The sequence below is a fragment of the Corvus cornix genome, chromosome 1 (genome assembly GCF_000738735.6).
Source record: "Corvus cornix cornix isolate S_Up_H32 chromosome 1, ASM73873v5, whole genome shotgun sequence".
Lineage (NCBI taxonomy): Eukaryota > Metazoa > Chordata > Aves > Passeriformes > Corvidae > Corvus > Corvus cornix.
Window position 1 is genome coordinate 44,016,462 of NC_046332.1, and position 144,179 is coordinate 44,160,640.

The following is a 144,179-nucleotide window of genomic DNA, read 5'->3' on the forward strand; positions in this document are numbered from 1 at the left end:
CTTCCTTAGTCACTTAGAACGCTCCAGTCAGGGTGTGCTGGAATGAAGGGTATCTAGATAACCATCTGATCAAAACTAGCAGAGGCAAGTTAAGCCTGCATGTGCAGTCTGTGATTGCTCAGGAAATTTCAAAATTTCCTGTGGCACATGCTGGTACTTAAGCCATTCACCATGAATGTTTACTGCCTGCTAGACCCTCTGACAGCAGCACTTCTGTCCATTTGCTGATGCCCGCGTTGTAGAGGTTGGATCTTCTGTTGTAAGAAATAATAATGAGGAACTGGGAATTTCTCTATGGTCCTGCTTGGACAGCATAGGCGGACGGCTCAGACTCCCCAGCTGCCAGCTCCACTTCCCTGGGAGTTCCACATTATTATAAGCTGTTTCAAGGGGGTCCCAGGTAGCATCGACCACCTGCCCAGCCTGGAGCTGGAGCCCACTCCCCCACGGGCCAGGCCTCTGAAAGGAACGAGACAGATTTGTCTTTATAAACAAACCATGGGTCTGCTGCTAGGTAAAAGCTGGATACTGAGAGGTCAAAGAAACAATGGGAGGAATTCCACTGACTGAGGGAAGGAGTGAGAGGGATTTGTCTTTACAAACAAACAGTGGGTTTGCTGATAGGTAAAGATGGATGCTGAGAGATGAAAGAAGCAATGGAAGGAGCCATAAATTCCATAGGAAAAGAAAAATGGGGGGGTATACATTAGAAGGGAGTCTGTATTAAGCAATTCGGGAAGTCTGTACCTCTCAAGTACCTCAGCCAATGGGGAAAGAGAGAGGGAAAGGCAGTCGGGAAATTAGGATAAATAGGAGGCTGCGCCCTCCAAAAATTTGAGACACCCCAGGGGAATGCCCCATGGCGTCTCCCTTTATTCGAATTAAGTAACAGGACTCCTCTGTCTCCTTTTTGGACATAAACCTCTGGTGTTTGTGCATTAATTTTCCTGACACCTCCCAAAAGGGCATTTGGGATGTAGTGACGACCCTCTGGGTGACGCCTCCACTGCGTGTCAGCGCCGAATCCTTGCTGTGACACGAAGCCGCTCGTGGGCCCAGCCGGGCAGGCGGTCAGCCCACGGCGGGCTCCACGCCGCCGCTCTCCCGGAAGACGAGAGCCAGCGCCGGGCCCGGGCGCGGGGCGGGTCAGCACGAGGGCAGCAGCGGGGAGGGACGGCCCTCGCGCGGGCCCCGCCCCGCGCCTCTCCCGCGGCGCCCCGCCCCTCCGCACTTTGCGTAACCCCGCGGTCACGCCGGCGGGGGCGGGCCGCGCACTGCGTAAACGGCTGCGAGAATCGCCGCCGCGCGCGCCGCGGGCGTAAGCGGCGGGACTTTGCCCCCGCCCCGAGCCCCAGCGCTCCCGTCCCGCCGCCATGGCCACCCCGGGGCCGGCGCGGCTCCTCCGGGCCGCCGCCGCCGCTTCCTCCCGCCGCTGGCTTTTCTCCTCCACCTCGCCGGCAGCTGGGCCGAGGCCGGGCTCCGCTAGCGCCGCCGCTGCCGGGAGGACAGCGCGGCCGTTCAGCCTCTCTGCCCGGGCGGTGCTCAGGTAAGGGGGTCGCACCCCGGAGGCGCCGGGCGGGCTCCCCGGGGCGGCGGTCCGGAGGAGCCGGACCGTCGGGCCTCGGCGCTGAGGGCAGCCAGCGGCTGTCTGTGGCACGGGCCGCCCGAGCCGGGCTAGCGCGGGGTGACCTTCCCGCGGAGCCCCTGGCTGGTCCCGGCCCCCTCCGCCCCTCACCGCGCCCGCTCTCGCTGTCCCGCCGGCGGCTGCTTGGCGGTGGCGCTCTGGGGGGGCCCTTCCCCCGAGCTGTGCCCCGTAGGGCTGTGCTGGGCGAGGCCCCGCACCGGGCGCGGGTGAGGCTCAGGGTCGGTGTGACCTGGAACTCCGTTGAAATGGCTTGTAACGTTACGGACGCTAAACCAGGGCTCCTGATGCTCAGACTGGTTTTCTAAGAGATTATGACCTTATTAAACTTGCACTTTTTCTTTTTTCCTGGTTTTTTATTTGTTGGGTTTTTTGGGTTTTTTTTCCCCCCCCCCGTGAAAGTCTGGCTAGGCTTGTGGTAAAAGTACAGCACATATCAGAGAGATCCTCATACTTAAAGTCTCTTCTGCCTTTGGTATAGTTCTTCTGTACTGAAGAGCACTTTTACATCTTTCTTTATGGAACGACTGGGCGTGACACTTAGTGCCATGGTCTAGCTGACATGATCATGTTTGGTAATAGCTTGGACTTGATGATTTCAGAGGTCTTTTCCAACCTAATTGATTCTGTGGTCAGATCTAAATGTGCAGAGCTCCTCCTCTCCTCACCAGTATGTATGAGTAGGTGTTTCAGAATGCTTTACATCTGTGGGCATTAAATATTCTACAGTCCACAGCTGTAGTTTTGATGCTTATTACATGTAGTCACAGACTATATATGCACAGCCTCCTGGCATGTAGTTTGTATATTCAAAGATAGGTCAGAGTCTACAGCTAACTTTAAGTATTTAAAATGCAGAAGTTTTAAAAGCTTGATGTACTTGGTTGCCACAGAAGTTTTCTTGACTTGGAACAGGACCTGCAGTCAGCAGCCCAGGATCAGGGGTCTAGCCTGGCCTGTTTCCACAAGGTTGGGATAATGCCCTCGACATCAAAACTGTCTCAATACTTTGCTCTTAAACTCTGCTGTAGGTGATCTTTGACTTTGTTCCAGCAGATAATTTAATATGGAGAGAGAGACTTTTCTAGCCTAGGACTCCCATATGAGATGAATTTGCTAGTCAGATCTCTTCTCTGAGGGATCCTGCTGGTAATCAGTTGATTTTGAGATCCCTGCTTTGCAGTTTTTAATTAAAAATAAAAAGATGTCTTTGTGAAGTACTGACAGGGGTTTTTTTAAAGTTATTAAAATCATTGAAAAAAGAATCCTATAAAGGGAAAGCATTTCCTTATGTAATAGTAATGTAAGACCTGTAATCCCCTCATGTCTTTTACAAACAGGCTGAATACAGAATAGAATCTACTTACATTTGTTTTGCAAGCACACCTGCAAAAAAGCTTATGCAAACAAGTATTTCCAATGTTGTTTATATACTCAGTGTCATAACCTGGCTGAGTGAGTTGGAAGAAAAGGAAAATTCTTGTATATTATTGTTTTCTCCATTTATGCATAAGTTACTTTCTCTGGGCATCATATTTGAGACACAGTTCCTGACCTTTATAGAATCAGCCAGTGTTATTCCAGTAAAAAGATACATCATTGTTTATGTGTGTAAAATTAGCTGTATTTGTGTCTAGAGGATGATGACCTCACTGTACTAAACATTACCTGCAGTGATTCCTGTGAGCAGAGGTTTTCAAGGGTTTCAGTGGAGCATCAGGCATTATGTTTTCATTTCCATTTCCTCCTTTCTCTTGCTCCTTTTTTATCCCATATCCTTCCTTTTAATTTCATGGTGAAATGTAGTCATTTCAGATTTCTTTTATACCAGTCTGGTTAGCTGTACAATGTTTTTGGTGCACAGCATAATAATTGCATGCTTTAAAGCTTAGTTCAGATTTATAACCTCTGTTAATTGAGGCCAGTATAATAGTTTAATTCATGGAATTCCTCAGGCAATTAGGGCTGTTGGATTTGCTAGTTATTAAAAGATCTGAGAATAAGAGCTGGTCTCACCATGTGCAATACCAGGCTAAAGTTGTTATGTTTTGTTTGGAGGAATGTAAGAGGTGATTCTTAACTTGGAAGAAATAGCTGAAGATTCAAAGGATAATTTTTTTAAGGGGGAAGAAGTAGCTGTCGAGGTTTTTGCAGTATTTGCTATTATTTGCATGGGAGGGACAACAAACAGCATTTACAGTTTTCTGGTGCTCCTCTGTGCCTTTGCAGTGTGCTCAATTTAGAGTATCCTTGTGAAGCTTGATAAAAAATGCTGATAGTGCTGTGGCAACCATATGAAGATACTGGTTGTATTTTACATCTGGTGAAAAGCATTTTTCTGAGCATGAATTGGGATATTTATGCTTCATGCAGATAACACAATATAAATTGTGTTCTTCCTGATAATCCTGAGGTTATTCATACTTGCACGGACCTGGCACATGTTTTGTGTTAATTGCCTGTGACTAGTTCGCAGCGTGATGGTATTTGGATAGTTGTTTTTCTTGATGCAGACAATGTCTGGGTGGATAAAAACCATGTTATTTGAAATTTATAAAGCCTAAATACTGTTTCATGCAGATGTGATTTTATTTTTTTTAATGGTATCCCCCAGCCATTGAAAAGATTGGCTCAGTGTGTGTTTTGAATGTCTGACTAATCTGATTATTACATACACACACTTCTGAAAGTATTTTCACCACCAAGTAAAGCACTAGTGTTTTTTTAAAAAAATATTTTGGCTATGTGAAGAGTGATAGAAGGTGGCAATAGCAAAAAAATGGATCTACTGAAAGACTTAAGGAGGCTAGATCTAACTTTACACAAATAAATTTTAGTTTCAATTATAAATCAGGGTGGATTAGGTCCTTTTGAAAGATTAATTACTGTGTCAGTTTTTAACAAAAGTCAGTGACCTGGTGGTGATACTTCAGTCTGTCCCCTTGCTAAATGCCACACCATGAAACATGCACAGCCACAGTGCAGGTCCACAACTGGCTGAAGCAAATACCAGATTGTCCCTACTGACAAGGGCATCTCACTGCTCTTTTCTTGTTTTTGTTGTGGGCAGTGGCACTTTAGCAATTTTGCTTTCTGGTCCAGTTATGTCTACTTTGGTTTTATGGCTGATTTGCAGCCGGATTAGCAAAAGGAGTTGACTTGTGGTAAAACTGGTGTAAGGATGATGGCAGGGTGATTTGGAGTGGGGATCACTCGAACCCACATTTTTACACTGTAAAGAGATTAAATCAATCTGACCATGAAACCTAGATTGTGTTGTTGCAGTAACGCAGCAATTCTAAATTGGTGTAGATTTCATCTAAGGGTCAAATCTGACCCTGCTGGTTCTAACATCTGGGGGTTATTGACCTGTGAAGTTTGGCTTTCAGCCAGTGCATTCCCACACCGAGTTTATTGCAGGGCATTGTGAGCGCTGGAGAGACAAGGAACAAAGGAGCAGGGGTGGGGCTGTTCTTCTTGTGACACTGTGGTGTTTTATCAGATTCAAGAGTAACCACGGGTGAAGAAAGCTTCAAGTGTGTTTTGAAAACTGGGAGGCAGTTGACTTGTCATTTACAAAAGTTCCAGGGACCTAATGGGTGCCCAGACTTGTTGCTGTTTGGTTCATGGTACTTGTGATTGCCTAATCCTATAATAAAGAGTATGTTTAGGATATTGGAATAAATATTTAGTACTTGCCATGTCTATACCTTGGGCAGAGCATGCCCAGAAATGCAAGTACACGTTGCCTTGTGTCTCCTGTCAGGGTTGTGTTTGTCATGTTGACAGAAATATTTCAGCAAAGGAGAGTGTACTTTGAGCTCTGGAGGGGCTTTTTGAAACAGTTTAAGATTACACCATCAGACGTTTACTTAGACTCTCAGAATGTGAATCTGTACCTTTCCAGATGCAGTCTGAACCCATCAGTTGTAAACTCCCAGAGGAGGTGGTGAATTTTGTACTAGTTTATCTAAGTGGGTTCTTGTTTCCTTGGTTCTGTTGTGGGAGGTGTTAACATAGCAGAGGAGCAAAATGAAAAGCAGAGTGGTTTCTTCAACCCCCAGAGAACGGTTTGCTGGTGGTCCTCAGATATCACAGGTGACTGTGCAACATAAATCACATTCTGTAAAGATACATCTTTAAGATTTCTGAATTTTTTTATAGTACACACTTCAGTTGCATTCTGCAGGTCAGCAAGGTCAACTCTTCACTATCAGTTACAGTTTTAGAATGAATTTATAGTTAATAGTAGCTTGTGGCTGCCTTCTGGAGGGTGGACTGAGGGATGATAGGAAAAGAATTGATCATGACATCATAATGAATCATCATGAAGCACACTGCTTCCAGTGGAACTTAAAAGTTGTGGCAAGGTATGAAGTCTACAGCAACAAACATTTATTGTTCTTGTATAACAAGCTAGGACTCAGATTGCTAAAAACACATATTCTTTTATAAAAGTTATAAAAGTAATTTGTTCACTGATGTTTCAGCATGGCCACTTTCAAATTTTGCCTTTAATATTCAGATATGCAGGTTAGAGTTTTCCAGGGGGTGACTTGATTTTCAAGTTTGCATATTTTTCTTATGATATTAATCACTCAAGGCCCACAGTTACTAAGAAGAGTATGGGTAGTATGGAGCATGCAGTTCTTAAACATGGATTTCACATGGAAACATAAATTTTTGATTTAGCTTTTTGGTTGTGCAATTTGTATCTGTCATCTCTTGGCAGATTTCTTCACTGTCCATCCAACAAGTTTTTGTTTTGCTCACTTACTGTAGGAAAGAAAATTGTCTGTTTAAAATTGAATGTGCTGTATTTTATTAGTATATTTAAAGCTTTCCTTTAATTTGGGTGTGAAAATAATATGGAATGCAAAAACATAAGTTTTTTGCATGTTAAAAGCTTTAGTCTTAAGATATTTTTGTGCAGACTTTGAGACGTATTTCTCGTTTGAAAAAAATTGTTTGAAAAGCAAACAAATATAAAACCTTCTTTCTTTGAAACCCGTGTAAAAACTTTATACTTCACTAGAATTAATATTTACAAGATGAGCTCCTAAGAGAATCTGTGCGTAAAACCAGGAGAATGCTTTTGGAGTATTTCCATTTGTGGGAGGAGAGAAGAACTAAATTTTGGAATTAATAAAGTAAAATGTCTAAAACTGTAAGCAGAAATAAGAAAGTTTAGAATTTATCCTAAATAATAATGATGAGAACAACAAAAAGTTCGTAAATCCAAAGCCAGAGTTCACAGAAAAGTGGGGAGAGAAACATTTAAAATAAGCTCCTTTATTTGTTAAAAATACAAATATTGTGCCTAAAATAATTTGATTGTGTTTGGTGAAAGGCAAAACATCTGGATCCCTTATAGCTTGTAGTGACAAAACACCCTCTAAGGGGTTTTTTTTTTCTTACTTTTCATGGTTTTTGTTCAATGTACAGCAGTAAATACCTGTACAATACAGCTTTTAAAAGCCAATACCTTAGGTTTCTCTTTCCTTGGAGTTGATAGTAGCAGTATCAACTATTATTTTAGTGGTATGCAATCAATTCTGAAGCACTAAAAATTCTAAAATTCTTTAATTCTATTATGTAATTTTCTTTTTCAGCTCAGAAGATAAAATAACTGTTCATTTCATAAACCGTGATGGTGAGAAATTAACAGCCAAGGGAAAACCTGGGGATTCACTGCTGGATGTTGTTGTTGACAATAATCTAGACATAGATGGTTTTGGTAAGTAGATGCACTGAACATTTTATTCAGTATCTAGAAACTACGTTCCTCATTCATTTAGATTGGAAAAGACCCTTAAGGTCATTGAGTCCAACTGTAAATGAATATTTATACATAAAACCTAGCTGTACTTCATTTGGATTTTCTCCCCTTCTTTTCCTCCTTCAGGTGCATAGAATATTTTGGTTCAAGTTTAAAAAAAATACTTGGGGTATATCCTAGATCTTGGCTTGAGTATTAAAGAGGGGAATGTGAACAGAGGGCTGTCAAAGTGGAGTCTGAAACATGCCACCTGCAGACTTCTTCTGAGCAGAAAGGTTCTGTTCTGGAGGCAACACAGAACTGGTGTATTCCTAACAGTGTCTGGTTACTTCTGTAGTGCCATGCTGTCTCAATTTATTGCCAGGCTTTTTGTAGCATTATATATGTGCTAGAGGAGTGCACAGTGAAAGTAGCAACCAAATCTGTGTCAGTTAGCAGGGAAGAGCAAGAAGTTTAATTCTTATTAAAGAACTGGGGTAAAGGAGACCTTGTGAAATTCTAACTTGGCACGAATTCTGTTTAAAATCAAAATAGGAGGAAATTACAACATCTCCCTGTTTCTTCAAACTTTTGCACTTTCCATAGTTAGAACCATAGGACGGTTTGGGTTGGAAGGGACCTTAAAGATTGTTCAGTTTCAAACGCCCCTGCCCATGGGCATCTTCCACTAGCTAGCCCTCATTGCTCAAACTGCTAGACCACGTTGCTCAAAGGTATTAGGTAATGGCAATTAAATACCTTGGGAAGGTATTTATGTGAACATGAGCTGAAAACTTAATAGAAATAATGCAGGAAGTGGTAGTACAATTTTCAGAACTGAATGCATAACATGAAGCAATTGGTGAGAGAAAAAAGCATCAGAGTATTGTAGCACAGTTTGAAATTTGATGTGTGTTCTAGTTAAGTGCAAATAAATTTTACTGCTAGTGATAAAATCTTTGATAATATTTAAAATCTTATACTTAATATCTGAGACAGCTCTTAGGTCTCTAGAGTTGGGTATATCTGGGGAAGAAGAATTTTCTCTTAAATTTGCAATGCAACTAGCTTTATGTATCACTTATTAAATGACTCATTTAGGCTTATGTTTGGTCTGCTTGTATGCTACAGTAAATGTTCTCTGTGTCAATATCCGCTGTGTTAAACCATTGTGGTAAAGTGGGAAAAAGCAATGCTGTCAATAAAAAAGCCAAACTGAAAACTTGGAATAACGTAGCAGTCTTTAATTATAACATGTGCTAGTCCCATTTTAATAACCACTTGATAATGAAACATTGTACTAGGGCAGAGAAATAATGTAGTAAAAATGTATGTTCTGTGTTCAGGAAAAAAGTAATGAGGGAAAAGTAAAATGTAAATCCTGCTATTTGCTTCTATCACCAGGGGGCATCCCGTGTGCATTAGTGATAATAGAAATATCTTTGTATAAAGGGTTACATATCTATTGAATGATTTAGCTGCACTTAGTTTGTTTGTTATTGCCAGTTTTACAGTTGTGGAAAGACCTACTACTGTTCAAAGAGCCTGGTCAGTGTTCTTTCCTTTTCCCCCCCTCATCCCTTCCCTTGCTTCCCAAACATTAAGGATGCTTAAACTGCTGATATGACAAATTCTATGTTTGGCACTTCAGTTAAACTGCTTTTTCATGCGTATTTGAAGATGTGATATAATTTAGAAATTAAATGTTCTAGTACAGTGTCATGCTCACTTTGAATACATGCTTTTGATACTGTAGCAGCATGGTGCTTTCTGTGTGGTTCTTGTGGTCTAATGATGAGTTCCACTATTTCTTTTCATAGTAGTGGTTATACATACAACTTTGCTTTCCTTATTTCCATATGATTACAAAGGTGATGTGGTCACAGTATTTTTGCTTCTGCTCTCCCTGGAAATAAGTAAGTAAGTGAAGATTGGCTAATGTGTTGTCTGCTTCTCTTCTATCAATTTAAATCAGAGCCTGAGGTTTGTAATGTCCTTGGTATTTCACTTTCCCCCCTCTTCTTGAAGTTGTGTATTTCTTTTTCAACACTGTGGAGAACTTGGTGCCAGCCCAATACAGTGTCAGGGACAAATTTGTTAGATTTCTAACTTTTACTGTGCTGTGATGACCTAATTGCTGTAGCAGGTAGGTGGAGTTGGTGCTTGTGCTGCTCAACCCCAGCACTTGTTAGAGTCTTGACTCGTACTGGAACACCTCATAATCTATGTAGGCCATCTCTCTCTAGGCTGACTACCTTTGTTCCTGTGAATTAGTGTTCTGTTGAGTGAGAAGAAATAAGTATAAAATCCCTCCTCTCTCTACTTCTAAGGATTTTTTTGTGTGTAGCAGGTTTCTGCTGTTGAACTTCTAGAGGAAACCTCAAAACCATGGGAAAGAGAGATAAGAAGGATCAGCATAGGAAATAAATGAAGTAGTGTTGATGGACAGCATTGTCGGCTTTTGCATTCTTATAGTAGGAAGCTTTTCTTCCTTTAAATGGTGGAAAGGGGATTAGTTAAGTATTTTAACTAATCGCTTAGCATTTTTTAACTAATTACTTAGCATTTAAGTAAATTTTAATGCTACAGGAACTGTAGAAATACTATTAACAGTTGAATGCAGAGTAGGTATATGAATGCGGGAATATATGGAACATTAATTTTGCTAATCAACCAAGACTTCTTGTATGAGACAAACACATGTAGGATTTCTTCTGAAATTCAGCTGCATTTTGAAACTTGGATTTTCTGTTATCTTGATTTATTTTTCTTTAGGTGCATGTGAAGGAACGCTAGCCTGTTCAACTTGTCATTTAATATTTGAAGACCACATATTTGAGAAACTAGATGCAATTACTGATGAAGAGATGGACATGCTGGACCTGGCATATGGCCTCACAGAAACGTAAGGCAACATAACACTTGCCTACATTACTTCCCCAAAGAATGGGAAGAAAGGTTTGCAGATGGGGCAGTCCAATATTCTTGGAGCACCTTAATCAGCTTTTGATAAATAGCTGAATTCTGTTATACAAATGGGACTGCCAAGTTTAAATGTTGTTTATCTGAATTCGTGTTAAAAAGATGTCACTATTGTTTTTGTAACGGAAAAGTGTCAGTTGCCCGTACTTTGTCTTCAGAGAGGTCTGGTGCAGAAATGTTAGAACTAAAGAACGACTGTAAACCTAGTTCCTGCCATGAAAGCTCTGCCACTGCTGTCCTGTGTGTGAATTTTCTTGTTCTTGTTTCTCTTCCCTTCTGTTTTCTGTCCCTTGTTAGTCTGTAGCTAGTTAATTTATTTTATGAATGTGTTTACATTAGTATTTTAGGTTTTGGTCAGATCTTCTTTTCACAGAATCACAGAAGGGTTGAGGTTGGAGGGGACCTCTTGAGGTCAACTGTTCCAACCCCCTGCTCAAGCAGGACCACCTAGATCCGATGCCCAGCACCATGTCCAGACAGCTTTTGAGTATCTCCAAGGATGGAGAGTCCACCTTCTCCAGCCTCTCTGGTATTTATGTACATTGCTAAAATCCTTCCTTCAAGCCTTCTCTAGGACAAACAGTGTAGAGATAGGTCAGTGTACATACTTGTTATGCTTTGACTCATTTCAGAGGGCTCCTTGTGCACACAAACCAGATTCCCTTTTGGGAGAAAGTGATCCTGAAGTGTGCTCTGACTGCTGATAGAAATTAGGATTACACTAGTGGTACTCTAAAGTAAACCTCTGTTCTGCATCACCCCCACCATCACACATCTTGTAATTAGGGTGTCACATCCTCATCACAGATGCATTCCAGGTGGGCTGTTGCACTTGCTGGTGCACAAGTAGCCTTTATCACAGAACATGCCCTCAGGAACAGTAGGCAGCTGTGCCTTGTGAGGTTTCATAAGCCTCATGTTTCAATGGAACTGCTTGTTGAAGTTTTTGAGAATCTTTCCAATGATGTCAGAGGCTTTATACGTGGTCTGTATAGCATAGAGTTTTTTATGACTCTGCAAAGAAGTACTCTGAATTAACTTGTCTGTCTCCTTATATCAGTAAAGGGAATCCTGTACTCATAATTTCTACATAACAATACACTTTCTCACTTCAGGCAAATCTGAACATTTATGGGAGGTTGTAAAGGCAAAGAAGTCAAGCTATGAGAAACTTGTTGTAGCTTCTTTTGTTTTATCCTTTTTCCTGTCACACAAAAACCCATTTTCACTTTTGAAAAAAACTATATGCCTATTAAGCCTGCCACCTACCACACTAAAGAGTAACTTTTAGGTTCAGGGCCAAAATAATTCCTAAATAGCTCTGGAGGGATATGATATAATAAAAACCTTTTTTCTTTGGCTACCTTTTAAGTAAAGGTTTAAAGCAAGGAGAGTTTGCTGAAGAACTGGGAAACAAGCAAGCCAGAGCTCTCTGTTTAAATGTGTCTATTTTCCTTCTAAGTTCTTCATACCAAATTAAGCTTTAGACCCTCTGAAGGTATTTGGTACTTCTGTTAGGTTTTCCTAGCATCACACATTTTCCCTATGGCCAGGGACCTTCCATATATGTGAGAGGATGACTCTTCTGAAAGACAGAGCTTCAAGTGGCTGGTATTTGCTGCAGGTTACCTGGACTCCTGTGCTGATGTAAATTTGTGTAATGGAGATGCACTTCTATGTTCTGTCATAGGTATAAGCATAACAGCTTATTCTTGTCAGTGACTCTGTATCTGGGAAAATTTCAGCCAGCAACTGCCATGAAAGCTCATGTTTTTTAAAATGAATGATTAATTAGGTTAAAATAAAATTGTTTTGATTAACTGCAGAACAGTAGAAAGTAGTAAGATGGGGGAGTGCAAACCCTGGCAAGTTAAAATAATACTAAAGTAGAAAATAAGCTGAGAAACAGCTTGCAAAAGTAGACAAATATTTTTGTTTCTAACCTATCAGAAACAGGAAACTTTGTGTACAGAGCCAGTGGGTGATGTACAAGGTGCACGTAAAATAGAGCAACATAACATAAAAGTGAAGTTTCTTTTGCATTGTTATTTCTACAAATTTTATGGGCTGCCCATGTACTGGAAGGTTTCTTTGCAGAGGGTGTCCTGGTGTATTTTGTGATCTTCTTTCAAACTGATGTATCCATAGAAGTAGTATCACTGCAGTAAATAAACTGAGTGGTAACAAATAGTAATGGCTATGTAGCGTTCACCCAGGAGCTCTATTGGCATTCAATATGGCATTTTTGACCTGCTGTCTGTAATGCTTAATTAGTTGCTTTGAAACTGTTTCCACATCAAAGGAATAGGAAGGTGGCAACCCAACTTTTTAAATGAGAGTCAACGTTTTAAAATGAGATTTGGAGCTGAAGAACACTGTTCTGATCCTGTGGGCTGTTGCTTTTCTATACTATCTACTATGGGCAAGGAAAGAATTCAACAGAGCTTTTGTAGAGGGATGAAGCAGATATGGAAATTCTTCATATAAGTCACTGAGATGAAGAAAGATCTTGTAGTTCATGCAGTTTACTTAGGTCTAGAAATCATTTACTAAATTTTGAGTTGCAACAGCATAAGAGCAAAGGCCCTGTAAAGGATAAGTAATTGGTTAAAAAAACCCCCCATATCTTTTAACAAGAAGTATTAAGCTGCCTGGTAAGAGTATGTGGTCATCAGCATGATGTAAAGGTGATGGTGCTAGGTTTTAATTAGTGTGAGCATCCTCGTGAAAGACTCAGGAAAACACAGTGAGGAGTAAGGTTTATTTACAGTGATGTGGCAGTATCATCACCTGCCTGTGAAAACACGCACAAGGATTTTGTGCTCTTGAGCAATAGGAAATGACATTTGGAATTAAAAGGCAAATGCAGATAAATGCATATGGAGAGGTGGATAAAAGAGTGGGAACTTCACATTCTTGAAACAGGCTGTCAGCTAGCTAGTGTCTTGCCAGAGACTGGTGCTACAGAACATTGCCCATCCTTGCTGATGTCTTTAGTATTCTATACTTAAATACTGAGACATGGACATTGAATTAAAAGTTATCCCAGCAATAAAAGCAGCTTGTGATGTCTGCAGAGTTTTGTTGTGGTACTAAATCTTCTGATTTTAATTGCTCATGTTCAACATCTGGCTTTCTCATGCTGAATGATAGGTCTAAAAATGGAGGATGACATCTGCTCCAGTGCCTTGATTACGTTATCCTTCTCCTTCCTATGTTTCTTGTCTTTTCACTCTTACTTTTCTGGTTTAAACCCAATTTTGAGTTTTTTAGTGTGAGAACATTGAACCCTGGATGGGGGGTGGTTAGGCTTTGCTTTTTCTGAGCAATGAATCTGAATGAAAGCCTTTATCTCTTCAGAGATGCCAAATGTCCCTTGTGAGATCAAGCATCACTCCCTGCACTGGACTGACCTGTTAGTGACCCACTGAAAAGGGAAGGGTCACCCGTATTCTGCATTCGCAGTGAGCAGGAAGTACTCAGTGTGGAACTTTCCAGTGTGCTGAGCTCTGGTCTGGCTGTAAATCCTGACTATTGCCACACAGATCCTTGTGCTGATGCACATGGTTTGCTCCTGTGCTTGATTAAGGCCCTGCACAAGAGTGGTTGTTCCTGGTTCGTGGTGTTTGGGATGGCTGAGTGTCGGACACATAAGGGGGTAAATGCTGTTAGATTGCTGGTGGGCTAGAACTAACAACAATGTCCTGTTTCCCCACAGATCACGTTTAGGCTGCCAAATCTGCTTGAAGAAATCAATGAATGATATGACTGTTCGAGTACCAGAAGCTGTGGCTGATGCTAGACAATCAGTAGATATGAGTAAAAACTCCTAAAAGAAAATATCCTAGGGGTTTTAAAGAAGCTTAATTATTTTTATAACTTATTTTTAAATGTGTAATTAAATATGGAAACTTACATAATTGTGAGTTATTTTATATGACTATCAATATTAGATTAATGCTATTTTAATTTTCTTTATAGAACCTCTTATATTTTTACGCTTAAAATGCAATAATACTTCTTATAAATAATCATTGGATTATAAACATTAGCAAGTGTATTACAGATTTCATATAACATTATTCTGCCAAAACATTTAATGACATTTAAAAACTGGATCACCTGTACAGGACTTCTAAAACAAACCCTGAGTATTTCTAGGTGTCACACATGGATGTGTAAGAGAAAAGAACTTGTAGGACTGCCCGGGGTCTTTTTGAAGTGTTGCCATTAAAGATGGTGTGCTCAGAGCTAGTTTGGATTCTCAGTAAATATGATACTTCCTCAGCAAATAGTGGATTTTCAGGATAGGAATTTTCCGAACTTTGGAATCTTAATGAGATATGTGGCAAATGTTGTCTTACAAAAATACTGCTAAACCCATGAGTTCTAAGGGCCATGTTACGGTTTAACCCAGCAGGCAGCTAAATGCCACACAGCCGTTCACTTGCACCCACCACTGCCCAACCCCCTTCCAAATGGGAGGGGGGGTAGTCTTGGGGGAAAAAAAAAAAAGAAATATTCATGTGTTGAGATAAAGATAATTTAATAGGACAGAAACAGAAAGGAAAACAACAGTAATAATGATAAATAAAATACATAAAACAAGTGAGGCACAATGCAGTTGCCCACCACATGATGACTAATAGCCAGCCAGTTTTGGAGCAGTGAACCCCAGCCAACTTTGGCCTCAGCTGGTATTTTGAGCATGACACCATACAGTCTGGGACCTCCCTTTGGTCACTTGGAGTCTGCTGTCCTGGCTCTGTCTCCTCCCAATTCCTTGTGCACCACCAGCTTCCCTCATTGGTGGGGTAGGGTGAGAAGCTGAAAAGGCTTTGACTTAGTTGTTGCTAAGCTGTGTTTACACTATAACACCAGTGTGTTATCAACATTATTCTGATTCTAAATCCAAAACAGCACTGCACCAGCTGCTGGGAAGAAAATTAGCTCTCTCCCAGGTGAAACCAGGACAGGCTGATGCAGGATCTTGGCACCTGCAGCTTAACAATGGCCCAAATCAGGTATTGGTAAACCTCAACAGTATGTACATTTAACTACACCACAAATACTGGAATAGACAGGGCTTAGAAGAGTGAATCCTTGGAGCTGTGTAATGGGAAAACATAGCAACTGGATTTACAATTTACCCATCACAAACTCTTACTGTACTCTGGAGATGGCTGAGTTGGGATTGAACAGGGCTGTGTTTGTCAAAATCAGATTTGTTCTGAAATCTTTATCCTTTTTTAGTTGTGAGCTTGTGCAGGAGGCAGTCTGATGTTAGGTAGGGTGTTCAGCTTGAAGAGATTGCTAGATTCTGGGCTTTGCTCTCAGGATCATTTTAGTAATGGTTGATGTGAAATGACCAAGTATATTTGTTTCATAAAAATGGCCTAGGTTCCTCAGAAGGCATAGGGAAACCCCTGCGGTGAGATGGTGTCTGGATTGATGATGAAGAGCTTTCAGTTCAATATTGTTTTAGTCTTCCTAAAGTAGCCCAAATAAAATAATGTTTCTAAGACTATTACTCTCTCCAACTTTACATAAATACTTATATGAACTGGTTATCACCAGTAGTTGTTACCTTCTGATTTTTTGGGCATTTTATATATATATATAAACTATGTTTGTTTACATTTGAATGATCTAATGAATTCATTAATGCTTTGTTTGAACTGGCAACAATGACATCTGGACATCTTTTCTTGCATTATTATATGTATGGGATGGGAGAAAAATTATTTTTCCAGTGTCAAATATTGGGATTATTTTGAGCTTTATAAAGAGGAAAAAAAAAAAGTCCTTCTTTGTTGTAAGAATTAGTATATTCTAGAACTGTATTGAAAATAGATGTGGGTCAGATTCTTTTATTTCCTGAGTTACCTCATTTCCTTCTGAGTTACCCTTCAGCTTTGCCCTAATGCAAGATATACTAATTGTGGTCTGCTCAAAACTTAATTGTGAAGGGGTTTCAGAATACACTTCTGATGTCATCTGATTCAAACTAAGACTTCAGAATTAAAGTTTTCAGGCTTTATGAAGGGCATAGAGTAGAAGGTCAGGGAGAAGGGTGGACATAAATTGATGAAATGTTCTGAAGATGCTGCTGTCTTCCTCTTCTGCTGCTGTGACTCTAACCATGACTTAGAGGTTGCCTTCACACAGATATTAAGGTAAATCTCACTTTGTATTGCCTTTGTCCTGAGCTCATTTATATACAGTTATTACTATTAAATCTTGAGGGTTTGGGTTTTTGTACATGAGACAGCTCATCAGCTTCTAAGAGAGGGAACTTGGGTCATAACCAGATGTGCTGTGCGTTCGTACATCAGAAAGAAATCTGAGGTTTCAGTATAGCTGTGAGGTTTAGGGGTAGATGTTGATTATTTATTGAGTTGTGGGGTCTTCTTGGGTTTTGTTTTGGGTTTATGGGGTTTTTTTTCATTGGGTTATTTGGGGTTTTTTTTCATACAGCACCAGGTACTTCTAGTGGGAATCTTGAAGTGCTTAACACTGTGTTAAACAAATGTGAAACAGCTCCCAAGTGAGTTTTCTTTCTAAGCCAAGGTTGTTTTGTGTGCGTTTCCTGTGACAGCTTCTCATTACAAAGACTTTGACTCTCCTATAGTGTGCCTGTGGAATGAATTACTCAGCACAGCAAGGCAAAAAAGGACACTTCGAAGTTCATTTTGAATTCTAGAGGTATCCCATATTGCATGCAAATGGAAATCTCGGAACACAAAGGAACTGACTTGTAGTCCCCAAAATTCACAGCTCAGAGATAATAGTTTATTGTCAAAATGATTTGCAAATAAATCTTATTTTTAACCTCTTTCTGACACCTCTTGTTTTATGGATTTTTCCTTCCTTCTTCTCCAAGCTATTGGATGTATTTCTGGGTGAAAAATGGAACTTACCCATTAAAGGTGCACATTTAAGTGTAAGTATGAATTCTTGTGCAGTGACACACAATTATAGTATCAGTATTAGTTGAATACATATTTACTTCCCTGTCCAAATAAAAATTACAGGTAATTTGCTTTCTAAAACCATTCCTTGCTCTGCTAAAAGATGGGGTGAGTGAGTTTCTTCTCTCTCCCCCCCCTCAAAAATGAGGAGCAAATCAAAACTGACGTTGTTTCTTTTGTGTCGCAAACTAAACTTTAGAAGCATACTCAAAGTCTGGGGCTGGTACAGACTTTTTACTTCACAAGCATTGGGGGAGTGGTGGGTTACACTTGTCTTCTGTTGCTTGTGGGTAAAAAGGCCCTTTGGATTGGGTTGTTTGTGAACAAGGCCAAAAACATCCCTCTGCCTTTTCAAGAGTGGAGAGGAGCTTGTCTGTGGCTCTAGACTGTGTCCCTTCCCTCCACCCCTTCAAACTGCAGTCAGGCCCAAGCCCGCAGTCCCACCTGTGTGATATTTGGGTGTTTGTGTGGTGTCTGAAGGGGAAAAAAGGGTGTGCCTCGCATTTTCACACCACCCCATCTTGCTATGTCAGGAGAAGTTCCCATTATCTGGACTGCAAGCTGTCGTGAGAGAGAAAAAAGGCAAGTTCTGTAGGCAGTTGGTGGCTTCTCAGACAAAAACTAAATCTTGAAATTTCATTATTTTTTGCTATGGGGTTCCAAAAGATTTAACACAGCCATGTCCAAACCTAATTCACATCCCAGTTGGAGGCAGGTTGAAAAGGCCATGTCCGAAAAAGCTGCAGTGACAAGGCAGTGCTTGTCCTGCTTGCAGGTCCAGGCTAGAGTGGAGAGGAGATTTCCTACAGCCTGTATTTTGCCCTTGCAAGGGACAATGTGGTATACAAAAATAGGGTATACAAAAAAATCCTTACTCCTCGGGAGAAAAAAAGAGAAATAATTCTTTAAAGGAGGAGAAGAGATGCTCAAGCTGAGTCACTGAGTTACCAAATAGTAGAAAACATTGGGAAGAGTGCAGCTGCTTGAGCTGATTTCTCCTCAAGTGCTCTGAAAAGATGAAAGAGTAGGAATTTCCTGCATTGTGGCAGGGGCTGTGGCTGTGTAGATCCATGTGCTGCTGTGGCCTGCAGTGCCTTGGTGCTTTCTCTCCCCGTTGTGCTGCCAGGAGAGTGACAAGGGGCACAGCCCATCCATAAACAGGCATTAAAAGTGTAAATGAGGGCATGAAAAGTAACCCTGAGATTTACTTTCTAATCTACTGGCCACCACTTGCTTTTTATGGAGTTAACCAGGGGTTTTTGATGTGAAGTAGTCCAGATTTCAAAATGTCTTTAAAAGAGTAATTTCTCGCCAGCAGTGGTTTAGTATTTGCAGCTTCAACTCTTCATCAAAAAGCTGTTGGTTTATTGTGCTTGGCCAAGCGTCTCTGCGGCTGCCCTTCAGAGTTCTGGAAGTTCCCTTGATCCCAGGAAAAGGTTTTTCCATGCATTCACACTGCCCCTGTGCTTCCCTGTGTCAGGTTACCTCTGTCCAGCCGGCATCATGTTCCCTGCGCCTACCCACCTCCACAGCGCGGTGCCTCGTCCCCCGAGCCGGCACTAGGGCGCGTCCCTCGCATCTGCGAGAGATGAGAGAGGATAAAACGGGTTTGGAACAGGCTTGGTGCGACCTTTCTTGGGTCCGCTCAGGTACAGCGGAGCTGTCCCGCTTCTGCCTCTTTCCGAGTGCGCGTGTTCCTGACATTCCCCCGGCTGGTGCTGACCCCAGGTGGTAAATCCGTGCAGCACAGCGCTACAGGAATTAAAACCCGCTCGTGGGAGCTGCCGTGTGGGAGCGCCCCGCTCAGGCACCGCCCTGCCGGGAGCCGCTCGCTGTGCGGCCGCCTCGGGCGGCCCTGGCGGGGAAGGGAGCGCAAAGCGCTGTTGCTGCCGCGGCGGCAAGGCTGGGCGTGTGCGCCCGGACACACAGATGCACGGACACACAGCCAGCGCGCACACGCAGACGGAACGCGCCGCCAGCCATCTGCCGCGTGAGCCCCAGCCCCGCAGGCACCAACACCTTCGGCTGTGAGCTGCTGGGGAGCTCCTCCCCGTGACAGTCCTGGGAGCAGGCCCGCCAGGGGCTCAGCCGGCTCTGGTGGGGCCATGGGGGGCTTCCCCTGCCTGCCCCGCTGCGTCTGCTCCCGTGTCGTGGTGGCAGTGATCCGCCAGTCACGTAACCTAACACTATTCAGCGTGGGACATTCGTGCTCCTGCCTTCTCCAGCACTGCGGCAGGCAGGAGGGCATGGATTACACATGGGAAGTGGTAGCAACCGGGGACGCTGCTGCCGTGTTAAGTAACCTCTTCCAGATACTCCAGGGAAGTCTGCAAGCCCCTGTGGCAGCTGTACCTGCTTGCAGCTATGGCTGAATTGGTTTTCCTCCCGCTGGCAGCAAACTGCCACTGGCAGCTGGTCGTCTGAAATTTCTGGATTTGGAGAAGTCTGCCATCTCACTGAAGGAAATACCAGGCCATAGCCGGCATTCCTCCTTCAGGATGTGTTTGATCAAAAATCTCTCCTTAAGTATCCAGTTTTGGATCAAACAAATATCCGGATAAGTTGGATGTTTTTTCTCCATCCAAGTGCATCTGAGTAGACTTAGGGGCAGGTTAGCAGCTCATTTTCGTTTTACCCTTCTTCGAGGAACAGCCCTGCTTTGCATGGGTAAGCCAGCACCAGCTTTTGATACGGTGAGTGCTCACAGGCTTTACTGGGAATGGCTTGGAACAATGGCATTCCCTTCCTAGAAAACTCTGACTGGAAGGGAGAAAGAGAGGGAGAGGGGACACAAGATCACAGAGATGCAGCTGCAGCTTCTCGGATCCAGGACATACCCCACCCAGGGAGCAAGCAACGGGTTTTGGCTGCAGATTAAGGGAGAATGTGTCACCTCAGAGGAATGTTTAACAATAGATGAAAATAGCTGTAAAAGAAAACAAATGGTGTCACAGAGACAAGGAACGTGGTAGCTCAGAGTGATAGGGAAGCTCGTTCAGGCTGTGGTTCAATTCCAGGGACTGATGACTGTCAGGAGGGAGCACAGCAGGGGATGGCTGGAGCAGGAGAGTCTCTCCTTCAGATTTCAGCACTTTTTGGTTTTTTCTTCCAGCCTAATTGAGTTGTTATGATCATCACAGCATTTGGATTTTCATGGGAAAATCAGGAAAAACATGTTCTGTCCTGGCATGGAGAAATAAAAACAATCAATGTCCCTTGTCTTGAAGTTTCCTGCCCCTCTGGGGCTGTCCTTCAAGGAGAAGGGCAGCACAGGAGTCTCTGAGGCAGAGGTCTGGGAAGCACAGCAGAGCTGCCCTGAGGGTGAATGTTGTCCTGGCAGGGAAGCTCAGCAGACTGGGATCTCTGAGTGATGTATACAGAGAGTGTACTTCCAACTTGAACAGCCTGTATCTGAGCATTGAACGAGAGCTTCACATTAAAAACTATCTTAATTAAATACCTCATCACTGGTCTTTATTCTCTACTATTTTGCCTTTTATCAAGTATTTGGTTAAAAAGGTCAGGAAAGACCTAGCTTCTGAGTTGGCTGTTATAGTACTTACTTTTGGAGGCAAAAATTCCTAAAGGGGGGACAGGACATCAGAGACCTTTACAGCAGCACACAGAAATGAAGGGGGAAAGCCAATTACTGGGGAATGGGAGTTAATTCTTATAATAAAAGTACAGAGTAACCACCAGGTATTTGCTATGGTATTTCACTGCTTATGTAACTGGCTAATCAGTGCTGCCAGCACTGGGCTGCTCCTGGGTTACCATAAAGCCACCATATATAATACCTTTAAATCCATTTCTACTTCCTTCCAGCTGAAGAGCCTCCATTATGGCTCTAGATCATGGGAAATTTGAAACATCAACATTCCCCTGAGGGTCAAGTGCCAGAAATTCTTACTCTCTGGCAAAATAATTTCCCCCAATATTTTTGCCAGTGAGTGAAAAATAAGCTCAGAGCCTGAAGTGAGCTTGACTGCAAGTGTAACCTGTGCAAGTGCAACTGACCCAGGACCTGACTGATGCAGACACAGGCAGCAGTTCGTGTTTTCTGCAATTAGATGATGTTTACCAGACCAATATGAATTTTTTAGCTCCTTCAAATCTGGAGTGCACTCAAAAATACACGGGAAGGTCCTTTTGCTGTAAACCCGTGGTCACCTTCAAGCCTGGATGGAGACCCACATTATTTAAGGATTTCATTCCTGCCAGAAAATTTGGGTGAATGCTGCTCTGACAGCAGGTCTGAATCTGTAAACACTTGACCCAAATCCATGGAGGAAAGAAAAAGACCCTTTGCCAATCCTTGTCACTTGCTCCTCATCTCTCCAAAATAAACAGGCTGGTATGTTTTGGTTTAGCAAAAATGTTTAAGCAAATTGCATTTGACACAAGTCACAGTACTGTTTCAAAAGTGCAAACCACAATATTCCTTCCAGAGCACACTGAATGTTTAGAAATAAAAGCAAACCACTTGGCCAGGCCCCACTGGTGCATGCACTGAGCTCCCAGCCCTCTCTGCTGTTACTTCCTATGCTGCTTCTGCAGGAGAGCCCCTGATTTATTGACTGTTTGCCTCCCACTCCATTGACTGCAGCTTCTCATGACTTCCACTCACTCAGTGGGTTCATTTGTTAGGTTTTTCTTCTGCTCAGTTTATGTCCTTTTTATGGTGTTCCTTTGTCAGAGAGACATCAGATATACTGCAAAAATTTTCTTTATACCACACAAGTCAACATTCACGTTGAAAGCAAGCTCTGCTCATTTCAGTAGTAATGAAATTCTTCCGCTTTCTCTTACTTTCCAAGTAAGAGGACCGTGATGCCTGGAATCGCAGTGGGGTAAACTGCTGGTAGAAACACAAGCTCTCCAGGAGCTACCAGAGTAAATAGGAAAGTGGAGCAGGAGCAGCTCCTGGCTCCAGTGCCACATCACTGGCTGTGGCCCCTCTTCCATGCCCAGGAGCTGCAGGTGAGCCCAGGGCTTCACCCCGCACGACGCTAACACGCAGCTCGGTGGCCATGGAGGAGCTGCCCAACTGAATTTGTGGAGCCGACACTCCCAGAGCCATGCAAAGCCAGAAAAGCTCAGGTCTCTGCTGCGTGGATTTTGCCAAAGCTCTTGTTGCAAAGTGCTGGAGCTGCGTTGGGTGGCTGAGCAGAGAGCAGGAGACAATTTAACTGGTGACTGCACACAAACCTCGCATCTGAACAGCTCCACCTGGCACTGCAGCCTCCGTAAGCTGCCTCCGCCAGGCACGGCTCTCCCTTCTAGTGCTGCTGACTTGGATGTGCTCCTTAGAAACATTACCATCATTTCTTCTGAAAAGGTGAAGCAGCAGAAGCCTGGGACCTGCTTCTGCTTTTTCTCCTAAGTTATCCATGGCTCTGAGGCCATCTGTAATGTCAAAGTGCTCTTTTCCTAATTTCATAACCTTGGTATTAGGGCTTTTGAAAAAAATCCCCCATTCCTGACAACTTCTCCAGGTCCTGGCTGGGAGATTTTTTACTTCCAAACTGAATTTCAGGCTACAATATTTTCACAATTACCATTTTTATTTTCTTGTGGAAAATGTGAAATAAACTGCTGATTTTTTCTAATTATTTTTTTCTTGAAAAACAAAGTGTGAAATCTGAATATTTTTCCTTTTGTATTGCTCTTTACACATGCTCTTCAGTGAAGCAGTTAATTTAAAATGCATGTGCAGAAAATCACTTCTGGTTGGCACATGATACCATTTAATTCTGGTAAATATTTTCCAAGTCTGGTAAATACTGAAATTATCTCTCTATAGCACAGGATCTAAAAGGTCTTTTCTAACATTGCATTATATTTCAAAATGATAGACAGAAGGCTATAAACCCCAGATATCTGCCTGGGGAGTCACCCAATCTCAGAACTGTTAGGGTTAGAAGGAACATTCAGGGATCTGAACCTATTTCAGCCCTCAGTGCATTTGATTAGGCAGCTGCATAAACTCTGTGCACCTGGTAAGTTTGTGGCATAAAATTTCTAGTGCATCTGATAAGTTTGTTGCTGAACTTGTTCTGATTTTTGAGGAAATTGATTGTACTGAAATTTGGTGTGTTTTCACAGACTTTATTGGTTTAATATGTTAAATAATTCATGGTACATTATAAACCATTTGTTCTTAACATTTTTTTTTCACTCAAGTATGATACCAGGAGTATTGCCCACACAAGACATTTTCTCAATGGCCTATAAAAGCAGCTTTACTGCTGTTTTTCATAAATCTAAATCCCAGGAACAAGGATTCAGTTGAAGTTCAAAGGTTTTTCTTAGTGTAGATCTTCTGGTGTGACATATGTGAACCCAGTGTGTCCTACTCTGGCATGAGCTGAGTAACCACCATGGGGATAAGTGGGTTTAGAAGGCAAAACTGTTCTCCTAGCAAAAGAAAAAAATCCAGAGAAAGCTCTTCAGAGATGAAGGCTGAGAAGGAAAAATAATAACTGTTAGGAAACCACTCAGTTAGAAAAATAGCCAAGTTCATGGAGTCCATAATATTTAGTATCTGAAATAATCATGAATTTCTCTTTGAAGTTTTACCTTTTGAAAGTGGATGGATCCCTTCAGAATCAGAAGCTGAGAGCCAGAAGTGGAGTGCTGTGAATGCACATCTCTTGTGGGTTACTGCATTCTTCTGGCTCTTTAGCAGCTCTCCCAGTTAGTCAGGTTTGGTGAGTAATGGTCATTTAGTTTTTACCCAAAGAGTTTCCATAAAAGCATTTTGATTGAACATGACCCATTGCTTTTGGTGCTGTATGTGCTTCAGCAAGATCTGCCTCCACTAGGCTCTTGTTTGAGATCGGGATGGGTGGGGCGTGCCTGGAGGGCCACAGAGGTTGTAGGTAAAAAAAAAACAATGTAGGTCTAAGAAAAGTTATTTTTATGTATGATCTTCCAACTAGGTTGTAATTAGTCAACATTTTTCAACATATATCCAGAAGGAGGAGAAATCTTTATGATCTTGGGAGAAATCTTTATGATCTTTTTGTTTTCCCATCAGTCTGCACAGAGAATGTAAATACTCAGATGCTATCATTTGTCTTAGGAAATTAAGGAAATTAGAGTGGGAGGGTTAGAGACATTTTTAGTGGGACGGTTAGAGACCCCTGGTGCTGCATCCAAGGATTTTTTTTTGTGATTCATCATGGGTAAGGAACTTCCATGCTGTGCCTCAGAAGGTGCAAACCCTTAGGTCCGTTTCCCACTGCTGAAGGGTTGACTTTTAATCTCTCCATTTGTGGGTCTTGGGCTGTTTTAGTATGAAGGGAGTTTGATATGGTGCACCTCTGCTCCCAGGGCTGTGTGCCCACTCCCTGCCTGCACTGCCCTGCCTCGTTGGCCCCTTGTGGGAGCCTGTGTCTCAGGGGCAGTGCCAGGGCACAATGACAGCCCTGTCACCACCAAGGCACTTCTGTCTGGCCAAGCCCGTAATAGGAACATAGGATAAGGGGTGATCTGAGGAGCCTTTATGGTTCATTTCTTTCCCCATGATCTGTGGAGGCAGGGGTTTTTGAGGTTTTGTAAATTGTTTGGGGGGGTTTGATGAAGGTTGACAGTCATCTTAGGTCTAGCCCAGTGCTTCATGACAGTTCTTTCTGCTCACTGGGTGTTTGCTGTGTGTGGTTTAGGGTCTATATTTGATAGAGCTCTATGCTCAAAATATTTGCTAAATCCAGTTTTGTCAAGAACTATGCAACCAAATGGCTTCATGCATCCTCTCTACCTAATCTTTGTTGTTCAAATGGAATTTGAAGCTCAAATTGACTCATAACCTCTTATTTTTTACCATGTGCATGTTCAATTGATCTCTGGGTTGAGTGTGTGTGTGCTGCTTTCTTGCTTTTCAGGTTAGGACAGTCCACAGCAGAGTGTCTTTCTGTCTTAGAAGATGATCTTTGGAAGGTGTCCTGAAAGTGTATAAATACAATAGTGTTGGAAACAGAAATATGGCATTTATTTCTTGGGCCAAATATCAAGAGGCAAGCAGGAAGTTAAAAGGGTAGTACAGAAACTGTGTTATTTAAATGTATTTAATGGGTAATGCTGATAAGTGGTGAGGACATTATTGAAAAGCTTTTGTTACAGGGAAGGATAAAAATAGAATTGATATCTCCCACGGGCAATTACTTTTAAAAATCACAGCTTGTTCCCTGTCTCAGAAGCTTGATGGGACGATAGAGCTCTTGTATGGGAACAGAAAGGACCAATATGAGAAAACTCGACTCTTGCTTTGTGCCAGGTTCTCTGTGTGAAATTCTCCTCTCCCCACCACACCTTGCTCTTACTTCTGCAAGACCAAGGGAAGGGCAGCTTGAGGGGTTCAAAGGGCCCATGAACACACAGCAGTGCCCTTGGCAGCCCTTGGCAGCCCAAAGCAGGGATCACGAGGTGAGTGCTGGCTGCTGCTGCCAGAGGGTGGGGTTCAAGGCTTCTGCCAAAGGCACCTCTGGCTTCAGGCAGCCTCTGGGATGTGCAATGCACCAACCCCCTCCCACATTACCCCACTACACTGAGGTCATATCTAGCAGGTTTGTGACTGCCTGTCAGTGCACTTCAAATAGAGGTAGCCATGGCTAGAGCTGGTCCTTCTAAATCCCACCTAAAATGGGATTTAACACAAATTCCACCTAAAGGCACCTAAATCCTAGAGAACCACTTAGGCTCCTGCCTAGACCTATGTGGCACAACACCTGTGCCACATCTCTGTCGTGGTGTAGCCCCAGCCAGCTGCCAAGCCCCACGCAGCCGCTCGCTCACTGCCCCAACAGCGGGATCGGGGAGAGGATCGGAGGGGTAAGAGATGGAAAAACTCATGGGTTGGGATAAAGATAGTTTAATAGGGAAAGCAGAAGCCATGCACATAAGCAAAGTAAAACAAGGGATTAATTCACTGCTTCCCTTGTGCAGGCAGGTGTTCAGCCATCCCCAGGAGAGCAGGAACCCATCGCATGCAGTGGTGACTTGGGAAGACAAACGCCATCACTGCAAACATCCCCCCTTCCTCCTTCTCCCTCCAGTTTCTACACTGAGCATGATGTCACATGGTCTGGAACATCCCTTGGGTCAGTTGGGGTCACCTGTCCTGGCTGTGTCTCCTCCCAACCTCCCGTGCATCCCCAGCCCCCTCCCCAGCCCGGCAGTACAGAAGCAGAAAAGGCCTTGGCTCTGTGCAAGCCCTGCTCAGCAATGACAAAAACATCTCTGTATTATCAGCACTCTGTTCAGCACAAATCCAAAACACAGCCCAGTACCAGCCACTGTAAAGACAATTAATTCTACCCCACATCCTGCCCTCTGCCAGGGGTCTGTCTCCAGGCTCTGACTGAGCTGGTTGGTGCAGCTCTGTGGGATTGCTGACAGCGCTGTTCCTTGCTCAGCCACCCCACATCCTTCTCTCAATAGATCTCTTGGGCTGCAAAGACCTAAAGGTTTCTCAGCAAACAAAAAAGTAGAGGGAAATCACATGGAATCAAATGGAGCCTCTAATTCCACTTGAGACATTAATTTTCTGACTTCTTTTCTTGATGTTTCTAGAAGTATGTCATTCATTGAAGCAAGAACTGATGTAGAATTTCATTTTGCCTTTTTCATCTAAAATGTCAGAAGAAAATGTGGACTTTCATGGATAAAGAGAACAGGGCTTCAGCACTATTTAAACAGGAAAAAAAAATTGATGTGTATTTATGAAATATTCCAGTGTAACTTAAACCCTTGTCTTCCAGCAGAAAAATATTTTGACCAAGAATCTCCACCCAGCCTTTTGTGTGATCTACACCACCACCTGCCAGGAGCACAATGTAACAGATGAAAACAAGCTTTGTAACCACCCAGCACAAGCCCCCTATCTCCCTTTTTGCTTGCAAAGAGCTGCTCTGTAGTCGCTACTGCAGCAGCAATAATAATTGCCAAGAATTTGCATTTCTGCTTATCCTAAAGCTTGGTATTTCAAAGCAGACACTTCAGAGAACTAATTAGCACAGAGGTTCATTAAATCTAAAAAATGCTCTCGCTAGGTAGATGGAGCATCCAGACCCTTAACCCATTTCCCAAAGGCAAACGCCTCTCTGCCTCCTTAGGCTTTACTCGGAGCAGTCTGAATCCCTTAAGCTGCAGGAGCGCGGGGAATGCCAGTTTGTATCACCCACCAGGCTTCTGCATCCACGCTGGCGGCCTGGGCGCTGCCCCACGGCCACCAGCCAGGGCTGGGGCAGCGCCAAGCCCAGCGCTGCGGGCGGGACCCCCGCACAGCCCAGCATCAGGGCCGGGGCCGGCGGGTTCAGCTCATCCATCCATCCATCCATCCATCCATCCATCCATCCATCCATCCCCGCTGCAACAAGCGACCTGCCTGCGCATCAGCACAGGGACAGTATTGCCAAAAATGTTGTAGGGAGCAAAGCTCAGCCTGCAGCCAGTGTGTGTCTGCAGGGAGAGAGAAAACCAAAGGGAAATTACAGCAGCTCTGTGCTCACATTCTCCTCTTATTCTTTCTCAGAACCTAAAGAAATGGCTGTGGCTTTGTGTGGAAGTTAATTAATGATAGTAAATAATATTCCTTTGTGCTAGGAGTGAATAGCACCCTTTATTGGGGGCTCTCAGTGTGCCTAATGCTCTGTATTTAATCCAGCTTCCCAGCAAAAGCTAGCTGAATTATTCATTGCAAATAAATTATCTGAAGAATACAGTCCTGTTTTCCGCTGCCTGTGAGCCCAGCCCGCTTCCTTTGATGCCCTTTTCCACAGCCAGCAGGGTCTTTGCAACCATTTGGGCAGCCACCCCACAGTGCACAGCTCATTGTGCCACTTGCCCATTGTGGGAGTGCGTGTGCACGTGTCGGGGCTGCCGTGGGACGTGGGACGAGGCGGCAGAATACAGGTCCTGCTCCTGGTCGGAGCCAGCCTCTGAATGGGGAAGGAAGCAATAAGCAATGCTGAGCATGTTCCTCCTCTGCCCACACAGATGAATACACACGCATGCATATGTATATGGAGCTTTTCATCCGCACTCGCTGGCGCTCACAGAGTGCCCAGACTCCAATTAAGACCAATTGCGTATGGTAAATCCGCAAATAAGGGATTCAGACGACATCCTTCTGGACTGATTTCTGGTGTAACGCTCAATGCTACATACAGAACACATCCACTCCCTGATATTCTGACAAATCGAAACCTCTCCTCCACACCCCCTACCAGTAAAAAGCTATGTATTTAAAACTGGTGAGATCTGATTACTCAAAGGGAGTGTGAACTCCCTTGCTCCAGGAAAGCAACAGGCTGTGTGTGACCTGCCTGCTTGAGGTCCTGCAAGGTCCAGCAGGCTCAGGCCTGCCCACATCTGGATCCCAGGGCCTTTTGGATGCCCTAGGCCTGGGGAGGGGGCAGGCTTGGAACTTTGGTTGTGGTTTTAGCCAACCCTTCATCAACACTTTGTTGCAGGTGGCAGGTTTGAAACAAAGCCTTTCACATGTGGGCAGAGCTCAGCCTTGAACTCACTGCTACCAGCAAGTTCGAGATACCAAAAGCTGACATGGACCCAAAAACTTTTTGCAAAATTCCCCTGCATGGAAACACGCAGGCATCACCTGTGCGAGGATGCAAAGGCTGTCGCCACAGCTGGTCCTCCTCTCCCATGTCCTCACTGTGTGCCCCCAAGGAGGGAGAAGGGGGACAGAGCCAGTGCTGGCTCCAGCCCCGGTGTTGCAGGGAGGCTCTTCCTGCATGGATATGCCATCGTGGGGCAGATGCATGGGGCAGCCCTGTCCTCATCTTCCCACCTCCAGAAGGAGTTGCTGCTCTGGGCAATTTTGTCAAGAGTATTGGTTACTTTGGGATATGATGTGTGTCTGTGTGCTCTTGAGCAATGAAGCACCGAGACCTGGTGGCCACTGCGGAGCCTCTCCAGGACAGCTCCCTGTGGTGGATGTTAGGAGCTGGGCATATGGCAAAGTGTCACTAAATCTCCGGGTTAAGTCTTGTAAATGAATGTGTGACTGAAAATTATCATTCCCAAGCTTATAACATAAAACATCTTCTTGCTGGTTTTTGTTGTTTTGTATATTTCCTTCTAAAAATAAGCTCACCTTTGTAAGAACTGTTTTGGTTTCTCTTTAAAAATATCATACTATGCAAAATTTTTCCCTTTGGAAATAGCTAAGCTGATAAAAAAAGAAATCTTAGGCACATGCTTTTGTCAGCTCCTCGTAATCAATAACACCCATGGGAAAAAAGCTGAAATCTGCAAGGGAACAGGCCGAACCCATAACTGTTGGGCTGACATTTTGTTATCACATATACTGAGAGGAAAATAATTGAAAGTACTCCAGCCTCCTGCCTCAAACCTGATGGGTTATCTCGGGTTTGTTGGGTGGTCGCCCAAAGGCCCTTCAAGCACTGAGCGAGGAAAGAGCTCAGACACCTGGGCTGGGCTCAGTGGGGATGTGATGCTCAAGGGATGACAAGAGCAAGGATTCTCCATGCCAGGAATGGGCTTTCCAAATGTGCTCCATTCCTGAATTCCCTTTTCAGTAGATCCCTGTAGGTTGTGAGACATTTTCATTTTTATTTTGACTTCTAGATATATGGAAATTCGTGGTAAAATAGCTGCCCTCCTCCCCACAGACTCACCTGCTGGAACTGAACCCTGACCTGCTGGGTCTGACACGTTCCGTGTTGGGGAGTTCGGTTATTCCAGTGTCACCTGGATAGGAGATCAAAAGACAAGAGATTGGCAGAAACAAAGGAGCACTGGGCTTGCAGCAACAAAAGGATGGTGGGTTCTTCCAGTGGAGGTGACAAGCGTGTTATTGGAGCCACTTTGTCACTGGACACACAAGATGCACCAGGGACTGGTGGTTTATACTGCTATTAACTGATGACTGCTGGTGCAATGGACTCTCTCTCCTCTGAGCTAAATGATCCACATGTCAAGAGACAGGTTTTTGCTTCAAGGATGGGATCGAGTCTCTCCCACAAGTTGACAGCTCCCAGAGTCCTCCCTTCTACCATTTTAAAAGATGGGTACAATATTTTCCTTTTTCTAGTCACCTGGAACTTCACCTGACTGCTGTGACTTTTTGAATATCACGGAGAGTGGCTTGGCAACTACATCAGCCAATTCCCTCAGGGATGCACCTCGTAAGGTTCCATGGATTTATGTACATTCAGGTTCCTCAGGTGGTCATGAACCTGATCTTCTCTTACAGTGGGAATCTCTTTGCTCCTCTGGCCCCCATCTTGCAGTCCACCCATGTGAGAGGTGTGGGAAGAGAGGCTGCCATTGAAGAATGAGGCAAAAAAGGTTGTTGAGTACCTCAGCCTTCTTATCCACTGTTCTCAGTTTACCAGTGTGGGGTAGAGTAGATAGCTCCCCTTATGTCCTGCATGGACCATACACCTGCAGTGCAGTCAGGAAACAGGCCTGGCCATGCAAACCCAATACACCTTTTTTGGGTTTTTTTCCCAGAAAACAATTCAGAAGATGTTTCTGAACTGCTTCTCTTGCAAACCAGCAGCAAAAGGTCTCCTTTTGGACAAAGGAGCAAGGACAAAAAAGCAGATCAATGTTTGTTCTGGACCTGAATCCAGATTCCAAGTGCTCCTGGCCACCTCTGTCCCTGTCTTGCTCTGGAGGGCTGTCCTTTCCCTGTCCCTCCTCAGAAGGTATTTCATAGCCCAGCTGGTGACACAGACCTGAAGAGCAGAGAGGTGTTGTACCCTGCGTTTGGAAGTTTGGCAGCCGATCCCATCTTCTCCCATTCATTGCAATAAACCCAAATAAAAGAAATTTGTTATAAAATAAGTAGGTTTCAGGGTCTGATTCTGCATCAGCAACAGAAGAAAATCAGATTTGAGAGCACTCATCCTTTTATGAGATGGAAGTCTAAGCATTTCTAACAGAAAGCAAAGTATGGGGACTGTATTAAGGCCATAAATACCTTAGAGTGATGAGCCTGGACTAACAACCCCTTTTACAGTGGGACCTGCTCTGCACCCACATCGTGTGGGTCTCCTCACCCTGAGGCAGGGCTGAGATTTTGTTCACTGAGACCTGTTTTCAGAATTATGGCTTTTATGGCCTTTTTGAATGTGAGAAAAGTGAAGAATTTACACAGTAAAAATTCTTGGCAAGGTCAGAGCCTCCAGTTTCCGTGTAGTAAACCAATTACCATGTTGTTGAATTTATGCACTTCAGACAAGTCGACTGTAAATTCATATCCCAAGGTAAAACAAAAAAGGAAAAAATTCAGACTTTGGCTTTGCCAAACATTTTATTGGACAAATCCTTCTTTCTCTCTTTTTTTTTTTTAAATTATATCTAGACAGGATGCATAAGTATTGAATACTTTTTAATATTTCTTACGCAATAAAATAATATTTTGGAAGTCTCTGCTTTATCAAATAATAGATAGACCTCTGTAATATAAATCAAAATTGTAAATGGAAGCTTCATAGGAATCATTTTTTTTTCAATAAAGCAGGAACATCTGGTATGGTTTCTAATTTATTTAGAACATAGGCACAGCTCCAGGCCAGTAAGGAATTTAAGTGCATAAGCAATCTTATTGTACTTCTACTGGGACTATTTTCACACTGAAGTTAAGCCCAAGCCCAGGAGCTCAGCTGAAGGTGACCTTCCAGACTCCTCATCTACCTCTGCATGAAAAGTATGACATCATTTAGATGCTCCACATTTCTTCACATATCTGGATAATCAGGAGAGTGACAGCAATGCCATAGAGGTATTCAGATGGGCCTGAGCAAAGAAGAGCATCTTTCAATGACATCCATTTGTGGAGACCAAGTCTTTGACTTGGATGACTTTGGGGCATGAACTTCCTTGTCCACCTGGTCACCTCAGGTTCCTCATGTCACGGACCCCTGTGGACTTGGTGTCAGGTGTCCCCTTCCCAAGTAGTTGTGCCAATAAAACACTTAAGCTCAGCCCTGCCTCCTTCCTGCCACCCCCACCCAGTCAGGCCCTCAGCTCTGCTAAGGGAACTTCCAATGGTGCTTTCAATGGTGTTTCAGGTAAAACCCATTTCTTCAGGTAAAACATTTAAGTCATAGCATTAACAACAAAGCTGCTGTTGCCTGCTGTGAGGTCAGGCTCCACATGAGCTGCTCACTGTAGCAAATGGGACTGACCCCCTTGCTGGCTTTGACTGGATCTGGGGAGATCATCCCTCTCCTGCACTAAGCATTTCAAAGCATTTCACCCTACATCTTCTGTGCAAGCTGTCAGTGAGGCACTTGATGCTTAAAAGCCCTCTTTTTGTTCAAAACTGCTGTCTCTGTTGTGAGGCAGCCACTTGCACACAGTGCTGGCACACACGTGAACAGCACACAGGACAGGTACTGCTCCTTCCAGCTCATCAGGATTGGCATCCACTTGGGAAATATGCACATACACATGGAAAAGGGGTCTCTCCAGTATCTGGCATTGGCTACTCAGTGTGCCCCAGAGCTGGCCCCAGTTCCCCCAGGTGCTGGCACTGGCACCCTCCAGTCTCTGAGATTTGTGGCCCCAGTCCAGATGCTGGCACTCGGTTCAGTTGCAGCTGCCCACTCATATGGCTTGAAGGTTGGTGCTGGTCTCTCACATGGACTCAGATTAGAGTTTGACAGAAAGTCAACTGAGACAATGAAAGAATTAGTAGTAGTAGTAATACATAATTAATTACATCATTATATCTGAATATTTAGTAAGACTAGGGCAGGCTGTGGCAATGAGGTACAGGGCTTGGTCAGAGGGTTGTGTTCTGACCAGCCAGCTGTCACCCACACCTGCCCCTTTAATCCCCTTTCCCTTCTATTTTCTCATGCTGGTTCCTCCCCAGTCCATCTTAATCCCTCCCTGTCCCTGCCTTTGATCCTTGCCCTAAACATCCCAGGACAAGCCTTGCACAGTGCTGTAGCCCCCTTGGAACACCTCCTAAGGGGTGTCCATCCCACAGCCTCAGACACTTTTCCCCCACAGCCCGCCATGAGTTCTTGTGGGGTCCCACTAATGCCTTGGTGAGGTTCACCCAGGAACCCTGAGCTGACCACTCTCCTCTGACAGTCCAAGAGAATGGGATGGGGCTCCCTTGGTGCGAGTGGGGGTGATTGGGATCCTGCAACCAGCATTGCCCTTTGATTCCTGTAGGGATCCTCTTGAGTCCAAGCTTCAGTCACCAGTGGGTCACTCTCCACAGGTCACTCTGTCTTCATCAGCCCTTACTGTCAGGGCTCGTTGTCTAAACGCTCATCTGGGATGGTGTAGCCTCAGCTGTGCACACTGGCAGCACATTCCCATCCCTTCCCTCCCTGGCCAGCAGACCACCCAGCCCCCCTGCCCGTGCCAGCCTCCAGGGCAGCAGGGAACCCTGTGGAAACTCTTCCAAGCCAGGGGGAGGAGAAGGAGGAGGAGGAGAGCCTTGCCTTCAATGGTCATATCAGAAATACTGCTGAGCCTGAGAGCAGATTTGTAGCATATTGATGGAAATAGTTTGTGACATGAGAATCAAGTGCAGAGAAATAATTTCTGTTCTGAAAACACCTCTCCCATGCAGGGTCACAGAATGGCTAAATTCTGAAATATTTAACTTAATGCAACTGGCAGCAGCTACCGAGTACTTGTCCTCAAGCAACTGCTGACATTTGCAGTGAAGCCGCAATGAAACCGACAAAATAGGGCCTCTAGCAAAGCTACTATCAAGGAAAAATCATTACAGACTGCATTGTACATATTTATAAAACACAAATGATGTCCAAAACCTTTAGGTCTTGTGTGGCAACCATGCCCTAACAGAAATATTCAACACCTTTAACCAAAGAATCTTCCCCTTTGGGCACCAGTGGGTCAATTAGTTTAGCTTGACAGCGGCCTCAATACAGAGACGTCGGCAACTAATCTTGGGAGCAAGTGAAATCATGCAAGCACGTCTGTGAAAGAGAGAGCTGGCTCCCTTCCCCTGATGTTGATGTGGGTCTCTGCTCAGCCAGCAGACATCATGCTCCAGCGCCTCTTACACTTGGCAGGAGCGAAGGACTCTTCCATGGGGAAGTGGCCTCGCACAAATGCCAAAGGTGAGGCTCGATGCAGCCGCAGCCCCTTGCTCAGCCACTTCCCACATCAGACCCTGGAGAGGGAAAAGCCCCCAGTGCAGCTGGTGCCTTGGGTCTTCCTCCAGATGCGAGTGCTTGAGGATGTCCAGTGGTGTCTGGACTGAGGCTATCTCCTTAGGCATGTTCAGGTATTCTGAACACAGGATATGGGGAGATGCTAAATACTGAGGGAAAACGTGGCATAGTCTCTGCTCCTGATACGTAAGTTTTTTGGGATAATGTGAAGATTGGGTGTAAGACTACAGCTTTTGCTGGTTTCTTAGACATTTTCTGGGTTATTTAAGAAATTGTCATCAATATTCTTGGGCACATGGTGTGACTCTGGGGCATGGTGCTGTGCAGGGCCAAGAATTGGACTCTTGGTTCTCGTGGGTCTCTTCCAACTTAGTATATTCTGTGATCATAATCTGTTCCAAAACAGATTATTTAACAGATTTATTTATTTGTCTGAGTCAGCTGCTCTTAACTAAATGTCTCCAGCTGTGATGAACATTGCTGTCCCTCATCTGGACATGAGCTGCATGTCTTTGATACAAGCCTTCAACACTGTCTCCTGAAGCATTCTCCTGGAGCAAACAGTCTGCTCATGGCTTGGACAGGTGAACTCTTTGCTGAGTGAAAAACTGGCTGGATGTGTGGGCCCAGAGAGTGGAGGGGAATAGAGATAAATCCAGGTGGTGACCAGTCACAAGTGGTGTTCCCAAGGGATCAGTTTTACAGCCAGCTCTGTTTAATATCTTTGTCAATGATCTGGGTGAGGGAATCAAGAGCCCCCTCAGTCAATTCGCAGATGACACCAAGCTGAGTGGGAGTGTTGATCTGCTGGAGGGCGGAAGGCCCTGCAGAGGGATCTGGACAGGCTGGATCAAAGGGCCAGCTCCAATTGTATGAGGTTCAATGAGGCCAAGTGCCAGGTCCTGCACTGGGGTCACAACAACCCCAGGCAGTGCTACAGGCTGGGGGGAGTGGCTGGAAAGCTGCCTGGTGAAAAAGGACCTGGAGGTGTTGGTCAACAGCAGCTGAACATGATCCAGCTGTGCCCAGATGGCCAAGAAGGCCAATGGCATCCTGGCCTGCATCAGCAGTGGTGTGGCCAGCAGGACCAGGGCAGTGACCGTCTCCCTGTACTGGGCACTGCTGAGGCCACGCCTCCAATCCTGTGTTCAGTTCTGGGCCCCTCACTGCCAGAAAGACATTGAGGGGCTGGAGCGTGTCCAGAGAAGGGCACCGGAGCTGGGGAAGGGTCTGGAGCACAAGTCCTGTGAGGAGCAGCTGAGGGAGCTGGGAGTGTTTAGCCTGGAGAAAAGGAGGCTCAGGGGAGACCTTATCCCTCTCTACAGCTGCCTGAAAAGAGGCTGTAGCCAGGTGGGGGTTGGCCTCTCCCCTCGAATAAAAATAGGACAAGAGGAAACAGCCTCAAGTTGCACCAGGGGAGTTTTAGACTGGGTGTTAGGAAAACATACAGGGTTGTCCAGCACTGAAACAGGCTGTCCAGGGAAGTGTTGGTGTCACCATCCCTGGAAGTACATAAAAGATGTGTAGATGTAGTGCTTGGTTTAGTGGTGGACTTGATGATCTTAGAGGTCTTTTCCAACCTAAACAATTCTATGATTCTATGATTCTACATGAATGTGCAAGCCCATGGCAAGAGGTTGAACCAGAGAACTCCTGAGGCCCCTTCCAGCCTGAATTACCCCATTCCCCAGTGCTTTTATGGACAAAAATGAGAGGAAGTTGATAGGCCCAACTCAGTGAGACTGTTTTGGATGTTTTGTAGATGCACAGGCTGATCTACAATACGTGAAGCAAGTCTGTCTGCATGGGTTATGGCAGCCTCACCATGTGTACGTGTGTGATTGCACTTCTGCATGTGGGCCCCAAAAGCAGCAGCCACCTCCCAGTCCCCCATGTCTGGCTGTGCGTGGGTGGACAGCTATGTTTAGGATGGGAGGAAACACCAGCCACCACCCTGACCCAGCAAACCAGGATACTTAGAGAAAAGACAAATGGTGCAAAACAGGCAGCAGAGGAGGCAAATAAATTTGCCAAATGTCATAGAGCACATCAGGAGCAGAGCTGGAAATGAGATGTCAACCACCAGGTCCTGGCACCACATATGTCCCAGAACCAAAAAGGGTGTGAAACAGCAGCTATTAACAGAAATCCAGTGATCTGGAGTTTTGGATAGAGAGACACCTTCAGTTTAAAGGTCATGCTTCATTTCCTGGACCTTTAATCTATTTTGCTTGAACTCTACAAACTTGTTTAAACAAGGATTAGATGGTACATGTCTTCCCACTTCCTGAATTGGGCTGTGCTGTGCTGGAGAGATGAAACTTGCAGGGATGAAGCAATAGCATTTATGAGATTGATGAAGAAGAATGGAAAAGTCCCAAAAAACCCCCAAACCAAAACAACCCAACAAACTCAAAAAAACAAGTAATGACATTTCAGGCACAGGGGACCTTTATTAGGGCTCAAAAAATACAAAATCTTTCAATGCAAGCTGAGAACAAATTGCTCTAAATTTACATTATATTAATCTCTGAAGGGAATGATGGCTAGCAACTTGTGAAACACAGGCAGGATGCTCATTAACAAGGAGAACAGTGGGACAGAAAGTCCAAGTAGTGAGGCAATTTGTCAGTTTGTTTCATTTTGTGTCCTTGGCAGCAGTGGATGAGAAGCCACAGCCACTGTTTCTTCCCTAACTCAGTCATCCTTTTATTGTATGGTTTTTCTGGGAGGTTTTGGGGCTTCACGAAAGAAGTAGGCATTTGGGGAACATCTCACCTACCATTTGTCACAGAAACTTGAGCAGCTCCTCCAAGGCAGCCACCCTAGTTTATGGAGACAGGCAGCTGGTGACCCACAGTGAGTGGACATGTGGGGGACATGCAGCTGCAGCCAGGGCAGAAGAGGGGGCTCAGCACTTGGCGCCACTCCTACTCCACCACCTTCTCACAGAATGTATTGGGTTTGTGTGGCAGGGTTTTGGTAGCATGGGGCTACGAAGAGTGTGTGTGTCAGTGGGTGTGTGTGAAATGCTGCCAGAAGTTTCCCTGTGTCCAACAGAGCCAATGCCAGCCCGCTCCAAGATGGTCCCAGTGCTGGTCACAGCTGAGCCCAGCAGCTGGGATAACAGGGTTAAGAAGGGTGAAAAAATGCACAATGGCAGTTGGAGAGAGGAGTGAAAATGTGAGAGGGAGAGCCCTGCAGACACCCAGGTGGGTGCAGAGGAGGAGCAGGAGGTGCTCCAGGTGCTGGAGCTGAGATTCCTCTGCAGCCCCTGGTGCAGACCATGGTGAGGCAGCTGTGCCCCTGCAGCCCCTGGAGGACCACGGGGAGGCAGAGATCCACCTGCAGCCATGGAAGAGCCCATGCCAGAGCCGGGGGATGCTTACTAGAGCGTTCAGAGTTGCATCTGGCACTCTGAAAAGGTGCAGTACAATCCATTTTGGATCTTACCAGCATTTAATTCTTTCACTGAGGCATTGCAGACAGTGATCTTCCCCATTAGCCCTCTTTTTTATGATTGTCACAGACCATGCCTTGTGCAGCAGCAGGGTGAGTATCTTGTAAGACAGAAGTGCATTTCAAATTGTGCTGGGTCTACATCCCGCTTGTTTCCCACACGTTTAAAGCTGAAAGCACTCTAGCATTAGCTACAGCTCAAAAGCAGACACATAACTCACTTCACATCGAAGCACACTTTGATACACTCTTTCTTCAGACAGCAGAGATAAATGACTTGTTGGAAGATACCATCTGCAGGACAGAAAATTTATATTGCAGAGACTAGCGATTTTCTAAAGCTTTATTATTGATGCAATGAATCAGTATTTGCTGCTCAATGTAATCTTGGCAGCATGGCAATATGCTTTTTACTATTTTGAAAAGAAATGGAAATGCAGAGTAGCTGTTTTATTTCAAAATAGCATCATGTCAATCAGTCTTTTTCTGTTTGTTTTGAAGGAGGTGTATATGTAGAGCTGTTAGATGACAGGTCTCAAAACGCACACAAAGTATTTACCTTTGGAAGGTGACTTACAGATCAGATTCTGCATACCACTCTTTTCATTAAAATAGCTGAATACAAGAAGGAAGAACAAATTGCAGTCAAATCAGAGCCTGCATACATTATACATTCGAGTATTGTTCTAAGTGCATGATGGTTTACTGCATTACATGGGTCTCCACAAACGCAGCTCTGCTTACAGATACATTTGCAGGATTAGAGCCCAAAATAGTAACTCCCTGATTCTGTATTTTCAAGTAAGGTTATTTATAACTTTGTTAACAGACTCTCCCCCCTCCTCCAAATCTGCTTTATGAATGGATATTCTGTTTCATAAAGAGTTAAAAGCCTGTTGTGCTGATAACACTTGGAAACAGCCGAGTGCACTGGACGCTGTTTACGTGTTTCAGAAATGAGTGACTTAGGAGCAGCAGCACCTTTAGGAGAGCAGAGTTAAGCAGAGCAGGACCTGAAACTCCAGTACTGGCCACTATTAACTGCAGTGGGGCAGGGCTCTTGGAAACAGAAAGCTAAGGAATGAATCAATGAGATTTCAGAAGCATTGCATGCATGCACACACACACTCAGATGTGTTTAGTGTAGCCATGTCATTCTTGCTTTCTCTATACCCCTGCTAATAATAAAGAATAAATCTTTCTCTCATTCATTGGTTTACTCCCCTCCTTTCCTTGCTCCCAATCCTAATATGTATTATCCCACGAGGTCTCTCTTCACCTCCATATTGTTGACTGAATCCCATTAGCTGAAAACATCCTCCTACCACTAGATGAAGAGAAAAAGGGTACAAATTCTTGCTTGAGAATTACGAGAATTTACAAAAGTCAACAGGATGATGGCATGCAGTAGGAATGATGCCACCCCAAGTGGAGGAAAAATGCTTCAGTTCTTTCTTACACAGGATTTGCAGTGGTATCATTGGGACTTTTGCTTCAGCAATAGCTTGTAGAACTGACACAAAAAAAAATACACAGAATATAAACTGAATTTATGACATAACAAATAATATTTAATATATAGCATTGAATGCATACACATCAATACCAGTGCCGTAACAACAAAACAGAACTTGTAAAATTAGCAGCAGTTTTTTGCAAGTACAAAAATACACATTTTTTTCAGAACATATATAATAGCAAAATTTAGCAGGATATATTATACAAAGCATTTAGATAATGCATTACTCTAATATATTATATGATGTATGACACAGCGAGACCGAGCGCACCCTCAGCAGGTTTGTAGGTGACAGGTTGCTGAGAGGTGCAGTTGACACAACAGAATGACGGGATGCCACCCACAGGGACCTGGACAAACTCGAGAAGTGGGCCCATGAGAACCTCAGGAGGTTCAACAGGTCTAAGTGCAAGGTGCTGCACCTTGCCCTGGGCCAGGACAATCCCAGATACAGGTACAGACCGGGAGAAGAACTCTTTGAGAGCAGCCATGTGCAGAAGGACTTGTAGTACTGCTGGGGGAGAGGCTGGACATGACCCAGCCATGTGCCCTCACAGCCCAGAGAGCCAGAGGTGTCCTGGGCTGCATCCAAAGCAGCGTGGGCAGCAGGGCCAGGGAGGGGATTCTGCCCCTCTGCTCTGCTCTGGTGAGACCCCACCTGCGGTGCTGCATCCAGCTCTGGGGTCCCAGCACAGGGAGGACATGGAGCTGTTGGAGCGAATCCAGAGAAGGACCATAAAGAACATTAGAGGAATGGAAAAACTCTTCTGTGAGGGAATGCTGAGAGAGTTGGGATTGTTAAGCCTGGAGAAGAAGAGGCTTCAGGAAGACCTCACTTTGGCCTTCCAGTACCTTAAGGGGGCTTATAAAAAGAAGGGAGATGACTTTTTATATGGGCAGGTAGCGGCAGGACAAGGGGCAAGTTTTTAAACTGAGAGCAGATTAGATTAGAGATTAGGAAGAAATTCTTTACTCAGAGAGTGGTAAAGCACTAAAACAGGTTGCCCCAAGAAGTTACGGATGCCCCATCCCTGGAATCGTTCAAGGCCAGGTTGAATGGGGCTCTGAGCAACCTGGTCTAGTATCCCTGCCCTGGTAGGGGGGTTGGAAATGGATGATCTTTAAGGTCCTTTCCAACCCAATCCATTCTGTGATTCTATGTTTTAGATGTTGCATAATAAAATTTCTTGTGTTCTGCTTGCAATAATACATAATGCCATTTACAGCAATGTTAAGAAACTATTCACAACTTAAACATGAACAGAACAGCCAACAAAGCACAATAAATGAAACACAGAGTTGCAAGGTGTTAGTTACAAGATTCAGCATTTCCCTTTACATATTTTCGGGCTTACTTTTGCTTTCTTTTGCAGTGTGCAAGAAATAACTACACCTATCGAAATACTGTATAAACATACAGAAAACAACACACTCCCTGGAGGACAATGAAGGTAATATTTATCAGTTCAGAACAGTAGTATAATACCACAGTTATGGAAGCTATGCTGACTTTGCACGCTACATCAAAAGCACAAAGGACTGGGACTCACATCTGCAAGGCTCAACACTTGAGTGGTCAAGGAGAGAGGCCCAGCAGGCAGCCCGCTGCCCTGGCAGGGTCAGGGAACAGGACACTGGCCTTAGCTACCTCCTGGTCCCTTCCAAATTTTCAGGAGATTTCTATTTGCTTGCTTTTCAGCAATTTTTATTATTCTTACAATATTCTTGCAAAGCTTTATATTGGAACATTACTCAGACGGTTTCCTAAAAGAAAGAAAACCTGTGAGTCCAGGGACTGCTCAATTAAATTTGAACAACCTGGATGTTAAACTTAAAATGAACACACATCAACACCAAAGGCATTTTCTTTATGGTGTTTATTTTAAGCATTAAGATTCCTCTGCAAAAAGCTTTGGTCGGTCTCTTCAAACTTTGGACTGCTGTAATGCTTTTCTAGACCTCCTCTTTGATCATGAAGTCTGTCTCTTCCAGTGACTTTCAGAGGCAATGGCTGAAGGTCAGGCTTAATGAAACTGCCATCAACTCCATCAGTAGGTTTCAGGGGTGCTGACCTGGTGCTAGCCCCCACCAAGCCCCCCTCAGCCCCAGTGTCAGTAGGTTGTGGAGATGGTGGCACCTTGGTGGCTGTAAGCAAACAGTCATCAGCCACAGGAGCAGCAGCGTCTTCGTGTTTCTTTAGCAACTGAAAAGTGCTATCAAAAGGGCAGGAGGTTTCACTTAGGGTAAACAGAGCCTGGTCTGAAAACTGGGAGAAAGCACTGTCCAGGGAGCAAATTGATGACACAGATGGAGATGTCCCAGAAGAAGACTGACTAAAAGAGCTAAATCCTGAGCAAAGATTTAATCCTTCAGGCGTTGGAGGCAGAAGACAATGGGACAGGTCTTTCCTTTCAACATTTTGGTTTGTGTTGTCACTTTTACCAACATTAATCCCTACAACCAAGCTCTGATTGCTGAGCTTTTGCCTTTCCACCTGCAATGAGCGGCGTTGGCAGAGACACTCTTCGTCTTCGTGAGAAAGAACAAAGTCACAGCTGGCTTTGCGCGCTGCCTTCTCACGCCCGGCATCGGTGCGCGCGGAACTGCAGGTCTGGAGGCCAACTGCAGGCTCGGAGGAGCGCCGGTGCCTCCTCACAGTCTTGGGAGCATCCGAGGTAGCTGCTGAGGGGAAACCACTGGAGTAGTGAGACTCGTTGGAGTTTTCTTGCGAGGAAAACCTCAGATGCATGTCAGCAGAAATTGCCAACTGCTTCAGTTTGGTTCGGCTTTGGATTTCATCCACCTCTGTCTGCTCCGAATCGCCATCGCTCAGAGTGAAGACAGACTCCCTGCTCCTGTTATCCTGATCACGGGTTTTAATCCAGTCACTGGAGGAAGAGTCAGCTTCATCATTCGCCTCATTTTCCAGGCTGTCATAGGAAGAGTCATTCTGATGGAGAGAAGCAACATCTACAAGGACAAATCAAGTGTTAACACATCAGTGACTGAACCACACTCTTGAAAAGCAGCTTTTTTTTCTTTTTTTCTGGCAAGTATCCTTTACTTTCAGGAGCATTTGCCCTTTAAAGATTCTTCAAGCAGAAATACTAATAATTTCATAAAAAATTACTGTCTTAATTTTGAACTAGAGAAGCTGAAGTGAGTACTAAGCTATAGCTCAGTCAAGAAATACAGGATAATGGCACAAATAAGGGTTAGGGGGTTTTTGTTGTGTTTTTGGTTTGTTTTGGTTTTTTTAAGTGGATAGTAGATAATCCAGCTGTAACCAATAATTTACATACATACATATACTGAGTTGGTAATTTATTTTATTTTTCTTTTCATTATTGGATATTGAAAGCAACATTTAACCTTTCTTTCCTTCTTTCAGACAAATGAAGAAAACAGGGCATACTTCTTACCTCTGCTTTTTGCAGAAAATACAATATTTTTAAGAGCAACACTGTGAAGTTTTAGTCTCAGTTTAAACAGACACCTCATTTGCACTGAGCAGTGTACACCTGGGCCCTATCCTGTATCTGCATTAATTGGAATTACATTAAATCTCTTTTGCTCTGGCTTAGGCTAAGCTGTCTTATCTCACATTTGCAGCAGACACAGTTCATGCATGGGCAGGCACCACGCCTCAGTGCCTGCCTGAAAACTCATTCAGCTGCTGTAACCTGTCATGGGTCTGAGCTCTCACTGCCAGCACATCCCAGCACAACAGATCCCATGTGCTTCACTCCTGAGGAGGGGCAGGCCAAATTTCACTGGATTTCACCCAATCTCACTGGAGGCAGAGCACGAGGAGCTTGAAACAGCCACACTGAGTCAGTCAGACATGCCGACACAAGTGCCATTACCACTTTCAGTACAGGCCACCTGTGACAAAATTTATTTTACAAAAATTCTGCTTTAGAAATACTTTAAGGAGAGACACAAAACTCCTTACAAAGTCAAAATCAGAGGGTTGGAGAGAAAAAAAGCATTAATGATAATCTGGAAAGCTCTGTAAACTAGTCTGCCAAACACTTTCAGTTACTAGTTCCACAATTTTTCTGTGCTAGCAGCAAAATCTGGATGCCCCATTGAAACTCTGGAGATCTCTCTCTTTTGGTAGTGAAGAATAGACACTTTCAACCCAAATATAATGGGATGACAGCTGTATTATGACCATTGTTGATCACCGACTTCCTGATATTTTGGGAAAACACAGGCTAATGCAAAAATTCTAGTTTTGAGAGGAAACCTTCTCTAGATTTTTTCTTTTTTTATTTTCTTTGTTTCCCCTCCCTCCTTTTTCAACCATAGTGGTTCAGATGACTTGTGAAAGCATTTTGTGATATGGTCGAGGTCTATGGTAAGCTGAATCAGTGATTATGAGCAATTCTTTGGGCAGAGGAAAGAGAACAGCAGTATCTGGGAACACCACATGAAGAATGAACAGCATGCTTCCATGGAATATACCAATCTTTTGCCTGCCTGAGTTTAGCTGTCTTAAAGGGATCAAAACATCAATCTGTATTACCTGAGCTGTTCTCTCTCTTGCATGTCATCAGTATTTCTCCAAAGAGGGAGGTAATTTCATCTCCAAAAATCCTGCAGCAATTCTCAATGAGGAACTGTACCAGACTAGAAATCTGCAACCAAGCAATGGGAGAGAGATGTCAGATCTTCTATTATTCAACTCAGAGCAAGCTCACCAGACAGATGAGGAACAGGAGCACAGTGTCATCCATGAGGGCAGCCAGGAACTTCTCTCTCAGTCTCCTGGGCCCAGATAAACTGTCCTGGTATACATCCTTGTGTACATCTTTTCCATTCTACTCTGTCGTGTTCCGAGGTCACCACAACCAGAGATCTTGATGAGAGAGGCATTTTGCTGATACACTGGGCATTGCTTTATGACCTCTCTTCCCTTCTTCCAGACAGATAATGAGAATGGATTGATGAATGTTGCTGGAGCCCTGATAAGAGGACAAGTCCTGATCTGAAGAGGTACTGACTGTTCTCATGTTTGTAACCAACAGCCTGGCTGAGTGGGATGAAAGTTGGTATGGTTTTCTACTACACCAAAGTGTTTCTTACCTTTTTAATAAATTCACTTTCTATATCAGGAGTGGAGGATACAGGAGGCCAGAGCAGACTAGGTGCAATGCACACAGCCAGATTAAAGGCATTCATCTGGTTCTCTTCAGATCGCATTTCTATTCCATGCAGTACTCCAAAGATGTAACGTAAGAGAAAAACATTAGCTCTGGGGAGATGCTCTATTAACCTGAAAACATATAAAACCAGAATTCTTCACATTAGTGACCACTTTCCATAGTGGTCACACAAGTCAAGATAATGGAAATGCAGCAACAGGGTAACACTGTCCACTAATTAAACCAGGGAGGATGTAAAAGAGGTGTTCTTGTTCAGCTGTTTCCCTCACTGTGTCTCTAAACAGTGTTCTGGAACAGCAGAAAACACTGTAACACAAAATTATGCTCTGCCCAGTAAAATGTATGACATGAAACTGTACTTCATCTAAGTTGCCTGATAATTCACCACTCACTTCCCCAAACACTTCAGTAGTCTGTCCATGCCATCTAGTTGCCTTAAATATGTGTGTAAATACTCCTGGAGTCAGCTACTGCACAAAGCTCCATTTCCTGTGACACAGACTTTGCCTACTTTCTGTTTGGTATCACCTGCAAGGTTGGAGGCTTCCCTTGTCACTATGCTCCAGCATTTCATTCACAATTCCATCTTGGCTTCAAAATGGTCACTAAAATTTGAGATGAATGAGGGAAAATACGTGAAGAACTGATTTCAGCTTCCCTTTCACCCAGGACTCTAAAGTTCCCCACAGGTAGTTTTGGATTTTGTATCAGACAGAAATTCAGGTTTTGGACATCATATTTACAAATAATACAAGTTGCTTTTGTTCTTTTCATGAAAGGATATTTAATGTATTTACTGGTGTCCACAAAAGGCAGAAAAGCAGGACAAAAGAGAGTCAGAAAATTGTCTCATACAGACAATCACTTAAGTACATATGTAAGCTTCAATGTTCTGTCATATACAAATATATTTTTAGCATCTATTTTAAAAAATTGTAAGTTGAATATTTATGATTCTGCATTCTGGGATATACATTTATAGGAAAAGAATGTAGAGAACATAAGTAACTACCTTTGGATGCTCTTTATCTTCTCTTCATTATTTCCTTGATCCAGCACAGAGACCCACTTATCACACAGCTGGGATGATAAAATACTGCCTGGAATGTTGCGAAGAAAATCCTTATCAAGAGAAAAGAAGAACAAAACACATGAGCAGCTGTTCTGGGGCATGTGAGGGAGCAGGAATAAGATACACAGATACAAGAGGATGTGCCCATGGGACAGCACTCACTGGCAACCATATCATTACACACAGCAACCAAAACCAGAAGAGTATCATCTGAGATAGAGACACTTTAGATTATGCTTAAAGTGAATCTTTTCCTGCCTTTCCCTACCCTTTTTTGACAAAACAGAGGTATTTCTATGCTTCATCTGATGTTGCTGAACTAAAAAATCTGCAGTGAGACCAGTTATTTTGATGTTGCATAACGTTTGTCTTTACTTACCGCTTAATTTCATCTGTAGTCCCTGTTTCTTCTCCTTAGCTGACAAGCTCAAATACCTCCAGACCATAAGCACTCCAAGGCATCCCTTCCTTCCGTCCCCTAATCAACGGAGTACCTAAACTAGTCACTGATAGTCTTGCTAGTCCTCTTTCCTAACACAATTGGCAGGGAAACTGTTGCAGTTTAGGAAGAAGACCAAATCCTAGCTTCCCAAAAACCTAGGATGAGGGAAGCTATGATGCTTTTTTTGCACAAGGAACATTGGTTTTGACATGCAAGACTGTAACAAAAGATAATGCATGAAAAAAATAATCCAAATATTGATGGCAACACTATAAACTCACTAGGCTCTGCAGCGTAGGGTAATACTGATGTGTAAGGAGATAGGTCTGCAAACATGCCCTTTAGTATTGCATATGCAGAGATAAAGAGAGTGTAACAGGACCAGGCTGTAGCAGAGACCTCAGGAAAGCTGTCAGCAAAACAAGCTGGCTACTCCTCTTCCTCATCCTAATTCAGTGGTAGCCTCCTTTGGAGATCCTCACAAGGTCAATGTGCCAGCACATTCTTGTTAATTCGGTCCACCAATTCCTCTTTGGGCCCGTTGCTGGAGAAAAGCCCTCCTTGGCTGTGCACAGGATCTGTGCTGCTCTCACCCAAAATGGGAGACAGAAACATTCTTCACATACCTTAAACAAAGATGCTGTCACAAATATGGATTCACAGGCCAGGTCCACTTCAGCACCTGAATCAAGCTTCTCCTTTAGCTCTTTGAAGGTTTTTGCACTTCCAGAGCGTCTGAAAATACCCTTGGTGGAAGGCCCCTCTTGGTAAAGGAGGGAAAGCATGTCCTAAAAAAAATTAAAAGGCAAAAAGGATTTCTCATAAATATATTTTATTGTCCAGTGCCACTAAAATGTAGTTTTGCCATTTTTGCCACAGCTGAAAACCTTTAGTCCTAAAAAATGCCAGAAATCAAACACAAGTCAAGGCTCACCCCCCCCAGATCACGCCAAACTGCACAGCAAAGCTGTGATCTGGGGCTCTCATTTTGGAAAACATCCTCTCAGAAATACTGTGCTGCCACTGCTAAGCACTAACTTTCTGTATGACCTTCCAGGACCTGTGCAAGTTTCAGCCAAGTCATTTAAATGTGTAAACACTGTGGTGTGGGAAAAGGAGAGTGGTCTATCTAATTCAAAGCTTTGCATCTGACAGTGCCCTCAGCCAGACACTACTTTGCAGACACTACTTTGCAGGAAGCTATGAGACCCTTGCTGCTCATCATTGTGGTCAATATTATCACCAACCAGAGACAGACTTCTGTTCCATTGCTGATGTCTGAAAAAAATGAGATTTTTATCTAAACTAGAAAGTGCTTTGTTTGTTCATATTTATCTGCACTTCTACAGCAGATCAGAGTCAGGTTTTCACCCTGTTTGCTGCTTGTGAGTGGTATCAGACTCTGCAAGCAGCTCAGGGCTGTCGGCAGGACCAACTCTGGGGCAAGGTGCTCCCGCATGCGAGGTCACTCCAAGGGGGATAAAGCTCAGCTTATGGCTCCCCTGAAGCAAATGAGACTGCACGGGATTAAACAAGTTGGCAGCTTATTATAGGAAAGGGAAAAGAGGCAGATTCCTTCCTAGCTTGTACAATAACAGGAGGGACTGATTTCTTCTGTTACATAAGAGAGGAAAACAAGCAGAAAAGGAAATGCTGAAACTTCTCCTGAGATAATATGTTCATGACATTTGCCAGATGCTTAGCTCTCTGCGGTCTCCTGCGGGCCATCTCTCAGACAAGCAGGTCACCTCTTGCAGGCCCACTCCAAGCAATGTAGAATTTGTCATGTTTATCTCTTCGAAAGGGGAACCACGTGCAGATTATGTGTACGCACACACTGGCCTGAGGACCAAGTTATCAAAAATGATGGCAAGAAAAGAGACACTGGGGGGCGGTCCTGGGACACTGGCCCATCATCATTAAACTGAATTAGTGAACAGCAATGGCTAAGGAATGGAGTTTGGGAACTTTCCTAGTCTGGGCTGTAAGGTAGGTCTTCCTGCCACACAGCAGTGCATGTAAGTCTAATGGAAGCTATTACTTCTACTTTTATTCTTTAATGTTTCTTTCTCACTCTTGCAGAAGTTCAAGATCAAGAATTCACGTAAGTGAGGATGCTTTGGAGGAGCACCTTCATGGCAGCGGGACTCATGTCAGCATTTTCATTTTCTTTGCAGAAATTTAGAGCCATCAAAACACGCTGAGTCCCACAGCACAGGATGTTAGCACAAAGCACAAATGCTTTGAAAATATATTTTGAACAAAAATATTCACAAGGTAAAAATGGGAAGCCCCTATTAAACTAACAAACCCAGACAAAATTACAGGAATGAAATTAAGGTGCAAGACAATTCACTGTGGCACTGGCCAAAAGAGAGCCCTTCAGCTGTGAAAGCAAGCTGGAAGCTCTGAAGCAGTTAGCCAGCCAGGCCTGTAGCATTCATCCCCAATATTTTCTTTCTCTTGCAGGTAAATCCCATTCAGTCCCCCAGTATTCTATTCTCCAGAGATGCTGCATGAATTCAGAAGTAAGTTATATTTTGTAGCATAAACACAATGTTTAAAATTCAAAGCATGAATTCTATCAAGCTGTGATTCTATGCTGAGTAACTCCGGGTATTTTTTCAGATAAAAATTTACTAATATTTATGTTTTGGAAAAATTTCTGAAATGCAGCATTGGCTCATCTCTTAAACAGAGAGACTGAGGGATCAGGTGATCATAGTCATACAGAGTCCATCTCTGGAGGGCTTATTTAAATAACCTAAATGATGAAAATGCACACTGCTCCTTCAAAAGAAAATAACAACCTTACACTATTAAAAGACCTGAAAAGTCCTGGTATGATTCACTATTCAGACAGTGATAAAGCTGCATATCAAGCACCGGCTTAGGAGACAAAACATCTCTTCCTATAAACTGGTGTGACCCCACTGATTTCAGTGGGGTTCTGGCAACTTCTTCCAGACAGAAGTTGGGCTGTTAGGACAAAGGGCCCGATCCTGCAGGGCTCATTCCCACTCTGTAAATATTTCATCTGCTGCACTGACAACAGGGCAGCCCTCCAATGACCAAAAATGCCACATATATGCCTTAATTATACCTAGGAATGGGCTCTAGGACAACCTTTTTCATGTTCCTAGGCTGGTTTTGAGAGCATCCACAGCACCAGAGCTCCCTCAAGAGAGGATGAAAAGATGCTACTGTAGCCTCCCCATTCCCATCTATTTTTTGCAGTGGTGCTGTCAGACCAAAAATGAGGACTCAGAGTGCTTGCCTGCCCTGGAATGACTTCAAGAAAGGCTCTGAAATTGCCTAGTTAAGGGCAGGTGGAATTTTTATGCATGCGTGGGCTGCCTATATGGGACAGTAGATGGGACATTTATGGATGTGGGGATTTTACAGAGATCTTGGGAGTGGTTTAAAAAGTGTGTGTGAATGCGGCATTTATTTACACTGTGTAAGTGAGGATTAGGAAACCAGCCTTATAGCATGGGCTATAAAGAAGAAATAGCCCAGAGTAGCAGACTGATCACATACATTTCTCAAGCTGTTATTAACTGGGCCTGACCACAGCATATGTTAAAAAACAAAGTTCTTGCTGAGAACCACAAACGAGGTTTCCCTTTGGAAACCTTTCTGGTTTCTTTGCTTGGGTAATTTCAATGCCCCATTTACAAACATATCTTCATTTAATACACAGAGAAATTCCACCACTGTAAGACCCAACCCTGAGCCTGGGACTCACCAAGAGGGGTTTGGGCAGGTTGTCATCCTCACAGATGGTTGTTAGTAAGAGGCCAAAGAGCTTCCCAGGAGCAGCAGATGTTGAGGAGAGGGGTGCATTGTCCAAGTGAGTGCCTGGGCCACGCCAAAAAGCCCAATTTATGATAGATCTTTTCCTTTTAAATGACTTTTGGCTTAAGTCTGGGAAAAGAGAAAGGTGTTTATTACGAGAAATGCATTTCAATTCTAGTTCCAGTATTTGGGTTTTGGTGGTTGCTATGGTTTCAAAGGAAAAACTGTCATGAACTCAACCAACTCCTTGCATCCAGCTAAGCCTAATCCACCATGCACATACCTCTGTGTGTGTGTGTGTGTAGAATGTGTTGCCTTACTCATGCCCTGAAGAGGATCACCAGGATCTGCTCTGCACTGCACTGGGGGAGCAGTGTCAGCACTCACCACCAAGTGCAGGATAGCAAACCTCAGCCTGCTGACTTCACACAGGGCTGGACTCTGCTAAATAACTCATTTTCCACCCACAGGTGCAAAACCATTGCCCTCACCTTGGCATGCTGTCCAGAGGCTTCCTAGTTCTCCTGGAAATGTGGGAGACTCTCCCCACAGTTGACACCAGAAAATCAACTAATGGCATTTTCTGACCAGGAAAAGCCACTGCCCTTGCCCTCTTCTCCACAGTGCAAGAGTAGCATCAGTGTCCTCACACCAAGCATTTGCTGACCATGGCCCAGGGACGGTGCCTGCCCTTTAATCAGTGCCTTCCAGATGGCATTTCAGCATGCTGCCAGCACACTGATGGGCTCAGTTTGTCTCCATTTTAACATATTTCATGAGATATCGATGGAGCTATACTAACTGAAGCTCCTGTTTGCAGTGTATAGAGAAGGAAATACCGGTATTGGTACATTAAAAGGGGTTTTTTTATATGACTTTTCTCAACATCGGCCAGTGTGAGGTCTTAACAGCATGGGCTACTGCTAAGGGGAAAAGGAGTGTGGACTGTTTATGACAGAAGTGCTAATGGGGAAAAACTTATTCTGAGATATTTTTTCTTTTCAAGGTGTTTTCAAAGCCAATCAGCACTGATTTAGTTGCTTGCCTATCCCATACACATTTTAATTAGCTGGTTCTTCCAAACATTTTACTTTCTAGTGTTGTGGAGGCCAGAAGCAAGGCTTGCAGAATTAAGGACTGTGGTACAATACCAGATTTTTCTCTCCAATACTTTATTCTTTCCTATACTTTATTAGAATTGGGGTTTTAGCTCAAAGAGTGATTTTCATTATACATCATTCCGTTCCAGATCATGCTCCCTTTGGGAATGGGTGGAAGTCTTTTCATTAGATGCTTACAGGATGAAAAGTTAACAGTTTAACTCAAAATGTGAACATATGAATGTGAAAGCCTGAAGAAAAATTATTTTCATAAAAAATAATGAGGATATACATTTTAAGCAGTCCAAAAGTTCAAGAAATGTAAGTCTGGCTTTACTGTGTGTCTAAGGCTTTACCTGACACATCATGTTTTGGGAGAACAGAACTGTCCTGTAACTTTCAAAATGACTTTTTTTTCCTTTAGATGAGCTGGATATAAGCACCAGAATAAGGTCTACTTCACAAACTAAGGTTTGCCAGTGTTCTAGTGACACAATGGCAAGTACATACTGGTGGTTTTTTCTGTAAACCCTGTAGATCTCAGTGGAAGCAAAAATCAGGATGCTATTTTGGAGAACAAGGAATAGCAGAAGTGAATAAAAAAAAAGGTCTTAAAATTAGGAACTCCTCTTAGTCTCTTACTGATTGTTCCCCTCTTAACAGCCATGTCTCAAACTGAGAATGAGAGCAAAGGGTCATTGTAACTAACTGCAGCTCTCTCCTGGGACAGGAAGGAAATCTTAGCCAGTGTTCTTCAGCAGACCAGGGCAGAAACCAACAGCTGATGGAGGGCAACAAAATGCCCTGCCACTTAAAAACTAACATTCACTGAAAAACAGGAAAACTCATCCTTTTCAAACCCCCTTTTTAAGGGGGTTGAGAAGTCTTAAGCTGAAGAGGAGATGAGAAGGGGTGGATGTACACTTTCTTTCCTTGAACCTGTGCAAAGTTGTAACACTAGGAGAAGCCCAGGCTCCTCTCAGCCAACACAGATGCAAATTATTGCTCTGCAGAAGTACTTCCATAGAAAAACCTCATGGCCTTGCTCTGGTAGATTACCCTAAGCCACAATCAGAAAAAAAGTAATACCAGTTTGCTGGAAAATTTTGGTCAGAGCTCACAGCAGCCACCTCTTCTGCTCATATTTTACATGAAGTGAAAGTCTATTCATAGTTAGTGTCCTAGCCATGGAAATGGCATTTCCTCTCCTTAAAACTAATCAGAAACTTCTAAATAAATCTTCAGCCCTATTTAAGAATGTGCTCGTGAGCATTATTTAATGGCTATGTTTAACTGGTAAGTGGCCATTCCTGTTACATGCGGAAAGGCTACAGCAGAGGCAACAGAAACACTTCACTTCTTTCACAAAGAAAATTCTCCTGTACTTTTTTTAACCATCCTGCCAGGACAGTTGATGCAATTACACCACCACATTTGGTGTCCACACAGCTACTTACTTGACATGAGGGCCAGCTGTCAGTCCTGCCTGCCTGTCAACACCTACACTGCTGTCTAACTGTGGTGCACCCTGGTAGAGCTGGGCAGCTGCTCCTTGCTGCCTCCAGAAGGGACAGCATGGCCAGCACAGAGGGATCCCTGATGCAGGGAAGTGATGGGAGGGAGGACAGCACAGCATGTGGCAGTGAAGTATGGGGTTACAGATACTGCTCTCTGTAAATTCACCCTGTATGTGGTAGTGTGCCCAGTGAGTACCCAACAACAGCAACACAGATTTTGGCTTACTGACCTGAAGATGAGCCCAAAGCCAGATCACAGCCTTGGCTTGCATGCAGGTAATTTTTGCCATTTTCCAAACCCAAAAGAGTTACAAAAAATGCAACTAACAGTGCTGCATGTGAGATAACCTCCTTTGCAAGCAGTCACACCTACACATCACTTTAACAGGTTTTGTCTGATCAAAGAAGGAAAGGTGGACTATAAGCCTTTCTCCCATTTAGTGGAGTCCCTGTGCATGACCTGCAGGCTGCCCCAGGCTTCTGCTGCCCCAAGCCAGGCTCCCTCCATTCCTGCAGCTTGCACAGCACTGGTGATAACACATCTGCATTAGAACTCTACAGGCCTGATTTGCATTTCTATTTTCTTTTGCCAGTCAACATCAGCTGCCAAAGCGGGGCCTGTAAACCTAATTACACCCCTTTGCTAGATTGCCTCATTCTTAAAATATGCCATGAAGTAATATATGATACAAATCACTGGGAAGGGGGTGGATGAATGCATGTGGAAAGGAAATTAATTTATATAAAATATAATCAATTTCCAGAATAATTTGTAATGGACCCTGCTGTAGCTTCACTGTACTTAATTTCTGAAAACATTACAAATGGATTCTATTCATATTCATATACTGTGGGAGATCTTAGGTATTGGGGAGTGCCCAAGACAACAGTGTGGATGGCTTTTTTTTTATGATATGGTCATTAATGTTGAAGTAAGGCAGGGTTCCTAACTGAGCTGAGTATGCTAGCATGTTAAGAACAACAAAAACACACCATGGGATGTGTCCTTGCCCTAAGTCTAATGCCCCAATCCTGTTACAATCTCCTTATTTGTTTTATCATGAGCAGAGCACAGTCATTGACAACAGAGTGAAAAACAGAGAGCAGGTGCTCGTATTTTTGCAGCATCAAGGCCAAAGCCAGAAGAAAATATTACTTTCTTTATTTTACTCAAGAGTACCGAAATAAAGTTCTGTCCGCTCACCTCATCTAGGTACTCAAGTACCTGCCTAGACTTTGCCACTTGAGGGTCCCAGTGAGGCAGGTGTGTAGTTCCAAGTACCTTGCTGAGATAAAGGATGCTGCCAAATGTTGCATGGGAATTCTGTGCCCAAGTCAAGCCTTGACTCTTCAACCATAAAACCATCCTGCCTTGTTACAGAGCGCAGCAAGGGCTGCAGAGAGAAGCTCAGCTAACAGACGCACAAAAATTGCAGGGGAGAGATTTTGTCTTTCTTTTCTCCTGATTTTAGAACAATCACTTGACAGGCAGCTTGTCAAAATGTAACTTACGAAGATGACACATATACAACAGCACGCTCAAATCAGGGGGAGCTACACTGCAAACTCCCCCGAGCAGCTGGAAGATACACCTGCACGCTCCTCTGTGCTTCCCACTGCACCCCCAGCCTGGCACATTTGCCTTCTGCAGCAGAGCCAGGGAGGTGGCCTGGCTGTGGGGAGAGATGCTGGGGTGAGAGGACAACGTACCGTTCAGCTGCTGGCACGCGGCCACCTGGCTGGGCTTCAGCACAAACTGGCACTGCAGCTCCTGGGGCAGCTGCTCCGTCAAGAAAGGGCCCTGAAGCTGCCTGGGGCAGGCACAGTGCTTTGATCCGTGGGGCATAGCGTCACGAATGTGGCTCATTTTAATTCCAAAGGGATATTCATGTCCTGTTCAAAGAGAAATCATAATAATCTCTGTTGGATTGACTGGAGACTTGCAAAACTCCATCTGCCCTGGAGGAAAAGCAGATTTTGCTTGCTGGCCCGCAGCACTTTCTCACTAATCTAAGAATTGTTGCTTTTCTCCATATTTGCACGGGCATAAATCATACTCTGGCAGATAGGGAGTTACTGTGTTTGGTGTAGTTAAACAGATGTAAAAGTAAAATCAGATCTATTACAGCTGTATCACATAAAAGCCTGCCAGAAAAAAATACAAGTGACTATTTCTGAATTCAGTGTTTACTCTTTCTACTGCTTTTATTGTGGCACTGAAAGTTTAGGTACTGATTGCTCATATCATTCTGGAGAGAAATGAGATTTTGGGATCAGTCACGTCAAATTTTTGCTGAGCATGCAAAACCAAAAAAGTCCAGTGTGGAAGTGATCTTCCCCTCCCTTAGCATGTTAAGTGCAACAGCTATCAAATCAGTCAAATGCAACACAATTATGGTTCCTGTCTGAGGCTCAAACAGGAAGGAAACGTTAATCACAGGGCTGATGCAAATGAGCTGTGCTTGGCTTTAACCAGCATCTTTGGGGACTACACTGAGGCAATTCATTTCTAGAGGAGCTTTCAGAAATGCCACCGGAAAGATGCTTTTCAGACTTGTCTAAAGACCTGGCGGATGAAATATATTAAATGTGGATGCAATGCTAAGATGTTTTAGCTAGCTTGCAGTTAGACTTGAACACTAGAGAGTGGAAGAGATGTTATTTGAGATTATAGATAGTATGAGGCTATGGCACAGTCAAACTCTGCTTCTGATGTGCACCTATGATAAAACTTGGCTTTATCTAATAAACCTTTGCATAAGTATCAAGAACAGCATCCCTTTCATGTCAGATTCTTTTTTTCCAAGGATTGCAACTTGAATTTGCAGTGAGAGTCAGTCAACTAGAAAGGTCTTTCCCATTTCTGAATTCTCTGGTTCTATGTGTAAAGGCATGGATGTGATTTGATCTGAAGAAGACACACAATAATGGTCAGAAGCCTGAAGTCTGGTATGTTTCAATGGCAAAACAGTTTGCACTCTCTATAAGGTGCACAAGTTAAACATTTTATAAATATTAATGTTGTCTGACTCCAGTGAAGCATTTGTAGCTAAGGCTGCTTTGAGAAGAAATGGTAAGATTTACTGGAATTAGATTTGCAGGTGAAAAAACCAGAAAATCCACAAGGTTTTCTTGTTCTAATTATCTGCAAACTCATATAGCACAAGTAATGCTGGGCTTCTACAGGGAAATGTTCTTACTGATGGGAAGGGATTTGTGAATCATGAGCCAAAATCAAATCACTCCATCCAATCACTTCTGAGATTTGTGTTGATTCCTGGTCCTGAAATGTTTTGAAAATCATTTTAGAAAGTGAATAAGCACTAATTTGCTCCTAATCAGAGGGGAGCTGTCAGCCAGAATGAGAAATACAGGATTGGGAAGGACCTCTTGAATCAGTTAATTCGAGTTGTGGAAGGAAAGAACATTTCTCAACACTGTGCTGAGTTTTGCTGAGGAGGGCAGTAAACAATGCTATGGAGGTGTAGGAAGACATGTGGTGAAGCTGGACAACCTCCAGAAGAGGAGGTGACTGGAGAGGACAACTCTGTAGAAAGACTGAGGCTCATGCAGCAAAATTGGGGCAGAAATAAATTAACTTCTTCAAGCTCTTAGTGACACAAGCAGACAGTTGCTTTTCAAAACAAAGGATCAGCATTTCACTGGCTCCCCAAACAGGGAAACTTGCGTGACAGGGAACTAAGAGAAAAAACAGGAAAAATAAAACAAAAGAGGAAACTGAATTTCAGTCTTCTCTTTATTTCTCGCTTCCTACAGCAGTAGTAACTGAGTGAATACTGAAAAACAAAACAATGTCAACAACTTACCAATAAGAGGGTAAGGAGCATGTTCTCTTCCTGAAATCACCCATAGCTTGTAGTCTTTTTCAGAGCCCTTTAAAACCAAAATTAAGAATAAGGGACAGGTTCACATAAGGTTTCTCACAATATAAGGATAATCTGCACCTTGCCAGCAGGGTCAAAGGAATCCCCTTTACTTTTGCAGTGTCCAAGTCTGCCACCAGCAAAATTCCTGCAGTGTGTCTGTCATGTGCAATGTGGTTTATGTGACCTGGGTTCAGTTCTGAGCAGCGAGAGGTGCTGGAGTCCGTCATTTCTGAAGGAAAAGGGGGAGATTTTCCCCAAGTCTCTCCCTCAGACTGGAGTGCCTCCTGGCAGCAGAGGGATGGATGTCAGAGTCCACCTCACCCTGGCAGCACTGAGCAACACCCAGCACAGAGGAGAGGCAGGTCTGATCCCCAGAGGGAGGGCAGCTACGCAGCACAAGGAGAAGAACCTCCTGCAGAGCCTGTGGCAGACAGCGGGCAGGATGTGTGAGCTAAGGTGACCCTTCAGCTCCCTCCTGAGTACCAGGGTAATCACAAACCCTGGGATGTGCTCTGGCACACAGACACCCCAGGCCTCACATCTGAGAACTCTGCTCCACCCTCTCCCCAGCTTTTTTACATCTCCAGTAAGCAGGACGAGCTCAGGCTCGTGAGCCAACAGCATCCTGTGACTGACACTGGAGTGTAGGGCAGGAGCACCTTCACCTGAGACCTGAGCCCACCCTAATGATGCCAAGGCACGGAAGGCAGCCCCAGGTTCCTGGCATTCAGTGCTGCCCCAAAATCTCGCTGTACGGCTGCTGTCAGCCTTTTTGTGCAGTCCTTACGTGTGGAAGGGTTTGGGACTGATGGATGGTGTTTTAAGACTACTGAGCCCTCTTTAAAATGTACAGCAGAGAGGATAAATTTACATCAAAAGAGACAATTTTCAAAAGACTGGGGAATATGATAATTTTTGGAAAAAGCTGTGAAAACCTCTGATTTAAATCAAATTGAATTAAAACAAATTCTAAATATTGCCTTTAGCAGAAATGTACAATGTTGCAGTTTAATTGAAGACAGAGAGTAGTACTTATTTCAGATACGATGGTGAGACAACAGAAATAAAAGGAATGACATTTAATATAAACCACTCTCAGGACAAAGGAAAATAGAAAGTGGATAAATACACTGCATTAAAAGTGATCTGTTTTACCTTAAGTCCCTTTTCAGTGACATTACTAAATTAGGATAATTAAAGTCTAGAAGTTTTCTGGCTACAAAAAGTGATCAATACCTCATGACAGCATTTATTAGATCTAAAGTTAAATCCTACCTCCTTTTAAACAGACTTGCCAACTATCCTGCATTATCTGGACCTTCACCCAGTGTTCCTAAGGCTTTTGAGACTCTTCCTACTTGCTGCAGGCACCTGATGTAATGCTGATACACCCAATGAAGCCTTTGCAGTTTGCTCTCTTACTGACAGAGCTTTCTGGCCCATATTAGCACTGCTGTTAAGTCAGCTAGCAGGGGGCAGAAGGAAAATAAATAGGCTTTAGAGACATCTCTGATGCCTCAGGGCAAGCAGCCAGGAGCAAATAAATACAGCTGAAGAGCACAAGAAAGGGTATTTGCTTTTCCTTTCACATACATATATGAAAAGGTTCATTGCTGTGAAGGGGAAGCAGGGGAAGGGAAGAGCCAGTAAGCGTGGTTCCAGGAGGCAGACTGTTCATCTCCGACTGCAAATGCTGTCCTTTATGGCTTTATGAGGCCATTTGTCAGGATAAATGTGACTGTCCCAGAAAAGTCAGCAAGTGTATTTACAAAGCTGGGAAACCCAAGGCCCTTCCTTCTGCCCCACTTGATAATTTGGAACAGATGATCAATGCCATTTTGCACGAGCTAGCTGTCATTTTACCAGAGAAACCACAGAGGAAAAAACCCTGATGTATTAAACCAGAGTGAACTCAGCCAAAGTAACAGCCCCATTAATCACACAATATGTGAAATGTAGTTTTTATAATTGCCATTGAAAAGTCATGGAGCTCCTTTCAAGTGGTTCTCTGTGGACAGAAATAAAAAAACTTGATAGAGCACATAAGGCAGAGCTTCCTTACAGTCAGAACAATCCTACCGGGGGTTGGGTGTTTGATTGATATGCTGGCTACAGCTTAATTTATTCAGTTTGTTTGATTTTATTGCTAATGTTATGATATGCCTCTAATGAAAAAAAGGCTTCCTGCTATAAAGAAGCAGTGAAAAAATGTTTATTACTTGGGCAAATAATTCTGCAGGCAAGATTTTACATTTTTCAGATGGCTTTCATTCTTTTTCCACTTGAAATAAAAGTGTAAAGAGGAGGAAAAGGTTGATGGTGATACATACAAAAGAACACAATGCTGAAACCCAACCAGCTCCTCCTCCTGCTAATCTCAAACAAAGTATTCTCTTCAAACACTACCAGTTTCCTGGTTTTTTCTGTACACAAAGTGAGGAAGTGCAAATGACACCCATCAAGTGGGTAAAAATGAAGCACATCACAATAAAGACTTGCAGTTGTAATAGCATTCAGTCTCCTGATTTTTGATCCAGACCAGGGGAGACAATCTGCAATTAAAATCCTAATTTTAACTCACCTTTTATCCTTTTCACCTTGCAATCCCTCTACCAACTCCAGGGATTCCTTAATTAAATGGACTACTGGATTCTGAGCCAGAGCCCCAGCCCTGGTGTAAATGGGATGTCTGAGCCATAATAAGATGGGTAGACATAAATTGCTGTGCCTGGAAAATGCCAAGCTAGCAGAATAGACCCCTGCACTAAAAGCCTGTATGAAATAGCGATAATGGATGCTGGGGAAGGCAAATTCTGAAGTTACTCCAACTTTTGCTGCGAGTCTCCAGAAGCCCAAGGGAAGCCTAACAGTGGCATTTTGCTCATCATATTTGACTGTTCACACTCAGGGCTGTGGTAAGGAAAGACTTGTCAGATTCCATACAATGAGATCAATACATGCATCAAAACATTTCAAAGAAACCTGTTACCCAAACAGCAGGCTGATAGACCAGTTAATAAGCTGTCATCCAGGAGCTTCTATATGATCATCAGTGTTGGTTGGAGCCACGTTGTGAAACACAGTGAGAGAGCCAGAATTCTTGTCCCTGGCACTGATTCTCTACTACACCTGAGGCACTACCTGGTTTAGAGCAAAGGAAGCCAGCTGAGGCAGTACTTGATCTAGTAGGGATCACTGCATCTATCTGGTACACTACCCTGCATTATCGTAAGTTCTGTAAAAACCTTTTTCCAAAACAGTTTCAGGACACTGTTTAAATTGGGTGCATTCAGAACCCACGCAATCACTTAGTTACATTTGCATCTCATGTAACTCCAAAGGTCCATGGGTATTTAGAGTACCTGACTGGGACACTTGAGAGCAGTGCAATCTGGGGACACAGCTGATCATGCATGTTTGCACATTTTGAAACCAACTAACAGGCAGACCAGTAGGCTCCTTGTTCACACTGAAGCATTCAAAAGGAGTTCTATCAAACTCTCACTTCTTGTGTCAAGATATCTCCTTTTAGGCATCAGCAAAAGATATTTAAAAGCAACTTGAAACATGACTGATCCCTTACAGGCATGAGAGGCTTACTCAAAACTTTTAAGGCACTTGATAATCTCCAGAGGTCTATACGTTAACAAGGCACTTCTGCTGCATTTCAACAACTCTGAACTGCTGTGTTAAAGGATTTAATTAATGTTCATATCCTAAGACTTGGAAAAAGTGCAAGGGAAGATCTGATTGTTAAAAGTACAAAAAAAGACTCATTAAAACTGGTGCAAAGACTTACATTAATTCCCAGCTGCTGCAGGGCCATCAGAATTACATCATTTGCTGTATCAACATTGGTTACATTTAGGGTTTTTGACTGTGAACAGAAAAAAGGAGAAGGGGAAAGTGGCATTAAAAGTCTGGATTTGCAAAGAGTATCTGAAGTGCAGTAGCTCTGCATAATTCATTGTTAGAAAAAGTGAGAATATCTTGTTAAAATTTTACTTGATAAATAAATTATATTACATAGATGAAAGTCCAGCTGTCTGATTTGGTTTGATTCCTCTGCTTTGTCACACACTTTCTGTATTTGCTTCTGCTTCCCCAACAGCTCAATCAAAAGAAAGAGTGTTACAATTACTGGGGACATGACCTCGACATTAAAATATGCAAGAAGTCGGAACCACTAACTGCACTTTTGAACATTGCATAAGGGAAACATAATGGTTTGATTAATTTACAAGCATGCAAGTTTCCTTTGAAAAAATGAAACATTTCAGGGAGTTTTTTTCAGTGAAGTATCAATTGTTAATTTCTGTCCTTTTCAACTCAAGATCTCTGTGGTAAGAAAGTACTGTACACAGGCTGTTCATCCTTATAACCTTTCCTACATTCTATACAGATTTCTCAAAGCTAGATTTGGCTTAGTACCAGAAGCACTTCCTCTTGGGTAATGTTCCATCCAGTTAACACACTATCTCTCCAGCATCCTCCAGAATCTGCTGATAGGCAGTTTGGAAAAGCATGGAGCCGCAGAGACACCACTTCTTAACCAGCTACAGCGACCAGCACAAAGTGCCAAGCTTTATGTCAGCCAAAGTGCCACTTTCCACAGGCAGTCTTTCCAGAGTGAGATTTCAGCACCAGCTGCCTGGCACCAGTGTTGCTCCTGTACTGCTGGGCAGTGCTCTGTACCTCAGCTCCATGGGTTGCTCTAATGCTTGCAGCATCACACCCACCCTGGCCTCACTTCCCAGCCAACTCCACACACCAAGCACAAGTCATTAAGCCCTCATTAGAGGTTGGCTTGGCTCTGCCAATAGGACTACACAGCTTTGGATTGCAGCTGGTTCATGGCCAGACTAAAGCCTTGGCAGAACACAGGCAAGGCAACTGCAACAAACCACCCAGGCATACCTGATGGCCCAAAGAAGGGAAGGTAGCAGAGCTGGGATGTAGATGTTTACCGCCAGTCTCAAGACAGTTTGCAATGCCCTGACACCTTGTGTAACATGTCAATTTTATGCTGGCCATAAGATGTTCAGGTGAAACAAACCCCCTGACATCTTGCATTTAAAAAAGATCTGAGCTGTACATTTGTGTAAGTCCCTGACAGTAACAAGCTGTCATGGTAATGAAAGGAAAGTAGTGAGAATACTGTATATCTTGCTTCAGGACAGATCTGAATGCTCATAACATAAAAAATTTAACATTTGCCTGAAGCAATGACATCTGGCTCTCAGGAGTAGGTCAGCACATTTGCATAAGTTTTCCTCTTGGCTAGAATATAGTTTGTGCCTTGTGTTCAGCCTTCCCTACTGTCCAAAAATGAAATAATTCTTGGGCATCTCCAGCTGCTGTAGCACAGGAACCACAGCACCATAAGAACTATGTGCATCACAAAATTTCCATCTGTTCCTCCTCTGTTTTATTACTGATAATATCTAGACTACAGTGTGTCATTCCTAGGACTGTCAGTATCAAGAGACCATATATGGCACGAGAGCTAATTATAGCTAAGGAGAAAAGACATTGAAAAAAACCCCAACAAACCCTGGTACAAGACTGCAACGCCTGAGTGCATGTATGATTTATAGACTTTTACACCAGAGCAGACCTTGATCTGCAGTCCTGCATTTGAACTGTCACAATTATCAGTATTGTTTATTAACTCTTGTATTAGCAACCTGGCAATTCTATCACTGTTTACCTTAATAATGATTTTCTGGGGAAAAAAAAAAAAAAAGAAAAAGGCAGACTCCTTTATGCTTACATTTATGCAAATATAGAATTCTAAGTGGAGATTCATTGTTGGGCAAAGACTTACAGTGAAATCTAACTTCTGTGAAAATTTCTTATGCCCTTGCCCATGCTCCTTAGGATTCTGAGCTTGAAATACAGATGTCACAAGCATAGTTAGAAAGAAAAGACAAAAAGCAGAGGAAGAATGGATGGATTATCATTGAATGCTAGGGTATCTCTATGGAACTCACCACATATGAGAATTTAGCTTAAATTGGTTAAAAATTATGTAGTCAGAAAGGTACAAATCACCCTATGGATGACTTTCCTTTACCATCTACTCTTTGGCTATAAATTTACCAACATCAATTATTTGATGAATAATATGCTTAAGGCAATTTCAGGGTGTTCTTATATACTGCTTTACTGACTTAAAATCATTATAAACAATAAAACAACTGCAACTTTGCAGAATTTAATGAAGGCAGCTGTGGATTTGGATAAGTTTACAAGCAAAAAAACAAAAAAAGGAAACATTGTACTGACATTTCTGGAGATGCTTATGCGTAAATTCTGCTAGAGGTGTTTCTTGGGACTTCACTTAGTTCATGTGCCAGAACCAGTATTTCTTACCAAGCACACTGTCTTTAAAATGGAAATCATGTATTATACACCAGGAAAAAACATTTCAGGGCTGTCTATACCGAGCCTTTTCAAGGGGTTGAATCCTTAAAGGAGATTGCAAACCAAAGGAACCCTCTCAATATCCAAAGGACTTGCAGGTGAATAGCACTCATAGGTGATGTGGATTTAGACCCCTGTTTAGCTCAAGAACACTTACATATGCACAAGTTCCCACATCCTTTGCAATTATCGTCAGAGGAATGCTTTTAGGATTGTCTTTTTCCTTCTCTTCTCTTATTCGACTGACAAAGCAAGTACAAAACAAGTAAATTTTTAACATTGCAAACATAAATAGCAAGATGTAGATTTATACAGCAATCCAGCAGTAACTTGGTAAGAAGGAGATTGTTTGCAGATGTACTGCAGTAGAAACATCTCTGAGGACAAGAAAGCTTCCAGCAGTATCTGGAAGGGATGCTGACTGTGGCCCCCAGTAACGCCCTTTTGTACTGAAGTTTACTGTAGAAAGCAGAGACAGTGAAAACAAAAACTACCCATCATTGTGATGCCTCAGTCTGCACTAAAGACTCCTACAGGAATCAGTTACATCAGTACAGACTAGTTCTAAGGACTGAACAGTGAACTGGAAACCATTGCGGTAAGGATGATTTAAACAACCCAGGTACTCTGAAGAATCAGACAAAGACACAAGCCTCAACCAGAAGACCTGGGTGACCAGAAAACAGAGCCATCACTAGTAGTTTTCCATCCAAACACTGAATGAAATAAGACAGCTCTATTAATGCAAACCCTCCCACCTTATCCTCCAGCTTGGGGCATGTTTTTTAAGAACTAAATACAGCCAGCCTTGAGCAGCATACAAGTTAGAGGAGAGGTTCCTCAGCTGGGCTTGATTAAATGCCATCAGCGTGGAAAGAGCTCCAGGCTCAACTAGAGCCATAGTGGCAGAGCTCCTGCTGCTGTGTTGAGAAACAGCAATGTGTGATAGGAATTACTCCAGCTTTCTGCTGAGCACAGGGAAGCAATTCCCTCCTTGCACAGTGATTTTTGCATGAAAGCAGACAAGATCTTCTGAGGGAGAAGACATGAGATTTTTTATTCTTAATGTCACTTTGAAAGAGCTTATCTATCATGATGGCATAGGCACCACAGCTTGGAAATCACTCATCTAGACCGGGACTCTTTGCAGTGTCTTTAAAGACCATATAATAAAGTACCTTTGCAAAAAAGACAGCCATGTTTCCTTTTGTTCTGCAGACCTGAAAGAATTAAGGAAAACCAGGACAAATCAGCCACCATTCTAATACCAAAATAGTCCTTGTACAAACCACAAATGAATAGACTGTTTCTTGGTTGCAATTTCATAAATACCAACAAAACCTAAAAGGTTTATCCAGATTTGAATGGAAAGTCTGCTTCCCTGTTAAGTCAACTGAAAAGCCTGCCATGGAAATCAAAAGCCCCAGTTACCAGTTTTTGCCACAGAAGGTAAAGCCTTACCAGTTAATTCAGTAGGAAATGTGTTGAGTTCTTAAAGTAATGTCCAAATAGAAGAGGAGGGCACTTTAAAAAAAGAGCTTAATTCAAAAGTTTAAAGGTTATTTCCTCAGGTACGCAGACTTATTTCCACTTTCACTATTCTAATTATTTTCTTATTTATTAGTTGTTTTATCAGCACATCACAAAGCACGTATCAGCCCATTGAACTTAGTAGGGTTTAACTTTGGACATTTCAAAGCTTATCTCATTTATCTTTATCTCATGTGTATACTTTGAAGGATACAAAGCTGTCCAGTTAAATGTAGCTAATAATATGACAGTTCAAGAAGTCTAACCTAATTTTGCTTCAACTTTCTTGATTTAAATCCTGTCCCAGATGTAACTGCTATTCCCAGTGCTGCTTTTGCAAATGACATTCTTCAAATTTCCAGAGCAGGCATTTGGGGAACTACAAATCTACTCAATGACGCTGCGAGGGAAATGCACTTTATAAATGTTACAAATGTGATTCTGATTTGGTTGTTTCAGTTCTGCTGGACAGTCATCTATGGACTCACACATGGCACTTGAGATTTTTCTGTGTACCTCCAGACATAAAAGAATTTCACTTCTGTAAAATCTCTTACTCTTTTTTTGACTGAAGCTATTGCTTTCCTATTCAGCTACTTTCACATATCTATAAAGGATCACATGCTGTCTTTAGATCAAAGCTCCCATTTATTGGCAAGATTTCAGTTGAAAATCAATAGAAAATTCCATCTTTGTTTCAGGACTATTAAGTGTAAAAAACATAAACAGCACAACCAGCTCAAGAGAGTGCACTTTGTAGACAACATTGTCCTAAGGTATGGACAATGTGACACAGAAATTAAGCCGGTTACTTCAGCTTTTGCTCTCTGTTGATAAAGAAGAAAACGCATTTTCCAAGACCCAGGCAAATTACTGTGGCTAAGCAGCTGGGATTTCAGGGGGATGGTGCCCTCCCTCATCCAAAGTGACGAAAGAGCCCTCCTGCTGCGACTAAAATTATCCTAATCACTGAAATTACCTCTACAGCCCGTATGTATCTTACAGTCAATGCTGCAAAGACAGACCAAAAATTTTTCTCTTTATTAAAATGCAGAGATTCCGCTTTAAGAGGAGTTTTGACGTTTTCTCTGGCACAATTAAATCGAAAAGAGAAATAGGACAAGGTCAGTATTTCACTGTTTGTTTCCTGCTATTTCTAATACATGGCCTTCTGTTTAAAGCTGTCTTATGAGACTTTGATCCTTTCATTAGCTTGGCTGTTTAATATTTGTCGTTCATCTTATTAATTAGCCAAGGTGTTTGTCAAGTTATACAAAAAAAGGTAATTTCCACTGAGCAAGTTTGCATCACAGAAAGTGCTTTGCCAAATCACGCATTTTCTCAACTTCTAAAATGGTAAGCGAGATGGAAGATGAGGTATGGAGGGCAACTTGCTCGAAGCAGTAGAAGGAATTGGTTAGAGAATCAGCAAGTTGCTGCTCCCCACAGTCACTGGTGCTGAAATGAATCTATGATAGTCTCGTTACCTGTCAGCCTAAAAACATTTATGTAACTTGTTAAATAAAATATATCTCAATTCTTACCTGAAATTTGCCACACAGTTTGTAGTGGGCCAGCCCAAAACAAAGGACCGGTCTGGGTCTGTGCTGCCTTCACAGACTTCTTCTGTACAAAATGCTGTCCACATCTCACAGAGACGTGCTTGGCACTTAAGTTTGAAATGAGAGTGTGACCTGCAGGCAGAAATTCACAGGTGTGTCACACACATGAAAACACAGACGGCAGATTAAACAACTAGAGGTTTTTTTCCTTCAGGCACATGTGAGGCTTGCACTGGAGCTGATAAAAGAAGCACCTCTGCTTCAGTTTAAAAAAAAAAGTTTTATCAGGTTGCATATAAAAACATACCACTTTTTCATTTAAATGGGATCAACAAATCTCTTATTTGTGGGATAAACAGATTGCTTGTGGCATCCCTGGACATCCCCCTTCTCGGGGGAATCTGTCCATGTCTAGAGTCCCCCTCCAAATCTCACCATGAGGCAAAGATTGCCACTTGTATTTGACTCTTCTTTCAGTGACTTTAATGCCATTGAGGAGTTCACAATACAGTTCTATTGCTTAGCCCCAGGGTCAAAAAATTATGATGAGTTTAAGTAGTGACAACTGGGCCAGAGCAAATGAAGCAAACCTGAACAAAGAACAAGCAGAAAAATTGCCATTTGTGTTAACTACTGCACAGGTCACCACACAGCCTTCACAAACTTTCAACATGGTAGGTTTAGGACCACATCACTTGCAGAATAAGCCAGGACCTTGTGCATTCTCAAAATATTTACTCATCTACAAGAAAGATACATAATTTTCCCAGTTTTTAAAAATTTGGCCCTTCCTGTGTTTTATGCTCCTAAACAATTGAGTAAAGCTCAAATGTACAGAATTTCACATTTTAACTTCAATTCTTTTCTTCTAATAGATTTCTCTTTATAAGTCTCCTTCCTTTGTAGGATTAGTGAGTGCTAGTGCTACATGAGAAACAAGTAAAAACTCCCAAAGTCAATCCAGCTCTGTGGCACTGCAACAGCGACTTGTTTCAAGCCTTGCAGACTGAATTACCTGAGCTATGGTTCTCCTGGGCCAAAAGGGAAAGGCTGGAGGAAAAGTGTCCCCTCCCTGAAACCAAAATCATGTCAGCTCACCGGCGTATTGCAAATGGGGATAGGGACAGTGCTGGGCACCATGATTAGTGCTCCATGAATAAACATGCCAGGTAAGCTGTTTCTTAGAGCTTTGGTACACATGGACTACTTTCTCTGAGATTAGTCTCATTTAAAAGATATTTGATTTAGGACAGACTGAACTAATACAGTCTGAAACATGAAAGCACTTGAACCTTGTGGCTTTAAAGAGGACATAGATGAACCTGGCTGGCCTGAGGTTTCCAGCTGACATTGTGCTAACAGCTGTGGTGGGATAGTGCAGCAAATTCAGAGGAAGGTCAAGAAAGAACCATCAGTGCATATCAAACCTAAAACTACATGGTCTCCTGATCAGCTGAACATTTCACCTCTCTTTATTACGTTTTGCTACCCAGTCAAAGAGAAACTTAAAATATAGGAGCACATTTCAACATGTTTGTTAGCAAATCAGTTTATGATGCAACAAGTAAGATCTGTCAAGAATACAAAAATAACTGTATTCTGACTGACCATGGAATGAATTGTGAAAAATGTAGATTTACAAAAAAATACAGCTGTGAATACTAATGTAGATGTTAGTAAGTGGATGTCTGGTCTGACTCCACCCAATCAATCTGTTGACCCTCCCTTTCTCCTCAACTTCTTTTTGCCATTACCCAGTACAGTGACTATTCTACATGCTGTTTCATTTTTTAAACATTTACAGTCCATAAAGCCAGACCCCTACAGTGCCAGTAGCGGGTGTCAGCAGGGTGTTGGCAGAAACACAAGGATGTTCTCCAGTCATGCTTGATGTATATTCTTACCCTGTTTGCCATGCCTGGCCACAGCTTTCAGCTATTATCAGTATTCAAGTGGCCTGGTTTCCAGAGGCACTGAAACAGTAGCCTCCATTAACATCTAGAGAGCTTGAAGTATAATTTTATCCCTATCTGCCACGTCCTTCATGCAATCCATGTCTTCTCAGCATTTGTGAAACGTAGGTCTTCTATCTAAGTGCCAAAGCATTACCTTTAGAAACTAATATATCATTGCTGACTAAGGAAGCAGCATGACATAACATTTAAAAAATGGGTACAGTAACAATCTAATGAGTATTATACATTTTTTAAGGAAGTCCCCTAGCAAATGTTACTGTAAATATCAGGCAGATCCCAAATCCACTGAAATGAACAGAAAAATCATGAACACCAATGCTGTAGATATTGACACAGCCCAAGTTATGCCACCACTGCAGAGTACACAGAGTTCCTTTTGCTTACAATTGGATACCTTGCAGGCAATAATAAATGGAAGATTAATTTCTTTCTAGATTTGCTAATCTCCTTAACTGAACCCTCTGACAAAAGCATTTATGGATCTACTGTGAGACTGCTACCGTAATTCCATGTATGCACTCAACCCTTAATTTCTATGTCACTTTGGGAAAATACCCTTAAAAGGCTCGTGTATGTACACAGCTGCACATCACAAAGGAGAAAAAGGAAACCATTTCTCTGTGTCCCCCACACAAAAACTTACGAGACACCTTCATCATTAAACTGACAGATCCTTGCAATGTTTACTCTGCCAAATAAAAACATACACTCTCTGTAAGAAACCTAATCAATATATAAAAAAGAGTATAACATTTTACATAATTAGCTTTGGTTTAGTGAGAAAAACTCTTTCAATCAATACATTTTTGACTTAATCCTCACATAAAGGTAGTGAAGGACAGGGTAGCAGAGGAGCACAGCATGTGAGTATCATTCTTATTTTTTATGAACTGGTATAATGCATCATAGGAAACCATAAGAGTTTGTATTGCAGAAATTATTAGAAAGTAGAAAAAAAATGAACCTACAGGCCCCTTGTCCAAAGCCATAGATGGACCAGTTGTGGAGACAACTCACCCTCTCAAATTTCAATGGGAGCAATGCCAATTTTTTGCCTTTAAGCAGGAGTTCGGTGCTGCACAAGCAGTTTACTCAGCAAGCTCAGAGGACACAAGACACTTGTTCTCTTTAGGAAAAACTTGTACCCATTTGCTGATCATACAAAGCCTGATTGTACATGAGCTCCATTTGTACAGTGACTGGTCACCTGCAGCTGAGCTCACACCCGCACGGGGCCCAGCTGTACCGAAGATACCTTAGGGGTTCACATGCCCAAAACAAAAAAACTACTTAAGACAGAATTATTCACAAGGAATAATTCTGAAGTTAAGTAAGATTCAACTGTATCATTAATTCTGTCCTAGTCTTACTGCTTTGACTCTGTACCTGCTATTAAAAAGTCAATAGCAATCCACAGTCACGGCCACATAGCAATACACACACTCGGGTTTTCCTTCTAGGAATTGGCATTGGCATTTTAGTGTGAGACAGCTTTAAAAATGCTGATTTTTAAGTAGTATTCATTAGTGACAGCTCTGATGCTTTAATTGCTGACAGGGCAGCTGTAGAGAGAACATCCCAATTAGTTCTTCAAAATACATGAAGTAAAATCACTCAAAATACTATTTTTACCATTTCTAGCAAAGACTTGCTCCCCCCCCACCTTTTTCACATGCAAAAGCACAAATTGTCCTCTAGCACCTTTTTTAAACATTGCATCTCTTCCCCACATTAAATCATATGCTGTAAGAGCTGTTATTACTCCCTGGGGACCAGAGTTTTGTGTGGTTACACCAACTAGTGCTTTCCTATGCAAATAGTCCCGCTGGGACCCAGCCAAACCTGCAGTAATGTGCAGCTCAGCCTGGGTCTGTAACACAGCTTCTGCTCAGCAGGCTGACCAGGGAGGGGAGGCTGTATCCCTCCTGACTGTACTCTTCTACAATTTAGGAGCTGAGCTAGTGGACCATGCCCACTGGAAAGCTAGTGGACAGAGTGAGAGACCCCCAAGAGTATGACTCCCCTCACCCACTATCAACGCTCTTTCAGCACAGGTGAGTTTGCCACAGTATGGAGCTGGTTTTGCCTCACTGACTGTAAGAGCAATCTAGAAACCTAGGTAAGTTACAAATATTTCACTTTACAGCTGAAATTAGGTGAGGTGAATTCCACCCTCAACAAGCAACAAACAAAAATCAACACAGTAACAATGCTGTTTCTGCTACTGCTGGTAGAATACCAAGATTTCCCCTAAATATCCTTATGCTCACCACCCACCCATAGCAGAACATGTTTTGTGTAAAATATCCTCTGTGTTGTCACACCACATCAAGTGAGGGAGTTCAGCTGGGGGGGTTATGTTTACTATGTGTGATTCAAACAGACACAGCTCAGATTTCTACAGAAAACACAGATTTCTTCTGGCTTTTCCCAGAAGCCCCTGAAACAATTGCTTAAGCGAAACAACACATTGGAAAAGCCCAGGACTTCCGCTGAGATTGCCCACCCTGTGAAACCACAACACAGTGCCTAACAGAGAGTGAAGCTACATCAGGATTTTTTATTATTACTTCTCCACAAGCCATAACAACAAGTGAAAGCACCCTCTAAAATCGCCTTAAACCACAAATGCCGCATGAAGCTGGCATGCTAGACACAGCTTGTAAATGTGATTTAATTGTGAATGGTACAGTGAATAATCAGAGCTCAACAGCAAGCCTGATTACACATGAACACTACCCAGACTGCTCAGCATCGCTTCCCCTTCCCCGTGCTCCTTCTGGCACAGGACAACCTACAGAGACAGACACTGCAGTGCCGCCTGCAATCTCTATTTTTATACGGCTGCTCATCCTTGGTGTGTATCAAAGCAGCTTCCAGGTAAGGATTAAGACCTCTAACCCCCCTACAGCACAAGCACTGGTGTTATCCAAACCCCACAGGACTGAAGAGGACCTGTCTAAAACAAGAAGTTGAAGGTAGCACATTGGACACAGTTGAGTGCCAATGAGTCTTTTGTGACACTGCGCTCCCAAAGTGGAGAAGATGACACAAAACATGAAATATATCAAAGATTATCTGATATTTCCATAAAATTCTGCATCCTGAAAGTCCTCTATGGCTATGAGGTTTTCAAAGATGCCTGGAGAGGTGAAAATAAAACGTTTCCTTATGATTTAGGGAAGATTTGCTACTTAAAAAGTATTCTGAAAATCCATTATATGTTCCACTGAAGAAAAGGTCTGCTCTGCAGGAGCAGCGCCTGAGGGGCCATACTCACTTGGACTTGGCAACAACCAGAAGGTCTGTGAAGAGGAAAAGGTGTCGCTCCTGGGTTTGCAGACTCGTCTTCAGCTGCACGTGGCCGTCCAGGATGAACGTTCGGTTGTGGCATATGAAAGACTGCACAAGGGGCCATGCCTCTGGGCTGATGGGGGACAAGCAGCCTTCCCTGCAGAGACATAAAATAAACAGAGTAAAGGAAAGCAAATCAGCTACTCGCCTGGGAGTGAGAACCAGGCAGTGACTTCCCACAGCTGCTGCCAAAAAGTAATTTATTTGACCACATTTCAGTGAAAGGTGAGAGGGACTTACAGGGTAATTCAGCAGTCAGATTCTGACACAAAATCTGTTAGGGACTATCCTCACTGAATCTTTTACAGCCCAAGCTGTAGCATTTGGCATGGGTCGCATTTAGCAAAGGACAATAATTTAGACACAGCCCTCCCCATTTTAGCTATTTGTATTTGCTTCCCTTTGTATTGAAGTCTTAGAGAAAATATTTCATCTCCTGTAGGCTCTCCAAAAAGAGAGAGGACACATATGCATGATGAATAGATAACTGCACAACCACCTCCATCAGAATAGGACTCATACTCAGGGTTAAAAGCCATTTATAGAAATTATTCAGAACCAAGGACAAATATAAGGTGTAACTGAACCTTGCTAGAGACACACCATGCACTAGACGCAACTTGAGAAGGCTGCTCAGCCTTTCTCTCTCCCAGTACACAGCCCACAAGCAATGAATTAAGCTCCTGCTGCAGGGTTTGGTTGTGTGGCTGGAGCACAACTATGCTCATCTGACGCTGCTGGGTAATCCAAACCCAACTCTGTGGGGGAAATATCAGGCTTTCTCCTAGAAGACACTTTTCTAAGTGATCTTTTATAAGGAGGTATTGCAGCCCAAGGTGGAGACATGGTTCTTGCAAACTCTCCTGATCGACCTGTTCTACATAAAGTAGCTGAATAGTTATTGAAGCAGAAATAGGTTTTCTCTAGCATGATGGTCAGCTTACTCACCCAGACAGGATATCCCTACTTTCTGAGCCTTGCTCTAACAAACGACCATTTATATGAAGCCAAATCAAAAGAATGTGAGTGTCTGAGAGGACAACACTCCTTCTTTAGGGTTCCCTGGAAGCTTGTAGCAGGTGAGGCTCTCCCTTGGAAAGCCAGAGGCATGGCCTCAAGTTCTCACACAAAGCTGAGAGAACTGAACCTAGGTCTCCTATACTCTGGTGTACCTTAAATAATGAATTTCTGGATTAAATCCAGGAACCATCAGTATCTTTACTCATGATTTTAAAATCCAACTTTTCAATTACTGGCTTTCCCAAGAGATGCCTCCAAATGCATCATTTCCCTCTGGCCAAATGAATCAGTTCAATTTTTATTCAAATGTATTTACTTATTTTCTTCTTGTTAAAAAATATTAAGCTAGCACTTGGCAGGATCAGCCTGGCAAGGGCAGGCTGAAGTGAACAGCTTTGCAACTCCCGTTTATTCCTGGTCCCACTGGAATGGATGACAAACACTTTTTTTGGGAGAAGAAATGGAGCTTATACAGTGAAAGTCACAAAACAAATGGGAGGGAAATGAAAGAAAACAAGAGCAAGCAGAGGAAACCTTCAAAGGTCATACACCTTCTTCTACCTCTCTTAGAGCATGGACGACTCATGACCCTCCCCTCCTGGATACTTGTGGCTGGATTATGCCGGAAATTATTTAGGAAATCCTGACAGCTGGGAGAGAAAGGATAAGCTCTAAGATTGGCCTACATTAGCAGGACACACTTTCACTGATGTGTAAGGAGCTGGCGAGGATCTCTATCTGCTGGGGAGAGCCTTGTTTGGCCTTGGATTCCCCTTTCCGGCTGAGAGTCTTGAGTTTTTAAAAGAATTCCTCAACTTATTTTGTCTTAAACTGTGTCTTAATCTTGTCGTTCATTACCTACCCCTTCAGGTAAGAGAGAAAGAAGAGGAATGACTTGGAGAATGAATAATGCAAACCTAAGTCATTTGATCATTCCTAAGCGGAAGGGGTGTCCAGGAGTGCGGAGGTTAAAGCAGAGGGAGGAGTTTGGTCCAGCGTAACAGGGATACACACTGTGTGGCCAGCAACAGGAGCCAGGGGAACAACAAGCACCTCTCCTGCCCTGTCACTCAACTAGAAATTGCCACCTCACCAGTTCATTAACGAGTGCTAGGTAACTGGGACTCCATTTCATTAACTCCCTAGCAGCACTTGGCACAGAGACTTAAACAGAATTCAGGAATGCTGATGAGTCCACCTGTGTGAAAGCCACGCATGGTTTTTACCTCAAAGATTAAATCAGGGATATGTTCACCTGTATTTGAACCCAGTAACAACAATTGTGAAGAAAACCCTTTTCACGTTACGCTGCTGTAATCAAATCGGCAGAAGCATTCTTACAATTACAGGCTCTGGCTTTTGTGTCTCCATATAGGCAATTCTGTTTGATTATTCCTATTTGTACATTTTCTACATCATGATTCATAAGCCCAGGAGCCTCTCAAATTAAACTAAGCAAAATCTTTGTCATGTTGGCACACAAATGAAGGTGCAGTAGATTTAGTAATGCCAGCAGGGTCAAGCAAATTGAACTGCCTTTTGAGCCAGTGCCTTTCAAGCACATCTGTCATCTGAACTCTAATAAGCACCCTTACATATGCTAATATTAGACCTTACCTGATAAGCCTTATTAAAAAAAAAAAAAAAGTGCCAATATTTTCTTCAAAGTGGAAAAAAAATCAAAGCCATTAATTCAGCCAGAATCTTCTAACGCCCCAGGAACAAGGAACATGGAGGAAATTCATGTCAGCAGTGACAAAAAACGTCTTTTGGAAAGCAGGCGTTTGATCCTCTCAATTAATGTTCCATTGTTACAAGACATGAATGAAACCAAAGTGTTGTTACATTGAAGAAAATGCAGATCAGCAATATCCTCAGGCACAGGGATTTATATGAGAGAGGTATTTTTGCAGTTCAGTTTTTAATGGCTCAATGATTTTTCTGGCCATTAGATGGGTCTAATTTTGAAAAAGTGCTAAGTATGTAAATACTGATTCTTTGAAAATTCTTTTCAATAAAATTAGGCAAAACTCAGGTCAACATGGTTTCTGCTACAAATAAAAAATAAAAGTCAGTGATGTAGGACTCTCTCTGCCTTCCCTGTGTTTCCCTAAACATCACTTTATGATTAAGACATGTAAAAATCCCACACAGTAACATCCTTCCATTCTGGCAGAAAAAAAGGCTGTCATCAAGCTTTGTTAAGAAGGAACTGTGAACTGATTCCTGAAAGATGGGGTTAGATGGGGATCCTGTAGAGCCAACAATCAGTCATGTTCCACTTTGTGAGGAAGCAAGGCTGATAATGATGTTTTGATGTCATTGCCATTCTAAAACTCTAGTCTTAAGTGGACATTTTTTTCTAAAAGTACTATTTTGGGGGTCAGAAATTTTCATGTGGGATTTTAACTAAGGAGAACATCTTGTAATTTGAGGATATCTACAGAGATATTCTTGAGCTATTCAGGAAAAGACTAAAATCACTGTGCTGGATGAAATTATTAGAAAGTTAATTGAAGACTTTTCTCTGGGTGTTTCCAGAATATAAATTTTTATACCTCTTATTTTTCAAATTAATCAAAATAGGCATTTTGTGCCTATTCAAAAGACACTATGATTTAAAAAAAACACTTCAATTTTGTAAGTGAAACATATGAGGGCAAAATCTACAGTAGTCAGCCAAATACTGAAAAACGTATCTCAGCTGCATTCAGTGTGAAAGGAAATGTCAGAGCTCACTTCATTGATCCTGTATTTACCAGAAACCACAGAAACACAAAAAATACTTCTTCCCCCTGCAGAGCTTCCTTGGGGTTTCCAATAAAACCGATACCTGAATGGCATTACCCACTAAATGTTTATTCTTAGTGTTAATGGAGATGTCAGCTTTATTCTCTGTTTGTAGTGAAAACAATGAAAGAAATTATACTTTTTGAAGGAGATCTTAACAGTCCATGTTAAGTGGTTACTAAATCCATGATCCGGATGTCATTTATGCCAATAGGAAGCTTCCCCTGATTTCAGTTGATGCTGACTTCAGCCTTTCATTGATTTAGATTAAGCTCTAAGATGCCTCAGGGGAACAACCTGTTCCTAGGTAGCTAAGCTGGAATGAGCTGCTGCAGGTATCTCAGCTACATGACATCCCTCTCACAGACTGCTCATGCTCCATCCTAAACCTCACTCCATTGTTTTGGCTGTTGTTCTCTGCCAGAACTTCTCTTCACTGATGCGCTCTCTGCAGCCACAGAAGTCCACTTCCTCTTATGATGCAGCACCAGTGCTCTCTGCACAACTGATACCTATTGAAATAAAATGCCATTTCTCTTTTTAACCTCTGAAGTCCTTCTAAAGAGGTAGGTGAGAAATTCCCCTTTTCATTACAGAGCAGTGAAATGACAACTATTCAAAAGGCTGAAAGCTGAACCAGCCCAGCCAAGTGTGAGGCTGCACTTGGTCTGTCAAACACGTACGTAATACCTTTCCAAATTCCTCTTACAGCGAACAACCTGGCCTACACTCATTTCACGAATATGTACTGTAGGTATAAATCCTGCATGCCTCCACTGGTGCTGAAGCTCAAGTAAGGACCAGAGGCTCTTTCCAGTTTTCATACAATCAAGCATAGAAACATAGAATATCCTGAGGTGGAAGGGACCCACGAGAATCATTCAACCATAGACCCACAGAATAGCTTGAGTCGGAAGGGACCTTTAAAGGTCATCTAGTCCAACACCCCTGCAATGAGCAGGGACACTACATCAGGCTGCTCAGAGCCCGGACCAACCTGACCTTGAATCTTCCTAGGCATGGGGTATCTTAACACCTCTCAAGGAAACCTTTCTTAGAGGCCACCTTTAGGTACTGGAAGGCTGTTCTAAGGTCTCTCCAGAGCTCTTCTCCAGGCTGAACAGTTCCAATTCTCTCAGCCCTTCCTCTTAGGAGAGATATTCCATCCTAGTAATCTTTCCTCTCCCTGCTCCAATAGGTTCATGTCCTTTCTGTGCTGGAGACCCCAGAACACAGAACTCCAGGTGGGGTCTCACCAGAGTGGAGTTGAGGGAGACAATCCCCTTCCTCGACCACACTGCTTTTTGATGCACCCCAGGACACACTGGGCCCTCCTGGCTGCCAGGGCACTGCTGACTCATATTCAACTTGTCATTGATCAGGACCCCCAGATCCCCTTCCCCAGGGCTGCTTTCCAGCCTCTCACTCCCCAGTCAGTCCACACATCCAGGGCTGCCCCATCCCAGGTGCAGAATCCAGCACTTGCCCTTGTTATTAAACTTCATACAGTTGGTGATTGACCATGCCTCTAATTTGCCTAAGTCTCTCTGCAGGGCCTCTCTGCCTTCCAGGGAGTCAACAGCTCCTCCCAATTTGGTGTCAGTGGCAAACTGATGTAAGGGTACCTTCGAGACCTGTGTCCAAGTCATTTATGAAGACATTGAAGAGGATCTGCCTGCATGTGCAGAGCTTGCAGCTTGCAGCATAAATCTAACCTTGTTTTGGCTACAGGCTAGAGAGGCCACCAAGCAGAGCACCTGCTAACCCTCCTCGCAGTGTTCAGAGACAACAGACTGCTTTTGTATATCTCAAAGGCCAGTTTTGGATGGCTCTAAGGAATAAGTAATTTATCTTTTAGGAATAATAAAGCCAATGAACTTTCAACTTCAGCATCTCTCAGTAAAGCATTTACTTTACCATCACTGAGTCACAGCTTTGGGCTAGAGCAGCCCACTGAAAGAAGCAGGAGCTACTCACATCCTTTCAAGGCTAGTGAAAACAGCAGCTATCTGCACCATAAGAAACGTCTACAGTTCAGCCCACATTATGGATTTTTGCCAAAATGGATTATCAGTCAGGGAAAACATGTCATTTGTGACCAGCAGAGATACCCCCAAAAGCAAGCCTGATCTAGCAGGTATGTTCCTCCACTTTCTTAATAGAACTTATATTGGAAATCAGGTAACAATGCTTGTACTTTTTTTCTGTGCCTCCTACTCAGACCCTTAAGCTCCTAAAAAGTCCTGTGAGAAGGAACTTCAGTGCCAGCTTAATAGATGCTTTCTTGTATTTTTGCTAATGAGGCAGGACCTGCTAACTGGAGCTTGGAAGCCACGATGGTTTACTGCTGGAAATCCTTTAAGACATCAGACATATTACCCATATTGTGTGGCTAGAGGGTGTTTTGCACTCAGGATACTTAACTTAATAAGGTAGTGAGAACAATTCTTTAACTAACCAAAAGCAGAGCTCCAATTTGGTGTGCAAGAGGTCGCCAAATAAGGTGAAATAAGGTGGAACAAAAAACCCAACCAAATCTGTAACTCAGCAGTGAGTACTGACTCACCTTGCAGCACTCCTTATAGTGCACCAAAGGGCAATGTTAAGATTTCAGGACTTCAACACAAATTGAATTTCATCATAAATGATAATCTGGATGTGACTTGAACTGTATTCTAGCCAACTTGACACAGTCACCCCAGACTTTGTCAAAATAATCACACAAAACAGATCAATGCATTCTGTACACTTAAAGTGAGGAGTGAAAAACTGAAAGAAAGAAGAGCTTTTCCTGTACACTGAAAACAACTGCCTGTGCTTGGGCCTGAACCCAGGAAAATGGAGATAGTCCTGTTCATGCTCCTGATTAATTTAGTTTCTATCATGCTGGCAGCTTATTAAAGCATATGGCTTGAGGAGTCACTCCTCAGGCTAGAACAGCCAGGAAGAGAAAGGAGGCTACAACTGCTCTACACCCATTTGTGTAGACCTACATCCAAAATTTGTCAGCAAGGGGCTTTGTCTTTGAACAACAGCTGAGGAACAAGCAAAGCCCTGTGTAGGTGCTTAATCACTTCCTCAAACCAGCTGCAGATGGAAAAGGGAAGAAACAGGGAGATACAACACAGTACTGCACAATAACACTATCTATCTGGAGATGTCCTTGTGATGGCTTCTGGCTTGACACAAACTTACAAGCTGTCTATAGATGGAGTAAGGAGCTGAAAACAGGGATGCCAACAGCCATGCCCATTTCCCATCACTTGCTCAGTCCAGCCTGCTCCATCCCCACTGCCTGTTCAGCACAACCATGCAAAGCCCTGCTGGCCTCAGGGATGAGCATTCACAGCTCCCATTGACATGAACAAGGCAACACACAGACAAGGCTCACCCACAAGGAGCAATCTGCAGCTCAGAGCCCTACTTAGACAGGCAGACATATATAGCTACAGATATATATAGAGATAGAGATATAAAATCCTCTGCATTTTTAAAGGTGCTAACTGCTCCTGTCACTGCCTCCGAACCACAACCAGTGCCCTCGGCAAGTCACCCACATGCTCAGGATCTGCCCACTTCAAATCCTCGTGATCCCAAATATGCACTTCATCTACGTTTATACAGCACTTTATTCTAATAAGTAATAATTATACTTGGAGGGTGAAAGAAAGCACAAAAAGTATCAGCTTGGTGGGTAGGAGTGTTTTCCAGGAAGGTGGTAGGTAAGATGTGGGCCAGAACAAAGTTAGTATGCAGTTGTAAACTTACACTGACTATTTATAGAAAGGACTTTAATAAACAAGCATAAAACTCTCTTAATCACATGGGCTGCCAACCCATTTCTGAAAATCTGCTGCCAATTGATCCCTGCTATGCCAAGGGAGCTTCGTTCTGAGGATGCTGGGCATGTTTGCATGTTGTTATCTTTGGTAAATCTTATGCAGTTGAAGCAGCACTTCGTGAAAACAGTGCAGCATTCCAGAAATAGCAAGTCTATTTTCTGCAGCACTCCTTTAAAATCCCCCAGGCCATCACCGTTTCGGGTACAGTAGCTTTTGTACCATGAAACAAGTGAGATCTGATTGGTTTTTCAAAGAGCTTTAGTTACTAAGTTTTACAACGCCTGATTCTACTTCACAAGTGTTCTTTCTGGTTGCAGCTTCTTTTTTACAAGTCATGTACTTGAACAAATATGGGGCAGTCACGCCTCACCCCTGCATTTTCCCTAATGGATTGTGCCTGGGGATCTCATAGCGAGTCCTCTGACCTGGAGCACGTATCAGCCTCAGTTCACAGCCTCCAGCACAGGGCTGTCCTCACTCTACCCAGGCAAGCAGCTGGACCTGAGAAAATTATACCCAAGATCAAGCAGTGAGTCCCAATAGGGCCACAGAGACTTCAGACCAAAATGTGCTGCAACCCACTCTCCAGCACTGGCAGGGCAAGCACAAGCCTGGACAATGGAAGGAAGATGTATATTAATTGAAATGGGGAGCAAGTTTTACTCAGATAATTACACAAATTTATGTTTTAGGGCAGAAATCAGAACTAAAACTTTTATTTATAAAATTGGATATCACTTCTCTGTTTTTAAAACCCAGCATGCACATTTTAAGGCAATATATATTGAGAAAAATATTCCAACTTAAATTATAATAGGATTCTAAAAATTGTTTTGTATCATCTCTGCATGATGTCAAAACCTTACTAAACATAATAAAAATTACAAAATCCTCACACGTTTCAGGATGGAAGCTTGGCAGCCTAACTGAAAACAAAGCTGCACTTAAGTAATTTTTACATAGCCAAAAGGACAATATTCTCTGCAGAGCAAGCATGGACTACAGCGTGGAGGCTGGAGACAGGAAACACACTTGTGGTCTGGTTTGTTTCCAAGGCTTTTTGTTTTATTTTAACAAACAGCTGCAAGGTGTTTACTCTGAAAATTTAACACAAGGACAAAATTCTCTATTGGTATAAATTAGCACCACACGTTTTGGTCATATTTTGCCTATTTCCACCAGAAAAGAATTTAGGGCAAGTTATTTAAATCCTATTGAAAAGCTCTTGCAGTGTGGGTGTTCTCCAGTCCTGCTATACAGCTCTGCCAGCAGCCAACAAGTTCAAGGGGTTTTGGTCTAAGGCTCCCTGAGCAAGGGAGAGGTTTGGGAGAGGACACATTCACATGCAGAAGTCAATAAAAGCTCTCTGGCCTTTGGAAGAATCAATCCTCTGTTCACCACTGCAGTTCCCACTCATTTTTACTGACTGACATAGCAGCACCACCTTGAGTTACTCTCTCATCCCACTTGCACCACGGAAATGCCATTCCAGGCACTGTCTACCCAAACAGATTTCATTGTTCGGACCAAAAAAAAAAGTCACCAAAAAAAGTGAACTTTGGGGAAAAAAAAACAAAGATAATAAAGAAAAAAATAGGAAAAAAAGTAGGATGAACGAAGGGGAAAGAAAAGGCCAAAACTTAACACCCCAGCTCTACAGTTCTGCACCATCATTGTCTGGGCTTTTTGGAGCTTCTCATGGCTTACAAGAAGCCTGGATGCACAGGCTACCTTTGCTGCTACCAACCAAGCTTCTTCCTACCCGTTCTGAGGTGACATACAGAGGAGCACTCTGGGATCTCAGGTTCACCCATGTCCTACTACAAGATCCAGTATTATTTTAGTAGGGTAACTAAAGGATATTTTATAACATACCCTATATAGTAGGGTATTTAGTAGGATAACCTGAAGGGATAAGGTTTTTGTCCTACCTTAACTTTTTTGAGAAGCAGTAATTGCAATTAGGAGAATTAATCCCACTTAATCACAACTGGAACATTTAAAAGCCTGGCTCAGCTCCATTGACTTTGACTTACCTCATGGATGAAACGAAGCTTTTATTCAAAAGGGGTTTTCATATATCTTCTTGTAAAGTGTATTACAAGAGTTCAGCACAGGTCATATAACAGCCAGGAATTCTGGGTTACCAAAAATAGCTAAGACATTCTGCAGATTTCTACAGAAACAAGTAATTTAAAGCTGATGTGCACATGAGGTAAGAAGACTGGTGTGGACATCTTTAGAAATCCCTTCTGGACCACCATGAATGGCTGTCAGTGAGCCTACATGTTTCTGCCAACCCTAACATCTCCAGCTGTATGTCACACAAGCTTAGGCGGGCAAGAGTAAGGCACTTGTGTGACCATGTCCTTTCAACAGGAAATGGCATTTTCTAGTTGACTGCCTGGGTTTACTGACTGTCAGTCACCTCACTCACTTAACGGGTAATACCAGTAGGCTGCTCATGGTCTCTAAAAGTTTCACTGCTCAATAGTCCTTCTCCTTTAGGCTCTGATTTTCCCATTATTGAAGAAGGTATTCGGCTAGGTAAGTTTAGATTAGATGTTAGGAAGAACTCTATACTGTGATGGCGGTTAGGCACTGGAACTGGTTGTCCAGAGAAGTTGCAGATGCCCCATCCCTGGAAGTGTTCAAGGCTAGGTTGGATGGAGAGGATACTGGCTTCAGTTTGTAAGGACCACTTCTCCAAGAGGGATAAACAACATGGGTGCCAACATACACAGGAGTATCACTTCACCTGTCCAGCTGTAACAAGAACAAATCTGGCTTTGCTTTGCCTCCAGGGCTTTAAATTGTATTTTGATACTACTACTGCAGCACAGGAATCCTTTTATCCTTTTACAGTGAAGAGATTATATGCCTGCTGCTGCCAGCTATTGCAAGCATAGTAACCCAGATTCCTTATGGACATGCATGGAGCCACATGCACCTGTTTGCTCTCCCATAACTAACTGCCCACCTATTTATTCAATGAGTTTTTCACATAGCTACTCGGTCAGGTTAGTCAGAAGCTCCTGCTCTGCCAGTGATCTGAGCTGAGGAAAAAAAGCTGTTAGAGGATCGCCCACATCTCTACGCCTTAAGATGATAACTACCTGTTCAGTGCTACCAACAGTTATGCTATACTGGGATGTGCAAAAGCAAAACTCCAGAAGTCTGGTAAGCTCTCTGGGCAGCAGAACAGTGTCTAAAGAACAGAGGTACTTGAGAGGTCAGGAAGCCTCTGAGATGATGTCTTTCTGTCATGGGTTTAGAGTCTTGTTCTTGAGGCTTATTATCCTTTATTGGATCTAGCCCCCAGCACTCAAACACGTAAGAATGGGCACAGAAGATACCTAAACCCAGACTGTTATTCCCATGATGTGATTTAAACCCCTCACCAGCAGCTTTGTGCACGAGGACACAGCTGGACCAGCAGAAGTAATGCCATATCAGCCTGAAGGAGAGTTCAGCTGGTGTTTAACGCTGGCCCTTGTCAGAGGTGAGGGCACCAGAGGCTGCACATCAGCCTGCACATCATTAGAGCTGTTCTGCTTGTTTACACAAGATAAATGAGCACAAAGCAGTCTGAGCAAGTTGGTCTGTGATTTCCTCAGGTATGCTGCTGCCCAAACTGCTTGGCCAGACTGTCACTTGGCAGAGATTTTATTGTCTAAAATCAGCAATACACAATGGCTGGACAACAGCCGCATTCTGCCAGACCTCAAGGCCTAATCCAAAAAGTCCTTTAAATGGGCTGCAGCCAAGAGCACATGTGGACCCTGAGACATCTGGACAAGCAGAGCCCTTGCACTCATCCTGATGAGCACTGCCCCTCACTGTCTTCATGTTAAAACTGCCACAACTCTCTCCAAAAGGGAATCGGCTTAAGGCGCTGGTGTTAAAATATTAGTCCTTTATTGTAAAATTAATCCCTTATTTAAACTCCAATCCCTCCAAAACCCTGCTTCCAAGCCTTCCTTCTTGTTACCTCTAGTCCTTTCCTTTTAATAAAAAAGCAGCGTATCTCCGAAAGCCGCAGCTCATTTCGATCTCCAGATGTACAAACATCGCTATAAGCCAGTTTGTAGGTCGTAAATGAAGAACTGATGGGTTTTATCAAAAACAAACATATGCACACATACACTCACACAAAACAAAACAGAAAAAGCACAGCAGAGGGGCAGGATTGCCAATCTCCGAGTTAAAAGGCCATCTGAGGCCTCAGAAAGTTCACCTTGTTAACAGTTAATAAAATTTTATACTCAGCTATTATTATGTAAAAGTAACTTTTTTGTGCAAACACATGGTTTAAGAAATACTCCAGTGTTATAATTAGCTTTAATCAAGCACGAATTAGATACACTAGAAACTGACAACTTGTAGAATATCATCACAAGTAATTTTAATTATGTGTAGTTCCATTAAAAAGGAAGAGCATTAAACACAAAATAGCGATTAAAAAAAATTTACTATTTTTCTACAAATTCATATATGCTTACCTTACATAGGGAAACATGACATACTGAGAGGAGAAATTCAGGGAAGTTTTCATACAGAGATTCTGCTTAAGCAGAAATTCTGATTGAGCATAAAATGTTAAAACATCAAAACTTTTCATGAAATAAAAAAAATCTCGGAAAAAATCCTGATCAGCTGTTTTGAGACTGAATTAAATCTAAGAATTAGACCCAGAAGCAAAGAAACTTTCATTTGCTTTGGTGACTGAGTCTCTAGAATAGGATTTTCCCTCCTTTTTGATGACTAGCTGGAGCCAGCTGGGATGGTACCTGTCCATGTCAACTCCCAGTCTGGTTGTGAGCCTCCCTCATCCCGCTGGCGGCGTGCAGCTGCTCCGGAGGAAACTCCCACTGATCACATGTGGAAGGCACGCATGGAAACCAGCACATGCACACAGCACAGCCTTTGCCCTGCAAACTCCTGGGCGAGGCACAACCTGTCCCACGCCACCCCAGGGCTGTGCCCCATGGCGGGGTGACCCTAAGCCGTGCCCCACGAGCCACCAGCAGTGGCACCATGGGCCGGCCAGGCCATGGCGGCCCTGGCCCAGGGTGTCCCTCCTCTGCCTGGCATGGGTGGCCTCTGCCAGGGACAGGCCATCTACAGTCCACACTCCAGCAAATGCCACCATGGTGCCTGGGGGTTGTGCAAGAGCAACACCCACCTCTGCAGGGGCAGACAGGAGAGGAGGAAGGGGAGTCTCTGCATGAGGGCCTCGTCCTGCAGCAGCAGGTAAAAACGGCTGTGGCGCGTGGCCGAGGGGCCTGTGCTCTGTCTCCATCGCCTCACCAGCCAAACGCACCTCACAGAGATCACACTGTGAGGCAAAATTATTCACCAACATGGAAATGACTGAAGAATGAGTGAAAATATCACAACTGAAATATCCACCTAACAAGCTGCTTACTTGCAATGAACTTTTATCCCCTTCCTCCCTGCGATGAGTTTTGCCTGAAACACCAACTACTCATCTTCCCTGTGAAAAAGAGACAGTTAAGGCTTTCTGGCAATTTACATTTATTAGAAGTCTCTATTTTTGTCTTCTTCTAGTCACATAGCTTGGATCATCCACATATCTTCTGACTAAAACCCTGAAAACACAATGTCCAAGACTCTGGGAACACTCTGTGTTTGATTCACGCCAAGTGGAATGTATTACTAGATTACACATATGATCTTCGTTATCTAGGCTATTTAGCCTTTGGCACAGGACCCCTAGAAGATGACATGCCAGAATCACTTACTGTGCACTGGAAGAAGGAAGAACAGCCTCTCTGTGAATGGCATTACCTCTATGTAAACAAGGGGAGAAAACACCATGGAAAACTTGTGAAATCTTCTGGTTTTACCTTCCACTTCTTCAGCCATAAAAGTCACATAACAAAATTGGATAGGGGTAACATTCTAGGAACTTCCTTTTCAGGTTCTTTAGGGATTTATTCATAAACTTTCTAAAAAATATCCTTTGGGGTCTGTGGTGGCCGATTGACCTGTGGTACAAGAGATAGAGAGAGTTCTTGGTAAGACAGTCTCCGGTGCCAAAGACTTACGGGTTATGGTGAGGGAAAGGAGCCTCTCCCAGGACGCCTTGTTTGGTTATGGTAATATACCTCAGTTCAGCTTCCCCAGTTGGCTCCTGGTGCTAGCCACACCCCTGTACTTAAGCTCGAGCTGTCATGCGCTCAGGGTCATTTGCCTCTAGACCCCTTCGCAAGTTGTAGCAATAAACTGCTTTCTGTGGAACTCTAAGCAAGGACCCTTCTCAACTCCTTGCCATCGGCTTAATATTACTGGAGCCATCCCTGCGTCTGTGTGCTCATGCACGTGAGCCACAGAGCCATAGGGGACTAAGTAATAGGGGTTTTTAAAACAGCCTGTGCTTCCAGCTTACACCAAAATAACATCATAAACACACTCCATACTGTAAAAAAGAGTTGTTACATTTTCAGTATTTTAACACCTTTACTGTGCAGAGATACAGATCTATAAATGATCTTCCAGACTTAGAAATTGTGAAATTATATTTCTTAGTTTCAGCATGTAAAAATATCACTTTCAAAGATCTGTTGAGGTGTGCAATAGAAAAGTGGAAGCTGCTAGCGACTGCAGCACAGAGTTTGGCTGTCCCTGTCAGAGATGCAAGCAGAAGATTACTAATGCAGAGCAAAAACTTCAATTTTGTCACATGTGAAAATTGTTTTGAGGGACAGCAGAACAAAAGCTGAAAATTTGACTTGCAACAAGTCCTTATTATTCTGTATCAATTATTTGGGATGACAATACCTGATGCTTTAAATCCAGACATCAGACATTTCTGTTTCAAGCACGTAATTTGTATTGCACTGAACTATATCATTAAGTTGTGCAGGTTTCACTAAAAGACACCAAGAAAAAGTAAGAGGAAAATTACAACTGTGGAACAAGTCTGGGGACAAATATAACTAACCCAAATCCTTTGCTGATTTCATACACGTTAATGGAGTTAACAGTCGAACTTATTTTTTCTGCACCTGAATATGAGCCAAGAAGAATACCAAAAGCTTATTTTTCCAATACATTTCTACAATAACCTTGCTCAAAATGCTTCTGAAGAGTACATCTGATAATGTGGAAGAGTCTTTACATGGCTATTCATCACAATTTTGTGATGAAAAAGAAGCTGTACAGAAAAAAAGGAAGAGAAACAAGAACATGTGGCAATGGTGGTCTGCATATTTTCATCTCATGGATGTAAGGGCCCAAATTCCACTATAGTATCTCTACTATTACTATGTTTCTCTTCTGCCTGCAGGTACAAGTCAAGTGAGGCGTGGATTACAGCACCATTTCCCCTTTGTGCACCACCATGCCATACAGATATCCCCAAATTCCTCTATAGGCCAAATATCATGTAACTTCTTCTATATGATTGACAAGGCAAGGCAAGATTTGTAATGAAAGCTGAATGTTCATTAAACCAAATTATATAGCTGGAGAAAAAGCTGATGAGCTTTTAAGCACGCAAGACTTTCAGACTTACTTCTCTTTCAGGACTGGGTAAGAGGACAACGGCACAAACAAGCACCTGTTTTTTCCAGCTAGATCATCTTGCCTTGCTCGCATTCTTGTGTCATCACAGCAACGATAACACTACCATCAAAAAGCCTTAGTCCTCTGAATGCCTAAATAGCCATCTCCAGATGTCACAATGGTTTCTTTGAATAAATAGCATTAATAAACTTTAAAATGCCCCAGAGTTAGTCTGTCCAAAGTGCCACTACGTTTTATGAAAGTGCCCTGTATATAAACCAGGGACACGTGACATATAAAGTGGTATAAAAATACAAACTGACTTGGCTTCTAAGTATTTCCTGCCCTTTTAAACTTTGCACTTGTTCATTAATTTCAACAAATATTGAGGTGAGCCAGCTGCTGAGGTGAGAGTGTTCAAATAAATCGCTCACAGATGTTTGTTAACTTCAGATAGGCGCTTTATTATCTACAATTCATTAATCAACCATTAACAAGTAAGTGTTATGGAGTCCCAGTATTAAGGTTCACTGCCAGAGAAGAGTAATAGATTTTGCAGACTGGCTGTGTCTATAAGAACTAAGAGCAGAGACAGGTCTGAGGTAAAACATTTGGAGGAGATTAGAAAACATAAGAAGTCATTTCGTTGCTCTTCAGCTCTCCTTCAGAGAAAGCACTTCACCAGAGTTAAGCATTTACACAACAAAATGAGTGGAAAGATCAAACTCATCCATCAGTTTGGTGATGAAGAGCAATGTGCTTTGCACAGCCAAACAAGGAAGTCAGGCACAGGTGAGAATTGCTGCTCCTGTGAACAATAATAAACACCATCCAAAGTGTCACCCTCTAAACTGAAAGACTCTGAAGCTACAGAATCACATGCTCTGACTTCAGGGTCCTCGACTTCACCCAATACCTCTCCCAAAGGCCATAGACTTCAGTTCTAAACACAGAAGCAGCTAAATTGTTGCATGCCACAGGCAGAGTACAGACATGACTGAGGCAGCATCCATCCATGTGAAAACAGCATCGTTTGTCATGCAGGATAGGCACTGCCTTACTGCAGAACAGGGCAATGCATTCCCCTCTTTGGCCCTCTCCACCACACAGTTTCTGCCAACTGGCCTTACAAAAGAATCCTTTGACACACTAGATTTGGAAATAATTCTCATATGGGCTATACAAGCAAGACACTTTAAAGAAGGCATAAAATTCTGAGGTGAAAATGTATTGTGTATTGCACTGGGTGTCTCTCCAGCTATTTCTGATTTCTGATACTTATGGAGCAGGCAATAAAATAAATTTTAAAAGTATAATTGAAGAAAAATATTAATGTCTGAATACCAGCAGGTAAATGAATTTTGACTTCCTTATTTTTCAACTCTGATTTTTTCACAGAATACTTTCACAGGTTTCTGAAATACTGTGAAATTCTGCATGATGTCAAACAAGGTATTAATTAGATCAAAGACAAAAAACTTTCCAAAGCTCATATACTGATTACTTAATACACCACAGAGTAGGAGAAAATATTCCTTACAAAGCCATACTTTTATTTCCCTCAATAACATTTCTTCGTAAAGAGCAATACACAGCTGGAAGCACTAACAGCCTACCAGATGGTTCACTTCTCGATAAACACGTTTTGTAAGTTTAAAGTCTAATGAACTGTAGTGCAGGGAGAAAAAAGTTATGTATGCAGAGCGGTTCAAATGGCAGGTCAGGGCTGGGGCTGGACAGGGGACTAGCTCCACAGAAACTTCCATTTCTACGGCGGCTTTACATTGCAGAAGGGAGGGAGAGAGGAAGGATGGCTGATTCTGGCAGAAGACAAGGGCAAAAAAGGCTGAATGCTTAACACCCACATATTCAGCCCCACAAGTGCTAATACCGGACAGGGGAAGGCTGTGATCACCAGATCCTGGCCCACAGCATTGTCCTGAACCAGCAGGTGCTTCCAGAGCCCTGGAGAGCCTGTACCATGCAGCAGGCAATGACAGAAAAAACTTAACCAAAATTAAATTGTGCACTTCTACAACTGCAATCCTGAGTTATGCCAGACAATGTGTAAGTGTCCAAGGCAATGAGCATTCATCCATCTTCTTCTGCCCATTCCATCTCCGCAGCAGGCAATCACAGCCAGTCACAAACTGTTCACAACTGAGCAGCCCAAATGTCACATGCCCGGCTGCAAATTGAAGGGCAGCCCTGCCCACCCAGTCAAGTATGAACAGCTCAGTGTGGCAGCACTGAGGAAACCCCCTCTAGGAGATCAGGGGGTGCCTGGGCTGGTTCTGTTACATCTTTCAGCAGGCTTTATAGCCATGCAGCTACTGAGGAGCCTGAATTGTGTTCAACAACTTGGTGTGGACAATAGTTCAAAAATATTTCAAGTTTTGGGCTGAGAAACTGCAAAACAGTATAGCCAACAAAACTCACTGACTCACCTTGAGGCCGATCTAGATCTGCTGAGTGCTTTGACAAAGATCAAAGATGGTGCAGACTGGCGTCTTTGGGCCAAACTCTTCATTTTCTGATTGGAAAGAGAAACAAAATGAAATCACGGATGAGATTCGGAACAGTAACTGCATGCATACACAAACTCCAATTTCAGACCATGGGAAAAAGGAGAACTTGTTGCCCTCAGCAACCCTGGAGGGGGAAAATATCACATGGTAAGAAAATCAGGAGCATGACCAGAAAGCCCATATAAGGAAAAGCTGAAAATTAGTGTCTACACACAGATACTTGAGGTACACTGCACAAATGAAATAAACACCTAGAGCTGGTCCTCAACCACTTTTTGTCCCTTAGTAATTTATTGTACTATAATTTATCATATATTCAGGCAGTGGTTTAAATTTCAAGCACTTCATACATTTCTGCGTCAGATCTGACATTCACTGTAAATTAAGGTTTGGATTCTACCCACCCGACCTTACATTCTACATTGGGCTACCCTTTTTAAACAAATCTTTAGAGATGACAGCATTTTCCTTCCCTACTGATCTATCTGGAGCATTATATCTTGCCCCTCAGTAGTCAATGATGACATTTTTTTCATTCCTGATTATGTCTGAGAAAAATAAGATAGTGAGAGGCAGGACAGTTGTTAGCACAGAACTAGGAAGAGAATGAGAAAAAGGAAACACTCAAAGACAGAGAACACCGCAGGGAAAAAAAAAGACAAAGCACAAGGAAGAGATTAAAATGTCAGTAGCTAACAAGGGAAGATGGATTTCCATTCAGTGAACACTACAATAAAAATACTGAGCAAATAAATAGCACCATTTTCCCTAGAGGTAGGAATTTTCAAAAGCACCCACAGGAGACAAAACCACACATTTCCCTGAACTCAAATGTATTCATCACGATGTATTCACTCTCCCTCGTGCCGCCAGAAGCAGGACTGAGTAGTCCTGGCCCTAACCCTGGAGGGCTGCCTTGAACCGGTTGTGCAGCCTGCTGCCAAAGGTGCATGACCTCTCCTCTCACTGACCCTCCACCAGAAGGGTGACTGTTACCTTATTTAGCTCAAATACTTTTCAGAACAAACTGGTGAACAAAAGAACCGGGGTCAAACTCGTTTTCCCTAGAGGTAGGAATTTTCAAAAGCACCCACAGGAGACAAAACCACACATTTCCCTGAACTCAAATGTATTCATCACGATGTATTCACTCTCCCTCGTGCCGCCAGAAGCAGGACTGAGTAGTCCTGGCCCTAACCCTGGAGGGCTGCCTTGAACCGGTTGTGCAGCCTGCTGCCAAAGGTGCATGACCTCTCCTCTCACTGACCCTCCACCAGAAGGGTGACTGTTACCTTATTTAGCTCAAATACTTTTCAGAACAAACTGGTGAACAAAAGAACCGGGGTCAAACTCCTCCCGACACCCTGACAGGACAAAATCCAGTGCTGCAGTGGTACCTTAACACCACCCTGGACACCACTGAGAGCTCACAGACAGGTGAACCTTTGACAGTCATGAAGTCTCTGTTCTCAGCTAATCACAAAGCATGACTCTCTTCCTTCGTACTAAAACCACTGACTACCAGGACAAATATGTTAAGACAGTCAGATCAACTGATTCTTCTGCCAGTGTATGTGCTGGATGTGACACACATTTTGTTTGGGAAGGTGCACAGTGTGCTCCCCTCGGAGAAACTGAACTGTGCATATTTTACTTGCTTTTGACAAGTGCATTTCTTCTACTCACTGCAGTCCATCTGTTATTGTGTCATTTTTTTGGTTCTCTCTTTATTGATGTAGAGCATGCTTGTTTGTTTTGTCAGATACTCAGTTACAGCTATTGTGCAATTGTTATAAATTCAACTGTGTAATTTCAATTCACCTTTAAAAATTATCCCCTCCTCCCTATTTTATCAATAACCTTCCCAAGACTAATAAATTAAGTCTGGGAACATTTAGCTGTCTCCCATTGGACTGTAACTGGATAATAACAGATTACTAATAAAAGAGATGCCCATTTTTAATAGTTTTTAAATAAATAAATAAATACAATAAATTGTGCTAGTGAATTAAATCTGTTTGTCTTACTGCTAGCAAATCTGAAAAGCTGTTAGAGGTTTTAAAAGTAGCATACCTGCAGACACAAAGACAAAAAGAGATCTGTGTAACAATGCGCTGTAACATTGCTACAGAATACCAGCCACACATGTCACACAACAGGCAGATTTCAGGAGTTTATATAAAGCATCAACTCCCAGCAGGAAATTTACTGCAATTTACTCATTACTGGGCAGGTGGCTTTTGGGGGGTAAAAACTGGAGCATCTAAGCTTCTGAAAATGCAGTGGAAGTTCGGTTACATTTTCAAAGCTATCTTCAGGTCTGAAAAGAAAGCCACTGCAAAAAAATGCAGCATTTTAAAATCTATGGCAACTACAGCATTTTTTTTTCATGCTTGGGTTAGCAGTGCTGAATAGTGCCTGTGCCAGCAAGATTCTCGTCTTGACTTAAATGTCTGAAGACCAAAGTAAAGTCTAGACTACAGCAAATTTAGTAAGAGTTCAAATAACTAGCAGAGATAATCCTCGTCGGCAGGGATCCCACAGGTCTGTGATGCAGCCTCTCTGAACCTGTTGAGAGCAAGACCTGTTCAAGCAGGCTGCTCTGGGCCACCTCCAGTCCAGGTCTATGTTACCTCCAAGGATGAGATTCCACAGCCTCTCTGGGCAAACTCTTAGCATAGCTACTAAGCAAATCCTAACACAAAAAAAAATAGCGCCTCAAAACATAAAAAGATCACTGATGAGGAAAGGAAAATTTTCACAGCAATACTGAAGTGAGTCAGGTCAGCTGTATGCAAATAAACACATTACACAGAGACATTGACTACAGACAGAAAGAGGTGGTTTATTTTCATTTCGCTACATGCAGAGTTTGGGAAGAGAAAATAAGTGACCATCATGACAACTTGAATTGATTTACTTTGAGAAGGGAGAGGATAAATTCACGTTTGGTTAAGCTGGATCCAGTTGCCTGCTATCCTCATTTTTATTGCCTTTATATATGCAAGGATGGCAATGTGGAGAAGAAGAGATACATCCTAAACAGCTGTAGTGAGAGCAGATGTTTGGGAGGAAAAGGAGATGCACTGATCAATTATCTAAGCATGGAACACAGAGAAGCATTTCTCAACATGTGTCCCACATCATTACCTCCCATTTTTTCATGTAAATATTAGAAAGGTCAATACAGAGAGAAATCCTCATACTTGCTGGCTGAGTCACAGCCATGTGAAATGTATCATAAAATCAGTATCTATAATGAGTGTTTACAGTGTTCCAGATGCAAAGATGATAATCTTGTGTCAGTCAGGAAAAAGTAGAGTTATTTCTGTCTTCCTTACATTCAAAAGTCTGAGTTCCTGCCCCCTTCCCACCAATTCAGGTTTTACTTCATACTTTCTGCATTTCTGGTTGTGATTGTCTTGACTGCTTTTCAACAGAAACATAAGGTTTTGCATTTCCAGTTGTTGGACTGGTGGTAGCATCTGGCCAGTTTCTCATCTGGTATAGAAAGTCATAGGCCTGTAGATTGCAAAAGAATGAATTTACACAGATATCGATCAGACCTACAATCTGACACACTGTTTTGTAAACTGTGATGGTAGGCGGTTTATGAGCAGATCAGCCCACCATGCTGAGGACAGAAAGCTTGCAAACCATCACTGAAAATATGCTCATTCCTCTGGAATCAGAATCAGAACCCCTATGGATTACAGTAAACCTTGCACAAGTATCTCACAAGTCATCAGCTAGAGGAAAAAGTATTCCTGGCTGCCAGTATTCAACGAATTTTGCCTCACAGTTGAAGTAGATGATGATACTATATGAAATTTATATAAATTAATATATTGCCAAGTTACAATGTTGATTTCCACTGTGGAAAAGGTAACACATGATGAGATTAAAAAACCTGGAACTATTACTGCACTTTATGTATATCACTTTACTATATCACACTTACAAAGAGAATGGCAGTGCATGAATTAAATAAAGAATGTATGAAAAAAAATAATGGTACTATTTATTTTGTGATTACAAGTAACTTAAGTAATGCATATAGAGTGTTTATAATATTTTCAAATATCTAGAGAAGTTAATATCTATGCAGTAAGGGGATACCCTGCTGCAGCTACTGCAAATGCGCAGGAGGTCACAGTAGGTGGACTAAGACAGGGACTGTGTGTGGTGATTCCCTGGGAGCGTGCTGCCCACGATGCCAGGTTGTGTTGCCTGACCCATGCAACAGTCAGACACATGCAGGAAGATTCCTCTCCCCCAGCCTCTGACTCACACACCTGAGCTGTGTGTCCTGTGCTCCTTTTATAGCCATCAGAGAGAAAAGGACAATTTAGGGCACAGTTCATCTTATCTGAATAAGTTTTCCTCCACTGACTGTAAAAGAAAACTAAGGTGACCAAGAAAATAGAGTTAATCATCATCAATCCTCTTCTTGCTAAGGACAAGGGAACAGAAAATATGTGTGTTCAGTAACACAGGGAAAAACTGTCTTCTTGCAGTGGTTTGAGCTTAGGATGAGAAAACAATGTTACTTGATGTCTGTTTAAGAGACTCATACAAAGTAGTCGAAAAATTTATTTAGTTCCTGAGTGACAGGTAAACACAGCAGAAATGCCTCCTCAGCAATGTGCAGATAACCTTGTTAAAGCCTCCTCAGACACTGAAGGATTTCAGGCTCCTGATTTACAGGCTCACTCCAGAAATGGGTCAAGGCTGGGACATCTGCCTGGGTCATTTAACTGGGTGACAGGAATAACCCTCAGATGTGCCAATGCCTCTAGCTGAGGATTGCACTCAAGTAGCTAAGCTCTCCCTTTCACTGCTTTATTTTTCTAATGAAAGGAAGTCTGATTTTAAGAAATGCTACTCTTTAAATGTATTTAAGTTAATAACTGTGAGGGATTTCACCCATGCAAACTCTGCTCTTGTTGTCTGAGCAACAAAACATATCTGTGGCACACATGCCTGGTTTAGCTAGATACGAACCAAAGCACAGACAACAAATCCTTACCAAAAACTGTGAGGCAAAGTTCAGCTAACTGCCTGAAAATCAAAAAATCACAACAACCCCCAGCAGACAGCAGTTAATTTTCCAGGACAACTGGGCATCACTCTTACCCCTGTATCACTGGGCCACTTACGAGAAGCAATAGATTACTTTTTCCTATATACTATAATCCAGCATTTGTTGGACTTACAGACTAGGGTTGTCAAAAAGTACCAAAAATAACAAGAATCTCTTATACTTTGTTAAAGAAATGGATCTATGCTGACCTATAACATTTTCGAACCCTCATAAACAGGGTGAGAAGATGACTGCATTTGAACTGCTGGCTCAAGCAGCAGAGATGTAGGTCCCACAGAGAGACCATTTACCATTAAGGCAGAGCAGGTGACAAAACTATGTGCTTTTGTTTATGCTGGCAGTATACTTTTACTTACAAGGACTTTCCTAGAAAGAAAGCCATTTTTGGATGGCTAATTGTGGAGAAAACAATTGCAGGGGCACAAGAGAAAAGAGCTATCAACACAGTGGAACTAAAAGCATATCATCATAGAACAGCAGTTGCTAAAGAACACAGCAAAGACTAAAGGCCATCTCAGAGTAGAAAGAAAAATGGATAAAAGAAACCAAGAGCAAAACATGTTTTATCAGCTACTTCCCGAAGGATACAAATCTTTGGAAGCACTGATATGGATGTCTTCAAAAGATCCCACCCATCTACATCACAAGATGAAGATGTGAAAGATTAGTAAAAACACCACAGAGTAGGGGAACACTGAATATTTGCTTGAGGGCCCTCCGGTGAGTCAGGGCACTGCTCAGATCAGTGACTCTTGTTTGTGGTGGTCTTGTTGAAGCCCAAAGTTTCTTTCCAAGCCTGCCACAAAGCAGGAAGGTTAACACATGGATACAATTCTGGCCCAATTTCTGTACATAAAGATTTTCTCAGGAGCAGTTTACAGACGACAGAAATAGGAGATTCCCCCCATTCCACATCGATACTTCAAGCAACATACAGTAAACAGGCAATAATTTGATATCTGCAGTTCTTGGATATTAGATCCCACATGACCTACGAAGCCCCTCTGTTTCCTACTGCCACCAGGAAGGGCAAACAAAAATCCCAAGACTAGGAAACTCAAGAACTAGAACACACTGTTTTCTGCATAATTTTCCATTTGTCTCATGGACAGACAGAGGAAGGATTGCTAACACTAGCTCATAATTAAAGCAGCATCAGGAGGCACATCACAACAGTAAATTACCGTAAGCCAGCACAGCCTACCAAGGTGATTTTAACCTAAGGACTCACTTCGCGGGTGATTTCATTAAAATAGGGGCTTTTTCAGTCCTCATCAGAAACAAAATAGCTCCAGGATATGTCTGCAGGATGATAGGAATTGTTCACCATTTCACTAAACAGTTCCAGAAGTCATCCTGGATGTCTGAGATTTCCAGTACTACCAGGCGTGATTTTAGAAACAACCCGCCAGGACCATAGTAAACAGGATGGAATCTTGCAGGAAGAAGAAATCTCTGCTTAAGGAGCTTTATGTTAAAAAAGCATACATGTATGGGGCATGAGATCAAGGTATCAGCAAATATAATGGCAAATACATACTTGATTCATCTTTTCAGAGTAAGACAAGGGGTGAAGATTATGTACGCTTACTCTTCCAATGCTATTAATTTGCTTGAATTTTATCCATTTAATACACTGTTGGGAAACACTGTAACTCCCCTTTCCCTGCCGGTAAACTGTTGCTGCATTTGTGATCAGAATCACAAAGAAACACATTTTTATGGTGATGGAATTGCTGTATTTCAAGTCTCAAACCATAATTGCTACTTTGATTAGTATGCCAAATGGTTAATTTTTGCACACTTTGTGGGTGCAAATATTAAAAATTGCTGAGCCTCCAAAACATTTTAGGCAGTTACTTGTATTCTTCAAGGAGGCAGCAAAAATCCTTGGAGTGACTCCTTGTGCTACCAGATACTGTTTTGTGTAAAATATTCAGGGTTGGTTGGAATCTAGCTCCTCTAAGAAGAGAGAAGTGAAACACCAGGAACTCATAAATATGGTTAAATGACGCAGCTGCTACTGCTGACAGTTACATTGGCACAAAAGACATCTCTGCTGCATTGTTTGTTTTAACAAATTTGTAGAAATAAGCTCTATCAGTATAATCACTTTTACTCATGCTACTTCAGTCTACTTCAGAGTTGCAGCAATTTACTGGTGATTGGTTACAAAGCTAAACAGTCAATACAAAACTTCTCTGTAGGTCAATCACACATAGTCCAGTGACTCCAGTAAGTCCAGTAAAGGAGGGAAACTAGTCCAGAATTTTTTCAAAAGCATTAACTAAAACGCTGCACTTCAATGTCACCTTTTAGCAGGGTGTCTTGAGTGCCTTGTAAGCATTTAACAGAGAGAACCTCCCACATACTGTGAAGTAGGTTAGCAGTGCAAATTATTTTGCATGCCAAGAAAAGGCAAAAAAATGTTTCCAGGATATTAGTTTAAATGGTCACACAAAATACGTGAAAAAAGTCCTAGACATTTTCTGTCCCTGCTCTGGTTCTACGGTGTGATCAAGCACGTGATCCTTCAGCTTCGTTTTGACAGGCAGGTGGAAGATGAAGTAGGAGTTCAGAAAACCACAGAACAATGCAGCAAATCTCAGCTAATTTGAGAAAATATAGTCACGATAATAAAAAGGGAAAAAGGTTCAGTGGTCACTTAGCATCACATATTTACGGGTAGTTTTTGCCAGAAAGTAAAACAGTTGATGTTAAATACATATTTGCAACAAAACTGTTTGACATGCTATGTCACCAGTATCAAAACGGATTTCTTGCCAACACATTCTTCCATTTCACTGTATGTAACCCATACAAACAATGTAAGCTCCCTGGTACCAAAAAAGACTTTCTGCATTGGGAAAAAATGATGCTTTGGCACTGAGTGGAAGACAAAACAGAGGTATATATAGAGTCCACAGGGACCCAAATAGTAAAAGAAATTTTTAAACTGTCACTGAGATCCAGCTTCAGGCAAAATCAGGAATACTCCTTTCCTGTACACAGATAAAGGTAAGAATCTTCCTCCCCAGAGAGGCATAAAGAGGTGGCATGCTAGTAGTCTCAAGGAAGCACCACGACCGTGGACAAGCAGCTGAGCTGATGGCTGGATGTTCGTGGCTGCCAGTGTTGGCTGTGCATGGTGTGCAAAGCTGCCATATGCTGCACGGCCCAGCCAGGGTCTCAAGCTGCTTCTCCACAGGAGGATCTCCATCTGTACCCCTGCTGCATGTGCCTCCACGGTGAGGAATTCCAAAAGGGCTGCCAAGATCCGTAAAAAGTAATATCTCTGCTCTCTTGTCAGCGTTGGCAAAAACAAGGTCTGCATTCCTTTGACTGTGGGCTCTTTGGAGCAGGAATAGGAAACACAAGTGCTACCATTAATATTTGTCCTCAGAATGCTGAATAATGAAGTAGAACTTGCCCGATAAAAACGTTCATCTTCGCAGTACTTGAACATCTCATTTCAGGTGGGTGCCTAGCATCAGGGCTCTGCCAGGTTGGAAGGTACATGGTATTCTGTCTTCAGCAAAAATGAAATAAATGTTTCATAAAAATCCAAGCTGCGCATTTAGCCGTCTCAAATTAGATCACAGTACTTGGAGAGGGTGAGTATCTACTCCATCATTTTGCCCAGCTGGGCAGCAGGAGGTACTCCACCACCTTGTGTAGGTGTATCACATGCCCACTTCAGAAACCAATCAGGTATGAACTGCAGCAAAGTGTAGTAGAAATCTTGGCCAAACTCTCTCCAGGCAACCATTTCACCACTGAGAGCAGCTGTCATAAGAAGAGGTCCCCAGGGCTGCAGTCAGGCTGGAGCACTATGTGGTTGGTGGGACACAGCACACATGGACACAGCCCATGGAAACACACAGCATCACTTCCCAACCCAAAGAGACACATCAGCAGGACTTCTCTCTGTGCTGCTGTGCCATGGCCAGCAAAATCCCAGTGGCTGCTTAGCCACAAGACCGGACACAAGCTCAGACTTTACTACCATCCCAAAGTGTCACCAGGTGGGCAGATTTACTAAAGGACACTGTAACCTGGCTAGTCATTCTAATCCTGCCAGCCTATTTGGCAGTCGTCTGAAGTGCACATTAAAGACAAAGCAGTGAATAGATTTAAATGTCATTGTGAAGCAAGATCTGCAAGGCAGCAAGGTACCAGCTCTACTTTGGATAGAAGAACAGGACAGCACTTGCTAAACCAAAGAGAAAAAAAGAATTCCTGTTTCATACAGCAGGAAGAATCTGGTTATTACAGCTCGCTTGTTACAGCTAAGTAGAAGGCAGAAACAAGTGCTTGGCTGTATGCAGAAGAGAGCATTTTGCACTTCATTGTGTCAGATGCTGAAAAGCAATTTGAGACATCAAACAGCTTTTTACAACCAGTTTTGAAGATGGGATGAGGCTCTTCTGCTATCGATTGTATACACTTTGCACAAGACGCTTCTCCAGGAAGCTTCTTATATTTCTCTTGCACAAAGCACGTGCGAGAGCAGCCACCGAACACCCTCCTCTCTAGCAAACCCTTCCCTCGCTCTCTACAAGCACACATGCAGCAGATCCCTCTTCGATTCCCTGGATAATCACTCTGCAAATCTCTCCCCAGCTCTCTCTGATACTCACCCAGCAAAACCTTCAGAAATCCATCCAGCAAAACGTCCTTTAGGTTCCCCCACGGAATCCATGCAGCAAACCCCCTTATCGCTCTAGCACATCCACGTAGCAACATCCCCCAGATCACCGGGAAATCCATGCAGCAAAGCCCTCTGACTCCACCGAACAGCACCCAGAAAACCCTTCCCGAGCTTCCCGGGACAGCTGTACCTACCCCGGACATCCAGGCAACAGTCTCCCTGTGCTCCGGGGACACGCGTGCAGCAGCCCCCTGAGGTCCCCGGGTTATCCACCCGGCAGAAGCCTCTCAGCCACACTGGGCACCGCCGCATTCCCCGCTCCCCGGGTAACGAGCCCTTCCCGCCGACAGCCCCGGCTCCGCCAGCGGCTCCCCCGACCCCGGTTCCGACAGCGGCGTGCAGGACCCAGGGAGATGGCACGGCGGAGCGCCCGATGGGGCTGCGCTGACCTGCGGTGCCCCCCGCGGGAAGCTCCGGGACAGGGGCGCGGGCCGGGGGGCGCTTTCCCGTGTGGTCTGCGGGGGCGGCCTCACCTTCTTGCTGTCGGCGGCGGCGAAGCCCCTGCTCTCGCCGCTCACCGAGGACGAGCGGCCCGGGCCGAGGTGCTCCTGTTGCGGGGACATCACGTCCATACAGCCCCGCGCCGCTGCTCTCCCGCCGCGGGGACACCCGCGCCGCCGCCCGCACCATGGACAGGGCGCGCCGCGCCGCGCCGCGCCCCCCGCGCGGACACGCCCCGCGCCGCGCCCCGAAGGACACGCCCCCGATGGCCGCGCCCCCTCCGCCGGGCCGGGCCCGCTCCGTGCAGGGGGCTCTGCCGTAGGGCGGGGGGAGGTGGTGCGCATGCGCGGCCTCCGGGGGGCGCGGGGGGCCGGGGGCGCCGGTGGGCGGCGGTGGCGGCGGTGCGCGCGCTCCCGTCCCGCGCCTGCGCGCGCTGCGGGGGCGGGGGGCGCGCCGGGGCTGCGGGGAGCCGGAGAGCTGCGGGGGAACGGGGGGGTGTGGCAGGGTTAGGGCGTATTGGAGGGTGACAGTGCTGGGGTGCGTGTTACGGGGTCCCAGAACTGGCGTGGGTATTGTAGGGACAGAGCACTGGGGAGCTGCTGTAGGATCCGAGGAGTGGGGCGGGTGTTGCGCTGCCCCAGAACTGTGGTCACCCACACGTAGCTGCCAGCAGCCAGGTCAGCACGAGACATGCATGGTTCTCCCCAGAGCCCTCCCGCGGGAGGGTCCCCATCTGAGGAGCAAGCAGTGGGTTGGGTGCAGGTGTGGGGGTCTTTGGTGCAGAGGAGAAGCGACCGTGGCATCACAGGCTCCCAGTCTGCTGGGGGAGGCCAAGGGATGCCATCGTGCTCCAGAAAGCCGTGAGCAATAGGGAGGAGGAGCCACTAGTTCTACTAATGGATGGTGCTGGCTCAAGAACGAATGGTTGTAAGTAGGCTATAAATAAATCTCAGCTGGAGAAGGAAAGAAAGCGTCCTGATCGTACTGATCCTAAGAGGAGGAGGTTGTGGAGGATCCCTGCCAGCCAGGAGCAGAAGGTGTAGCTGTCTGAATGGTGGTGGTTTGATACAGCTGTCATGTTGGTCCATTAGTGTGTACCCTCATTAAACGAGGTGTCTTCAACAGCAAGGGGCTACTTTGGACCAGCCAGGAGGTTCTTTATAACCCTTTCTACACTTTGTGAGGGATATTTTTATCTCCAGCCTTCCTAGCTGTTACAGGCTCTACATGCATTTTCTCCCACGTTGATCAAGAAAGAAGAAGCAGAAAAAGAGATCCTACCATCTCATGTGCAGCTTTTCAAAACTACCACTTTCCTTCTGCAAGAAGAGTTTTCACATCCCTGTGGTGAATTGGATTGGGAAGAGATGCACCTTTAACAAGGTCACTTTTCATCTGGAGAACCCAACTGGTTCTCTGGAAGCACAGGTGGATGTGCTGTTTCTGCAACTTGGTGGCTGTGACTCTTGCCATATATGACTAAAATACTAGTAAATGATTAATTTGGTTCCATGTTACATAGCTACCCCTGGATACATTATTTAGGCTCAGCATGTCCATGTAATAATGCTTCAGTGATCTCTTTGTTGAGATTGATGTGGGCATCTGCCCTCTCCTTGTACCCTCATTTCTGCAAGTCAGTGAAATCGTGTAAGTAAGGAAAGATGAAATATTTAAACCTGGAATGCATTATGAGTTCTTCTGCCTCCTCAGAAGCACGGGTTTTGTGGATCTGACTTGACTTTCCTCCCTACTGTATAACTGACCAATAAAAAAAATCGTGGATATCTGTGACCATCAGGAGATAGCTCTGTGCCTGTGTGTCTGCTTTCAGAAAGCCCAGCAGGTTGCCCCTGATATCTTTGGGAATGCAGCGGATGGTTAGGGCAGAGGCTTGCATGCAGTGTGTGCGTTAATGTGTCATGAGTTGCACCATGTCCTCTTCGTTGCACTTTTGAGGTCTTTCAGCTGAAGTGTAAAAACCTTGAAATGATGCATTCTTGGTATCTGTACTAATTTACAGACAGATGGCCGTTCATCACTGAGGCAAAATAGCATATAAAAAAGCCTTCTGAATTTTTAAAGCATGAGTCTCTGAAAACCATGATGCCAGCTAGTTTCTGCACCTTTGGGCCTTGGCACAGGCCAGGCGTCAGGCCAGCTGCGAGTGCCCATCCCCATACACAGTGCAGACCTTGTGCTGGTGCTCTCACAGCTTCTCCCATCCTTCCACTCTCATCCCTTTGGTCATGTCCCTGTTTCTCCTCTGCCTTCTTGCGAAGGGTTAGCAGCAAGAGGGGAATAAGCAGGGTCATAGACTTTCCCTGACATGGCACCCAGTTCTATAACTCGGGGACAAGCACCCAACCCAGGCAGGTCTTTGAGTTTCTGTGAGAGGGCTAAAAAAAAGATTCATCAGGGTAGAAAGGAAATGTTGAAAATGTCTATTCAAAGCCAAGAATATATTTAGCGATTTGGCAACCTCCTTTCCAAAAACATTTGTAAGTGATATATTCTCAGTGACGTTTTGGAAACAGGGCTGTACGTATCTGTTTATTTGAAAAGGAAATGTTGCATAAGCTTTCCGAAATGCTTGCACATGCATAGAGGTATTCTTTTATCTACTACCATGAGCGCATTTCCTACACTCTTCATTGAATACTGACTCTTTCACCTACTCACAGGGGCAAATAGATCAAAATCTTGCCATTTTGTGACAAAGATGGAAGCGCTTTCTTCTCTTTGAAGCACAGATATATTTACATATGCAAACATACAGCCAACATGCTTTTGTTAGCTTCTTTTCTGGAGCCAGTGTTTCTGTACCTTTCCTTAACCTCCTCTGCCAGAAAAGGGGAGAGGAAGTTTAGTGCAGGAGGTGTGAACCAGCAGGAGTGACTGGGAGGGAGCAGGGTTTTACAAGCCTCCCTTCCCTTTGCTGGAGCACAAATGACCAGGAGGAAGCACGCAGAGTACAGTAGCAATCTAGAGGCAGCCTGGAGCACCTTGCCTGATGTGACACGAGCAGGAAGTGGGTCCCCTGCCTTACTGTGATTAATCTCAAAGGGTAAAAATAAATTAACCCACTAAGAACTGCCAAAAATGGGAAACAGGAAAAATAGGTTTTCCCAAAAGACTGTTCAGAGCTTAACCAACAGTTTCTTTCTGGCAGATCACGGCTTTGTTTTTTGGTTTTCATTTGGATTTTGAGAGGTCCTTGAAAATTAGGGGCATGATCAAGGCTGGGGACAGGATGCAATTGCAGCCTGTGCAGAATTCCCAGAACTGCTTCTGCCTGATGGTTAACCTGCCTCCGTGAAGAGATTCCTGGTGGGAAAACCACCAGCTCTCCCTCAGTGTTTGGCCAGGGATGCAGAAGATCCCACGTGGGCTGGTGTGGGGCCAGGTATGAGGACAGGGCTGTTGCTGCCCAAGCCACCCCAGTCCCTGCCACCCCACAGCACAAAGCAGGCACACTGTGACATTGCCCAGGCTGTGGGGCACCTACTGCGTGCTGCTTCTCATAACACCAATGCTATCAGGGTTTTGACATCAGTCTGGGTATTTCTGGCCCATGTTGGTCTGAACAATGAAAAGGCGAGGTGTGTAATTGCAGCAAATCATCCTTAAACTGCACCATCATCACCACCAGCTAAAATCCTGCTCGAGCCCTGCCCCCCCAAAAAAGACATACAGAAAATAACATGCATGTTCATAGAAAGATTTTCTTTCTGTTGCCTTGACCACAGTGTCGTGTAAAGAAAAATACCAGGGAGACGGGGGGAAAATTGGGGCAGAGAAATATACGGGTGTTGTAGGAAAATCACGTTTGTGCACAAGACGGGAGAATTATTCATGGCAAACCCATCCAGGTGGAAATATGACCCCTGTAAATCTGCCACATCAGAGAAACCCACAGTGAACTGTTAGCAAATGCAAGATACACAGGCTGCTGCTACCTCTGGGTTTTATGAGCTTTCCAAGCACATTAGCACTAGCAGACATCCCCTTCCAAGAAAATTATGATATCTGAGGAACTATGTGAGGCTATAAATGAACAAGCAGTACTTAACTTGCACTAAAACCCCATGGTTCTACCAGATCTGCCCCAAAAGGGTGCATAGGCCTGGACACTAATTCTATGAATCTAATGAATCTCACAAGTACCCCATGCAATTAAAGACATGAAGTCTTTGGAAACTCCAGAGGCAGTTATATTTCAGTGAGAGCTGATGCAACAACTTTCTGGTTTAATATCCCAATTCCTAGAATCTTGTGCTGCTCGTGCATTATGAGCAGCTAGAAATAGGACCATATCCCAGACAGATTGGAGCTACTCAGATGGAGGAAAGCTGAGGTGAAATGAAAGCTTGGAGAAGGAGAACAGAATGAATGGGATGGATGCTGGAACTCATCACAGGAGCTTTTAGAGGCAGGTATTTACCCTACAGTGTGAATCCTTCTTTGCTCATCTTCACAGTGTTTATTGCTGCTCCTTTCCCAAAATGTTATGGTAAGCTGAGAGCATCCTCCATGCTGTGTGGTCTCAAAGGGTTTGGGTAGAAGGTGGCCCAGGTACCAAGCCCTGCCCTTCTGTTTTGATAGCAAACTGCTAATAAAACTGTTAAATGCTATGTGAGTAGCTGCTAAGTGGAATTCATGAATGTCCTGGGATTCAGGCCACAGCAGTTATTAATGTTTTGTGCGGATAGTGTCATATTAACAGGAAGCACCCCATTCTGTCTCTTCCCAAGCAATAAAGTTTGCAGGGCCTTTTGTGCCAGATGCTCTGCCTCAGAGGCTCCGTAAGGGCTGGGAAACACCTCACTTGGGCCATTCTGCCAAAGCTTGTCAAATAAACAGAGATCTACCCTCTCTCTCTATTCCAGAAATACAGGTGGTCTCATGTGAATGTGGAGTTCAAGTATGCAGCATGTGGTGTGTTTCCAGCAGCAGGGACAAGTGTGCACACTGAATGGGGAGCCCAGCTGACCACTCTGGTGTAGAAACAAGCACAGTTCAGTACAGGGAGAGTCTGAGCGCTGGGTGCTCCATATGGGATCACCACTATGGCCCTCTAGAACTATCCTCCCATGGGTACACCTGCTGCCCAGATACGAGGGAGGACTTTTACGTCCCAGCCTTATGGATGAACCAACCGATGATCCTACCAATTCTTAATATCCCCTTCAGCCTTATTACATATGCTCTGTGAAATTCAGTCCAGCACATCAAAGGGAAGTTCGCCTTTGAAGGGCTTCATGCTTCCTGCATGCAAACATTGCTCTGATTTAATTAAGTTTGATTTTATAATCAGTGCAATTAAACCAGTGTGATGTTTGGGAGCAAATAGCTGGCATAAGTATCTCAATGTGTGTATGGCCCAATATCAACACCTCCCAGAAGCAAGTGATATTGGAATTTTCCTACCATGCACATTTTCCCTGTTTTTCCTATATCTTACTTCTCATTTTTATGCCTTATTTCTTTTGTTCACACTAATACACTCATAAGATTGTTTATTTTTGGCTTCTCTGCACTGAAGATTTTCTTACTGTCCTTGTCCAGCATTCAGTCTTTCAACTGCAAATTGTGAGGCAAAGTTGAAAGTCAGTAACAGGATATTCATCCAGGAGGACCTCACAGAGGAGCTAAGTATTAGACATGAAAGGATAGCATTTCATTTAAGATAAGGCCTAATCTCTTCCCTTTGTGTGCAACATTTCTGAACTTAATCTGAGCACTTGTGCCTGGAGCCGTTTAACTTTGCTCTCAGGTAGGTGGGTAGTGGTGGAAACACACAGAACTGAAACTGCAGCTTAATCCTGAGTACAAAAGGCAGATGCCATTAAGAGAAAGGAGACTGACCTTAGGAAACATCTACTAAGTGTTCAAATATGGGCAGAACACACATCTCTTCAGTATAAGCTTGAGCCTTATTGGATCTCAATGTACCCATCACACTACCTGAGTCCTGGAAAACCCACGGTCCTCAGCGCCCACAGTGATACTCAGCATCAGGGTTTGTTTCTATTCATATCCAACATATTACTGAGAAAAGACATTCTATCACCTAAACTTTGGTGGGGGAAGGTGTTTTCAGATGCTTGTCCCAAAATTACAGTTGAGAAGCATGGTTATCAGCATACAGATCATAAATAACCTGCACTGTTTTTTGTGTTACAGCCAGGTGTTGCCAACAGACTCCCTGGAGCTCCACAAAGCACTGGCCACATAGACAGCCAAATCCCCACTTCAGTGGTTTGAGGCACAGAGTGATAAATTAGGTAACATGAGACAGGTTGGAATACAAGGGACTAGTAAAAATTACACATTCATAACAGAAACGTTTATAGTGACTAGAATGGGAAGTTATTGAGGTTGCACTAAGAATTGAGCATCTTTGTTTCATGTCTGATGAAACTTAAATTTTTTGCAAGCAGAAAGTGGAGATGCTGACATTGGCACTTTAGGAAACATGAAGGAAGCTCCCATGAACAGGGGACCCTTTCGAGTGTAACATACACTCATCCATAAAAGTTGTCACGTTATCTTCCTTGCTCTGTATCCATTTCAGGCATCACTTTCTCTGTCTCTCTAATTCACAACCCAGACAGTTTTTACCACGAGTGTGTTAAAGAACCCTGAGGGCCATATTTTTTATCAGTTTGTGTTTTTAACATGCTGATGTATTGTATTGTACTTCTGATCCCACCCTGGATTTACTATTTTCCATTCACCACAGAGGACTCCCTTTTCCTAATAGCTTGTGGGCCTGTCAAGCTGTGAATGACAGGCATTAAAAAAAATGATGGACAAGATTTTTGTTGTCCTTTCATAATACACTGCAAAATTTTTCCCTGCAAGACTAGGATGCTTTCAAAAGTGATTCAGATGAATAAAAAATGAACTAGACATCCTCCCACTCACTTGGGATCCAAAAGGAAACAGCTCTATTTTTCTTAAAGCGTGTTGAATTACTCCATATAACCTGACGTACATATCTTCAGCCTCTGTAAGCCAAGGTGGGAGCCCAGACTTCACTGCATTCCATTGAGCAGGGTCTTGGTTGTCCTGCCTGTCTCGGCCATAACAGCACCCCTAGCATTTTACAGATTAAATGGTCTGTTACACGAGTGTGGCGAGTTGACCCTGGCTGGATGCCAAGTGTTCACCAAAGCCTCTCCATTACTCTTCTCCGTCGCTGATGGGCTCTGCCTTGGCCAGTGGTGGGTCTGTCTTGGAGCCGGCTGGCATTGGCTCTGTTGGACATGGGGGAAACTTCTGGCAGTTTCTCACAGAAGCCTCCCCTGTAACTTACACACACACGCACGCACGCACACACGCACACACACACACTACCAAAACCTTGCCACACAAACCAAATACAGTGAGGGCTGAAATTCCTGGATCTTCTGTCTGATATAGACAGTGAGGACTGTTGACCTCCAAATGGAATTTGGGTTTTACTGCAGTGTAAGAGGGTGTAATTTCTAGAAAGGGGAGGCCAGCAGGAGCAAGGCAGAGGAGTGCTCAAAGTCTCTGCCAGGCTCCTACCACAGTCACTCTTGCCTCACAACTGCTACTTAAAGTATCCTAATGTTTTAAGGAAAAAAACAATGGTTTTGGAGTGTACCCAAGCTGTTCCCAACTCCAACACAGTAATTGTGAGAAGCAGACTTAGGAAGGACTTAAGAAGATCGCCGAACCTCATCATCAGGCGGCTTTACCTGCGTCTTTCCTCAATTACTTGTTCTTAGAAATGAGGGGTGATGGGGATGTGTGGCCTCCCTTCTGAGCCTGTCTCTTCACTGTCTCCTCAGCTGGGAACTATTTTCCCTCATGGCTGACTGAAACCGTCTCCTTCTCAGTTAAGCCTATGACAACTTGTCCTAAGCCCAGGGGATATGAACAGAGTTTATTCTTTCCTCGTTAGAGCTACCTTCTACATATTTGGACACTATGTCCCCACAATCCTTATTTCTAGACTAAACAATATCAAATCCTTCAGCTTTCCTTGCAGTCTATGATTCCTGGTCCTCCAATCCATCTTGTTTTCCAAATTCTTTCCATTTTGGTACATTTCCTTTCTAAATCATCATTTCCAAAGCAGGGTATGTTTTGTTTGTAAGATGATGTTCACATGTTTCTCTTCCTTTCACACCCCACTTCCAACCCATATGTTTCCCTGCTTTTTTATTAACTGAAGACAGGTGTAGCTGCGGGGAGAGGTGTGGGGAGAGGTATGGGGAGGTTGGCATCCTTAATGTTTTACAAAAATATTTGTTACTCTCCATGATATGGAAAGCCATTTAACAAAGTAAGATATATTAGTTTTACATTTCCTAAGTGACATTATAACTGTTGAACTCAGAAAATATATACAAAGGTATTAAAATATTTGCATAGCTTAAATTTAGGTGAGATTCCAGCAGATATTCCTATCACACTTATTTTTCAATATGAAAGCTGTGACGCAGCATTTCTCCTGAATCATCAAGATTTGGGCCCTGGTTATCAAGCAAAGCTAAATGGTTATTGCCTTTAAATTAACAGAAAGGTTATTGCTACTGAAGTGCACACATATGGGTGGAAAGCTAAGCTGTAAGAATACTGGGCTTGAATTATTTTAGGATTCAAGTTTGAGAAAAAAAAAAAAGGGTTGTTACTGTAATCATAGAACCATAGAATGGTTTGGGTTGGGAGAGACCTTAAAGGTCTTTCAGTTTCAATGTCTTCACCATAAATCCCAGATCCTTCAAAACAAAAGATTCATAAACTTTGTTAAAAATTAAACTTTTTAGATCACAAAGTAGGAAGAAAAAATCCGAGAAAACGGATGATGCATTTTGGAAGAAAAATTCCTTCAGCTAGCTGGAAGAGTAAAAATGATCATTGCCATGAGTGTAGAGGATTTGGGCCAGAGTAACAGCAGAGAGGACTGGTAGGGGTGGAAGGAGATGGGGAGGAAGAAGAGGCTTGGAGCTGGCACCACGGAGCTGCTGAGTCAAGAAGTGCCACGTGCAGTGAGAGGGGACACGGAGGTGTCAGGGGTGCCGTGGGTACAGCCCTGGATGCCTGCCCAGCAGCAGCTCGGGCTTTGCTGGGTTGCTGTCCCAGTAATTATTGCCTGTGCACTTGGGCAGAGAGGACAGGAGAGCTCAGTGCTACTTTGCCTGGCTCCCCACCCCGGCGAGCAGGGAGCAGCATCACCTTGGCAAAGGAATAACTGGATATTCCTTCAGCCTAAAAATAGAAACATAAATATTGCATGTGCATTAATTGTAGCAGTTACAAGGGTAGAGTGAGAGAAAAAAACCCTAATTAATGTGAGGCATTTTCAAATTACTTCACTGAAAGCCATGATTTTTCTTAAAGGAGCATGACTTTTTTTCCTCAGATGCTTTTAAAGGTTGCACTTAGATTATTTAGTTCTGATAGGGGGTATTCTCTCAAGGGAACTCTCTGACATGGGGTTGGGCAGCAGTGCCACACATTATAACATTTTGCACACACCCTCAATACAGAAACACCTTGTAATTATTTTAATGTAACTGGGATATAAGCTAATGTCATTCCTGAGGAGAAATAAAGCATGTAGCATAGATAATTGCTGTTAGATGCTCCTGGACCATGGGCAACATGGCAAGCCTACCAGCTTCACATCTTATGTATTTGCAGTTGTCAAAACATAGTTGGCTGTGGGGCTGTGTACTTGGTCATGAAAATAAAAAATAAAACCAACAAAAACCAGCTTAAAATTATTGTCAAGAAGAGTACTGGCATTTATTAAAAAGAAATCTGAAGCAGTTATCACAGGACTATCATTTTGATTCTGCTGCCGTTCAAGGTTCACAAATTAATTTCTGCACTGAAGAGATTTGCTCTTGGCTCAAAGACTTACAGGTCAGTGGAAACTGTTGATCCTGAGAGGCCTGTCAAGAAAAATGAGTGAATTATGGGGTTTGGCCAAGTCTTGTGCTTACCAGGCCAATTTCAGTAACCAAGGCAGCAAAAATTTCCTTTCTATTGAACTGTAATTAAAATGTGCAAAAATGTACAGTCTAGGTTTTGCAGGATTTCCAGAGTTTTGCAATATGACATAATGACACATATTTTTATGTCCTCAGGACAATTCTGTTGGTTTCAAAAGGCTGAGCTGACACTGATGTCACATGATCTGGCTTTGTGCTTTATTTAATGCTTTGCAGTTTTCTTTGGATGCCCTAATTTTACAGTTACCTCACTGGATTGATGAGGAAAAGTAAAAAGCTGCCAGAGGAAGATTGTTTCACCCACAGTCATCAGCAGTCCAGGCTTTTCCTAGCTTACCTTTCCTTCTCCTGCACCAGAATGCAAACCCATTAAAAACAGTCCAGGAAACCTGCACCTCTGTATTCACACTCAAGGTGTTCATAAATCATATTTCTTTAACAGGGGTTTATAATCTGATGTTAATGAAGCCTCTGGGGTAGCTTCTTAGCTACTCCCAGAGTCTAAGAAGGAGCTGATGCCAGAAAGGAGGTTGATATATGGTTGCAAACCATCAGTGTTATCAGTGGAAACTCTTGGAATTATATCAGTGCAAGAGCTCTCCTGTTCTCTTTAGTTCAGAAGTTTCTAACGGCGGAATAATAAAATCCCACATCTCATCTCATGCACAGTTTACACTGCAGATTCCGGAGCCCTGGCTGCTCCACCACACGGGTCCCAAAGCACCACAGCCCTGCTGCTTCCCATCTGCTGCCAGCCCCTCCAGACCGCTCCAGCAGTGTGAAAGGCTCCATATCCCACCTGAAAGATGCCTTTCATTTAAGACCCCTTCCCAGAGCTGCACCAGTGGGAGGAGGCCGGCGCACAGATGCAGAGCTGTACTACAGCCTTGCAGGGCTTTGCTGGGAAATGTGGTGGCTGCTTTGTGATGTGGTGGCACACGGCATAGGAGCTGCCCCTGTGCCTTCTTAAGTCTGGACCTGACGGATTAATGTCAGCTCTTTAAGTTGTGACATAAAAATCAGTCTCTTAAACCACAGCCCCTCACACTGTCCAGCAGATTGATGTCGTTTGCAGACTCATTAACCTGCTAAATGACAGAGATATTCCAGAATATTGCAGCTGCCTGTCTCTCCCCCTTTCAAACCCTCTGAAAACAGAGAGCTGCTGGGGGTGTTTCACCCCACCAGACAGCCCTGGCCATCCCACAACACCAGCATGCTCCATCTTTGTCTCCCCTTACATCCATCCCCTCTCCTCTGGGATGGCCACCCTCAGTTTCTCACTATAGACCAAATGGCACAAAGCAAAGAGGATGAGTGGTTTTAGCTCTGCCTCCAGCTGCTGCCTACCCCAACCCAAAAAAAGTATTTCTTCAAGCTCCATGTCTTAGAGACTGCAGGAAGTAAGGTGACCTTGACTTGCCAGCCTGTGGCTTTGGCTGCTTTATTGCCTTGCGGGCATATATGGATTGAAGTGTAATTGTCGTAAGAGTGTTAGGTAATGAGCTATGAACATGGCAGTGGGGATAACAAATGATTTGCTTTTCCAGAGAGTCACACCAGAAAGCTAACAATCATCACTGAGAGCTCCTTCTTATACTCGGCTTTGAATACTATGAAGTCTGGCAGTAAAATAAATACCAGGTTAGGGAATAATAATACCCTGCTGCTAAATTAATATTTAAATGACATTATGGGAGGATTTCCGTTATAAAACTGGTTTTCTTTCTGGCCTATATATTGATCAATGTGGAGTGAGTATCATTTTGTCTGCTAGTTGTTGCTGTTCTCAAGTGGGAATTAATCTGAACCAGGAGCTTTCTTGGCTCACAAGCCACTCAGCTCTCTGCATAAAGCACTGTAATTTTACACAGTCCCTGTAAACTGGAGCATTATATCAGCTGTGGCAAGCATTTTCATATGATGCTCACCAGTAAAGTCATAATGTTCATTTATGAGTGGGACCATAGTGTTATTGGAGCAGAACACTCCCACAATACTGTAGAAAATTTCACAGGATAGCAATAAATACTGTAGAAAATTTCACAGGATAGCAATAAATTGTAAAATGACAAATGAAGTGCAGCTCAGTAGAACAATCGTGGCTGATATGATGTCACTGGTGTCTTAGCTGCCCTGCATGAGGGATGACAAGGATAGTGATGATAACAAAAACTTCCAAGAACTCTCTGTTTGCCAGATCTCAAAGTTAAAATTTTCTTGCCACAATATCACTTCTCTCTCTTTGCTTTCTACAGTTACCTACAGCAAGGAATATTTTCCCAGGCATAAACCAAATTGTTTTCCCTTGTTTCACCCCTCTTTGTTGTTTGTTCATCTTTCTGAATAACTGCTAGCATTAGTCATTTGTTCTCAGTGGTGCTCACATGCTGCCTGTGTCTGGAGGACTTTGAGGCTAGTTGGCAGCAGAAAGCAGGCTGCAGGCCAGAGACTTTGTTCTGGGCTGTACATTGCCCTGATCTGCAGGTTGGCTACCACTGATCCTGGGTGTTAGACCCTGCTTTTCTGCAAAATGAATTGAAGGCCGGTCAGTCATGAGGCTTCTCTAGTAAATGTCTTGTTATGCTTCATAGCTCTGTGTCTGTAGCTTTCCAGCCAGTTTTCAATCCATGGGACAATGTTCATTTCCAGGCCAGTTTTGATTATTATTCTTTGGTGTGAGATACCCTATCATTTGCTTCCCTAAAATCCCAGAATATTTCCTTTACATCATTGCTTTTGTCCAGTAATAGTAAAACTCCATCATAAAATGTAATCATGGCTGTTTGGCAAGATCTTTCATTTAGAAACACATGTGGCTTATTGCACATAATTCCACTGCCCTCTTGATATTTCATGATCATATTTGCAATCTTAATGTTGTATTGATATGGAGGGAAGGGAGGGACACACACACACATTTGCTTCATACCTGACCAATCAATTTTTAAGCATTTACACTTCCTATAATGCAGAGCACATATGCAAGGGATCTATGTTATTTTTCCATGTGGTTTAGGCTGTTTGTTTATTTTGTCATTAGTTCTCAGTGAGAAGGTCATCCTTTCCCCCAGATGTTTATTACTTTCCAAACCAAAAAAGATTTCTCACATAACTTGCATTGCAGACCTAATACTTGTAAAATGCATGAACCATGCCAACACAGTAATGGTTTCAAGAACTTTCTATACACAGAGCTGGTTTACCACCACGCCATGGCTCATCACAATTTAGCAGAGAGTCATAGCTTTTAATTAGTAAACCAAGTCTTGGCCAATTTGAAAACACAATGCATGGGATGTGAGGAAGGGGAATGTGTGAGAGATTTGGGAGAGATTTGATGCACTAGTTTCTCTCAGTATTCCTATTTACTTCCATTTTTTAAGTTATTATCACATATTCCCTACCAAAAGGAAAAGGGTGACAAAACAGGAAACATTTGGATGTTGACACATTGGAAAAGACTAGTCCAAATTTGACAACTCTTTTTTTAACCTTAACCTGTATAACTTTCTAGCCCTTCTTAGATGTATATATATGTCTCTGAAAATGTCGAGTGCATAAGCATGGAGGTTCCTGAGGTTTAAATATATTATCTCTACTCAAGAATTTTCTCTCTGCAGAGTTTTGGATTACTGTGGGTGTACTCAGCTACTTCTGCAGAGGTTATCACTGACTGCAAGGAGAGCAGGCTTCAAAATAAGCTCATCTATACATTATCGAGAACTGACAGGGACAAGTTAATACATTGCAGTTTCAGGTATCTATGAGCCTGAGAGTGTATATATGTATATGGCTTTTTGCCTTTGGAAATCTTACAGATATGTTTCCTTGAGGAAATGAAAGATGTATAGTCAGTATATAATGTAAAATTGAACTGGTTGTTTGGGAGGGGGTGGCTCATATTTCTGATATGTCTGAAGTTGAATTTCTTCAAATAGAGTCTCTATTTTTGCCTCAATAGCATGAAAAAGCTGGTGGGACTTGCTAGAGAAATTTATTTTGCTAGCCAAAAGCTGAGCAGGCATCTCTGAGCAGCAGGTGGTAAGGACAAGAGATAGGTTGAATTAAATCACCATAATGAACAGGGTTTGATTTAAGGAGAAATAAATTGTTTTAATGACATCAAATTCCACTTGTGACTTTCTCCTCAGCAGAGACAAGTTGTAACTACTTTATGTTGAGCAAAATATAAATCTTTTGGTCTGGTACTATAATAGCCAAAATGTCAGAGATAATGTCACTTGATTTAGAGTTTGTGGCATCCATTTGACAAGGAGAGGTGGGAACCATGGTGTAGAGCATCACAGCAATAATCATACCAAACATCAGGACAGAAGCAGTTTGTTTCTGTTCCTCATGGTGGAATTTTTACTATAGACAAGTCCTAAACCAGTATTTTACATCGGTTGCCCTGAAGGCAAGGCAAGAAGCTATTTGCAATTCAGCATTTTTATGAGTTTATAAATAGAAATATTTATATATAGAAATGTTTTCAGCTGAGGCTGCTGCACTTTCTAAGAAGCCAAGTGTCACACTGATCACCATGCCACGTGCCTGGACAGGCAGACTTTGGGCTTGGCTGAGATGTGCGGTGAGTCACCTGTGAGAGAGATGCAACTTTACAATACCTCAGGGATGGGGAATTTAGATCCTGTCTCTAAATTAAGTTATCCTCTAGAAAACTGCTGAGTCAGCCTCTAAATTAACTTAAAACTATTTTCTGTTCTGAAATCATAGTGCTCGGATAAATTAGTTCAGCTCACATGGTACAGTCCGAAGCAGCCAAATGGGTGGTGCCCAGCTGAAAATGAAGGGGCAATGCCCAGGGTAGGGGGAGTAATTGGGGATAATCAGGCTCAAGTTTGAGGGAAATCTGTCTCACTAAATTCATTATTAAAAACATAAAAAAAATCTCAAACAAGCCAAGGTTTAAAATGTTTCAGATTCTGAACATCACTTTAGTTAAAAAATGCACTAAAATACAGCTTAATTCATGAAATGCAGCTGCATGGGTAGAAGCTGTAAAAATCCATGCACCTTCTGACGCATTGTCTTGGCTAGTACTCAGAAAGAATCAATTCATCAAGTATTCTGGTGAAGTATCTCACAAGCATTGCAGTAGACGGGAGCCTCAACTGTCCTTTGCACCTTCCCAGCAGCACCGTGGTCACCATCCCTGGAGACCTGCAGGAGCAGCCCAAACTAGGAATGCTGGGGGTTCTCCCCTTGCCACCTTATGACTCTTGGAGGAAATAATCTTACAAGGTTACAACCAAAACATATTTCTATAAAACTGATACTCTAGAAATTTTTTATTAAATAAGATCGTGACTCAAAAAAAAAGTAAATTCCATGCCCTTCCACAAGTTTTCTACTGCTTAAGCTGGCTTAAGGTGATTATTATTGACAGTTTAGCTTCTCATGTAAAAACAAAGACTTTTGAGGGAGAGTTTCTTTTCTATCTGTTAAATTGTGTATGAAAGGATTTGGAATGAATATGCAAATGAATAGAAAAGAAAATAGGCAGTAATTGTGTGGAAAATAGACAGTAATTGTGTGTAAGCCTAAAGAAATACATATTTTCCAGTTGTTTATGATTGTTGTCATCCATGGGCAAGGTGATTGCAAATGACGTCTCTGTCTGTGCCTGTCTATAGTGAGCTTCCCACTTCCCACCGTCAGAAAAGACGGGAATGCTTCCCTTGTCCTTTCAAGGTGTGACTGCTCCTTAGCACAGTGTGTTCATCCATTGCTCATTTTCCCTCTTTTCATCTGTCAAAACTCAGTATCATGCTATACCAGCTCAGGCTTTCTGGATCAAAAGAGTGGCAGATCACCAAATTTTTACCTTGATCACCATAAAACAGTAACAACATGTTTCTTTCTCCCATGACATAACGGGAAGGTCTCCTTTAGAGTAAACCAAAGGCACTATAATCTGGCCTGCTTGTCTTAGAGGGTTTGCTTCTATGCATTTCTGGCTCTGCACATTCCTCAGCCCCTCACAAGTACACACATCCACATGCACAAGACATCCAGATGGATTCATTATTCTCCTGTCCATTATTTTCCTGCCTGCTCTGGTTTTGTCCTGGAGTTTTCAGCCAAGGGCTCTGGCTGCCTGTGGGGCAGCATTGCCCCAGTGTGCAAGCCCTCAGCCCACCCTCTCAGTAAGCTTTTGCATGTTCCACCTGCCCAGCCTCTCCGCAGGCAGCTGCAACAGGAGCCAAACAGGTGGTCTCTGTTTCCAGGTGGGAAGAGAGCATGTATCCTGCCCTCCTGCAGCTGGAGAGACAGGAGATGTCTGCAGTCATAAAATCCAAACTGTATGATCTTCATAAACCCACACAATTTTATCTCCTCAGGACAGATGAGTCCAGCACATGGGTTGGTACAAGCAGGAGAGCAGCTCGACTGGGAAAGAGCTGCTACAGTCCCCAGTAAGGGTGAGCACCCTGAAAACCAAATCTGGGACTGTGCTTTTCGTGCTGGACTCGCAGGCTGGATGGATGTTGTTATTTACTGCATTGTTTGTGGCCAGAAAGGATCCCTGGCAGTAATGACCGTGACCTCTGCTTTGAAACTGGGTAATTGCCATTTAATCACAGCCCACATGGTGTTGTACTGCAGCTGTAGCAGCTCCAGGGAAGTAGCAAGTCCACATCACTTTCCAAGAAATCATTTCAGTCCTGCTGCCCAGAGCTCGGCTTTGCACAACACATCCAGGCAGCTGGTTTGCATGAAGACCCATCGCCTGGGAGTGTGCCAAAATCCCTCAAATGCCTGTCCCTGAGCTCAAAGGATGCCTGGGAGGGGAACTCTGCCTCTCACTGTGCCTTTGCTGGTGATGGCAGCAGCAGAGGACCAGCCATTGGTTCACAACTCTGCTGCATACCAGGTCACTGCTGGCAAGGGATTTTGTGGCTTGGCCTCTGAAGTCAGGGTTTGTCTAGAAATGTTTCTGAATTATGTGGAGAAGATGGAAGCTATAAACTGCTGAAAGTGAAGACATTTGCAAAAGAGGCCAGATAAGGCAAACCAGTCCTTTTTCTTGTCTCCATTGACATCCACCCTGCGTTGGCATGTCGAGCAGAGATGAACATTTCCTAAGTAAGATATCATATGTTGATCTGGCTAACAAATTGCTAGAGCCATTCTGTGAAGTGCCTCAGACATTAAATCTGAAATCAATTCCCTTTTCTCACCCTAAATCCTGCTTTTTTACGTCCACAGTTAATCATTCCTACTTTTCACATTGTGTGTCATGACATGAGCCCCACCTTGGGAGCGTAAAAAGGTTGCCCCTCACCACTTCCATTCCCTTGGGCCTCTCTTATTACCTGCCTCTGGTGAGAGGCTACCCACACACTGGCACTTTTACATCCCTGCAAATATACCCTGTATTTCTCGATGAAGCTGTCTGCTGACTCAAAAGGCTATCACTTACTGCACATAGCTACTTCTCCATGCAAAGGGTCCAGTTCCTCTGTTGTGCAATCTGTCTGTTCGATCTTCTGACAGAAAAAAATAAAGAGAGACATTTGCTATTTCCTCAGCATGCAAGAGACAATCAGCCCTTCTATGGGGTAATGACCTGACAGAAATAATGTACAGTACCTTTCCTATTCTTAGAATAAAACAGTAGCATGTAACTCCACTCTGAAAATTGTCCCTGCACTGTCTGCACGTGCACTCCCAGAAGTTTTTTGAGATGTTTTCAGTTATAAAAAAGGTGGGAATTATGGCTTCACTCTGGAATTGTATTGCTGGACATCAGCTAATGTTAATAAATCAGAGCAACTAGTGGCATGCTGGACGAGTAATATGTGAAGTTAGGCACCTGGTTTGAAACTCTTTGTCTCATTTAACTTCCAGCGAGTCATCTACTCTGCTGTTTCCTTACAGCTCAAGTTATTGATACTTTGCCCCTTAAAGTGGTCTCCAATGCTGCTTTTTCCAGTTTGTTCTGCCAGGCTGGGCTGGCTCCTGGCGCTGGAGGGCTGGGAGGTGGAGGGCCCGTGTTGCAGCGTCACCAGGGCTCACATGCTCTGTCCTGTGGGTTTTGTGACCGCAGCCAGGTCCAGCACTGCGGGGCATGAGCTTTGGTGCACCCAGCCTGTGGCCCAGCCAGCCCATGTGGTATCTTCCAGACAGCCCTTGCACACTTCCTCCCCAGTACTTTTCCACTTGCTCACTGATGTGTCTAACCTTGTTTCTGAGGTTTGCTAAACATGCAGCCAGTTTCAAGCAAACCACGGAACCCAAACAAAAGAAAACTCATTCCTCATTTCCCTGACCAGACCCAAACAACATCTACAACACTTCCCCAATTTAAACATGTGAGTTTTTCCTGCCAGCCACTGCAAAAAAAACCCCCAAATTATCCTCTCTGGGAAATGGTGGTCAAGCTGAGATACAGCACTGCACATCTCTCTTCATCTCATGCCGCTGCCACCACTCTTGGGTATCTAGACCCTGGATCAGCCCCATGCCCCCTTGGTTATCCAAGGAGTTGCAGCTAAAATCTTTTTGACCTCTTGAGTACATTTTTTACCACTGTGCTCTGGATTTACTATTGATGGGGAGAGCTATTTCTGGCAGGTCATGTGGCACTGTGACATCTTCTTGAAACTCTCTGTGTGAAAGACACCCACTGCCCTGGTGCACCTGCACGGCCCCTAGGCACTATCTGCTAGAGAGTTCTTGTCATTTGGCCTCAAAAAAATAAACCCACTGTATCCTTTGATTATCTCAGAAGAGTAAATTTCCTTGCTTTTAGGTAGCATATTTTTTTAAATGGGGGTATTCTGCAAATAGATTTGCTACAAGCAAAACAGAAAGCCTCTGAACAGCAATCCCAGCCAACAGCTCATGAAAGTGAAGTGAGTCTAAAGGACTGTGCACAAGTTCACTTTTTTTAGATGTCTGTGGAAATCCACTCCTTCTATGCAATTTCCTTTTTGCTGCAGTCCTCAGGATAAGATGGACTGGCAAACCATAGGCTGTTTCTATTCTAGGGTAGCCTGTAAGAAATAACTGTGGGGCTCAGCAAAACAACAGCAGCCTCTGGAGACAGAGAACATCAGCAGTACTGTGCTCCTGTCCCCTTTGCTCTTTCTGTAGGCACTCAGCCCCAAAGAAGCCACTGGCTTTCCTCCTCCTCCATGCAAAACTTCTTTCCTTCTTCTTTCTTTACCCTCACACATTTACTTTTCTCCTCTCTGTTTCTCTCCATCCTGTGGTGCTTTTGCACTGACCAACCTGTCTGGTTTTATTCTCCCATCCTTCCCTCAGGACACTGCTGCTCCAGTGGCTCAGCATCTCTGGCTGTCCCAGAAAGCCACCTTTTCCTTGTCCGACCCTCTGATCACTTTCCACTTGCCTTAGAAAGTGCTTACATCCTGCCCAGCTGCTGAGAGTCCCTCAGCCATATTCCACCATATGGCACCGCTTCCCCCCGCTTTATCTCATGGAAAATATCAAGATAATCAGACCTGCCTTGCTGTAATTCATGTAACCATCTGTCTGGGCTTCCCACTGTTCAAGTGCTCTGATACTCACCCCACTAGCCAGAATATAACCAGGCTTTTACTGTCCAAATTTCTTAATCTAAACAAACATGAAAGGCCAAATTCTGCTCTGGGCTCTGTTTGCACAAATCTCATTTGTGACATTAAATGGGGCTGTCTGAATCAGTGTGAGCATGGAGTTTGGCCCAGAGTTTTCCAGCTGATTTATGGTGTCCATCTGGCTGCTCTTAATCAAGGACAGCCTGGCCTGAGCACAGTTTTTAAACAACACCGTTATACAGAAAGCTCAGCTATGGCCACAGCCGTGTTTGATACCTGGAATGATGACGCAGCTCTGTCCCTCCTGCGTCACTTTTCTCTGTCTCCTGAGCTTTCAGACACTGCCTGTCTGCTCAAGCTGGACCCTGCCTTAAGTAAACCCTCTGAAATGGGGATGATGAACTTCTGAAGAAAGCTTGGCTGTGGCCAATTTTACTGCTACTGGGACTGCTTCTGTAAGGCACTCTTCAGCATGGGTTATCACAGGTGTCTTCAGCAATGGCAAAGAAGCTGGGAGATAAACTGGTTGTCTCCCAGTTCTGCTTAATACCCAAGGTATTGGTTACCCAGTTAGCAGGACCTTGAGCAGACCTGGTCTCCCAAAATGTGTGGTGCAGCATCAGTGCTCCTGACAACCCTTTCCCCAAAGGCATCAGCCATGCAGAGCTTCAGTCCTCTGCCCCAGGAACAATTGCTGCAATGGGGTCCAGCTCCTATGATGTAGTGCTGCTGGTACCCCATGGCATCATCTTCCCTGGGGAGTCCAGCTCTCCCTGGGATCCATCTCCTGGCCCCGTCTGGATAGCTGCTGAGAGAGTCCAGCCCTAGCTTGCAGGAGGTGTTCAACTGAGATGTGGAGTGGGATGGAGGTGGAAACATCCTTTGTACCCAAAGAAATGGGGCGTCTCATACACACATCCCGGTGTGTATGACAGCAGTGTACCTGAATCAGACCCTTTCCAGTAATTTTAGGAATGAAGAATTTAAATCCTCCAGAATGCAACTCTTAAAAAAATCACATTGTGTGGCCTGCTTTTCCCGCTAGGCTGTCCACCTTGCACCAACAGCACACAGTCAGTCCAATTTCTGGTGGAAACGTCCTAAAACTGAAAAAGAGAAGTTTTGAAACTGAAATCTGTGTATTTTCTTCATATTAAAAATAAATTACTCCTACGGTTCCTTATAGTCTTTGCAACATGCCCAACATCTGCAACATTTTAAGACCACTGTTCTTGAAACCCAGTGAACATCAGAGAATCTCAGCTTGCCTTTAAGAATTAAAAGAGCTCCTATTCCTTGATTTTTCAGAAAAAAATCCTTATGTCGAAACAAAGGAGTCTGCAGTGTAGAGGTCAAAAAGTCAAAAAGCAAATAGAAGTGATGTAAGCTGTTAATTTTAAAATCTCAAAATTTCTGAATGCCAGGAATTGGTGACACAAGATTTCCATACAGACAATTAAGTGAGTCTTCTAATCAGTCAGCATGATAGAAAGTCTTTTGGATCCTACCCACAGGATTTGTTATTTTTATAACTCTTGGCTCGTTTAAGTTATTTTTTAAATTATTCTATCTCATTACAGTTTGATGTTAATTAGCATATAGCTGAAAAAAGAAAATGTGTTAAATCTGAAAACCAGGAAGAAGCAGAGAAAAAAAAAGCCCTAAGTTTCCAAAAGCAATGCCATTACAGCCATGTTTCCTAATCATTTCATGCAGAAATTCATCTGAAAGTGGTGTCAAGAACCTACACTTTCACCTTTTTGCCTCAAGCCAAGAAGGTTTCAGAACTTCTCAAAGAGGGCTGCGGCTCAGGTATGTTCTAAGTGACCCATTATAACCAATTTGTCAAAGACTCTGAAAAAGCAGAGGATCTGGAGCTGTGTAGGGTCATTCTGCAGGGTCTCCCCATGTTCCAGCACTTCAGCACTGCCTGGCCTGGCCATGCAAGTGGCAAAGCTCTTGAGCATCACTGGGAGGAAGATTTATCTGTTTGGTGAATTGAAACCCAGGACTTAAATATCTTTATTTCAAACAATAGGGGATCTCAGGGAGAAAATGTGAAAGCAAAGGGGGAAAACTCAGTCCTGCTGTGTGTGCAAGCAGGAGCCTGTGCTCCCGCAGAAGCAGACTGACCCCTCTGCTAATCAGCTTCTCCTTTTTGGGTTCAATCTGAATCTGATGTAAACTGATACCCAGTTCCTTAGGACAGAAACGAGAATGCTAGAAGGCACCTCAACCCTGCATTTGCATCCTTTGCCATCCTCCCAGGCTAGACCATCCTCCCCCTTCACTGTTTTCTGAGTGTCTTCCTCAAGAGAACTGGCACAAAAAAAAAAAAGGCGCACAATAATAAAGATAACTGCTTAAAATTTTCCTCATTAATTATTTTGCCTTTTCTCTGTCCTTAAGACACCTTTTCATTCCTTTCAGCATTTTCTTGCCTATTCTATGCCATGCTTTCTGACCTTGCAAATCATTCTGTTGTGCAGTGCGGTATTAAATGCACCCCTGACAGCTGGATGAACTGCGCCCCCTTGTCCCTTAATCCAGTAAGCAAATTCATCAGGTCTGACCCACATCACTCCCTGGGGAGTATTTCACATGAGAGCTTCTCACGAGGCTGGAAAACAGAAGCGTGCAGCTCAAAAGCTTTACTAAAGACAGTAACATTCTTCAGTCATCATCCATAACCCAGTCCTGCTCTCCAGCATGAAGTGAGAGTAAAAGTAATGTCAGTGAGGTGACACATGAGTGGTTCTGGCAAGGATGGGAAGGCATTCGACTCTGCCACTTAAAATGCAAGATTATATTTGGTTTTAACGTTCTCACACCTGGAGAGGCTCCCGTCTTCCCTGTGAGCTAAAGCCTCACACAGCACAGCTGGTGAGGCAGGGTGCTGTGTCCAGACCTGAGCTGGCTGCAGCCGTCCAACCATTCAAACCAGAAGGTGTGAAAGCAGAGGGCTGGAAAGCGCCTTGGGACATCACACAATCCAAACCCCACACTGAGACAGGCTGCAAGACATCCAGACTCTCCCTGACGGATGTTTCTCTGACCTTGTCTTAAAAAATTTTTAATTATCCTTCTAATTAGAAAGTTGTAAAATTAAATGTCTCTGGCTGCAAAATTTAGCTGACTACCACTTGTGTGCCAGTCTGTTCCCCAGGGAGGTAATGTATCAATGGATAAGAGGAGTTCTGAGAGCTCATTGGTATTTTATAACGGTTCGGGGTCAAAATCCAGGCCAAAGTAAGTATTTCATTACTGCCCTACTAGCGACACTGTTATTGACACAGTCACATTTTTTGGAGGACAAGAATAGATGGGAAAACAAATGAGCATCTCAGAGCATGAAGGTGAGCAGTGCTGCTCTCCTCATCTCTCCCCATGGGCCCTGGAGAGGAGCATGCTATTCTAGTTTGCCCTGGGCATGTCCCTTGTATATTCTATGCTCATGACTATTCAATGTGATGTCCCTGTAGAGAAAGAAAAAAATGTGAATTTTAAGTAGCAAAATTCAGCTTTTTATCCATTTTCCTCCACAACATGTGATGACTAAGCTGTTACAAAACACAAAACATTTCCATTTTTTTCCCATTTTTTCCATTTGTTTCCCTGATTTTTCTGACAGTCTCTGTTCTCATTCCTGCCCCTTGCAAACCAAGGAGTTGGCTCGGGAATTTCACTACAGGTTCCCTCTCTAACCTCAAAGTATTTCCAAGTTGTCTTCTCCACTTTCTCCCACTTTTTTTCACATGTGAATGCCAAAACTCCTATTCATGTGCAAGGGTAGCTATTGGCCTCTGCCCTGAGAGAAGCTCGACCAGAAATTGGTAGTTTCACCAAGCTCTATTAATGGAAATATTAAATAGTATGTCAGATGGAGCAGGTTTCAAACTCCTACAAGACACTAACATGGTCTAATGTCTCCTTGGAAACACTGCAGCGTGGGGGTTTGGCAGAGCGTGGCGGTGATACTACAGATTGTACAGTGTGGGACTACTATAGCTGCTGGCCACTGCAGCTGTGCATCCAGTCCTTCAAGGCTTTCTATACCCTGCCTGCTAAAGACACCTATGCAGCGACCGATTTCCAAAGCTAAAAACTGTGATCCACATTTCCGGTTTCTCTAGACTCAAGCAGCAAGGGCACAAAAGGCACTAATTCCTGAATTATGCAAGTTTTCAGAAGGGTTTCAGCACATTCTGATGTATTTCACTAGACACCTATAGAGACTGTCACGGAATGGAAGCTAAAAATGTCTTTTGATGAATCGTGACCCACATTTAATATTTAACTTGAATAAACTGTCTTTCTAGTACCAAAGATACTTATGGGGAATTTTGTGCTTAGACACTAAAGAAAAGCTCTACTTTCTGGTTGCCTTGGCATGAATAACCCATTTTTATCATATTTCCTTTTTAATTTTAGGTAAAGCCACAGATGCATTTGTACACAGCAAAATGAGATAATCTGAGAGAAATATGTCAGGACAGATTGCAAAAAGAGGTGATATTTAGAGTGGATGAAGCAACCCACAGTATGAGATGCTGGTAACTTGGGCTGCTGTGTACCAGATTATATTAAAAAAAAAAAAAAAAAGAGAGAGACAAAGCAAGGCTTTTTTCTCCTTCTTTCTGAAGGCAAGGCTCAGGAATTAACCTGGGACCTGATGTTCCCCCTTCTCACTCCTGCCCCACTGCAGCAAGCAAAGGTTTTTCAGAAAGCTGCTGCTCTGTACAGAAACTGCTGAAGCAGGTGTAGATCCACAGAGACAATAAATGTGCAGCAAATTGGCCCAGAACAGGGCTTTTTGGAAGCAGGTGAAAGCTTTCCTTTGGTGGTGGGGAACCTGCACTCTCTGGGACATAGGGACTGCCTCCAGTGAGAGATCATCTGGGCTAGGCTGTCACTCATGCGATGCTGGGTGCAAATGCTGCACAGAGGCTCTTGGAGCAAGATGTTCTCTGTGCAGCAAAACCCCACCTGAGGAGCTCCAGCAGGGCCTGCACACGCTCAGGGTGGCATGCAGGGGTTCTGCATCACCATGCAGCCTGCAATTGCAACATGCCCTGCTGTTTGCCAGCCACGGTCCTGCTTCTGCACAGATACATGCATCCTTAATCCTCTCATAGAATCATAGAATGGGTTGGGTTGGAAGGGACCTTAAAGATCGTCTAATTCCAACCCTCCTATCATGGGCAGGGACACCTTCCACTAGACCAGGCTGCTCAGAGCCTCATCCAACCTGGCCTTGAACACTTTCAGGAATGGGTCATCTGCAACTTCTCTGGGCAGCCTGTGCCTCACTACCCTCACAGTAATGAATTTCTTCCTAATATCAAATCTAAACCTACTCCCTTTCACTTTGAAGCCATTTCCTCCTTTCCTGTCACTACATGCTCTTGTAAATAGTCTCTCTCCATCTTTCTTGTAGGCCCCCTTTAGGTACTGGAAGGCTGCAATTAGGTGTCCCAGAGCCTTCTCTATTCCAGGCTGAACAACCCCAGTTCTTTCAGCCTTTCATCACAGGAGAGGTGCTCCATCTATCTAATCACCTTGGTGGCCTATGCATGATGAGCAATTCCCTTGGTTTTGTATGCATAGGATTAATTTGCATGTGGTTCTCTGTAGGAATGAGTCTTCTGTGTCATTATTATTGACATAAACATGTGCTCAGCATCAACATAAAGTTGTTCCAGCCACAACCACTGAAATACAGCCACTCTGTCCTCACTTGTTGCTAGTCTATTTCAGAACAGGTTAAAAAGGAAAATAAATCACTGTGCACAGAAGCGGCTAAAACTGGAAAGAGTGGGAAAGTTAGCCGTGTATCACATTTTCCTGTTTATTGGTCCTGGAGAGGCTAGAGAGCTTATGATACTCAGTAGCACAGGTGACAGCAAGGGCAGGAGAGTCTGTGTGGCAGTATCTTTCTGGTCTAACACATACACGCAGAGGCTATTTATTTCTACATATTGTTAATGTGATTCTTCAGAATGAAAGCACTGAAGAATGATAGCTTCTGTTCCTGCAGGGTGGAACAGGTCAGTAAAAAGGGAAGACATATGACCTTGGTGCTAACCATATCCTAATAAAATCCTGTATTTAGGGGTGAATTTCATCCACCCAGCACAGCAGTGCAAACTTCCCAACCATAGTATCCTCCAGAGCTGCTTGACCCTGACCTGGAGAATTCCACCTCTGGGGCTGAGAAACAGGATAGTATTCTGGTTTTCAACTCCCTTTTGCTGTAGTGAAATATTTCCAGTAAAAATAGGAGTTGTTCAATGTGTGGCTCAAACATTTGCTGAATGAATGACAGCAGCACTGGGACTTTGCAGTTTAGAAAAATTCCTTGTTCGCCCTTATGCGATGTGTGAGATCATGGAAAGACAGAGCAATTCACCTTCTGCCTGCCAAACACCCAATCACCATTTAAAATTTTTACAGCACCCCTTGGTGGATATATATTAGCACCATTTAACTACTTGCAGATATTTTTCAGAGAAAGCAAATTAGAAGTGTGAAAAACAAGAGATAAACAGGACAGCCATCTTAGCAAGAGGAAGCCACAAAAGGAGCGCAAGCGAGTCCTGGGAAACAACTCTCCTCAAATGGGCAAAGAAGTACGTTTTTAGGTAAGTACATGTTCACTTATTATGTAATGCTACCACTGCTTAAAGAAACGTGAATGTTTTTGGGGCAACGGGAGAGAACATTTTCCTGGTTAATCTGCATGCTGTTAGATAAGTCCTCAAGTGTCTCTTGCCATTGATAACAGGGTCAAACAAGTGCAGCCGAGTCCATCCTTTTGGCTGCTTGAGTCACCTTCCCAGGAGGAGAAGCGGGCAGAAGTCGGGGATGGAGAAGCTCTGTGTGGCAGCTTTGCAGGTTCATGTGCAGGAGATGACACCGGGACAATGGAGGAGCTGTGAACACGGCTCTGGAGGTTGGTGGCTCGAGTCCAGCATCGCGGGCGGCTGCGCGGAGAAAGCAGGGAAGTACCGCTGCGATTATGTGGATCAGCTGGCCAGGCACACGTACAGCCCTGCTCCACGGGCTGGGAAAAGTGCCCACACGCTAATGAGTACAGAGACATGGCAATTAGCTTGTAAGCGCTTTGGATTAGGACCATCTGTGCCATGCTCATAGAATACCTGCTGCCACGGGCCCTCAGCCCGCCTGGCTGAAATGCTCCTGCAGGACAAACGCCCAGGGCAAGGAGCTCACACTTTTCCTGGTATCATGGAATGTCTTCTTAGACAAAGCAGGGAAAACAATTATTTTTCAAAAGAACATTGTGTTATTACAACTCTGAGCATTATAAGCAGTTAGAACTGCTCTCAACAAGTCAGTCCTGAACTCAGTAACACTATCCAGCCAAAGAGCACAGCAGAAACATATGCAGGTTTTTGGATGGGAGGGGAGAAGATGGACTGAAGACAATTCTGTGGAAGATTCAAGTGCATTTCCAGGAAAAGATAAATGATTCATCACACTTATAATAGTGGTTATAGGCCTAACTGCAAAAGCAGCAGCCCAGCACAACCAGTCAGATTAATTAAGAAGGAGTAGAATCACATCAATTCTGAAAATCAGAGAGGAGAAGAGTTCTGGTGAAATATCTTCAAGGAACATTCTGAAACTTTCCAGCATACAATCACCAAATCAGAATTCAGAGCTCCAAACCTGCCTAAAAGAACAACCAGGAGAGACATCCTGAAAACCATGGGAGTCCAGTCCAGCACTAGGGGAGCTGCTCATGCCCTCTGTTCCCAAGATTAAGTGTTCTATTCATTGTACCTTATAGTCTAACAGCTTATGGTAGAAAATATTCCAAAATATAAAAAAAAAAAAAGTTTCTGGGAAAAAGTTCATCTACTTGGGGTTTTTTCGTAAGACAGCCCATGCTTTATGGGAAAAGGACATGTGCAACTAGTTTTCAATCTGTCAGGAAAAAATGCTATCTGCTATCTGCCAAATTTATTTGACTATTCAACCTATCAGTAATGAAATGGCAGGGATTTTGAGACATAGTAAGACAGAGTCTGGCATGGTGTGTGGTGCATCTGGGGATATACACTATAAGGTTAGCTGTGTTAACATGGATGTGCTGCAGCATCAGCAGTGGCACCTGGCATTGTACCATCCTATGTAAGCACTGCAGGATTTTCTCTTCTCAAATCCAGCTGTGCTTTTAAAATCCAATGTAAATTAGGAAAATCATGCAATTGCTGTATATGATATATCTAACTATGCTTTAGGATCAATTTTATGCAGAGGTACTGGTTATTACTGATCTTGCTGGGTAAGTCCTTGGTTTCAATGAAATCTTGAATAAAGCTCCTAGAAACTTTGGTGAAACTAAGGCTTAATGCCTTTTCTACCGAGCTTCAAGTCTCATTTCTGAGCACAGAGCAGAATCTAAGAAAGGTCCAATGATTTAGGTCATACTTGGTTCTCCAATATTTCCCTGCACTCAGTTCCCTACCTTGTGAGAGATTTTTCAGTGTCTTGTGATGATACAGAATCTCTGTCCCCATTTCTTAAATGAGGTCGATGCTTCCTCACCAAAACAGACAAGTGTGTGGAGGATGGCATGGAGGTCAGGCACACAATGGCAGCAGGACAAAGAACTCTAGGTCCAGGCTAAATCCAGAAGAGCTCTCAAAGAGGACTGACAAAATCCCACATGCAATGAAACCACTGCAAGCAGAGGGAGTGGGTAGCACCCCAGAGTGGGTCCTTTCCTGCAGGTTCCTCTGAGCTGTAATGGAACTCACAGAGGGAAGGGGCAGTGATCTTATGGTAGGAACTCTGCTGGGTTGTCTCCTGCTCCCTTCCAGAGCACGATTCCTTGCACAGCACACACCTTGCTGATGAACCTCGTTCAGTCCCCAAGGACACATCTCCTAATGTCTGTAGCAGAGACATGTGTCATTTTAAACAGTGGAATGATACCAAATATTGTCAAGAGTATCAAACCCTACAACCAATGTGTACTGCAATAGCTCAATTCCATCTCCTCACAGAGACGTGGTCTGTGTACATGACTCTCAGCTGTGAACGTCTTGTCGGAGCCTGTGACAGGGAAGCCATGTCACATTTGGCCAATGTTTTCTTTCCAGGACTGATCTATGGTTTGAAACATGGAGTCTCCCAGGATATAGGGGGTCAGGCAGATTTTGGTTACCCAAGCAACTCACATGTTATGATTCCTAAACAACTGAGATGTTGGAAGGCTGAGGACACTTGAGGGAAATGATTATGGAAAACAGAAACAGTTTTCCAGCCATACAGTAACACTGCGGTAAGGTCTGCATATTGACATGTTTTCAACTCCTCATCATTTTCTGCATGGCCAACAGATTACCAAATATCAGACTGGACATTTTATTTTCCTGTTTTCCCTTATGAAATTCAGACACCAGCAAAAGAAGAACCTGCTTGGGAAGAGTACAAGGGATAGGCTAGGTGGCCATGCCCTGCACCCTGCAGTGGCACAGTGCCCCTCAGGTGTGCTGCCTGCAGTCAGCCCCTCACAGCTTCAAATTGTCTCATTGGGCTCAAGGAGCTGTGAAACACCAGCCAAGATCGTAAAATAGGATGATGAAGATTACTGAAGGTCAGGGCATCAGATCTTGATGCGCTACCAGTCAGCATTGCTCCAGGGACACAGAAACAGCAGCTCAGTTCACTGGACACCAATGATAACTGTTTGCAGACCATCCTCATCATCACATTTTAAAATTTTATTTATATTTGCCTGGAAAAACTGTTCTAACTGGCAAAGTGATGTGCTTGGATCTCACACACAGAGGCTGATTTCCAGTCTCTGGTGATGAACAGTTTCCACTGCAAATCAGCGCCTGTAACCCCAATAACCTTCATTTAGCTTCACAGCTCCTGACCTGAATCAGTCAGTCAGTCATTTAATTTGAGGCTCATGATTAATTAGGTAGGTAGCTCATGTTAATCAGCCATTTGTTAACTGTCAAAATGCCCCCCACTGCATGCAAGACTGTGTTTCTCTAGCACAAGGTGTCCTGGCAAGGAGGAGCACAACTAGGAGCTGGTCAGACAGAGCAGTGGGCTTGTGTCAGCTCCTGTCATGTAATTCAGCTTTGGCAAATTTAGTCCAAATTCTCTTTTTCCTCTCTACCTGCCCTGAACTGTGCTTGCAAAGGTTAGCTGGCACTCACAGCATATAGCATTAACAGAAATGCTGCCAGTTACTTGAGATACCCTGTCAAAATATTTTCAAGGCAGGTACAAGTTTTTCTTTTGCAAGTACAACATGAGTCACGTCTAAAGTCAGCCCCAAAGTAACAGCCACTGTGATAAGCAGGATAAATCAAATCAATTGGTTTGACTCACATTTCTTATTCATCAGCTTTGCAGTGATTTGTCTTTTCTGACAGCAGGCTACTTGCCTGTACACCTTTCAAAGGCAAATTCAGAGAGAAATGCAGACAGAGGTCTGCTAAGCAGCCCTATGCAGAAGCAGAAGGAGTAAGAGTCACAGGACATAAGAAAATGGCATAAATGTCATAGAGCGTATTACAAATGATCCTACCTAGCTGACCTCTGACCATGGGTGGGTAAAGAAACCATTGTACTGAGCAGACACCACTCAGCTCTGAATATTCAGCCCATTGCCGTGTGCCAGCTGACGAGTGAAGCTAAGGGATTGCAAGCCCCTTCGGATAAAAATGGACCATAACACTCACCCTTTGCAGCAGTCCCAGATACCTAGTGACCAAAACCAATACAATACAAAAGCTTTCCGATTCAGACAAATAATCACAATTTGAAGTGTGGCTGCCTCTTGGCTACCAAAAATACAGATAACTGAATCTGAAAGTTGCCCAGGGGTCTTCATCCAGCTCTGGAGCTAAGCAACATACTGATTTTGGAATAGTACAAGCCAAATGAAATTTGAAAATTAGCATGAAAGCTTAAATTCCTTTTGATTAATTGTTCTTGGTGATGAATTCATCTTTAACTTAGGATATTAATTCATAATTTTCTGCAACATTAACCAAATGACAGGATTTCAAAATCATGGTTCTTCCTTGAGTAGTTCATTCTGAATTAAAATACTCACCCCTCTGTACAGCTGGTTCCCTATCCTTAAATGGAGGTCAATGTTGAAGTTAAGTCAAGGGAAGAAGCAAGGACTATCATATTTGTAATTAATTTATCATCTGTAAGGAACATCCATACTCTGGAGCTTTAAGTTCACAACTGTTTTGGAAACTGCTCTTTCTAGGCAACATGCCATCACTGAGAGAACTCTTTTGTACCAGGAGTTCCTCATCATTCATTTCACTGATGAGATGTTTTGGGATGAATCATGCGCTGCTAGAGTTCATTTTGAGGTTTGTCTTGTACGCATCCCAGTGTGAAACATCCAGTTCTACCATGAAAAATTAGTCTGGTGCCCTGAGACATGGAGGTGACAAGCAGATACATCCCTTGATGATGAAAGAATGGAAATCTTGTAAGCTATGTAGTTGGCATCATCATTTTTGAGAAGACTTTACACCTGGAAAACAACTGATAAATCTATTAAGCCCCAGGTACACTATTTCCCCTACAGGGATCAGTGGCAATGCACCACTAGACCAATATCTTTTACTTTTAAACCCCTTTTTATTAAAAGAAAACAAGCAAAACCAGCTAATAAACATTCTGTAATTCAGAAGAATTATGCCTGTTAGTATGTTGATCTCCAGGAACAGGAGAGGCCAGTTTCTGTTGCTGGCTAAAGAACATGACCCATCCCCAAGATGAAGATTTCATTAGGATCTCTTACCTCAAACTAACATGTTTTTAAATTGTTCTATCTGAAAACAGAAAGGCATACTGCCCTGTATTTCAGGCAGAGATGTCCAAAGAAGGGCTCACTGCATGCTTGTGTCATCCTCTGGGAGAAAATCTTGTGTGAAAAACCGACCAGAGAGGTTGTACATGCCCTGTCCCTGGAAACTTTGAAGGTGAGGTTGGATGGGGCTCTGAGCAACATGACCTACTGGAAGATGTTCCTGCTCATTGCAGGTGGATTGGACTAGCTGACCTTAAAATGTTCCTTCCAACCCAAATTATTCTATGATTAAAACCAGATATTGAAGCAGGTATGAATAAGTTAAATCTTTGATAGTGGGAGGTGGGTCCCTTCAAGCAGTGACAATCCAACATCACATGTATTTCTAGAGACTTGTGTATTTTTTTAAGAACCTAGTAGCAGCTTAAAAAAAATAAGCCGTTAATAAGTGAGGCTTGCAGCCTTTTCCCACTGGTGTTAATTGGTCAGGCAGTCCATGGACCAGTATGTAATGGAATAATTTGGGGGGAAAAAGCACATTTTCCATACTAAGTATGTGTGATGTCGTCACTGCCAAATGGAAATATTACAAGTATTGCAGTAAATTTTGCCACAGACAGAAGTGGACTTTATTTCTACTAGCACCCATCATGCTGTGCCACCAAGCTGTATGTATGCTTAAGTATAAAACCTGTTTATAGCCCAGCAGTCCTTCCTCCTCCATGTTCCCCTCTCTCACAGCGAGGAACAGACTGCGATGGGGCCGGAGGGCCAGACTGTCCCTCTTGTCACAGGTTGCACTGACTCAGCGAGAGCATGAAGCCGCAGCCTCACCCTGTGCCTTGATTTTCACAGAGACATCCTCTGTTTCCGTGGAAATACACAGCCTCGCTGAGCAGAGACTGCGTGTGTGTGTGTGTCTGTATGGAGGGGCAGACTGACGGTGTTCCTTAGCACAGTAACGGTGTTTATACACGGGATAAGGAATTGCCAACTTCCCAGTGACAGTGTGCAGCCACCATCCTAAGCAAGATGTGGCCTAAGAAACAAATGCTGGAAGGTGCTCATGAGAGAGAGTAACAAAACAGTAGGTGAACAGAACCACTATGGCATAGGATATGTCTTATTATTTCTTACATTTCTCTGGTTGCTTCATCTCATCATATGCAATCATAAAAGGCCCTGCTCCTCCCACTTGAGTTAATCAACATGTGCACTGACTGTGAGTAGAACTCGGGATAAACAGACACTCTAAAATATGTCCATATTAACCTCTGTAATCCTCCCTGTGCTTGTTAAAGGTGATAGCAATTTAATATGTATTATTCTCTTCTATTTAATATTTTTATTTATATACCACTTCAGTTTCAGTTTCTGTCTGTTCTACCAGCAGAGAGGTGAAAAGACAGCAATTCTGCCCTTCACTTTGGAAGAAAAAGGATAGAAGCCAGAAGTCTGGGAGAATAGCAAAAAGCCGTATTTATAAAAAAGTCACCTCCTTTCTCTTGATTTGTACTAAATAGATTTATTAGAAACACAAGTGAGGACTCACAAGGGCACTGTCAATTTAAAAATTACTGCATCTCTGCCTGTAAAGTACTTACTGCCCTTTGCTGCAAATAAAGCTCTAGCTCAATATAAATGAAAACAAAGCAAAGGTAAAAGTCTCTTATTTTTCTTCCCCCACCCCAGTTTGTGCATTCACACAGCCCTCTCTATTTCTTTGCAGCAATCTGTTGTCTCTTTGTATCTACAATGATTCTCCCTCTTCAGAGGTTTGTTGTACAGTTGCAGAAGAGGGGAAAAGATTTTCATTAAAAAAAAAAAATAGGCATCAGGTGGTGGGAAGAAGACGGAGACCCTTCCCGCATTTGTAAGCCACCTGAATGCAGATTGAAAGGTAAAACATAAATGAAAAGAGCTTAATTTTTTCTTGCTACGATTTCTAGTAGTGAGTTCATTGCTTGTTGTTTGTTGCTGTGCACCTCAATCCCTTATTTTTATTAATGGCTCCTGAACGTGCGTTTCTAGAAAGGAAGAGGGTCTGTAGGGGGGTAGAGCAGAAGTACACCCAGGGCCAGGGGCCGTGCAGGCTGCCCTGTGCCCTGCTCCCAGCCCCAGCTCTCCAAACAGCGTGGATCTGCTGCCCAGCCATGGGTTGGCTCTAAGCATCGTAAAACTTACGAATAGCAGGTTCTTGTTCCTGCCTTCTGGTGTTTGACCCTCTGTGGGTCACATTTCCAGATAATCATTGCGGTTGGAAATCTGCTGTTCATGAGAAGTGAAATGAAAATCGCCATTCTCCTGGCCACAGTCGAGCCGGAGATGGCACATCCCAGCCCAGGCCATCACAGCCACCTCTCATGCCCGCAGTGTTCCTGGCTGAGGGATCTTCTGCTGTGTGCTACAGCCCTTTCTGGCAACTAGCCCCGGGGAAACTTGTGTAGTGGGCAATGCCAGGAGGATTGACCCCACCACGGCTTCCCCTGCAGCCCCACAATACAGCTGGGTGCCCTATTTATTTAATTCTCCAGACAAACACATCCCTCAAAACCACATAAAGGTCCTGTCCAAGCAGAGTCAGGATTCATACAGGAGTCTCCTGCCCACCACTGCAGAATCAGGTACCACCATTCCTTGTCCTATAACCGCACAGAGAGACAGCAGAAGTGTCTGCAAAATTCCAGCAAGATCATTCATGATGAAATCAAACATTTTTTCTGGCATTAAATTTTAGCTCAAACTTTTCCTATCTCCACCCCCATCTGACATCCAAGCTGTTGGAAACACACCACCTACCTGGTGTGAGGATGTTGGGCTGCAAAGGCTGTGCAACTTTGTTCATTGGAAAGCTTTTCTGCCTTCCCCTTTGGAGACAAAACCAACGTGGGAGTGCCATGGCTGTGACAGCTCTGCCAGGTCTCTGCAGCGAGGTCCCCAGCTGGAGCACCCTGCCTCTTAGAGTGGGCACACACACGTTCTCCATACCTCTCCTTGGAACAACTAGGGGAGTCATTCCCTTCCACAGCTTGCAGCAGAAGATCAATGGAGGTCTTTCAGGAGCAAAGAAAACCCCAATTCATCCTCTCTCCCCCAGGCACTCTGCTCTATTTGTCTTCTCTGAGTTTGGGGGAACAGTCATCCGCAAGTATAAAAATCAGGGAACAGTTATTACTGCAGCATATTGCTTCCAGCATACAGGTTATATCACAAATGCTGGAAGAGCCCTGTCACGGCCCTCAGGAGCAATTTTGAAGTGTCTTATAATAAGTATGTTTTCCAAATCTTCTGTAAGCTTAGCTTCCAGTTATGCTGTAAGATTTGTCTGAATTCAAATCATTTTTACATTCAGGAAAAAAAAGGCAAATATTTGTTGAACCCATAATAAATTCAGGATGGATGGATACTAAGAGCAGAATAGTCTATTCTTAGAAATATGTAAATAGGATTTAAATAGAGTTTCTCACAAAGGTTGTGCAGGGAGATAATGGGAGGATTACATTTCTAATGTACCCAGCTATTTTGAATTCTGGATGAGTTCTTTCTCTGAAAATTAATTTTTTTCCCAATGCTACCAAAAAAAACCCCATAAAAAATTGGTGAATTGTATTTTAATCAAATTCTAGGTTTATTCAGGTTAGTTTTAAAATATCTAGAAGCTGCTTTGGAAGGAGGTTGCACTAGAGTCTGATTCAACAAAACCAAACCACAATTTCCAGCTTGTGCATCAGTTTTCTGGGGTCTTGGCAAGGCAAACATGAAGCCCCATTCTCTTCCAGCAAGTACCACAAGTGGTACTTTTTAGGACAATTCCTCCATGTTCTGAAGGATGCTCTAGGGAAGAGGTGGCAAACAGGGGCTTTCACACACTTCCATATGTATTAGCAGGTCAGCAGAGTGATGCTGAGCAGCAGTGCACTCCTATGGGATTTTGAGCCACATGACTTCTGTTCCTGCTAATGGCTCCTTGGCCTTTGTCCCCTCCTGTGGCCTTTGTGTTGGATGCACACACCCATCCCAGTGCTCTGATGCAAAAAGGTCTCTCTTACAGCCTCCCAAGCTAATCTGCAAGCACTGTAGAGTCAGCTCCTCGTGGGTTATCCAAAATGGACTGTATGTACACTCCCCATATTGCTTAAAAGCCTTTTATGAAGCAGTACACTCCGGGGAGCATTGCTGGCCAGCTATCCACAACTCATTTCTTTTGCCCCACCAGCCTGAATATTTATGAGGTGGCATGTGATTTGATGGTACTGGTTCCACATGTAATGATGATGTCATGTGTTTTAGATTTAAAATGCCAGTTTCATTTTGTAGTGCATAATAATTTGTTTCTTTGGCAGTCCATAAAGAATTGCACTGCGTCTTGGCATGCCTGGCTGCAACGATGTGGAAGGGGAAGCAGGAGGACTTAATGTGCACAAGGGGTTGTACCAAGAGTGGTACAGTTCATGTTTTCTGCCAAAAACATCATTTGACATCAAGATCTGTCTATGCATGCCTGGAACACTTGCTGCTCCAAGTACTTTGCCAGCAATGATGAACAAAGCCCTGCAGTATGTGGGCAATGCATATTTGGTGTTAAGTCCCACCCAGCAAGGTCTGATGTAAAGATGAGAAAGTGAGGCAAAGCATCCTGCTAAGGTTACAAAACCCATGTGCGAGAGGCAATCTATCTTGCACAGCTCCCACAGCTTCACTAGAACCATCCTTCCTCTCCCAGATACAGGCATCATCAGATTTCAGGCACCCTAAACACTCGTCTGGTTAGAAGCAGCCCACACCTTCAAGCCTCTATTCAATTTTTTTCCTGAAATTAGAGCCTTGTGCGTAATCTATCAAACCTCCTACCTAGTTTTAAACCAGTTTCCAGTACAGGACAAGAGGGGTACATTTGGGAAACAGATGCTCAAAGAAAGAAACAAGTTGGATAAAGAAAAAGGAAACCAATCTTTTTTTTCTTTTTGGCCTAAAACACTGATGCACAGACGTTATACCTCTAAGGGAATAATAACAGGAACCAGCAAGGCATGCAATACCCATGGCAGTAAATAAGAGCATTGCCATCGGATATACACACATGTATGAAATTTCATGTGCTTTTACACAGGAAACAAAGTCCTTCCAGTAACTTCTGCTGCTCACAGAGGTGTCTGTGCCATGCTAGAGCTTCCCAAACAGTGGGATGAATGCTGCTTGCCCGGCGATGGGTTCTAGCACAGTCCCACAGGCATTTCTCCATCGCTGCACCAGAGGAATTATTTCTGAAAGAGCTGTAACTTTATAGTGCTGTAAGCGAATTCATTCAAAGGGGGATCACACTCTGACCAGGTCAGGGTAAAGAGCACCCTGCTAGTGCACTGCTAGCAATATATATGCTGGACCTACAGCAGGTGGGTCTCAATTCTCTCCTCTCTTTGCTGCCTTTTCTGCCTGCATAAAATAATTTATCCTTGTGAAAGCACACCCTGCCTGCACAGGCTGTGTATGAATTGTCATTTCTATCTCAGCTGCATCAGTCTGGGGCAAGACTTTCCTACGTAGCTGTGCTGGCAGGGACAAGCTGTGCCTGAAGGTGGCATCTGCTATTTACTGGCATCTACTCGGCGTAGTGGTGTAAGTGCACTACACTGCACTATAATGGTGTATTTTATTATTACATTTACACGAATACAGCTGTACCCAGATTACAGCTCCTGCTGATCTCCTAATAGCTCATCCTAGCCTTCATGTCTGAATCAGCAAGAAAAACTGTGCAGATAAAGTCTAAGGAAAAGTTGTGAGAGAAAAATGAAACACCCTGAGAACGGGCAAGAAGAAGAGGAATTCTTAAAGGAATTGTTTGCACAACCTCGTTACTGAAATAAACCCATCACTCCCAGTGCATTCCCATGGATGTGGGTGCTTGGTGGGATGTCTCATGGAGGCATGCAGCTATCTCTGCTGCCTGCAGACAGGAGCAGCTTCCCTAGGGACAGGCAGGATGGGGCAGCCATCCCAAAGCTCCCACTGGGCTGCTCCCCATCGAGGAGTGTGTGGGTGCATGGCAGGGTTTGACCCCAGACTCATGGGGCACTCTGCAACCAGTTCTGCATCATGGGCTGACAAAGCCAGTGGGACCCTGCATGAGCTGCACAAAGGGCTCCATAAACCCTGAGCTTCCTTGCGGGTAAGGTTGCCCTCTGCCAGTGGTAAAGAGCTGCTTGCTGCTAATCTACAAGGTCAAGAGCTTTGCAAGCAGAGGCCTGGTGAAAAATCACAGTGTAACAGGTCAAGCCAGTGACAGCATATTGCTCTCTATTGTGAATTCAATTTCCTATTCCTCTCTATGCCTTGGTTTGCTCTCTGGCCTGAAGGGGCTTCTACTGGGGCAAGTTAAGGCAAAGCTAATACCATCTTCACATGGATGGACATAGTTGGAGAAGACAAGCCTTGAAGAAACCAGCATTTTCTTTAGGGCTGGCACAGCAAAAGAATCCGATACAGGTCCAGAGCAACTGTTCTGGGTGCAGTCTGGCTATGCTGATCTGTCAGTTAGAGAAAAGTATCTGGGAGAGCAGAAGGTGTCACCAGACAAAAGATGGGAAGACCCCAGCCCCATTTCAGCTCCAAGGGAAGGGTGGTCTGTCCACATTTCTTTTCATGATTTCTATCTGTAGGTCTAATAAAAGATACTGTCTCTTCCAATATATCCTGCCCTGCACTCTGAGGCTCTCCTGGTAATTTTTTTCTCAGCCAGAGCACTCTAATACCAGGGTGTAATAAGCACAGCACACATGCCTTGGCAGGTTGACTAGATAAGGTTATATACAGTATGACAGAGTTTTTAAATTATTACTGACCTGGCCAAAAGCTCAGTAAGAACTGAACATCTTGTTCTCGTGACATATTGAACCTCTTCTCCAGACCAGAGAACTCTGAATAAATTTCAGCAGGCAGCAATCACTTAGATGCACTTTGGACTCTCCATTCTGCCACTGCTCTTTAGAAGAGCCCCAGGGGAATGCATTTGTGATACAATGACTTCAGATTTCCCCTGTCAGAAATCATTTATCAAAACAGGGAAGGGAAAGATCTCCATCACCCAACAAGGGAGGTGTCAAGCTCACCACAGGGTGGTCAGGACACAACCAACATGCATGCACATGTTAGCGAACTGCAAGAAAAAGGTGCTTTGCAAATATGATTGCCATTCAAAAATACCTAAGGAATTAGTGTAGAAACTTCCGCATACAGCCTGCTTTGGTTTCCAAGTGATGGGAGGAATTGTGTTATGGCTGTGCTATGTGTTAGTCTTGCTCAAGCTCCTGATATATTTTGCAAAATTTCAGACTTCTATTATTTTAAACTAAACATCTCCAGCCAGCAGTTACTCCTTTGGAGATGAGCCTTGAGTCATTGAAGTGCATGTGACCTGCCTGTAGACATCTGTGAATCCTGCACAGCCTGGAGAAACAGCTGTGACTGGTACAACTTCAGAACAAGAAGTAAGGAGAGTATCATTCCAAAAGTGTGGAAAACATGGTGTCACTGTTGGCAGAGAGACTCAAAGAACAATAAATAATTTGGCTTGGTTTTTTGTTTTTTTGTTTTCCTGTTAACAGCATAAATGTGATCTGGTGCAATTTAAGGGAAGAGTTAAACTGAAGACACTACAGCACCTTACATCTCAAATCATGTTTCCAGTTCTGCAATTATTAATAAAGTCAAACACACTTATTTACTTAAATGGACATATTTATTACCCACAGCTGCCATGGCACCAGTGGAGAAGAAAGATACATTCGTAATCTTAGACACATTGTTTTCTGGATGCCGTGAGGTATCAGTTACATCAAACAAGCAGCTGCAAAACCCATCTCCTCTGCGACCTTAGGAACCAGTAGGCATCAGGAGAGAGTGGCGCAGGGCATAATTTTGGGTGTGCTTATGCTTTCAAAGAAAGATGTGAAGGAAGAATGTTTGAAGAAATATGTCAGCTATCAGGACTTAAACATTAGGTGAACCCCAGCTCCAGAAAACCGGTGGGTTAGGTTAAATTCAGTAAGTTCTCCACATGCCCCAGCACAGCCTATCAGTAAAACAGGCTTCCTGAGTTGGACAGAGGCAGCAGCTCCTTTCCTTTGAATCTGGCTGCAGAGGCTGCCTGCAGCATTCAGCCAGGGCAAGCCGCCGGTCATCATGGTTTCATCAACAGCTGGAAACAGTTTGTACACAGGAGATTCATCACCCCTTTGCTGTGACAGCATATCATAAAATGTGAAGTTGAAAGGAATGTAATCTCACATCTCATCAAAGAGAAGAAATTTGTTGTGTGTTGGTTTTTCCTTTTTATTTTCAAAGACAAAAAGAAAGATTATCCCTTAAAAACTTTTTAACCCAAACCAACCTCAAGTGGGAAAGTCTGATGCTCTATTTATGGCTCAGTACCTTTGTGTGACCATGCTTAAAACTTTTGCAGTGATTGTTGTCTTGGAACCTCTCATTCTCAGCTTACTGTAAATATTAACTCTTTAAGGCTTGAAGTATTTTTATCTGAGCTAAACACATCAAGGGTCATTTGCCTCATCTAATGTGAACTGACAAGAAGTTAGTTTCCTCTTTAGCAAAGGCAACTTTAAGACAATTAATTAATTAATTAATGTGAAGATAATGAATTTAAATATAAATTTCCAAGCTAACCATCTAGCACTGGAGGGAATGAGGCATTTCCCAAGAGCAAACTCCTCTCTGTTTCACGTGGGTGGGTTGTGTGGGGGACCTGCAGCACCATCCCCATTACAGCAGGGCAAGAGGCATGAAATGTGTATTTCGGATTGCTAAGGATGAGACACCTTCACTAAACTGAGCCTCTGATGCTTAGGCCCATTTTACATCACCCTTTCATGCAAAGATTTTTGAACACGTTGCTGCCTCCCCCTGCCCCCCACTGCTGTCACAGCTGAGTGTCCTTCATGTGAAATTAAGCATGAAAGGTGGGCAGACCTCATGGAGTCCTTGACATATCTCCAGGATACGTTCTCTGGATGGGATCCCTCTTTTGGCCATAGTTATTTGCTGTGTCATTATTCCAGAGAGGGATTTTTCTGACAGGGCACTGGAACAAACATTTGTATGGTAAGGAAGGTGCTGCAGCTTTTTCCTAAAGGCAGAAAGACTTTTAATTAATTTCATCTCCTTTTAAAATGTACACTGCAGTCTGATCCCTTAGAATAAAATTGCTGTCTCCTGCTCCCCTGGCGGCAGCTGGAGAACCATGCTCAGGACATCTCTCACATCTAAGGGTCTTCATTTCTCATGCTAAGTGAGAACAATATTGTAATCAAGCATTTCTTCACGAAAAAATAGCTCTGTTTTGAACATGGCTGTGCCCTCTCTGCTCCAGAAGGCCCTGGGGTCCCTCCCCAGGACACTTGCTTTACCTTATGAATGAGGGTGGAGAGTGCAGGCAGGGCTGGAGGTAAAGGTGTGTGTGTCCCCAGCCCTGATGGGGAGGGGAGGCACACCATGCTGACAAAGCATCACCACTTGTGACTGAATTACCAGCACACGATTTATGACCACACTGAATTTAGTACTACCCATATCACTGAAATAAAACCCATGAAAGAGAATTGCAGCTTGAGTCAGTGGCCGTAAATCAACCACTCCCCAAGCCTCCAGGACATCAGAGGATGGGAAATGCATGCACTTGTAAGCACTCCTAGACTCACACAGAGGGCTCCTTGGAAAGCAGATCTGCATTTCCTTTGATTTGTCCCATTAATAATAAATACAGTACAATACATATACATCTCCATTTTTGCTTTGTTAAAAATGCCATGTCTCCACTCTCTCCCCTATTCCCTGGTCTCTCCTCCTCTATTCATAACATTTATTTTTTTAAATGCTCCTAGCATTTCAGTTTCATATTAATAGGAAGTAATTTTTACCCCCCTGTTGCAAATTGTCTCAGATTAAAATGAAATACATGACACTGCTCAGATGTAGCTACATCAGGAAAGAAATCTCACAAAGGCTGAAAGGAAGAATTTTCCCTTATGGGTTAGACTAGGAAACTTAGATTTTCATAACTGGAGTGCCAACAGTTAGACCCTTAAATTCACACTAATTTCACAATTCATACCAATAGTACTTAAATTGGTTTTCTGGGATGCTTAGTAACAGGTCAAAAAGCTCAAAAGGAGCTTTTCTGGGTCACATATTCAGATGTTTAAATATGGACTCAGAAGTTTGGGTTTAGGTACTTGTCTTTCCCATGTCAGGAGTGTGTCACTGCTAGCTACCAGCTGCATGGGTAGTTGATTCCAAACCAGCAGTGGTTCTGGGACCCCAAGTCACCATTCCAAGGGAGTATCACACACAAGTATCACTTGTCAGGATGTGCAGTGTATGTCACCTCCCCAGTGCCCTCTCACTTTGGTCTTTCATTCAGCTCCCATCTAAAAATTAAGATCCTTTTCCCATTCCTGCAGTGGTGTCACTTTCTGGGGAGTGGGCTGAGGAGATGTTGCAGACCCAGGTCACTGCCCCCAGCCCCACGAGCTCAAGGCCAGGCTGCTTCTCCCATCCCTTTTATAGACTGGTGCCTCTGGGCATCCCTCTGGGATGCACCCACAGCTCCAGCTGCTGAGTTAAAAATACTCCCCTGCCCCTCATTATTGACCCCTGCAGGTCAAGGCAGGACTTTGATCTGAACAGAAAGTCATTTCCAGGGATATGGTTACATGAAACACATTCTATAAAGGGTCCTCGCCATCAGACTTTCTCTTTGCTCAGTAAGTTTTAATGGCATGTGCATGATGAGGGCACTGTGGGAACAAAGCAAGCCGGTAGGAGGACCCTGTCTGATTTAATAAACCTAAAAATCATAACCAAAATGGGGCCATTCCTTGGCTTCTTCCTTGGCTGTTTTCTGGTGAGAACACACGTACCTTGGTGTTTGTTTTCTCTCAAAGCAGCTTATGCTTACCCAGCACACAAAAAATGTGTGGTCTGGGACAATATCTCTGCTCCTGGAGTGCTGGTCATGTTGTAGAACAGGAGGAACTAGCTTGGCATTTTGGCAACCACCTGTCCTGTGGGCTCTGGGTGGAGGATTCTGCTGGGTGCCCAAGTTGTCCTTTGTCCAACGGGGAGGACGCGTTTGTGACCAACTGTGGGTGACTTCATCACCTCCAGTCTGCTTCTGTGTGTCAGTTTATATTAGACAAAAATATGATAGGCTATCTTTTAGTAATTATTGTATCAGTGAGTTTTTTTACCAAGCATGTTAATGAAACAAGAAAATGAAAGATTTTTAAAACAGCTTAGGTAAAGTTTATGTAGTTATTAGAGTTGGAATTTTGTTTCTTTTGGGCAGGTTCCTTAGGGCTTTATGCCACTTGCTTAGGTCAGTTCTGTGTGAGAGTTTTGCCTCAGGCGTTTGGTTTCAAGCCTGTTCTTCCAGTGGTGGCAGCTGTGGGTGTGCCAAAGATCTTGGGAATTTCTTATTTGGCGGGGGGGGAGTGTGCTTGTAGCTTTTTCTGCCATTCAAGCAGCTTAGGTTTTATATTTTCTTGATTCTTTTTGGAACAGGTTGGGGAATTGAGGAGGTGTAATCAGTTTGCATAGAAAAAGTTGCATCAACTGATACTGCTGGTCGTCACCAGCACCAAGCTGTGGTTCATCTCAGCCAGAGGATTTGTTGCACAGACTTCCGTGGCTAGGGCTGATTACACCCGGGGAAGAAATAAAGACATCCTAGCTTGTTCCACCAACACAGCTGTAAATCTGAATGCTGCTGTCTGGGCCCAAGCTGCCATCGAGAATCAAATAAAGCAGCCCTGACACATGTGCAAGTAGGACAAAACATCTTTAAAGCCAAGACCAGCAATTAGGTTCCCAATGCCCATCACTTGTCGTGCGCTGAGGGTTTGAAGGCCACCAGGGGAGTTCCTCCACGCCTCACTGCTTGTACTTGCACTGGTCAAGTACTGGCCCCACCACAAGTGAGCACATCACCCCGGGTCACCCCGAAGGCTCCCTGCCTTACACTTCACAGTCAGCTGTCTATGGGCAGGGTTCGAATCCCTCAGGCTGCAGGGGTCACTAAATATAGACTGCGTATTTTGGAGGAACATGATGTGCCCTGCGACGCAGGAGGGATAGTGGCATTTTGCCCTCTGATTTCTGAAGTCCTAACCAGGAAAATATTTTTCCAAGTGGAATCCTCTAGTGAATTAACTTTATGCTTAATTACAGGGTGACATGGGGTCATGCTTTTTGGCAAATTTACTGTGCTTTTAAAATAACCTATCATCACAATACTGACAGATTGAAAGAAAAAAAAAGGAAAAAAAAAAACCAGGGTCTGTCAATGGCCTGCCATTGTTAACATCCCAAGGGGCAGGACTTGGGGAGAACAAGCTTGTAAAATGCTACAGAAGTCAAGAGGTTTTGGTTTGTGTCATCAGGAAGATGATGGTATGGTGAACACACAACCAGCAGTCCCTCCTCCAGGACCTGTGTGTCTCCAGCTCACAGGCCCCAGCAGAAGCAAAGAGGAGACAGGAATCAGGACTGATACCTTTTTCCCTAAGCAAAAGAAGAGTCCCTGATAACATGGAAATGCAAAAATCAAATGGTACATGGAGCTTCCAAGACTGATGCCTATCTCAGAGTCAGGAGATATAAACATCCTCTTATTTCATTGCAGTTTCCACATGCAGAAATAATATGCTTATTGAGGCTGATGTCAATAAAAATGATTTCAGGTAACTCCATGAGGCTGCGTGTGAAGAATGACATTTCCCATCAAGAATAAAAGCATGAGAATCTGCTCCTAAATTAATGTGCCATGCAAATGAGCTGGAAGTCATCAAGACTGTGAAAGAGCCTACCAGTCTGGAGATGGAAGCCCTGACCAGCAAAGACCTACAGACAGCCCAGCTCAGCACTCTGCTCACAGCTGAGGTACAAGAAAGTGCTGCTTCCTACTACTTATGGGGTTTATTATCAAAATATTCCTTGTATCTGCTGGGAAAATTAGATAACTCCCTGCATTTTGCAGTAAGGTTGCCCTTGCCCAAAGTCATCTCAGAGGCATCATCAGAGTCACCTACATTTAAGCACTTAATTTGGACACTTGAAATTAGGTGTTTAATCAGTTTAGACTTCCCTACCTGTCTTTGACATTGGTGGGCAGCCAGAGTGGGAACAGTTCCTAGGGGTGTCCCAGCAGATCCATGGATGCCTTTTTCAGGTTTTGAGGAAGGTCTATCCTGTATCTCTCTCTCCCTGGAGCACACCTGTGTCTCACAACTTTTAGGGCTGAACTGATCCCAGCCATGAGGCTAAGTAGTACTGTACTGGCAAGGTCCAGAAAATTCTGTCCCTATCATAAGCTGTTTCTTACCTGTCCCAGTTCATGAAGCAACCCAGTTCATGAAGCAACACCTTCAACTGCCATTCCAAACTGGAGTACATATTCTTTAAAGGCACCTTCTGCTT

The 144,179-nt window shown here is 43.4% G+C and overlaps 2 protein-coding genes and 1 long non-coding RNA gene across 6 annotated transcripts; 2 read left to right on the plus strand and 1 right to left on the minus strand.

Moving 5' to 3' along the window:
• The first annotated feature begins 1,337 nt into the window (after positions 1–1,337).
• Positions 1,338–17,226, plus strand: FDX1 (ferredoxin 1). The gene is made up of 4 exons (XM_039564670.1): positions 1,338–1,546; positions 7,255–7,379; positions 10,176–10,305; positions 14,101–17,226. The coding sequence occupies exons 1-4, from the start codon at positions 1,374–1,376 to the stop codon at positions 14,213–14,215; spliced, it is 543 nt and encodes a 180-aa protein (XP_039420604.1). The 5' UTR covers positions 1,338–1,373; the 3' UTR covers positions 14,216–17,226.
• Positions 17,227–41,349: 24,123 nt separating this feature from the next.
• ARHGAP20 (Rho GTPase activating protein 20) lies at positions 41,350–99,496 on the minus strand. Of its 4 annotated transcripts, none has more exons than XM_039564680.1 (15): positions 99,324–99,496; positions 88,955–89,040; positions 71,252–71,422; positions 65,978–66,127; positions 64,082–64,123; positions 63,061–63,145; positions 60,277–60,354; positions 56,418–56,484; positions 54,301–54,483; positions 49,924–50,102; positions 46,802–46,963; positions 45,674–45,783; positions 44,582–44,771; positions 44,022–44,133; positions 41,350–42,460 (listed from the first exon to the last, which is right to left on the minus strand). In XM_039564680.1, exons 1-15 carry the CDS (start codon positions 99,420–99,422, stop codon positions 41,373–41,375), a joined length of 2,802 nt encoding a protein of 933 aa, XP_039420614.1. In that variant the 5' UTR covers positions 99,423–99,496; the 3' UTR covers positions 41,350–41,372. The 4 variants fall into 4 exon arrangements, with proteins under 4 accessions (XP_039420614.1, XP_039420628.1, XP_010398850.2 ...); XM_039564694.1 differs by lacking the exon at positions 99,324–99,496 and adding an exon at positions 99,240–99,318; XM_010400548.4 differs by lacking the exon at positions 99,324–99,496 and adding an exon at positions 98,985–99,008.
• Positions 46,958–54,769, plus strand: LOC120411215. The gene is made up of 2 exons (XR_005603605.1): positions 46,958–48,703; positions 50,444–54,769. It is a non-coding gene; the product is annotated as an uncharacterized LOC120411215 (long non-coding RNA).
• Positions 99,497–144,179: the final 44,683 nt, after the last annotated feature.

Bases quoted from the DNA above. Each gene is read 5' to 3' on its own strand.
- FDX1 (XM_039564670.1), top strand. From the start codon at position 1,374: ATGGCCACCCCGGGGCCGGCGCGGCTCCTCCGGGCCGCCGCCGCCGCT. The intron at 7,380-10,175 runs GTAAGTAGATGC...ATTTTTCTTTAG, and splicing joins TCTAGACATAGATGGTTTTG to GTGCATGTGAAGGAACGCTA. The intron at 10,306-14,100 runs GTAAGGCAACAT...GTTTCCCCACAG, and splicing joins GCATATGGCCTCACAGAAAC to ATCACGTTTAGGCTGCCAAA.
- ARHGAP20 (XM_039564680.1), bottom strand. From the start codon at position 99,422: ATGGACGTGATGTCCCCGCAACAGGAGCACCTCGGCCCGGGCCGCTCG. The intron at 89,041-99,323 runs GTGAGGCCGCCC...CTTTCCAATCAG, and splicing joins CCGCCGCCGACAGCAAGAAG to AAAATGAAGAGTTTGGCCCA. The intron at 66,128-71,251 runs GTGAGTATGGCC...TTCTGCCTGCAG, and splicing joins CTGGTTGTTGCCAAGTCCAA to GTCACACTCTCATTTCAAAC.